This window comes from Equus caballus, chromosome 8 (genome assembly GCF_041296265.1).
Source record: "Equus caballus isolate H_3958 breed thoroughbred chromosome 8, TB-T2T, whole genome shotgun sequence".
NCBI lineage: Eukaryota > Metazoa > Chordata > Mammalia > Perissodactyla > Equidae > Equus > Equus caballus.
Window position 1 is genome coordinate 15,225,961 of NC_091691.1, and position 142,033 is coordinate 15,367,993.

The 142,033-nt window shown below is 46.1% G+C and overlaps 4 protein-coding genes and 2 long non-coding RNA genes across 36 annotated transcripts in view; 3 read left to right on the top strand and 3 right to left on the bottom strand.

Annotated features, from left to right (window-relative positions):
- Positions 1–1,368: 1,368 nt before the first annotated feature.
- LOC138915199 (uncharacterized) lies at positions 1,369–8,600 on the bottom strand. 2 transcript variants are annotated; one of them, XR_011420790.1, is made up of 3 exons: positions 6,300–8,600; positions 4,799–5,180; positions 1,369–3,751 (listed from the first exon to the last, which is right to left on the bottom strand). It is a non-coding gene; the product is annotated as an uncharacterized lncRNA (long non-coding RNA). The 2 variants fall into 2 exon arrangements; XR_011420791.1 differs by having other exon boundaries at positions 4,799–5,195; positions 6,300–7,598.
- Positions 8,601–21,050: 12,450 nt separating this feature from the next.
- LOC102149206 (neuroblastoma breakpoint family member 6) lies at positions 21,051–48,816 on the top strand. The gene is made up of 17 exons (XM_070220068.1): positions 21,051–21,211; positions 21,313–21,522; positions 23,531–23,633; positions 27,150–27,364; positions 31,909–31,960; positions 32,758–32,981; positions 33,797–33,848; positions 34,665–34,834; positions 35,776–35,854; positions 36,450–36,664; positions 37,744–37,792; positions 38,418–38,632; positions 39,716–39,767; positions 40,543–40,718; positions 42,641–42,877; positions 44,416–44,630; positions 47,629–48,816. Exons 2-16 carry the CDS (start codon positions 21,345–21,347, stop codon positions 44,619–44,621), a joined length of 2,223 nt encoding a protein of 740 aa, XP_070076169.1. The 5' UTR covers positions 21,051–21,211; positions 21,313–21,344; the 3' UTR covers positions 44,622–44,630; positions 47,629–48,816.
- Positions 48,817–56,054: 7,238 nt separating this feature from the next.
- LOC100063097 (mitotic-spindle organizing protein 2B) lies at positions 56,055–63,872 on the bottom strand. 26 transcript variants are annotated; one of them, XR_011441323.1, is made up of 8 exons: positions 63,276–63,473; positions 62,932–63,080; positions 62,430–62,500; positions 62,064–62,172; positions 59,308–59,398; positions 58,610–58,722; positions 56,650–58,236; positions 56,055–56,404 (listed from the first exon to the last, which is right to left on the bottom strand). XR_011441323.1 is itself a non-coding variant. In XM_070275376.1 (8 exons), the coding sequence occupies exons 3-8, from the start codon at positions 63,026–63,028 to the stop codon at positions 58,179–58,181; spliced, it is 540 nt and encodes a 179-aa protein (XP_070131477.1). In that variant the 5' UTR covers positions 63,555–63,666; positions 63,750–63,846; the 3' UTR covers positions 56,055–58,178. The 26 variants fall into 26 exon arrangements, 19 of the variants coding, with proteins under 19 accessions (XP_070131477.1, XP_070131470.1, XP_070131468.1 ...); XR_011441326.1 differs by adding an exon at positions 59,791–59,870 and having other exon boundaries at positions 56,055–58,236; positions 58,615–58,722; XR_011441325.1 differs by adding an exon at positions 59,791–59,870 and having other exon boundaries at positions 56,055–58,236; positions 58,615–58,722; positions 62,430–62,579; positions 63,276–63,465.
- Positions 63,873–66,258: 2,386 nt separating this feature from the next.
- Positions 66,259–89,020, top strand: LOC111774626 (cationic amino acid transporter 4-like). The gene is made up of 5 exons (XM_023647004.2): positions 66,259–66,489; positions 85,990–87,011; positions 87,480–88,072; positions 88,327–88,435; positions 88,537–89,020. Exons 2-5 carry the CDS (start codon positions 86,030–86,032, stop codon positions 88,638–88,640), a joined length of 1,788 nt encoding a protein of 595 aa, XP_023502772.2. The 5' UTR covers positions 66,259–66,489; positions 85,990–86,029; the 3' UTR covers positions 88,641–89,020.
- Positions 89,021–98,806: 9,786 nt separating this feature from the next.
- The window catches only part of LOC111774628 (uncharacterized), a 58,414-nt gene continuing 15,187 nt past the window's right edge, over positions 98,807–142,033 (bottom strand). Inside the window, exons 2-5 of one of the 2 annotated variants that reach the window (XR_011441331.1) lie at positions 117,262–117,342; positions 113,137–113,501; positions 111,609–113,046; positions 98,807–104,849 (exon numbers count right to left, since the gene is read on the bottom strand). This is a non-coding gene — a long non-coding RNA (uncharacterized lncRNA). Of the gene's footprint in view, positions 104,850–111,608; positions 113,047–113,136; positions 117,343–142,033 lie in introns of both variants that reach the window. The other variant, XR_011441330.1, reaches the window with a different exon arrangement.
- Positions 100,448–114,055, top strand: LOC111774627 (cationic amino acid transporter 4-like). Of its 4 annotated transcripts, XM_070275359.1 has the most exons (5): positions 100,448–100,747; positions 111,260–112,281; positions 112,747–113,339; positions 113,601–113,709; positions 113,811–114,055. In XM_070275359.1, the coding sequence occupies exons 2-5, from the start codon at positions 111,300–111,302 to the stop codon at positions 113,912–113,914; spliced, it is 1,788 nt and encodes a 595-aa protein (XP_070131460.1). In that variant the 5' UTR covers positions 100,448–100,747; positions 111,260–111,299; the 3' UTR covers positions 113,915–114,055. The 4 variants fall into 4 exon arrangements, with proteins under 4 accessions (XP_070131460.1, XP_070131458.1, XP_070131459.1 ...); XM_070275357.1 differs by having other exon boundaries at positions 112,747–113,709; XM_070275358.1 differs by having other exon boundaries at positions 113,601–114,015.

Consider the following 142,033-nt stretch of genomic DNA (forward strand, 5'->3'; position numbering starts at 1 on the left):
CAAATTCTGGTCTCTCATCCTCCAGCCTCCTTTCTTTCCACAGGAACAGCCTCTCATTCCTCCTCCAATGCCCTCGTTCTGGAGATCCTTTCTTTTTCCACTGGATATCCCCAAGCCTGGGCCCAAATCCTTCACCCACAACAGGACTGTAGCCTCCCAACTCTCTGCCCCACCCCCACCCCGGGCCTTCATTTGCCAAACCCTGGTCTTGTGAGAGGGTCTGGAGAGTCCAAAGTATAAAAAGCTCCCAAGAGAAAAGCATGTGTAGGCCAGGTCTCCTCATGGAGCCATGGGGTCCCCCTGCTGAATAGGTTCTAGCCCTCCCAGGTCATTCTAGTTGGATACGTGGAGATGTCAAACTTGAATGGAGCGGGGAGGATGAACATAGAAAACACACTGATTAGTACTCGAACATGTAGGCTTGCATCTATATATCCAGTAATCACATGGATTCAGTTTGTTCTATTCTGTTCCTATGAATTTTACAATCTGCAGCTTTGCGTTATAATTTGTTTTTTAACCTCAGAAAGTCTTGGACAGGCGAAATACAGGACCCTAGAATTCCACTCCTTGTTGTGTGATCCACTGAGTTCAGGACACCTGCACAATAAGAACCATAGCCTCATTGTGTGAAAGAGCCGCAAACTGGAAACAACCCAAATGTCCATCGTCAATAGAATGGAGAACTAAATCGGGGTATAGTTCGTTAGCCATGGCAACGGAGGAATCACTGATGACTCCTGAATCCATAATTTTTAGTGAAAAAAGCCAGACAGAAGAGAATATATACCGTATGATTACAGGTTAAACCCAGACCTGTGCGGAGTGCATGATAAATGAAACTATGAAGTAAACGAGGAATGGAACACCATGAACATAAGACTGCGGTTACTGCTAAGGGCAGGGAATAAAATGTCTTTAGGAAGGGGCACGTGTGAAGCTTCTGGAAGTCTCATAAATTGTAGGTATTGATCTAGGTGGGCGTTATTTTAATTTACAGCCATTCATTAAGGTGTACGTTTATGTTTTCTGCAGCCTTCTGCATATTGCATGATCCAGTTGAAGAAAATATATCATTCTGTCAATGCAGATCATACCAGGAAGCACAAACTGTGCTAAGTGAGCAGTTGGGGTATCTCCATCTGCACAGCACTAGGAGGTGTGGGACACTATTCCATCCACGTGACCCACAGGGGAAGCCCAGGAGGTGGGCCCTGGTCCCAACCAGACAAGTGGTGGCACCAGGACTGGAGGAGGCCCTGTGTGACAAGCATGGTGCTGGCAACCATAGCTCTGACCTAGTGTCCCTGGACCAACAGCGGGTATCTCTGAGGAGCTTGGAATCCAGTGCATTCTAGAGCCATGGACTGAGATGCCAAGCTTTATTGGGGGGTAGGGGGTGGGGGGACTCAGAATTGTCCTAATTCTTGGGACCTTCTAAGAAGGAAGTGTGTTTGATAACCATGGCAGAGAAGAGGATTCCCAGTTACCCCAGGCATTTTGTGGGTTCCTAGGCAAGAGCTCCTCAAGGGCTGGGTGGCCAGAGCATTCCAAGGATGTCAGAGGCCTGTAGACAGGAAATGCCCAAAGGCAGAGGTGAGGGGACAGTGGCCTCCAACAGAGGTCAACAACCTGGAGAGAAGCCAGAGAAGCAGCAGAACCCACAGAAGGTGGCCTGAGGTTCCCAGCATCAGCTTTCTCATGTGTCCCCAAAAGCTCACACCCAATGTAAACACGTGGCAAAACACACACACACTCACTCACAGAGCAACGACAAAACAAAAACCATTAGCCAGCAGCAACGGGAGCCAAGCAACAGACAGTAAAGACCCTGGACCTGGCCAGTGTTGTTCCTCCCCTGAGTCTGTGGCAGGCCTCATGAAGGGAGCAGGAGAGAACTCAGTGCCCACAGCACTAGATCAGCAGAAGAGCTAGAGTGGCCAATTTGGAAGGAAAGAAAGATTAGGAGAACAGCTCGGGATTAAGACAGCTCTCAGGAAATCCCAAACAGGACACAGCCCATGCACCAGGACTCGGGGTCACATATGACACAGTCAGACCCTCAAAGTTGGAAAAATGATGGGGATGACAAACGTTGAAGTACGATTCAGCAACCTTACCCTGAGGAAGCACCTCCATTTTGGGGCTATCTGTGGCACAGCGCATGAAACATCGTTCCCTGCCGCCCTGGCATAGCCTTATAGCCTTACACAGTCCACTCCCAGTCTCTAGGACCCCCTCCCCCAGTCCCTGGGGTCCTCTGCAAAGAAGTTGCTCTCAAATTCAGGCAACCATCCTGGACTCCATCCCTGTGGCTCAGGAAGTCATAGGGTCTGTGACCAACGGGAGTCTGAACAGCAGCCCCTGGACCTGTCTCATCTGCATAAGACCCGCCCCCTGGCCTGGTGTCATTCACTGCTACTTCCTTCTGACCCACGCACCGCCTCCTGCCCGCACTTTTCCCCTCCCACTCCACCCTCCCGGCCAATGGCAGGACAGGAAACTGAGCAGGAAGTGACGTCATCACCCTCCCGGTTTAGGCCGCGGGGTGCTAGGCCTCATGCCTGGGGATGGCGCTTCATCCGGAGACCACTTTAGAACAAGAGCGCTTGAGGACTAAAACTACCATGGAAGGAATAAGAGCAACAGCAAAAGATTTTCAGGCTCAGGCCAAGGATGTGATTTAGAAATGGGAGCAAGATTTTGAGGGAATAAAAGGAGAAGAAAGATGAACTCAGAAGGTGTGTCTGGTAAGGACAGATATGAGGAACAGGATTTCCAGGGAAGAAACGAGCAGTCATGACGCTCTCACACTCACCAGGGGAGAGGAGTTGGGAACAGTGTCCCGCAGTTTCCTAGGAAAAGGAAGGGGGAGGGGCCCTGCCCCTTTGCGGGAGGAGACCCCACAGAGCCGGCCAAGTGCTCCATGCCTTTGATGGAGGCCGCCGGTCACCAAAACCGCCTAGAACAGCCCTTGCCACGCGATCCAGCGACATGCACTGCAAAACGTCGTACATCTAAGGTGGGTGGGAGAATGACGTCTTTACTTGACTAATTTCTTCAAGAAATATAGCTTTTCCGTCTGAATGTGGGCATATGACAGTCCTGTCACTTTGTCACCAACAGAAATTTCTGATTCTTAGGATATCACACGATGGTAGTGTAGATATCTCCACACAATTCTTGGACCCCAGGTCTTCTGGCGCTGGCGCGGTTAGACAAGGGAGAAGAGCCCAGGCTGCGGCAGCCTGGGGCTAGAGAGACCTGGCAGAGAGGACCAGCGCCCGCCTTTCGTTGGGTAATAGGTGGGCTGGTTCATCTGTCAGATGAAGGGAGGGTGGTCAGGCCCCGCGAGGGACACCGGGTTTTCACTGATCCCAGGTCCTTTTAAGCTATAGTTGTCCTGCACGTTCTCTCTTAACTAGATTCTCTCTTCACCTTGTCCTCAATCTCTCGACTTTAAATCAGACGTGGAAAAATCCTGCCTAAATTCCTAAGGTTCACGTTGGTTACTAAAAGGATTAGGTGGAAAGAATCTGTTTTTTCTTTAAGGGTGAAAACAAGTTGTGGAGTTTCAGAGCCTAGATATCTCACAGAGAACATAAGCTTCCTTCCTGAGGCTGGGTGTTTACAGCTGCTCCTCCTGGAAAGCTGGTGTCAATTCCCTTAAGCCAAATCGCCAGGAACACACTTCTTCGTCAGCAAGTTCGGTCTTTTATTCCTTGCAGCCAGAAAGAACACACCCCACGATCTAAGAAAGAGGGCGTTAGAAGGAACGTATTAGAGGCTTGGGCTTTGGCTGGGTGATGTGGGGAAGGATGGAAGGAGGCAGGGTGTGTTCCATACTGAATACTGTTGTCAGCAGGGGCAATTCAATGACTGGACTAACGAAGTAACAGCCATTTCCTTAGAAAAAGAGGAGGATGTTTGGGATTTTGTAGGTTGCATAGTGACCTTGTCTTTGCCTGTGCCTGGACAAAATTATGAGGTAGCCTTGTTTTGTCTCATTTTATGCAAGTCTGAGAGTAATCTTGTCTGAGGTTGATATTCTGGATGTGAGATGGTTTATTTCCAGCATGAGAACAAAACGGTCAGGCTGTGAGTGTCAGATCAGTTCAGGGCATCAGAGGCTGGTATTTTTCTTTCTCTCTGGAAATCCCTCAAATAAAGAACCAGGAAAGAGAGCACCCTGGTCTCACAAGCTTTAGGTGCAAACCTGACTGGGTAACCGTGTGATGTTGGCTAAGTTTCTTGAATTTTCTGTGGCTCAATTTCTCACTTAAAAATGGGTGAAATGGGAGTTCTTCCCCGCTGCGTTGTCCTAGGTTTAAATGAGATGTGCAGGGAAAGCATTGAGCCCAGTGCCTGGCACAGAGTAAATACTCAGTCCATCTTAGCTCTTCCCAGTCCATCCCCATCTGCATTGTTATTAGCTGCCTTGTTTTTTCAAACAGCTTCAGACCCTTTCAGGGTATGGATGGACCACTATAAATAAGTGTTCTCCAATTGATGGCCATGGACTTCGTTCCAGTGTTTTACAAACAATGCTGCATGGGACATCTGTATATCTATATCTATGTCTGTGTCTATAGCTATCATTGCTTGTGTAAGTATTACTCTAGCATCTGTCTCTGTAAAGGGAAGTGCTGGGTTTAGAAATATATTGGTACATGTATAGTTTTGCTAAATCCTGCCCTACTGCCTTGCAAAGAAGCTTTACCACTTCATATTCCCAATCATTTAAGAGAATATTCCTTTCTCCACCCTCTTGCCAACACTCGGTAGCATCTGTACCTACCGTCTATTTTTGTCAACGATTAAATCCTTCTTGAGAGAGTTCCTCCAATGAGTTTATGCTCATTCGTCTGACTTCACTGACATCCTGGCAAAGCTGAAATCCATATGACTTTTCTCTGTTCTCTTCTACGTTATGACTGCTCTGTTCTCTCAGATAATGTGGGCCAAGAGACGTGCAAACATATCCCTCCTCCTGGGTGGATGCTATTGCCTGTTGGGTTTGCACACTGTCCTGGATTTTGAGGGTGAGGGCCTGGTTCATAGATGAGGTTTGAGGTTGCGTTCCCCTGAGTTCCACTGAGAGAGTCCAGGCTGCAGGGCATTGGGAACTCGCTAACCCTAAGGAGTGAGGTGTCCATGACTGGAATCGAGCAGAAGAAAACCTGGAAAATAGAGACCTGTAAGTTGAAATTTTCGTTAGAAATGGAGTTCCAAAAATAGAACTGTTCTTTATTTCTAGTCCGAATAGGAGGAGAGATTGCATTCAATGTAAACAATGTGTTTGGGGAACTTAATAGAGTGTCTGTTCTATTGCTCTCCTTGAATTGGTTCGCCTGTGCCGGGAACTGGTACTTGCTATAAAACCTTGTCTGGTGAGTTCAGAAGAACAAGGAGCTAAAACATGATCTGACTTAGAAAATAGAGGTAGATGATGGATTCGTAGAGAATGTTATGGGGAGTTAAGTATCGTGGCCTCTTCACTCTTTTAGAGATTTGGTTGGTCCCATTAAAGAGACATTCCTCCAGCGCCTGAAATGCCCTTCATAGTGTCCTTCCTGATACAAGGGTTTGGGAACAGTCATAGGAAGGGGAACACAAGATTTACACGGCACAAGGTTTTTACTGTGGTTCTTTGGTCTTTTTTAGTTTATGGGCATTACCATACGTGTTTTGAAAATTGAAAAATCAACAGAATAGAGACAAGCATCTGAATTAGTTTTCTATTGCTGCCTGTTAACAGATTACAAAGACAGTGGTATAAAACAACACACATTTGTCATCTCACAGTTCTGTAGATCAGAAGTCTGGAAGGACAGGACTGGATCCTCTGCCCACAGAATCGATCGGTGTGTCCTCTCCCTCTGAATAGGTCTGATATTGACCCTGTCGGGGTTCTGACTGTCTCCCATGAGGGCCTGCCCTTGCGATCTCATGCTCCTCTGGGATCCTCTTTATTGACCTGATTTCTCTCCGTCGTGATCTCTTTCCGCTCCCGTAGGCGGCTTAGGAGAAAGCCTAGAACTGTGGAGCCCCAGAACTGACCTCCGCCCTCTCTTTCTCCAAGAGGAGAAGAAAATCACAGAGGTCTTCAGACAGAAATGACCCAGATGAGGGTTGAGATCCCCAGTGATTACAGCAGAGAAAACCTAAAGGACAGTGGAGGCACTCTAGAAGCCCCGACTGCGGAAGCAGGGTCCTCTTTGTGGCCCACGTCAGGTGAGAACCCTTCCTGGAAAGGGGGACACTTCCCACACAAAGGACACCTTGGACAAGGGACTTACCGTGCTCCAGCTGAGTCATTCTTGCTGCCCCTAGAGCTTTTGGAGGTTTCCATCCTAGATTGTTTGTTTAATGGTGGGGCTCTTTCCTTGCATGAGATTGTCCTTGGAATTTTTTTGTGAAATGCAGTTTTTTGGGCCTTAACCACAGACGTTTTCAACAAGCGCCACACTGTCTCCGATGTGGATGTCTTTAGCTATGAAGCTGGTGGCCACGGATTGGAGCCCTGTCTACTGCATGATATCTCATTTAATCATCCACCACCACTCTGGTGGTCAATGCTGCCTTCTCTCTTTCACATTCTACATTCTCCTCCATTATACATGAGGTAAATACACTCAAAGAGGGTAATGCAATCCTCCACACAAACATTCTGGGTCCGTGGTGGAGCTGGTCTTTGACCCTCTGACTGCCTTTCCCAAGGCCGTGCTTCTATTGCTTCAACACAGACCTGGGATAGGGTTTGCCTGCAGATGTGGCTGGGACCAGAAGACATCAGCGAAAGTTAGTTATTCCTGGGAACTCTTGTTTATCCACTTGGCAAGTATTTCCTGAGAGGTTTATCTGGCGGGCTCTTGTGGAGGCCCCGGGGAGATGGGGTGGACAAGGCAGAGAGCACGCCTGCTCTCAGGAAGATGATCTTCTGACACAGGAGCTAGACGTTTCACAGATGCTCCCATAAATACATTTTCTTTTTAAAGATTGGTGCCTGAGCTAACAACTGTTGCCAATCTTTTTTTTCCTCCTTGCTTTTTCTCCCCAAATCTTCCCAGTACATAGTTGCATATTTTAGTCGTGGGTCCTTCTAGTTGTGGCATGCGGGACACTGCCTCAGCATGGCCTGATGAGCGGTGCCATGTCCACACTCAGGTTCCGAACCAGTGAAACCCTGGGCCACCAAAGCAAAGCCGGCAAACTTAACCGCTCGACCACAGGGCTGGCCCCCCTAAGTACAATTCAATGGTCGCTGTGATAAATTGTACTTAATACTGGTGTGTGCTGGTCTCATTGTGCCAACTCGGCTTGAAAACTGACTGAGTATACATGAGAAGACTATAGAACTGTGATAAAAGAATTGTCCCCGACAAGGTCCTTCAGATATTTTTGTTCTAACGGTGGAAATACTGATGTTTGATCCAGTGTCCCTTCAGATTCAGATGTGGGTTCCTGGAGGGTGTGGTAGGTGCTTTTGCACATGGAATCTTGTGGCCGATGCTTGTGTGGTGCCTCTGCCGCCGTCAAGTGGTGAAGGATCCTGGGAAAATCTGCTGTTCTCTCTGGGCCTCAGTTTGCTCATCAGTAAGATAAGGTTGTTATTCAAATTCTCAAAATCCTTTCCTGCTCGGTTTTCTCTAAGTGCATGGAGGAATGAGTTGCGTGTTAAATGTGCCCTGGGAACTGCAGCCAAGAGCCGACCTTGGTCCCTTCTCTGTTTGTCTCCTGTAGGAGCCTGAGCTGAGCTCGCGGGCTGAAAACACAGAACTGAGAGAGCAGATGGAAGAAAGAAAATCAGCAGGTTTGGAGGCTGAGAACAACCCAAAGAATGGTCAGGTACTGGTGGAGCAGGTGGTTGCCAAAGGAGGTGAGAATCAGGCCAAGTTGAGTTCAGAAAAGTCAAGGGAAACTGAGGAATGCGTACAGCATCACCCAGCTCCGCGTGAGCAGGCCTGGGCTGAACAGCGAGGACTGGGAGAGCAACTTACTCCACGGTGAACCTGTGCACCTGCCAAGGAGATCCAAGGATGGATCGGGGTTGGTTTCTCCTTCTGGGAAGCACCAATTCCAAGAAGAGGAGGAAGCGACCATGAGGCTCTGCCCTAGACCCCGCAGCCTCCACCTTGGGGCTGCCCTCACACTGGATGCCCTCGCAGTAAGTGTGGGCTTAGAGGGGTAAATGATGTTTGAGGAAAGGCTGGAGATGTCCGTTCTTACGTTAAACAGCTGTGCCCTAAAGCCAGGAGGGCCATGGCTAGGGAACCCTTGCATCTGAATCGGTGATCCTAATAATGTTCTTCTGTATCTATGTTGAGAAAGGCTTCACACACACTATGTCTTAAGTATTTGTTGAGAGCTTAATTTCCCCTATGCAGTGTTAAGAACTTGGAGTTCAGAAAAGAGTGAGATTTCCCTGAGGAAATCAGAGCAGTGAGAGGAAGAATGCAAGCAGACAGTTTCAATACCCTGTGGTAGCTCTCGTAAACTTGGGTGTCGTGGCAGCCCAGAGGATGGGAGGGGAGGCCGAGGACATCTCTTCCTAATGACAGGGTGAACCATCGAGTGGAAGCCCTGAGGACAGTCCCGTCATCAGCAGAGCTGACCCCAGGTGAGTGTCATAGGGCCTAGAGAGTGTAGGGCAGGCTCCTCTCTAAGGCTGGGCATCTGCTACATCCTGAGAGAGAGCAGAGCATTCCTGACAGGACATTTGGGACAAGAATGTAGCGAGATGATGATTTGCAACCACTTTGATTCGATCAGTGAACGAATGTCACGAGAGCCTCGTCAGGGCTTGACTTGGTGCTGGGAGCCATGAATACAGAGATGAAGAAAATATTCCAGCTTCACAGAGCTCTCAGTCTAGGAACCAGGAAGTCATGAAAAACGTAGTGGTAGTGGGTCATTGCAGGAAGTGGCCAGTGCTGCCTTGGGATGACCTCGCTGGTTGTCCTTCTCCCCTTTCTGTTTCTTCCAGCAGATAGATGACCTTTCCTGGCCCAGTGACCTAGGACCTCAGCCAGATTTCAGCCTCTCGGGATACAAGCAATTAGGCTCCATGTTGGCTCCAAGCAGTCAACACTACCAATGTCACCAGAGAAAACTGCTGATCTCAGTGGTTACTGTCTATGTCCTGGCCAGCTGGAGAAATAAAGAGGCAAGTCTAACTAGGCTTTTTCTTTAATTTTAATTTTCTTCTTTTATGTTTAATGAGGTAACATTGATTTATAACATTCTACAGATTTCAAATACACTTCATTATTATTCGACTTCTGTTTCCATGACATTATTCACCACGAAAAGTCTAGAGAATGTCCTCCAGAGAGTGTCCTGGTGACCAACCGTCATAGTTGAGTGTCCCAAATATTGGCATGGGCCTCCTTCCTGTGTTTCATTTCACAGATCTTGTTTACATAGTAGCCGTATCAAGAGAAAAAACAGAGAGATGGACTCAAAATGACTGAACAATGTGTGATTCGGCAATGAATCTCAAAAACTTTCAAGATCCCACTCAGAAAGTGATGTTTTCGGGAATACAATCCATGCTTGGGGTGTAGTGTCATGTAGCGAGAGAAAATCAATTGCATTTAGCAGCATTTAGCGACTTGTAAAAACAACACCTTCCCCAAATGACCCAAATGATGACTGTATAGACCAAATAACGAAGAGAGCCACTGATTTCCACTGATCTTACAGAAGCAGGAGGTCCTTCATGCGCTCAAACAAGCTGGGAAAACGGCTGGGTCTCTAGGGCCACGAAACAAAACAAATCCCACTGTGGGTGCCGTAAGAAGAGGCAAAACAGATTTTATGGCAGTGGCCGCAAGATGGCAGAGAAAATGGCTTGAGGCTTTTGGAGTCGCAAATGAGTTGGCTCAGAAGAACATGACCTCTTAGAAAAACATGTTTGGCAAAACTTTGGACCCCGTGGACACTAAACGTTTAGCCCGTGATCTGCGGTCATTCTGTATAGAATTCGTTCTGTATTCTCTTGGACCAACAGTCACTTTTATAAAGGAGGTCAGGAAGCTGCACATCAGCACGCACACCTGAAATGGAAATGGTGTATTTTTTCCAAAAAGCCAGAATAATAGAGAAGTTGTTTCTCATTTCCAAATTGGAGTTTTTGACCTAACTGAAGAATTGACTGCCATAGATATTAACTACTCATGATGCTCACAAATATGCTGACTTAAAGAGAGTATGATAACTTTGATAAATAGCAATGGAAAACAACTGCTTTTACTGTTAGCACACTGTCCTGCAGGGATGTCAGTGGAAGTAGTGAGCGACATTACAACACCTGAACGCCCAACAGGAAACAGGTCAAAGAAGGAGGAGACAGTCAGCCAAATGTATGGAATTATGTGTAATGTACACAACTGTGAGTTGGTTGGTAACAAACCAATGGGAGAAGTCTATGTTTATATTGACTCTTGGGTCCTGTCAAATGGGCAGAGCATTGGGAAACAAAACATTGGACTGTACAAAGAAAGTCAGTTTGGACACTGCCTTTAGAAAACGATTAAACAGATATAAAGAAAACACATCTAAAGGTGTTTGTGAGCCATGTTTTAGCCCAGCAAGAATAAGCTTTAGGAGAGATCCATAATGACAAATAGATGCTTTGGTCTTTCAGAGACAAGTCGTCTGACCCACTGGGAATGAGACCTTGTGAGTCATCCGGGTGAGCAGGCTTTACATGACTGGCTGGAAAGCTCAGTGACTGAAGAGAGAACTGAAATATGCTGCACACACCGGTCATGGCCTAATTTGAACGGAAGGTCTTTCACCGTCTTTTGGGGGGAACGAGGCTGGCGCAAAGGGACTACAGATTCTGTTGCAGCCACAGGGCTCCGATCCTTACAGACTGATGGGAGTGGACGCCTACTTCAGAGATGGTACAGGAGGCAGTGTCTAAGCAGGAACTTATGGTATTTGAGGGCTCTATCTTTGCATACCGTTGGAAAGATTCTGGCAGGACAGAATGCTGGAATAGATTATGGCAGACTAAATGAAATAACACGGGCGCAGACTGCCCCCTAAATCTCGGAACTGGCGTCGCAGCTGGATACAAGGACAAACTGGCAGCCTCACCAACCGAATGGTCACTTCTAAGGAAGTCTTGCTGATGAACACACAAAACCTTTCACATTCGTTAGTCCACAACAGCCCTCCTGCAAACACCTCCCGGCCGCAGGACTCAACATGGGTGTTGATTATCTTCTTTGGCCTGATGGTAAAACCTCAATTGATCTGAAGAATTCTTCTGACCTGGCAAATACACAAGTCCCCAAAACTGTGGTCTCTGCCCGATCTGGCTTGATTCTGAAGCATTTGTTTCTAGCAGGATACAAGGTCAATATACAAAAATCCATTTTATGTCTATGTAATTCCAGTGCACAACTGAAATGTAAAAAATAATAGCGTCAAACAAATGAAAGTACAGGACGTTGGTGAAAGAAATTGATGACGACCTAAAACATGAAGACCAATTCCCTGTTCAAGGGTCAGAAGACTCATTATTTTTGAGATGTCAGTTTTCCCCAATTGGGTCTATAGATCCAACCCAAGCCAACTCAAATCTCAGTCAGCATGTTAGGGAGACAGGAATGATGTGATTCTAAATGAATATAAAATGACAAAGATCTAGCGTAGTCAAAACATTTATAAAATAAAAAACAATGTTGGAGGGCCAGCTCTACCTCATTTCAAGAACTATTATAGAGTTATTTTGTTCAAAGCAGTACGGAATTGGTGTAATGATAAGTCAACAGATCGATGGAACAGAACACAGAGTCAAAAAGTAAACTGATACCTATAATGAGACTGATTTTTTACATTTTTATTTCTTTATTTATTTATTTCTTGAGTAAGAGTAGCCCTGAGCTAACATCCGCCACTAACCTTCCTCATTTTGCTGAGAAAGATTGTCCCTGAGCTAAAATCTGTGTCCTTCCTCTGCTTTATATGTGGGATGCCTGCCACAGCGTGGCTTGAGGAGCAGCGAGGAGACCGCCGCCCAGGATCCGAACCAGTGAATCCCATGCCACCTTTGGAGCACACGAACTTAGCTGCTACACCACTGGGCCAGCCCCAGGAGACTGATCTTTGGCAAATGCAAAAAGATACCGCAGTGGGGAAAGATAGTCTTTTCAACAAATGATAAAGAATGATCTTTTTCAAGCTTTTCCAACTAGTGGTTGTTTATATCTACATGAAAAATACTTAAATAAATAAATAGAATCCATGTCTCCCAGGATATCCAAAAATTAACTCAAAATAGATAATAGATCTAAATGTAAACGTTAAAAATGTAAAACTTCAGAAGAAAACAAAGAGGAAAATTTTTGTGACTTTAGGTTAGACAAATGTTTCTTAGATTGATACAAAAAACATAATCAATAAAAGAAAACATTGAGAAATTGAATGTCACAAAAATGGAAAACATTTGCTTTTCAAAAAACACTGGTAAGTGAATGAAAAGTCAAGCCACTGTGAGTTGAAAATATTTGTAACTCACTTATGTGAGAAAGGACTTATACCCAGACTATACAGGAACTCTTAAAACCAAATCATAAAAAGGCAAATCAATTTTAAATTGGGTGGAAGATTTGTATAGTAATTCTGGGAATAGGCAATGTAAGCTATCCATCTTTCATCTACGTTTGTGAAATTGCTTTGATAATTCAAGATGATTTGCGTTTCCATATAAATTTCAGAATCAGCTTGTCAGTGTGCCAACAGACCTGCCGGAATTTGGAATGGGACTGTAATAGATCTGTGGATCCCTTTGGGGAGAATTGACGTCTAAAGCATCTTGAGTTTTCCAATCCACAACAAGTTTCTCTCTCCATTAATTGAGTTCTTTAATTTCTCGAAGTATTGTTCTGTAGTTTTCACTGGACCTTTCTTACACATATTTTGTCTGGTAAGATAATGCAATGAGAGAATTGGTCAAAAGACTTGAGGAAATACTTCTCAACAGAAGATATGTTAATGGCCAAAAAGCAAATGAAAAGTTGCTCAACTCTGTCACCCAGGAAATAAATTCATCCTGCAATGGTTCCCATTCCCCATCCATCAGCATGACTAAAATTAAAGAGACTGGAAATACCACATGTGGTGAGGGTGCAAAGCAACTAGAAATCTCTTGCACTTGTGGGAATGAAAAATGGCACCACCACTTGGAACAGCTGCACCACAGGTAAACACACACCAGTCACGGAAAAGCCGCTCCACTCCTAGGTGTTTACGCAATATGTTCACACAACAATCCGCACACGAATATCCACAATAGCTTTATTCATAATGGCCAAAACCTGGGAACTGCACAGATGTCCATTAACAGACGAATGTATAAATAGACACGATACAGCCGTACAAAGGAATACCCCTTAGCAATAAAAAGGCATGAAGTGTTCATGTGTGGAGTAACGTGGATGGATTTTAAAATCATTATGCTGCATGAAGAAATGCAGACATGAAAGAGTACATGTATGGTTCCATTATATAAAGTCGTTAAAAATGCAAACCCATCTGTAATGACCGTGTTGCCTGGGTCTCGGGTTGAGGGAGTGATGGACTGCAAAGGGGAGCAAGGAAGGTCACGAGCTAATGGAAATGCCCTGTGTCATGACGGTGGCAGTAGTTTCATGAGTGTGTAGTCCGTCAGATGCATTTAATTGTATCCTTTAAAGTGGTGCAGCCTATTGTACCTAAATTATACCTCAGCAGCGTTCATATCATAATCGGTTGTATTTCTCCATTCTAGCCATGAGTTACTGAGAAAATGAAATTCAGTAAAACAGTATAAAGATTACCATCCACAATCATTAAACGCCTTAGAACACGTATAATAAAGACCCCTGAAAACTATTACTGAGAGAAATTAAAGAAGATCTAAGTAAATCGACCCAAATCTATGAAATTCATAGACTGGAAGCTTCAATATTGTTAGAATGACAGACCAACATTGTCCCAATTAATATTGCAGCAGGCATTTTTTGGGTAGATTTTCAAGCTAATTCTAAACTGTATATGGAAGTGAAAGTACCTAGAATAGCCAAGACAACCTTGAAGGAGAATTAAGTTGGAGGACACACTCTACTACATTTCAAAATTCACTTTAAAGCTATAATAATTACAACATTGTAATATTGGTGCAAGTAAACACAACACAAGCAAATCAATGTGAAAGAGTCAAGAGTAAAATATTTACCCACGTACACACACAATTATTTGATTTTTTTTTAATAAAGTCACCAATACGTTTCACTGGGGAAATCAAAGACTTTTCCATAAAAAGCGTTAGAAAAAATGAATATTTATTTAAAAATAAGTTAATATGAAAAACCACGTCCCACCGTACATTGAAGTTAATTGGAGATGTGAAAGTTAAACCTATAAAGCCTTTGGAAAAAAAATGCGAATATTTTCATGAACCATGAAGAGGCAAAAGTTTCTTAGGCACAATACCCAGGAACTCGCTATAGATGAAAAATGGATCCAAGTGGATTTCATAAAGTATCGATTCTTTAGCTTATCAGACATGACTATTTAAAAAGTGTAAAAGCAATTCATAGACTAGGAATAATTACTTGCAATACTTATATCTGATGAGGAACAGTAAATCCTATAAAGTCAGAAGGAAAATTACAAACAACCTCATTTATTAATGAGCAGATTAGAAAAGCCACTTGGCATAATAAGAGAGTCACTTGGCCAGTAAGCTTTGGAAAACCAAGATGGCAAACCACTACACAGCCTGCAGGATGGCTAAAGTTGAAAAGACTGAGAATACTAAGTGTTGGAGACTACACCAGAGAGACTGGAAGTGTCCTGTATCTGGGGGGAAATGTGAAAGGATACAACTCCTTTGCGAGAGTCTGTGTCAGTTTCGACCCTTTCCCCAGGTAATTCTGTTCCTAGGTGTATGTACCCAGGAGGCTGGGTATCTCCACAAGTGAATGTCCCCCAGCAAAACTCATATATGAATATTCACAGTTGCTTCATGCATAATAACCAAAAATGAATCTGTCCATCATCGGAAAAATGGGTAATGAAATAGTGCTATAACCATAAAAGAGAATATTTCTTGCCAAGTAAAAAACCAAATTATTGCCATGGTAGCCTGTCAAGATTGAACCTCCAAACCAGATATTGAGGGAAAGAACACAGAACGAAAGAGAGATACCGCATCATTGCATTTATAGGAAGGGCAAAAATAAGCAAAATTAATCTATGGTGAGAGAACGCAGAATAGTTTCTCTGTGGGGGATGGGTCTTGACTTTCAGGGAGTGCGACAGAAGACTTGGGGGTGATGGAAAATGTTCTGTTTCTTGGTCTGGGTGGTGATTACACAAGGCCTGTGCATGCTAAATTCATGGAGCTGTACTCTTAAGTTTTGTGCATTTTCTTCTAGGTAAATTATACCTCAATAAAAAAAAGTTAGCAATAAAAAAGAGAGATGATCACAGAGTAAAAAGAGTGACAAATGACAGAAAATGGATAATAAATGTTGGACGTAAAAATAATAAGAAACCCTTGAGAAGGAACCCAAAGCAATGGAACAGAACAAACACTGAAAAGTATAGTTTAACCAAAAAAGATAATGAAATTTAAAAGTTCTAATAATATTAAAGTGACGCGCTGCTACCTTGGGAAAATCACCCTAGAACCACAAACGCTGAGATTATTCCAGCAAAAGTACTGCCACTCAGTTTGACATCATGGTACGAGGCTGACTTCGAAGGCCAAACAGAAATGGTTTCTAGTGCTCAATCCTCTGCTCACTCGATGTGTGATCTTGGGAAACTGTGTAGTCTTTCTGCGTTTTCTCAGGATAAAACCTGACTAATGGCATAGCTAGAAGGACCTGCAACTAGAACATACAGCTATGTTATACAACTGTGTACTGGGGGGCTTCGGGGAGAGGAAGAATAAAAAACCTGACTAACAGGCTAGTTCATAGGATTAAACATGAACACCCGAACAATAATAGGCCCTAAGAACATACGTGACTTTGAGTCCTCCTTTACTCACCGTAAATCTGTAGCCAGAAAACTATGGGCAGAGAGCACATTAGTTGTTCTTATAAAAACACACTTCCATCATTTCTGGAAAGAAGCCGTGGATGCAGTAAAAAGAATTGGAGAGGAACAAGAGCCTTTTGAACAGCCATCCCCAAACCCTGAAGCGGGGCTCGTTTCCATCAGAGACCAGAGAGGAAAGTCTTGCCTAAGCCCAGCCCCTGCAGTCTTCCCCGTCTGGAGGGGACTGAGGGCGTCCACTCTAGCTCCAGAACAATCAGGGCTCCCAAGGGTTTCTCAGAAAAACAATCAGTTGCTCCACTCTAAAGATATTGAACAATTTTTGAAACCAGGAGAGGTCAAGGAGAAGCTGAAGCACAAAACCAGAACTCTCTCCTGAATCAATGCCAGGATGCCAATAAATACCATTTCCCAGATCTCTGTCCTTTTTTTTCTTTTTTGAGGAAGATTAGCCCTGAGCTAACTGCTGCCTATCCTCCTCTTTTTCCTGAAGAACACTGGCCCTGAGCTGACATCCATGCTCATCTTCCTCTACTTTATACGTGGCACGCCTACCACAGCATGGCTTTTGCCAAGGAGTGCCATGTCTGCACCCAGGATCCGAAGTGGCGAACCCCGGGCCACCGAGAAGCAGAACATGCGAACTTAACCGCTACACCACCGGGCCGGCCCCCCAGATCTCTGTTCTAGTACGTGGATGCTCCATCGGAGTGGTGGGCAGGCCTGTGAATATCAATCAAGAAGGATATAAATATATATCAATTTATAGGAATCAAAATTCAAAAATGTCCCCCTATACTAACCCAGGAAAGTTCTAATTCAAAGCAGTGTGTTGAAAAAAACAGAGGTTTCGATCTTTGTGACCTTTGATTAGGTAATGATTGCTGAGATCTGACAGCTAAAGCAAAAACAATCAATGAAATAAGTAGATCGACTGGACTTCACCAAAATTAAAATTTTCTGTGCTTCAAAGGATGCCAACAAGAAAGTGAAGACAACCCACAGGATCAGCGAAGACAGCTGCAAAACATGGATCCGGTAAGTGTGTAGTACCCAGAATATTTAATGGACTCTTGCAATGCAACAGTAAAAAGACAAATAATCTATGAATGGAAAAAGCATTTGAATAGGCAGTTCTCCATATAAAATGCACAAATGGTCAATAAGAACATGAAAGGACGCTCAACGTCGTTAGTCATTAAGAAAATGCAAATCAAACCCACAATGAGATACCACTTCACAACCGCTACTATGATGTATTAAAAGACAGGAATAGCAAGTGTTGAGGAGGATGTGGAGAAACTGGAATCCTCGTGCATTGCTCGTGGGAACGTAAAAGGGCACAATTGCTTTGGCAAACAGTTTGTCACTTCCTCAAGGTTAAATATAGAGCTGATGTAGACATAGCAATTCCACTCCTAGGTATACATCCAAGAGAACTGAACACATGTGGTCACAAACAAACTTGCACATGAACATTCATAGCAGCATTATGCATAGCAGCCCAAAGTAGAAACAACCCAAATAGCCATCAACTGATGAATGAACAATATGTAGCATAGCCATAAATGAAATTGTATTAAGGCATGAAAATAGTAAAAGTACTGATACATGCCAAACCATGGGTCAACCTTGAGAACAGTATGCTAAGAAGCCAGACACAAAAGACATGTTGAATAGTTCGTTTTACAAGAAATGTCCACATTCGGCAAGTCCATAGGGAGAGCAGGTAGAGAAGTGGTTGCCAAGGGCTGAGAGAATGGGAGAATAGGCAGTAACTGCCAATAGGTATGGCGTTTCATTCTGGAGGTAATGAAAACATTCAGAAATTAGGTAGTGGTGAGAGTTTCACCACCTTCCAAATAGACTGAAAGTCACTGCTTTGTACACAAAATGCTGAATTTTACTGTTTATGAATTATGCCCTGATGATGATAATAAGGCAGCAATGTGACTTTGCACAGTCCCATGCCCTGTATTTTCGTGAAACAATGTGTCTCAAATGAATAACCAGTGGCCAGAATATGATGCTGTTAGCCTTTTGTGAACAATATATTGGATGAAAAAATTAAACTCAGGAAAATTTTGGTAGCAATGAAGTATAGGCGAAGAAAGTACCTCCTAGGGAAGACATGGCACGAGAATGAACTGGAAAATGTGGGAAGAAGATTTGTGGGGGGGGAGTGGGGGACTACCTGACCCCTGGCTTCAGCCCTTACAGCCAGGCGACCTTGGGCCAGTTACACACCCTCTCTGTGCCTTGGTTTCTTCATCCGCAAACCAGGGAAATGTAATGCTTTCCTCACAAGTCGATGGTGAAGGTTAGAGTTAATAATGTATCTGAAATAATCAGCCCCAAACTGTGAGGAAGGTCGATGACAGCAGTGGGCCCTCAACCTGTTTCGCATCTGAGCGACTTCGGCAAATCCATTCCATGCCCCACCTCCGCCCATTGAATCAGAATCGCTACGAGTGAGGACTGTGAACTTGATTGGTACCAACCCTCCCAGATGACTCTTCTAATGATTCCCCCCCCCCGGGGCGGGAAACACTGAGCTCTGTAACTTTTACCCAAAAGACAAAAGTAGGACAGGGCAGAGCCACAAGGACATTTCCAATCTGTTCTCTCAAGCAGAGGAGGAACTGTTGGAGGACCCTAGAATGGAAAGGGACCTGGCGTGGCTGACCCCGTTTTCACCTCATCCAGTTTATGGCACAGACACAAGCCCTTGGGGACATACGCCTGAGGTACCTGACGGTCCACCTTGAAATACTGAAAGCCCTCATTTCAAATCCCGGCTTGCTTTGAACGGAAGTTAAATTTACCCTCTTTTGCTCACGGAAGGGACCAGTCTTCCACACGCCTTTTACCTTACCAAATTTAATCATATCGGGATTGATGCACATTTCAACAGAGAAGTTTCAATGAGAAAGCCTTATAAATATTCTAGCCACTCAACAAGAAACCAGAACATTAGCAAGTTCAGGACAGTTCAGCCCAATAGATCACAGGCACTGAGACATGACTCCTGACCTGAGTTACAGGGAGGTCATCTTGCCTGTCGTTTGACATCATGCCGACTAATGAGGTGGGAAAGCAGCTACCCATTCTCAGATCTGGGTCGCTCTCGCCTCCAGACTGTGCCTGACGTCCTGACACCATAAGCATTTCAGGGAGACTCTGGAAGAGCCCAGCCGGCACTTCTGCTATTGGACGTGCATGCAGCTGGGTTAGTAGGACAAGGGAGCGCTCTAGAAGCGAAGCCAGGTCACAGAGAGAGACAAAGAGCACAGTAAACGGGACAAATGCAGGATAAAGACAAATAGGTTTCTCCTACTGTTCCAGAACGCAAAGCAATCACTCACTTGCTCTTATAAAGAAGAAGAGTTTGTCGTATTTTTTTCTATTTTTAATTTGGCCAAGTAAATTACTGAACGTCCCCTTCTTCAAGTTTTTTACTTTTTGCTTATGGACAGTAATATTACCTGAAACGATTATGATGAAAATAAGATGCCGTTCTATGTAGACAGCGCTTCTTAGCAAAATGCCTGGCACAATAATACTCAATGAACTATTACTGTTATTATGATTACTATAATTAGCACTGCAAAACGCTCCTCCCCGTGACTTCAAGTATGTCATGTAACTTTTGCGAGCCTTCCGTTTCGTCAGTTTTAAAGTGAAGGAATTTGACAATGTTTTCTTTTTCCTACCGAATGTCAGGTCCCACAAACACCAGAAAGTAGATTTCCTTAAAGCCTTTGGTGGCTCTCACGCCGATATCATTCCACAGCATAGGTGGAGGACGGCGTGGGACGGGGAGCAGATGAGCTTCCAAAAGTGGCTGATCTACACCTCCATCCTGCACGGTGATGGGAACGCTGGGCCACACGTGCTCACACCAGTTGCAGCCTTAACTCAGGCAAGTCCAGCAGCTAACCTGAAGAGGCCGATGCCACAGCGGGTCGGCCAAGTCTCAGGCTCACAAGACCCAGTTGGCATCGGAGGCTGAGAAGGTCAGGAGAGGGTTCAGGGCATCGTTTTTCAGGGCATGAGGACAAGTCAAAGAGATCTATCGAGCAACGTTCCATGAAAACTGCCCTGGATCCCTGTCTGTTCAATATGTAGGGGAACTGAGGGAACGTAAAAAGTAGCGTCACGTTTAGAAATCTTTCCAAAAGAATGAGCACGACATGTATTCCGGGAAGTATACCTGAACTATTTTACTCATTCTGACAACTCAGAAGGAGCTCTTGTGGTACTAGAATGAGATCCACGAGTGAGAAATATGACATATGTTGTTTAGTGACGTTAAAAGCATCCTCATCAAACATGTGAACAACATTTTGATGAACAACATGCAAAAAGCAACCGAGAAATAGAGGAGGACTGCGGGAGGCAGGCGTGTTCAACTTGACTTAACTTGCTGCCCCAGTGATGGAGAAGAAGCCAACGTGACACAAGGATACAGTAAACAGAATATTTAGAGTTTCAGGACAGAAGACATGTTTTTAAATGAGTTGTTCATTCCTTTATAGGATACTCTGCTGTTGTCCTACACTTTTTAATGGATATAGAAAAAACGGTAGAAGAACATCATCATGAGAGTCTAAAAATTTAACATCTTTCACTTGTGGAAAAACCTTAAGCTCTGTTTCAATTTAAGGAGAAGGTTGGGTGACTTCATGACAGCCCTTAAGAAAATAAAACTTGTTGGGAAACTATTTCTGCCTTGATGCTTTTGTAAACATACAAGAACGAACACTGAGAAACTGTTAGGCTTGGATATGTCTTGGAAAGAAATAGGTTGGTACTATCAGCACAAGGGTAGACACCTCTTGAGAGTGGCTGCTTAGGGTGGCCCCATCGCTGGTGACTTTCAGAAGAGACCAGGGGGCCTTGTGTATCCTCGCGGCCTAGGCAACTGGAAGGCAGGGGCTCCTAAGATTCCATGACACCCCCCCACCTTCCAGTTCTGTTATTGCAACTCCAGACCTTTACCTGGTGCGCTGGCTCCTCCTTCCGTCACTCGTGTTGGAGTGTGAGCTAGAGGCAGTGCCTTTGGCTCTGAGCTCTGGCGTCTTGAACCTTGTTTTGGGGGTTACAGACTCTCAAGTGCTGTGGGGTGTTGATCACGTTGTTGCCGACAGTAAGTTAAGAATTCCTGACTCCTCACCCCTCAGTCCTCATTGAACCTATTTGCTTTCACTTGTTTTTAACCCATTCTGTGTTTGGTTCTCTTCTCCCCAGTCCCTGCCCTACCTCTTCTGCCCCACGTCACCATGGCAGTTACTCTTGGCCCTGTGTCTGATCCGGGGGCCGAAATGACCCTCCTGGAAATCAACCAGGAGCTTCAGTCCCAGCTGGAACAAAGCAAACAGGACTTTCGAGACCTCAAACAGAAGTTCCTTGTCTCTGAGTCCACTGCCTACATCCTGGCCAACCAGCTGCAGAAATACAGTAAGTCCTACAGGGTCATGGTCAGCAGAGGGATGAGTGACCACCGTGTCCCCCTAAGAAACTAAAAACTCTCCAGACCTTTTCTTCTGTTCCCTGAGGCAACACAAACTTCATTGTGACCACAGTCCAGGGAAGGTGCAAGTGGGTATTTTACCCTCAGTTTGCTGAGCATGGACAAACCGAGGCCCAAAAAGTTGAGGGACTTTTCCAGATTGGCAGTGAGGTGTAGGGTGGGATTAGGTAAAATCCCAGTGACTGATTCCTGGTGCAGTCACAGCACTGCGTGTTTCCCTCTGGAGCAGGCTAACCTGTTTCTCCCAGCATCCTCCGTGTACGGAATCAGATCCTGCATCACTCTTGGCCTAAGTGTCCGGGACTAATGAGCTCCATCAGTTCAGGCTTCTCTGAGGTCCCACTGGCAAAGCTCTGTGCTCCTTACACTGGGGAGATGGGGTGATGGTACACACCGGGGGAAGCAGGTGATGTTCCCTGCTTTACAGGAGCCTGAAGATGAGTGTGCTCCTCGCTGACACTGTGGTATCCATGAGTGACGCCATCCAGACAGAGACGACCCTGCTGAGCGGGAAGCCATGCTTCCTGAGCACAGGCTTTTCTTTCTGAGGCCAAGGAAGCCACTTTGCCTCTTGGGGTGAGGTAGAGGGTGTCTCTGGGGAAATGAGACAATCCGTACCCCCTCTTCTGTGTCTCTCTGAGCTGGTGAACCTTTGGTGATGCAGGACTGCCAGCAGGTCCGGGTGACCTTGAGGGTCTGGGCTGTGAGACATGGCCCAAGTGAGAATGACGCTAAGTGGGGGTGGCCACCAGCCCCAGTAAAAACTCAAACCAGTGTCTGGGGCAGGCCCTTCCCTCCCACAGTCAGCCTCGCAATTGGAAGCTCAATCACTTGTTCTGTAAGAGGGGGCTGTGGTGACGAAAGGGATCGTGAGAACAGGGCCTCCTGCAAAACAAAGTGATTAGAAGGGATCTTGACGACCCTGAGTCTGGATGGGTGTTATTTTCCAATAAACCATCGTGGGAGTGGTTAACTTAAAATGACTGATGCAGAGAAAAGTAAACATTGAAACCTGCTATTTAAGAAAGTGAAGAGATGAGGTTTTGAGAAAGGACTAAGTTTTCCTTACAGCTTTTTTTTATAGGCATAACATAACTGTAGGAAACAAATTTTGAAGATGATGAAGAAGAAAGATGTCACCCAAGATCTTGTGGCGAGGTAACACAGTGCATTGGTGAAGACTGAGCTACTCTTCCTGGGCTCAGATCCAAGCTGTGGCTTTTTCTGAGCCTCATGGTTTCCTCCTCCGTTAGTATGGCGCTGTCATAGTGCCTACTTCTTTGAGCGGTTGCAATGAATCACATGAGTTATTTCTGTAAAGTTACCAGAACAGTTCTTGACACACCGGAAACACTATTTATTAGTTCTTTCTTGTACTACTTGGAATTGAAAACAACTTCTTCAACAGCCTGTGCCTATTTCCTTCAGGGACTGATGGTTATGCCTTGTATTTTTCAGAATTGCATTCATATACATTTATATTTCATCGTGAAGGTACTTGTCCTTGAAATTCTGAGCTCAGAGGACCCAACAATCAGTAGGCCCAGGGGCCTTCCCGAGCACACAGGGATCACTACTTCATGCCGCTGCTTAGTGTTTTACTCAAGAGGCTGCAAGTCTTGGTAAAGTGGCCCAGGACTCGGGGTCAGTCTCAGGGCATGTGAATTCTGAGCTTGAAAAATCTCAGCTAATCTTGTCTGGTCACTTTCTCTGCCTTGGAGCTTCTCTTTGCTCAGCTCTCAAATGAGGAGTGACCAAATGCCGTGTATTTGGGAGGCTGAGAAATAGAAGGTGGAAATCTCAGTGGAGAGCCTGGTGCTGGGGTTCTATCTGCCTCTGAGAGAAGAAGATGGAGCCTGCCTCCTCCCTTGCAGGCAGTGACCACAGCAGCATGGCCAGCTTTCCACTGAGGCCTGCCTCTCTGTCTTTACTCAGAGTCTGGAGCGTGCAAAGACATCATTGAATCGGTGCTGAGGGAGAAGCTGCAGTTCCAGGAGGAGAAGCCCACAGAGAAGTCAACGTTAGCGGAGAAGCTCAAGTAAGCGGGGCTCTGTGCTGGACGTGTGGTGGGAAGTTGTAGGCATCTCTGAAGGGGGCAAGGAGCAACTCTGGACCAGGAGAATGGCCCAAATTTTCATGGCAGCCACATGCATCCGAATTTGCATAACACCATTAGAGAACAATAATTGGTAAACTATGGACTCCAATTACTCAAAGGTTCCCTGAGTCTTTTTTTAAAATAAAACTTATTGAGGTGAAATTCACAGAACCTAAAGTTGACTAAATTCGAGTGAACCATTCAGTGGCATTTAGGACATTCAGGATGTGGTGCAATCACTACCGCATTTACCTTTAATCACAATCACCTCCTGACTGACTACAGTTTGTCAGACTTTCTCTGAAAAAAAGCTGTCTTTCTAAAGGTTTTGAGAAACCTCCAGACTGTTTTCCACAGTGGCTGCACCAATTTATATTCCCAACAACAGTCTAGGAGGGTTTCTTTTTCTCCACCTCTATACGGAATCTAGAAAACAAACCAAACCAAACAAACAGACTCATAGACACAGGAAATAAACTGGTGATTACCAGAGGAAGGAGGGGTTGGGGGTGGGTGAAATGGGTGAAGGGGATTAAGAGGTACAACCTTCCAGTTACAAAATAAGTAAGTCATGGGGTTGGAATGTAGAGCACAGGGACGGTAGTCCACAATATTGGAACAACTTTGCATGGTGACAGTCTTACATCTATTTCGTTTACCCGTTCTCAAGAGTTATATTTACATCGTCCACCAAAACCTCATGAGACATTAAAAAAAATCAGCTGTTATTCTAAGTTATTACTCTTGTTGACAAATTTTGTAACAGAGAACATGAGCTCATTTGACGAGTAAACCCAGGCTGTATGTCTGCATTGTATCCACTGCTGATAACTCTGAGAACATGTCTATTTTAAATCAAACCAGCACGCTTAAACAGGCTTTGATTTCCCAAAGTTCATTTTAGATCCTGTTAAATAGCTTTGTCTTTCAGAAGGTTCTGTATATTAATTAAAGACTGTGTTCTGTTCTAAGAGATTTTGAATCCTCTCTTTGAAGGGTGACCCCTCAGGTGGACTCGTCTGAATCAGAGGTTCCCCAGAGTGGCCATTATAATTCCAAATTATCTCAAAAGTTTGCCTATTTTCAGCTGTTTAGTTTCAGATCAGGCATTTTGGGGGAGTTGAAGTGGCAAATCTCAGTGAGAGAAGAGAAAGAAGCAGCAGGCTTGGCTTCTGCCCTGGCATGTTTAATTATTTAATGATTTTTCTCTTAAAGAGGCAGTAAAATATTTCTTATTTTCTTTAGAAGCATCAAAAGATTAAAATAGGCTTCCTGTTGTAGCTGGCTTGTTCCGATTGCATGTATCGGTTTGAGTAAACTGAAACTGCCTCATTTTGGCCATTGTAAAGTGAAATCTCCTCTACATGTTCGATTCGCAGAGCCTGAAGGGTGGGTTTATGAGCTCTTGCAATATCAGGCAAGGGACACGTTCTCCAGCGACACATAATGTTTATTCCCACTACAGAATCTATAATGCAATGCAGCAAAACAGATGTAATTGTTTTACAGAAGGTCTATTTACATACACCAACTTTGACAAACCTTTATCTTAATTTTTTCAACTCTTGTACCCCTAATTATAACTTATATTAGAATTTCACTCACAAGTTTTGGTATTACAGTGTTATGTAGGGAATGCATTCTCAGCTAGGCATAATATTTATTCCCAAAAAAGCATCCAAGCAAAGTTGACATAATCTCCTCATGAAATATTAGGGTAAACACTTTAATCTTTATACTTGTACCAACCTGAGCAGCCTAATTGTTGCCCCAAACAAGTGTTGATAGGTTTCTCGCTGTGATTTCTGCCTACTGACTTTTAAAATTTTTTTCAAACTGGAAGAAATAGAACAAGTTTGTCTCATATTCTTGAATGTTGGGGGCCAACATGGGGTCCCCTTAGCCCATCCAACCTTAGGCAGTGTTTTAGTCAAAGCTTCATTTTGACAGTATTTGTGTCTGTTCTATTCACCCTGCTCTTTCTTTTTAATGACTAAAGATTGCCATCCTGTTGGAGTGAGTGAGTTCTGTCACTCTTCCCTTCTTCACTTCTCTTTGTTAACTTGATGTTTCCATTTGCATCTGTGAGACCACAAGAAGAAGCTGAGACCCCAAATTTGATGACGTTTTTGAGATTAGTCGTTGTATTTTCCTTTTAATTTGGTCTTCTCATAGGTACCAGTAAAACAGCTCTTTATGAAGAGAGCTCTCTAAAAGTTTTCTAACTTAAGGATCCATTGTTTGGCCATCTTATCTCCAGAGTTTCAAGAGTATTGTGGTCAAACAGTGTCACAAAAGAAAATCATCCCTTTCAGACATTGGCTTCTAACTATAATTAGACCATCTACTCAGAATTAACCCCAATGGGCTCTGCTTGGTGACAGACAGCATGTTTCCCATTCCGATACACAGCGACAGAGAGACAGACACTCAGATCCAGACACAGAAATACCAGACACCAGTGAACCAATTCCCAGATGGAGGGTAGAAAGTCCTACAACTGTTCCCACTCCAAATGCGTGCCCAGACGGCCCCTCCGTGAATGGAAAGGACCAAAGTTGGCCCTTCCGTGAATGGAGGGGACCCCAAAAGAGGGGAAGGAAGTTCATGGGCATCTCTGAGGCAACTTAGTCTATTTCAGAGTCCATCGACTTCCCAGAAGGAAGAAGCAGCAAACAAACCAATCTAGAATCTGTTTCCTCGCCATAAGAAAATGGGCCTAGGGTCAGTGGCTCCGAGGCAGATGGAAAGTACTGAGGGCAGTCCCTAGGGCAAATGACCTAGGTGGCTGCAGGACTGCTTCCCAGGAAATCCCAGTTGGCCTGGGGCCATGGACCCATGGGCAAGAGCCTTCTGGTGGGCTCATAAGATTTTACCACCTACAAACATCGGTTCTTTACCCGCCACACAAGAGGGGCCCAATAAAAACTGGAACACCAGGCTTAAGGCAAGGAGAGCGTTGTTATTTCGGGTGACATGAGCCAGGAGAGGAGAGGGAGCCCTCACATTTGTCTCATTTCATCTCATCTCACCGAAAGAGGGGACGTGAGTGTTTTTAAAGGATTGTGAGGATTGTGGCTGCTTGTAGATGGTGGGGGGACTCAGTGGCCTTGCTGGTCGGAACTTTCCCACCAGCCTGCATTCGGCCTTGGGACACTGTTTGCAGCGGGGAGGAGGAGATGATAGGGAACCCAGGTGGTTTGTCTCCATGGTGGATAGAGTATTCTGGAGCCAGGGAGTAAGCGGGGAAAGAGTGCTTTGGTTTTAGCCCCACATACGCTGGGTTTAATGGAGGGGAACTGATAGCAGGCTGGCAGCAGCAGGTCACCATACATGTGCCAGAATTCTGCTACAATAGCTCCTTGGGGATTTTCTCACAGAAATCTCCATGAAAAATCTTATGATCTATGGTTCGACTCTTTGCATGTTTAAATGGTCTCTTCTGTGCCACCTTAGGAAATATGATGTCCTAATCCAAGATCAGGCTCAAGAGCTGGCCCAGTTACAGCAAACGATAGAGAAAGGCAGAGAAGTCTCTGTGCTCCTCAAGCAGCACCTCAGGAACCTTCTCACCCACGATGACCCTACCAACTTCCAGGGTCAGGGCTTTCAAGAACGACTGGCTGAGGGCCGCAGGCTGGTGAAGCGCCTTGCCCAAAAGCTCAGCCCAGGTAAGGCGGTCATAGGCCCTGACTGCACTGAGCTGCTCCAAGAGATTCCACTCACGAGGATTTTTTTTTTTTAACCAGTTGTTCTGGTTTCCATGTCCCATTTGGGGCCATCACAGGAGCAGCACTGGCAGGGTGGGAACAGAGAGGAGAAATGCACTGGGTACAGGCCACAGTGGTCCAACTAGAGGTTTCTTTCCTGATGGATGGTGAATCACATTAATTGATTTTTGAGTGTTGAACCCCCTTTTCATAGCTGGAATCAATCTCACTTGGTTGTGGTGTATAATTCTTTGTATACTTTCTTGGATTCAATCTGTCAAATCTTGTTGATGATTTTTGCACCTATGTTCGTGAGACTTATTGGCCTGGAGTGTTCCTTTTCGTAACATCTTTGTCTGGTTTTTGTATTAGGAGAATGCTGACTTCATAGAATGTGTTAGGATGTATTCCCTGTTTCTATATTCTGGAAGAGATGGTAGACAACTGGCCTAATTTCTTCCTTAAATATTTGATAGAATTCACCAGTGAATTTATCTGGGCCTGGTGCTTTCTGTTTGGGAAGATTCTTTTGTTGTTTCAATTTCTGTAGTAGATATAAGCCTATTCAGATGATCTGTTTCTCCTTGTGGGAATTTTGGTAGATTGTATGTTTCAAGTAAAGTATGAATTTGAAACTTCAGGGCACAGATTGGTTCCTAACATTCCTTGATTATCCATTTGATGTCCATGGGATCAGTAGTGCCAGTCCCTCTTTCATTTCTCATGTAAGTAATCTGTATCTTCTGTCTTTTTTCTCATTCCTTCTCAGCATAGTGCCTGCCCTAGAGAATGTTCCATGTGAGCTTGAGAAGAATCTGTGTTCTCCCCTCGTTTGATGAAGAATTGTAGAAGTGTCGATTCTATCAAGTTGATTGATGGTGCTGTTTATTTCAACTCTATCCTTCCTGATTTTCTGCCTGCTGCATCTCTCTGTTTCTGACAGAGGGGTGTTGAAATCTCCAACTGTAATACCGGATTCATCTACTTCTCCTTGCAGCTCTCACTTTTTGCCTCAGTTATTTTCGTGCTCTTCTCCTAGGTGCAGCTTAAAAACTGTTATGTCTTTGGAGAATGGACCCCGTTTTGTTACATGACACCCCTCTTTATCCCTGATCATTTTCATTGGTCTGAAGTCTGCTTTGTCTGAAATTGTTTGAGCTACTGCAGCTTTGTTTTGATCAGTGATAGCGTGGTATATCTTTCTCCATCCTGTTTCTCTTATTCTATCTGTGCCTTTTTATTTAAAGTGGATATCTTATACACATCATCTAATTAAGTCTTATTTTTTCATCCGCTCTGACAGTCTATCTTTTAATTGGTGCATTTAGACCACTGACTTGGAAGGTTTTTGTTGATATACTTGGATTAACGTCTACCATATTAGTTACTGTTTTATATTCATTGTTCTCTTCCTGGTTTCTTTTTTTTGTCTTCCACTCTTTTTCCATCTTCTCTGGTTGTGAAAAAGAATTTTACGTTATTCCGTTTTTTCCTCTTCCCTTGGCGTGTCAACTGTACTCTTATGTTTTCTTTCTTCTTTTTCAGTGGTTGCCCTGGAGTTTGCAATGTACATTTAAAAATCATCCAAGTGCTCTTTCAAAGAACAGTGTACTGTTTCATGGCTAACACAAGTGCCTAATAACACAGTATTCCCAATTCATTCCACCCATCCGTTAGAGCATTACTGTCATTCATTTAACTTATCCATAAGCTGCTTATCCAAATCCATTATTGCTACTTTTGTTTTGAACAGTTATCAGTTAGATCAATCAAGAAAAAGACAAATAAATTATTGTATTTGAATTCATTGCTTCAAAATGCTCTTCCTTTCTTTGTGTAGATCCCGGTTTCTGACTTATATCATTTTCCTTTGTTCTGAGGAAGTTCTTTGAACATTTCTTGCAAGGCAGGCCTACTGGTGACAAATTCCTTCAATTCTTCTTTGTCTAGGAATGTTATCTTTTTCTCTTGCTGATGAAGGATTATTTACTGGATACTGAATTCGAGGTGGGTGGGGTGTCTTCCTTATACTCCCTTCTCTTCTTGCTTGCATGGTTTCAGAGAAGTCTGATATACCTCTTATCCTTACTCTTCTCTGGGTAAGGTATTTTTCCCTCTGGCTTCATTTAGACTTTTCTTTTGTCGTTGATTTTCTGCATTTTGAATATGATATTCTTTCCTAGGTGTATACATTTTGGTATTTCCCTGGTTGCTATTCTCTGAGCTTCCTGGATCTGTGGTTCAATGTCTATAATTAATTTTAGGGGATGCTGGCCCCACGGCCAAGTTGTTAAGTTCACACGCTCCACTCGGCAGTGCAGGGTTTCACTGATTCAGATCCTGGATGTGTACGTGGCACTTCTCATTAAACCATGAGGCAGCATCCCATATGCCACAACTAAAAGAACCCAGAGTAGAATGTACAACTATGTACTGGGGGGATTTGGGGAGACAAGGCAGAAGAAAAAAAGAAGATTGGGAACAGTTGTTAGCTCAGGTGCCAATATTAAAAAAAAAAAAAAATCCTTTGGGTGGCAAAAACTGAAAAAATTTTTAGGAAATTCTCAGTCATTATTGCTTCAAATGCTTCTTCCGTGCTCCTTCTGATAGTCACGTTACACATATTTACACCTCTTGTGATTGTCCCACAGTTCTTGGATCATCTCTTCCTTTTCATTCTTTTTCCTCTTTGCATTTCAGTTTTAGAAATTTCTCTCGATATTTCTCCAAGCTCACAGGTTCTTTGCTCAGCCGTGTCCAGTGTATTGTTGAACCTCTAAGGCACTCTCCATTTCTGTCCCAGTGTTTTTCATTTCTACCATCTCCTTTGGATTCTTTCTTAGAGTTCCCATCTTTCTACTTACCTTCCCCTTATGTTCCTGCATGCTGTCCACCTTTCCCTTTGGAGCCGTTAGCATGTTAATCACTGTCGTTTTAAATTCCTGCTCTAGTAATTCCACCATGTCTGCCATATGGGAGCCTGGTTCTAATGCTTAGTTTCTTTCTTCAAACTGTGTTTTTTTTTTTGTCTCATAGTATGTCTTTTAATGTTTTGTTAAAAGCCAAACATGATATACTGGGTAAAGGATTTGAGGTAAGTAGGCCTTAGTGTGAAGTTTTGTCTTTATCTGGCTAGGGGTTAGGCTGGGTTTCCTGTTTATTGGAGCTGTAGATGTCAGAGGCTTAAGTCCCCTCTGGAATACTTTGTTTTGTGTTCTCAGCTCTCTTGAGTGTCCCTGGTGATTTCTGCTTAAATGAGGCCTGAGAACGTGCGGTTCTTTCAGTTGTATCCTTTCCGTTATATTCCCCTGTTATCATCTAGGATCCCTATGGATGTGCTGGTAAGTTGTGTGTGTGTGTATGTGTGTGTGTGTGTCTGTGTGTGGAAACATTCTGTAGTCCTATGATCAGGGCTCAGTCTTTGAGTCAGCCTGTGTCACTGAGCTGTGGCCTTCACAAGAGCTTCTCAGGGTTCACCTTCCTGCTCCCCTCGATGGAAAAGGAAGGCTAGAGGGGCTGGAGTTGGGCATTTCCTTTCCCCAAGGTCAGTTGGGTTGTGGTAAAATCCCAGTTGGTTAGGCTCTGGTCAAATAGTTTCTTTGAGAGCAGGCTTTGTCAAGAAAAACAAAATGCTCTGGATCTATCTAATAATAGCTACTTTCATCTCACTCTGCCAGAGGTGTAAGGAGATTTTTCTCTAGTCTTCACTGTGAGAAACTGATAGGGCTCCTGGACAGAAAACTCTCCAGAACTCTTGGGTTTCTCCCACGACTGGGCCACCTGATGCTTTTAACTCAAACTTCTCCACACTGAGTCTCCAGCAATTAGTCAATTACATGCTAAGTTTTCCTCCTCTGGTCCTGGCTCCTGCCTAGGTTTCTGCTTCAATAGGTTGTAATTCTCTTTGTTTGCCTAGCCTGTTTGTATGTCCAGTTTGGGGGGCAGTGGTTTGCTCTCTGACCTTCATTCTCTGACGGATCAAAGAAGAGTGGTTGATTTTCAGTTTGTTCAGCTCCTTTCTTGTTGTGAGGACAGGAGTGATGACTTCCAAGATCCTTACTTGTGGGACCAGAAACTGGAAGTCTCTTTAGACGTCTTGAGGGGAGACTGAGAGCTTGTTTATGGTCTCCTTAGAGAAAGTTCCCACTGTGCCTGAGAGCCAGCTTTACGTCAAGACAAATGATACAGTTGTAGAAGTCCAGAGGGAATCTGGACAAGTACATGGTGATCTTGGGAACAAAAGACATGTCTAACATTTTTTCCAGTTTCACGTAGAGCATGCCATCAGGGAAACTGTGTCTGATAGATCATAAAAACAACAAAGGGCATTCATTTAATACAAAGAAGAGACCTTTCAGTACGATTCTCTCAGTGTATCCTGAAATTGGAGTTGGGTATTTATGTCTTCATGACCAGACAGGCCATTGTGTTTGCAATGGGTGGCATGGAACTCCTTAGTGCCTGCTGGACATTTCTGAATTTGGAATTTCTGAATTTTTCTGCAGAAAATCATGCAGAGGAGGAGAACAAAGAAGAAAAAGCATCAATGGACCCCAGGTAACAAGGAATGATCAGGGCCTGGAAGAGGATGGGTGAAATAAGAGGATGGTTCCCAAATAAAGACCGAGAGGCCAACACTAGCCACAGATTTCTAAGGCAAAAGTGACAGAAACTGCTGGTTGAATTATTCCATTCACTTAAGCGATCAGGAAATAGCCTTCTACAAAGGTTGTCATTTGCTTTTGTGATACTTGTTATACTTTCGTAAGGGAAATTAACCCGTCTCGGGGAATTTGCTGTAGTCACAGAATCCATCTGTTCTCTCCTCTGTGGCTAAACCTAAGATGAGATGGATATCTGCTTTCTGCATGGTGGACTTTAGCTTGTTGGCATGCATTTCATAGCAAGAAATGTAATTAGACCAAAACAATCATGTCCTGTCACAATATTGATAGAAAGAAGTCTAGAAGGCACAAGGTCTCTGGGCATGTACAATGTGTCAGGAACGTGCATTCCTTGGGTGGCAGTATGTAAAATTCAACACCATTTCTGCACGCGGTTGAGCCACTGTTCTGGTTCTCTGTGTCTGCTGAGTGCCATTGCTGTACCATCCAGGTAGAGTTGATTCTCCTTCCTCATTGAGTGCTATCTGGCCAGTTCACTGAGCGCCCACTCCCCTCTTTCCTGCCCTCAGGGGCAGCCAGACCATGCCCTCATCATAGGAGGATTGTTTTCTTTCTCTTTGAGGGGACTGTCCCTCACTTTCTGTGACCACTCTCTCTACCACCAATCAGGACCACCTGGGACTCTGGCATCCGATCCTTCTGGGTTTCATCATGTCCTTTTTCCCCTAGGCTGAGCACAGAGCTACAGGAAAAAGAGAGTGTGAATGAAGCCCTGAAGGGGTCAGTGGATGAAGGCCCTGTGACTTCATCCAGTCACCAGTACCCGACTGGTTCCCACGAGCCTACCAGCAACCATGTTTTCTTGTCTGAGGAGCACGAAGACTTCTCTGCTCTGGTTGCAGCTACTGAGTACTCCCATCAACAGGAGAAGAAAGCTCCAACAGGTCTCCCAGGTAGTGTCCATATTCATGTTCCCCACGTCCCTGTCCGGGTCAAGATATGCCATCTCTTCAGTCTGGCCCTGGAGATGTAACTTGGTTTGAATCAGAATCTAGGACTCAGTTTTAAGCACACACATCATGTGGGTCAGGTAGTTCAACACTCTTCCGAGTCCCAGGCCAAATCTCTGTCATCCCCGTTGCCATGCCTGCTCCACTGCAAACAGCAGTCTCTGTCTCCTCTAAGTTGGTTTACCCTCAGTAGGGAGCCATCTAAGCGTCAAAAGATAAACACCTCTTGAATGTGTCTGGAAGTTTACCACCCAGGGCGTGGTGTGAACCCTGGCACCCTCCACCACTTTGAACAGCAAGAATCCTGTTCTCCAGGTGGCACCATAGATTCTTTCCTCTTTAGGAGTGATTAAATTCCATCCATCAGTCTAGTCTCGGGGTATAACTTCCTCCAAACCAACAGCAGCCAGCATATCTGATGGAACAAGAGCTGAATCTTGCCACAGCCTTTCCAGAAAGCTACTAGATGAGCTCCTCATGACCTCGGGAAGAATATGTTGAACTCTTTGCCCAGGTTCAGGGAAGAGAACTTTGTTGTATTGATCTGCCAATTCAGAGACAGTCTGCCCTATGACTCAGGAAAGGAAGCCTCGTCCCTTTTCAGAAGACACAACCCGAGGCCTCCTGGAATATTCTGAGACTATCCTGTTCTCACGCTGAGAAGACTTATGTCCCTGGGTTGAAACAGGCCCCTGGGTTGGTAATGTGTCAAGAAGCAACTTTTTATGATGACTGGCCCTGTCCAAATTTATTTGCAGAAACTCAAAAAGATCAGAAGGATGAGGACAGAGATGAGCCAACAGCCCCCAGGTAACTGATAATCCTGGTTGTGAAAGCAATGGTGACATCTGAAGATCTCAAATCCAGGGAGAATTAGAAAGTACCAGTAGACCTGTTTCATCCCATCACCCTACCACGAATCACCCCTCTTAAGAATGCTGTCTGTTTTCTTGGGACTTGTCCTGTTAGTTTCCACTTGGTATTAATTTCTCAAGTTTAGGAACCTAGAATCAGCTTGACACAAGGCAAACTAACCAATCTTAGAGATTTCCTGCACTCAGGGAGACCACGCGTCCTCTCTTGTTTGGGGAAAACTAAGATAAGTTGCATAACTTCTGTCTGCACATTTGGCCTGTTTAACGGTGAGGATTTCATAGCACGACATACAGCTCGACAAAAATGTGTCTATGGTATTACAGTATTGAGAGAAACAGGCCTAGAAGGCACAAGATGTCTGGGAGCCCACAAGGCCCCAGGAGCCTTTACTCACTGGGCCTCTGTAAGAAAAGTGGAACAGAAGTTATGCTTTGGAGTTGCAGGAACTCCTGTGGTTCTCGTTGTGTGCTCTGTGTCATGACTGTGCCATAGAGGAGAGCTGAGTCTCCTTCCTCATTAACTTGTTATCTGGACGGGGCAGTGAGCACCTGCTGCCCTCCCTCCCCCCACCACGGCAGCCTCACTTAGTTGCAGTCAGAGAAGGACTGTTATCTTCTTCCTGTTTCAAGGGATGCCCTCTTTACCTTCTGTGACCTCTCCCTTAGTCTTCCAATCAGAACCAGTGGGGAAGTTGCGGTGTCCAGTCTTTCCTCGTTTAATATTCTGTTATCTTTGTGCCTCTGGGCTCAGCTGGGAGCTGCAGGAGGAGGAGGAAATGGATGATGCGTGTCAGGATTCTTTGGATGAAAAGTATTTGGCTCTTTCCAGTCACCATGACTTGTCTGACTCCTGCCACCCTCCCGACAGTCCCGCCATCCCATCTGATGAGCATGAAATCTGCTCTCGTCTGGATGGAGCCCGTGAGTACTCTATTGGAAAGAGGACAAGCTCCGAATGGTCTCCCAGGTAGCCTCCATGTTCTTTGTGCTCACACCTCTGTCCGGGTACACAAATGTCTCTTTGATGGCAGGCCTTGGAGACCCATCTTGGTTTCAATCAGAATCTAGGACTCAGTTTTAAGCACACACATCAGGTGGGTCAGGTAGTTCAACACTCTTCCGAGTCCCAGGCCAAATCTCTGTCACCCTGGGACCCAATGCCAAGCACAGGCTGGTGAACACCAGGTGAACCAGAGTGGGAAGATTGAAGAAACCATAACACGCTTCCAGCCACCACTGATGCTCCTGCTCAACACGAGTCTCCATGAGCTCTTTCTAGAAAGATGGGCCCTCTGATCTCTCCTGTAATTTTCTTCCTAATTGAGTTCCTGAACTGAGCATTAATGACTGTCCAAGTAGGGTGGTAGTCTTGCCTATCTCTTTGGAGATGTTGTTACCATGGTTCCTCAGCTCTGGACTCTCGTCTCTCTCACCTCTGAGATATCTTGTCTTTGCTAAACAGTCTGCTGAGGAACGAGACAAAGATACCTCTGTCTTTCCATGTCTGGAGTTTTCGCTGAAATCAAGGCATGGGCCCTGGTGGCCCCACCTCTATGAATCACCCAGGATTCTGGCCTCTGGAAAGCGCCAAATACGCTTTCCTCCGTGGGGTGTATGGATTCCATCCATCAGTCTCGTCTTGGTGTACAATCCCACCCATCTCACCAAACACCAGGGTGTCTGCTGGGGCCAAGCTGACTCTTTCAGCAACAGCTCTTGAAGGCTGCTGACATGTTCCCTGTGATCTTTGGTGAAAATAGACGTATTTAACTGTTTGCTCGACTCAGGGCAGAGGACATGGGGGTGATGATCTACCAGGGCCGGGTCGATGTCTGACTAGACGTTTCTGAATTTGTCTGCAGAAAGTCATGAAGACGAGGAGTATGTGGAAGAGAGAGAACCACTGTCCAAAATGAACGACCAGGGGAGGGTAAAGGACAGGTAAAGTATGGAAAGGGTCCTAGAAAGATCAAGGAGCACAAAGGTGACCACATCTGTGATGCGATGGTCACCCAAACCTGCAGATTGCAGTCCTGTCATTCCCTCAACCAACAACGACATAGCCCTCTGAATGGGGCTGTGCAGTCTCCTTCTGGTACTTGTAGAGTTAGTCTGAACCAAGGTGAACCAACTACTCTCATGGATTTCCTGTACTCCCGGACATCACGTGTCCTCTCATGGATGGTGGGTTAAAGGCAGGGTGAGATTCACATCCGCTTTCTGCAGAGTTCATCTTAGGTCGTTGGCAGGTATTTCACAGCAGGGAAGGTAACTAGACCCCCGAAAGTGGTATTATGTTAGACACTGAGAGAAGGTGGCCTCGAAGGTACAAGAACGCTGGAGTCTGCAATGCCTCAGGAGCTGGTATTGCCTGGCCGCTGACGGAGCTTTCAAAACTATTTAGGCATTTGCCAAACATGTCTGAAAATTCTGTTTTGAAGGCAAATGGGGGATGTTCTCATAGAAACCTCTGCGGAGGTCCTAAGAACCTTTGACTCAATTCCAATTATACATTTTCACTTCTAACCCACCATAGGGAGTTTGATTTTCTAATTCGAGTTCAGGCACGAGAGCTGACCCAGTTATGCCTAAAGACACGGGAAGGAAGAGAGCTATCGGTCCTCCTTAATCAGAACCTCAAGGAGCTACTGGGCCGCAGTGACCTTAACAACCTCCGGGGGCAGGCCTTCCAAGAGCAATTGGCTGAGGGATGCAGGCTGTCCCAGGCCCTTGGCAGCAAGCTCGGCCCAGGTAAGGCGGCCACAGGCCCTGATTGCACTGAGCCCTCCAAGGTCCCCGGCTCACAAGAGCCTCCACTTCTCCCCTCATAATGTTTTTGCCATCTGTCCTGGTTTCCACATCACACTTGGGGTCATGACAGGACCAGGAGCAGCTGGGTGGGAGGACAGAGAGGAGAAATGTACAAGGTGGAGGTGATAGTGTTCCGAGTGCCTGCTTCCTCCCTCATTTGCCATGGCCCTTGGGACAGGGGGCAGCCTCCACCCAGTGTTAGAGCACAGAAAGGCAGACATGATAGGAGGCAGCTAGTTCGGCTGAAAAGGGCCCTGAGCTAAGCGTGGACGTTCCCAGGCTCCAGCCTGAGTTCTGTCTTTTCTAACAGTGGGTGTGGGACAGATGTATCCTTCCTGGATCTCAGTTTCTTAATCTCTAACGTGATTAACACATGTGTTGCATGGTAGCTGTAGCATTCCAATAGGGAAGGCCTATGAGCGTACTTTCACAATGCTAGGGTCACTCACTGGGGTTGATTTCAGTACTGGGTATGGTAGAATCTGGTAGCGGGATGTGGGTTTACACTAGAATACTTAGCACTTAACGAGGAGAGAATTTTCCTGGTGAACGGTAGAAGCAGACGTGGAAGTCCCCACGAAGGACCAAGTCATGTGAGACTCGTGGGACAGAATTGTTTTTCATCTCCTGAGAGAAAGGAGGAGGTTCTCTGTGAAAGGCATGATGAGATGCAGAGTCACTGAGCTTGGAAACCAGCCTTGTGGCAGGAGGGAGGAGAGAGTGGGAGGAGCCCCTAGGAAAGCTGGAGAAGCATCTCTTGATCTGGGTAACCAAATCAATTTTTAACTCCTTGCCCAGTTCCACCAGAGCATGCCATCTGGGACCCATCAGATCAGGGCCACTTTGCCTGATCCATCAGAATACCACGGCAGCCCATTTCTTTACAGACACAACACGACACCTTTCTGAACTCATGTAGAGGTAATTCGTGTCTCCAGGCAGAGAGAGGCACCTGCATTTGTAACGGGTGAAGTGCAACTAGCTCATGTCTAAATGGACTTTTCTCAATTTCTTTGCAGAAAACCACGAAGAGGAGGCTGAAGAACAACTGGGATCACTGACCCCCAGGTAACAGTGAAGGATCAGAGGAGGGTAATGTACAAGTCAAATGCAGAGAAGGTTCTGGAAAGAACAGACGCAGAGGTCAAAAGTAGCTTCTTTCCTGAAGCAAGGAGGCACAAAACTGGCTGATTGTGCTGGTCTCCTCCACTCCCCCCATCTTGATCGTCCGTGTTCTTTGCAGCATGTGGAGTCTGTCTCACTCCCAGTGAGGTAACCAGGCCTAGAGACGTCCTGCCCCTTCAGAGATGCCTTCTTCTCCTCCGGAGGGTCAAAACCCAGAGTCAGGTCCATACCTGCTCTCTGCATGTGGCCCTGAGCGTGTTGGCAGGTATTTCATGACAAGGAAAGTAGCCAGACTAAATAAACATTCCTATTTTGCCTCAACCTTTAGAGAAGGAGGCCTAAAGTTCCAAGATCTCTTCCAGTCTCCAGTGTCTCAGGAGCATGTTTTCACTGGGTCACTGTGTGTAACATGCAAAAGGAAAGAAGAAAAAATGCAGTCCACCAAAAATGAGCAGATTTCTACTTGGAAGGCCTTTTGGGGATATTCTCACCGAAATCTCTCTCAAACTCCTTATCATCTCTCATGACCCAATTTCCACTCTGAGGATTTCTCTTCCCTCCCGCCTAGGAAATACCATTTCCTCATTCATGATCATGCACGAAAGCTGACCCAGATACGCCAGACGTCACGGGAAGGAAGAGAGCTCTCTGTCCTCCTCCATCAGGACCTCAGGGACCTCCTCACCCACAGTGACATTGGCAGAGACTGGGGACAGGGCTTCCAAGAACAACTGGCTGAGGGATCCAGGCTGGCAGAGCACCTTGTCCGCAAGCTTAGCCCAGGTAAGGCGGCCAGAAGCCCTGATTGCGCTGAGCCCCTCCAAGGTCCCTGGCTGACAAGAGCCTCGGAATCTCCCCTCATAACACTTTCACCAGCTGTCCTGGTGTCCACATCGCACTTGGAGCCATGACAGGACCACGACTGGCTGGGTGGGAGCAGAGGGGAGAAATGCACAGGGGGACGTCATAGTGCTCCAAGAGCCTGCTTCCTCCCTGAGGGACCGTGCCCTTTGGGGCAGGAGGCAGCCTCCACCTGGTGTCACAGCACACAAAGGAGGACGTGACAGGAGGCAGCTTGTTAGAGTGAAAAGAATCCTGGACTGAGCTAGAGCTCCTCGGGCTCTTGCCTGAGCTCTGGCTTTTATAGCTACAGGCGAGTATTTGATTTCTCCTTCCTGGATTTCTGTCTCCTCATCTGTAAAATGGGTCAAAAGATGTGTCGCCTGGTAGCTGTAACTACTAAAGAAGGGAATGCTCATGAATGTGCTTCAGAAAGGGATCATACTCCTAACTGTTTGGGGTTTATTTAGTTATAATCTGAAAATCTTGGGGCAGATACGTTGATTTGTAACAGAACAATTTCCACAAGAAAATTTTTCCCTCTTATGATGTAAAAGCCAACTTGGAGGTCCCCGTGAAGTCCCGGGATGTATGGAGGGGTGAGTCATGGGGTTTTCTATCCTCCTTTTAGAGAAAGGAGTAGGGTCTATGTGGGGGTTCTGAGTGGACATAGAGTCACTGAGACTGGGAGCCAGCTTTGTGGAAGGAGGAGGAGAGAACTAGAGAATTCCAGAGGGAAACTGGACAACTACCCAATGACCTGGAGACAAAAGATATTTGATCTTTACCCAGTTAAACTCAGAGCACGCCATGATGGGGAGCCAGCAGATCAAGGACATTTTGCCTGATGCGTCAGGACACCATCCCAGGCCATTCCTTCAAAGTCACACATGGGGCTGTCAGTGCAATTCTCTCAGTGTGTCCTGCCCTCATACACAGGTCATTGCTGTCCATGCCCAGGCAGGCCTTTGTGTCTGTAACGGGTGAAGGGGCACTATTTCATCTCTGTCTGGATTTTGCTTGCAGAAAACCTGGAAGACGATGACGAGGAGGAACAAGAAGAATCTCTGAGCCCCAGGTAACAATGAATGAGGAGGGCTAATAAGCAAGGGTACAATGTGGGGAGAGCACCTGAAAGAAAGACCCTGAGGGCCAAATAGCCCCAGGGTTCACAGGCAAGGGGGAACCAGCTCTGCCCCTGCTGCTGATTCCGCTCACTCCAGCAACGATGGCAAAGCCCTTTGAACGAGGTTGTCTCTTGTCTTTGTGGTACTCGTGGCCTCGGTCTGACAAGGGGAACTAAGAAGTCTCAGGGATTTCCTGCCCTGAAAGAAATCACTTGTTCTCTCTTGGAAGGCTAAAACAAGGAGGAGATGCATGTCTGCTTTCCCAACTGTTGGCCTTAGGTCCTTCATAGATATAGCATAGCCAGAAAGGATCTAGACAAAATTAAAAAAAAGAAAAAAAAACATAACAGGTCACAGTATTGACAGAAAATGGCCTAGAAGGCACAAGATCTCTGGGAGTCCACGATGCCTCCGAAGCCTGCATTCGCTGGGCTGCCATACGTAGATTCAACACAATGTATTCACAAACTGGAAGCCATTGTGTTGGGTCTCCGAGTGTGATGCGTCTGCCTTACAGGGAGAGCGCAGCCCCGTCACCACCTCACTGTCGGTCCAGTGCACTGAGCACATTCTGCTCACTCTCATTCTCTCTCTCCCTCTCTCCTGTTCCAGGACAGCCAGGCTTTGCCCCAGTCCCTTGGACCCTACCCTTCAATCAGAACCAGCTGGGACACTGTGGTGTCTAATCCTTCTTGATCTCTTTTTTTCTCTTCCCTCTCTCACCAGTCTGGAGAGGGAGCTGCTGGAGAAGGAGATTGTGAATGGAATCCTTCCAGATCCATCAGGTGAACAGAATTCGACTCCTTCCAGTCCTCGTGATATGTCTGCCTCCGGGGAACCCCTCAGAAGCACTGCCTTTCCGTGTGATGAGCCTCAAGTCAGCTTGACTCTGGAGGCAGCCAGTGAGTACTCCCATTAGAAAGCAGATAAATCCAAGTGGTCTCCCAGTTAGCCTCCATATTTTTTAAGCTCACCACAGCTGGCCAGGTAGAGAGATACTTTCTGCAGGCTCTTGGACCGAGTTTTAAGTACAGATTTCAGGAGGGCTTGGGAGCTGTGCTGTCAGCCTAGTCCCTAGCTATGTCCCTCTCAGCCTGTCCCTCAGTGGCATCTACAAGCCATTTTTCCCCAGGTGGGAGAGAGAAGGGATCATGACCACCTCACAGCCAGCACTACAGCAGGGGCACAGTAGGTATTTGTCAGACCTCTTTCTTTAAGATGACACATCTCATCTCCTGCAGTGTTTCTGCTAATTGCATTTCCTGAGCAGTGTCTCCCACTCCTCTCTGGCTATCCACACGTGGCACAGTTTTACTCAATTATTCTGGAGGCCTGTTCTCATGATTTGGGGTTTAAAGCTGATGCTCTACTTCCTCTGGGGTGACTACCTCCCTCTGAAGATTTAAAAACGAGATCCTAGACGCCGAATCCTGCCTGTGCCCCTTGGTTTCAATGAAGCCGGAGCTCTGGCTCTGGTTTCCCCTCCTCCATAAATGGCCATGAGTTTCATCCTTTGTGTAGGCTCAGTGACTTCTTCCATGTGTGGGTTAGAGCTTCAAGCATGAGTCACGTCTTAGTGTTGTAATCTCATGGAAATGTCAACAACCAGTGTGCCTGATAGGACCCTCGTCTAACTTATGAGCAAAGAAGAACATGAGGCCACAGGACAGAAGGACTACAAAGGCAGGGGGAGGAGTCTGCATGTGTAGAGTTGGACCATGGTGAGAACAGGACTTCTGGGTGATTGGATTATTGAGACGTTTGATCATGTGGAGATGACAGGATCAGAGAAGCAGAAGGAGATTCATGGATCCAGGTGTCAATGATGAGAGTCTCATAGAGTGTGTTGTCAGGAATCTACATGGTAACACCATCCCAAATGAGATTTTTACGAAACATTTAAAGCAAACATTGGTGGCAACGAGGATGTGCAGAGGGGAGGAGAAAGGGGAACCCACAGTGGTGTGGAGAAGGCCCTGGGGGTTATGACCCGCCTCAGCCTGACCTGGACTGGTCTGAGGCTATTTCAGGTCTTTGGTTAGCCCTCTTTCTGAGAATAGATTTTCATTTCACAGAAGAAATTGAAACATGTTGGATTAGGGACTAAAGCCCAGACCCCCCGGAAGAGTGTGTAACATAAGGACTGTGCACCATATTACGTCCCTGAAGAAGCACACCAAGCCTGATGCTGTAGCACCTCTGGTCCCTAGGTTTCTTATAAGGGTCTCAGACCTCTACCTCATTACTTACAGCCGCTACTACCTGCCCCCCCCCTTGCCCACCAAGTGGCAGAAGAATATATATATGTGTGGGTGGGTGGAGGGCAGCCAAAACTTACAGAAAAGGAAGGTCAAAAGGCTCCAGAACTTTGCAAAGATTCCAAACTTGGTCTACAGTTTGCCAACTCCCTTCTTACTGGAAACAGAAGCCTTGGGACCATACTTCTTCCCTTCCTCTGATATTCTTCTGGGCAGACACCAGCAACTCTTTCTCCCCCATGTCCTGAGTCCTCTTTAGAACCTTCTCTGTAGGCTCCTGGACTAAGGTTACTAGTAACAGAGTAATAGGCATGACCTCATCTGCCCATGCAAAGCCCTCTGGACTCCAGTGGGTGATTGTCCACTTCAGGGCCACTGCAGCCTGGGCACCTGCCATCTCGGCCTCCCCAGGCACACACGTCATGGCGACATCTCCTTCATATACATGAAGTCTGAGTTTGTTTCCTGAGACCACTGACAAGCAGGGACTTCTGAAATGGGTGATCTGGGAGAGCTTAGCAACGGGAAACTCGGATTGGTCCTACTGAAACCACTTCTTGTTTCAGCTCCTTCCTGGGAGGCTTGTCAGCAAGGGCCTTTGAGTGGAAACTTGAGTTTCCAAAGGACAGAGATGCAAACTTCACAAGCACAGCTGGAGCCAAGCAGCTGGGGGAGCAATTATCTGGGGCTGCAGCTGGACCAGTTCCATTGCGGGGATGGCAAAGCCACGCTTGGTCTTTCTTTCACCACCTGGAGCTTTGCAGCCAACAGTGTTTCTGGAAACCGAGGTTCACTCTTCCAAGGTAAGGAAGAAAAGAAGAATAGGGAGCTCTAGTCCATGTGTTGGGCGTCACAGGGTTGTGGGAGGAGGCGGCAATGGGGCCTCTCCCATGCTCACTTCGGGTCAGGTTGAAACCCATGAGGCTCTGAGAGAGCGAGGTGGTGAGAGCCTGGGCTTTAGGATCAGCTCTGCCCCAGGTCCCGGGTTTGCATCTTACTGGCTGTTTCCCTTGGCCAGGTTGTTTAATCTCTTAGGTATTTACATCTCAATTCCCTCATCTGAATCCCCTGAGAATTAGGTCTGCATTCCATACTCTTACTCATACTGCATTAATACTCTTGGGAGTATTAAGGACATCATTTCCACAGTGTCTGATTCAATAAAAATTGCTTGCTAACAACTATGAGTATGTCAAATCCACCCCCGTATCTTTCTGGTGCTTTAACACCTACAAATGTTTCCGCGTGCCTTCTTCCGTCTGATGCAGAGCAGTCTTGAGGGTCTCCACTCTCTCTGGACCCCATCTTCCCTTCTCTGTGATAAGGAAACCGCAGAAATTTATTTATTGGAGATCAGGAGGCTGAGAGGTGCAACATCACGGCGCTGGCACCTTCGAGGTTTGGGGAGAGCCCCCTTCCTGGTTCACAGAGACTGTCTTCTCGCACCATCCTCACGTGCTGGAAGGGATAAGGGAGCTTTGTGGGGTCTCCTTTATGAGGGCACTAATCCCATTCCTGAGGGCCCTGCTGCCCAAAGGCCCCACCTCCAAACACCGTCACACTGGGGATCCGGTTTCCACAGAGGAATTTGGGGGAACGTAAGCGATCCTTCTCTGGAGATTCCGTCAATGCTCTTTGTGTTATCCTCACCGTCCTCCTCCTGGTGTTCCACGGGTCATCTGTTTCTCGCCACGGGGTTTCTCCTTCTTCTTGCACTTCTAAATTTTTTCCAATTTCAACTGACCAGAATAGTGATTAGAATGTCATATTCAATGCCTCCAAATCCCTATTTATTCATCTGCTCCATCAGAGAAAAGAACACATATGCATAGATGTATTTATATATTATGTCATACATTCTGTGTATTTTGTGTGTACCTTGTATAGGGTACATATATGACATATATATATGCAAGTTTTGATAACTCCCCTGCTTTCACCCTCCCCCAGTTTTTTTCTCTCCTGTTTTCCCATGCACTCTGGTTCTGCGTGATCTCCACAATCTCCTTCCTGCCAGTAGGACAACCTCTGTCCATGTGATTTCCTTCCCTTTGTCTTCTCTACTGAGACACTGTCTTTATCAATTCTGTTTTTCTTGATATCTTTTGGCAAATGGGAGTGTGTTTGCCTCCTGACCATCTCATCACCACTGAGCACTGTAAGAAAGATCGACAAAAAAGAAAATCTCACTGTCTGCATTGGCTTCACCTCACCCCCACGGACTTTCAGATGGCCGTTGTTGTTCGAGCCACTTTCCTTATTCGATGTCGCTCTCGGGTGGGGAGTAAGTCACTGTGGGTCGTGAATAACTGTATCCTGTTGGCTGTGGTTTTCTTTTCAGAGCTGGGTTTGGACGCATCCCTCAGGATGAAGACCCCTCCCACGCTGAAGGGTGATGCTCTTGAGTGTTCGGATGCCAGCAAGCAGGGGTGTCAAGTCATTGGCCACATTGATGCCTCAATTGTCATCCAACAGAGGATTCTCAAAAGAAAACTGCGGCTCAGCAAGTGGAGACTAGCATGCAGATTCCCTGGCCTTCAAGCTTAGGGTCCAGAGGTGAGCCCATCTGGGGCTCTCAGATGCACTTATTCCTCAGTGCTGTCTGTCTAAGCTTATAGCTCAGTCTCCTGCTCTTTTTTCTCTCCCTTGTTTGTTCTGTTCAACATCTGGTGCTACCTCTGTCTGGTCTCACCTCTGTCCTCCGTGGGGGCTGCCACTGTGCCAGGCCCTTCCATCTCCGTCTCCTGTGTGCACTCTGACCTCTGCTGTGTTTCCACTGCCGCTGTCCTGATATTCCCTCTCACCTTTCTTCTTAGTCAAGGGGAAGCCCAGCCCCATGGTCCTCCTCATCACAAAGCATCTTTGAGCCACTGAACACCTTGCGCTTTGTCTGAAATCACACACTTTCTTGGCTTCTTTGCCTTCCCTTCCCTGCTTCCCCAACTCCACTGCCTCTTGCTTCTGGGAGCATTGTCCAAATGGATCACTTGCACATGGATATTCCTCCTGTATGTGTTAGGGAACCCGACCTAGGACAACCCTTAACCCTGGACTTCTCCATGTGAATAGGAAGTGTTGGAACTGAGGAGAAAGAGCCCCGGTTATAAAAACTAAATGAGTGGCTGGGTCATGACCATGTGGTTGAGTTCACGCGCTCTGCTTCAGCAGCCCAGGGTTTTCCCGGTTCAAATCCTGGGCACAGACATAGCACTGCTCATCAGGCCATGCTGAGGCAGCGTTCCACAGCGCAGAACTAGAAGGACCCACAACTGGAACATACAACCATGTCCTGTGGGGCTTTAAGGAGGAGAAGAAGAAAACAAAAAAGATTAGCCACAGATATTAGCTCAGGGCAAATCTTTAAAAAGAAAAAACCTCACTGAGAGCCTGGGTGGGAGTGCTGGACTGGCCTGGTGTCGGGTTTCTCCTCGGCCCCAGGTGTGCAGGCCTTGGCTGGTCTGCATGGGGCTTCCAGGGACCGAGTGTCCCCACCTCAGGGCCTCCTCGGAGCTGGCAGTAGTACTGCCATGTAATAAGCAACTGGGGACTTTTATTTAGATGAATGCCTTGACCTCACAACTCAAGATTCTCATTTAAATGGTCTGGGGTGGGGTTTGGGCTTCAGTATTTTTAGAAAGCTCTCAAGTGGTTTTTATGCAGCTAGAGATAAGAAGAACCCTTTGTCTCCTATGACCTCAGGTTTAGCATAGAAATGTGCCAAACATGTCAGTGCTTCATTGAAATGTCTGAGTATCCATCAGTCCTTGATGGAATTGTATTCCTCTCTCAACTGTACTATCTGTATAACATGCCAGAAAATCAAGAAGAAAAAGAGGTAGATGAATGGATTAGACTTAGAAGAACTCTACTTGGAAAAGACTTTCTCCAACTTTTTAGAATACAAGATAAAATGAGAAATAAACATTACATAGAAACCCAGTTTACAGATAACAATACCTCCCTATTACAAATAACAGAATTTAGTACTTTCTTTAAATTTTTTCTCTTCTTTCTTTTCTTTTTTTTTTTTTGGTTAGGAAGATTGGCCCTGAGCTAACATCTGTTGCCGATCTTCCTCTTTTTCCTTGAAGAAGATTGTAGCTGAGCTAACATCTGTGCCAATCTTCCTCTATTTTGTATGTGGGAGTCTGCCACAGAATGGCTTGATGAGTGGGGTGTCTGTCCATGCCTGGGATCTGAACCCGGGAACCCCGGGCCACCCAAGCAGAGGGTGCAAACTTAACCACTATGTCACCACGCCAGTCCCTTCTTTCATATTTATCATGTAAAATGTGAAGTTCACAGTCCATCAAATTGAAATCAAGTCCAATGGGTTTGGCGCTACAGTTGGAAAATGTTACTATTGATCAATTTTGGTCATTAAGTAAAATCCTCAAAGAGAACCATTATATTCATTCCCCTAAAGAAAATATAATAGTAAATAAATTGGACGTTAGGAAAAAGAGTTAGGTTTATGCTTCTTTATGCCATTCTTTACACCGGCGTAAATCCTAAAAAGGAATCTTTCCCGAGGGAGTGCTTTGGGGGAATCAAAGGGCGGGTGGAAGAGAACTTAGTCAAACCAGTTGCCTTCTGCATCCCCTTCAGAGACTTTCTGGTCTAGACGTTGAGAATATTCTTAGCAATGCCCTAAGGTGTATCCTGGTGTGGAATCAACAGGAGGACTGAAGGAAAATGAGTGCGTCCATGGTTATATTCCTTGCTGTTTTTTTGCTAATTCCATTGTGCGTTTCCCCTTGTGGGTTCCTTCCTCAGTCCCTCGGGAGAATATTTCTCTGTAAAGCCTTACTCTCGTCCAGCCAAGGTGACCCAGCAGTATCTACTTCCTGTCGACACCTCCGGACTGGAGCCTTTCCTCTCACCTTCCCCGAAATGGACACAAAGGGAGAGGCCTGAGTTCTGGCCCCAGGGTTGTCAGTAACAGCTCAGGCGGCTTTAGTTAGGCCTGAGCCCCCTGGCATCCCCACTCCTCATCTGCAGAAGGTGGAAGTGGATTTGGATATATTCTGAGGTCCCTGTAGGCTGTTCCATGCCGGACCTCTTCCCATCGCCTGCCCTTCTTCCTCAGAGTGCTGGGACAGAGAGAGAAAGAGGGCATGCCTCTCTGCCAAGGGTCCCCTCCTTCCCACAGCAGTCTGCTTCTGAATGTGTGATGGATGCTGAGCACATCCCTCCCTGGGAGGTGTGAGACAACCATCCCTCTGCTCCAGACGAAGGGGATTCAGGAGTGAAGTGGCTGCTGAGGACAGGGTGGTGGGGATCTGGCTAGGGCTCTGCAGCAGCTCTGAGCTCGGACGTCACCAGCTCCTGGTGGGCGAGGACAGGGCTCCCTGGATGCTGCACCGCAGACTGGATGGAAGTTTAGGGAGGTTCTTCTTCTAACTTTGGATCTCCCTTTCCCCTTCAGCTCCTCCTCCCAGTAGGAGCTCAGCTTGCTCCTGGCCTCTGTCACCATGTAGCCAGCCCTCCAGGCTCAGCTCGCAGCAGGACCTGACAAAGACTCACACTGGCTTGTTTTTCCTCTCTCTCTCAGATACCAAGGACTTCCGAAACCAAGAAAAGAAGAAACCCCATTATGCAAAGTCGCTTTTCCACTTGATGCAACACATCTAAAACAGCCAATCCAGCTCCAGCCCAAACAGAACACCAGAGGGATCCTTTGCTGAGAATCCACATCACAAGCACAAACCACTCTCCAGGATGCTTACTGCAAAAGCCTGCTTCGATGGGAGCAATCCCAGCCCCTCAGCCTCCAGTTGTGGGACATCGCGAAGGAGCCCAATGCCTAGATGCACACATGCTTCTGAGAGACCTTAAACCTCGCTCCTCTCCATTCCCATCCGCTACGTAACCAGAATCAGGAGCAAGCGGGCAAAGACAACGTGTCGATCCGGACGCTCTTTGCCACCAGCAGGGCTGTGCTAGGAGCAGACAGCAGTAACCGCGCAGTGTTCTTGTTGAGAATGTGCAGGCTGAATTTCATCATGAGGTCGTTATCAGACAGCTGCAGAACGTAGACCATTGAACAAGACAACTGACCTTTCTTCCAACAGTCAGTGCCACCACAAAGACGACGACCACAAAGAGGAGAAGAGATATTTTCGCTTCCAAAGGACTGAAAGGATTATGTTATTGTGTTTTTTTAGTCCTTTGGGACCAAAAATATCTCCTCACCTTTTTGTGGTTGTCTGTGGTGGTGGTGACGTGGCCTTGTTTGCAGGGGACAGGTCAGTCGTCTGGCTCAGTGGTCTGCATTCTGAAGTTGTCTGACCGTTTCCTCCTGATGAAATTCAGACTCACCCTTCTGCCAAGAACACTATACAGTTAGTTTCTGCTGTGAGCGTCCTAGCGCAGCCCCCTGGAGACCAAGGATGTCCAGTTTATCCACCACCGTTACTGTGTGACTAGCATTGGTCACTTTGTTCTGGAGGGCCCACGAGATCGGTTCATTGTAAAGAGGCCTTTTTTTTCTTTCTATCATTAGCAATTTGGTGAGTGGTACTTTGAGAGTGTATGAATATCCTCTTCTCTAAAAATCTTTCTCTAAAATTTTTACCATCATTAATGAGCCCTGCTGTGTGTCACTTATCGTATTCCTGTTTGTACACTGGACATTTGCTAATTTCGTCATTCCTCTATACTTGTAGCTGCTGGCACAGTGCTGTGGAAAAGAACCTTCCCTCCCCCTTTCATACCATTAAAGTTTCTGTTGTGACTGTCACTGTGGACTCGTGAATTTTTTACATGCATTAGCATAATCCATTATACTCAAGATTGATTTTGTTGGATATGGATTTAAGTCAATAGAAATCTTCTTGTTCCTCCTGTTCATACTTATGTGCTAAAGCTTCCCTTATGAATCACATTTCCTCCGTCATCTCTTATTGGGTAGAGTTGGTCCCTCAAAGACTTCCCGTGATGGAATCAGGACTCCCCCGGGGTTGCATGTTTAACTCTCTTATTATGCTGCCTGATGCATGGACAGCTTGGCGGAATGTAAAGGACTTGCCCACAATGACTCTTATTCAGTTTTTAAAAACATTGTCTTGCTCTGTGTGTTCTGTTGAGATGGAGAATGTAAATCCATTTTCTCCCAGTTGTGTGTGCACTGGCTTTGAGGGGTGGGGAACTTTGGGAATGTCTGGAACTTGAGAGGAATTTGTTTTTCTTTTTTTCAAGTCTTTTGGTTCTAAGAGGATAGAACTTGGAATTGACCATTCCAGTCTATTTCTCCCAGGAATCTATAATTTTCTCTCTGATCCTGTCTCAATATCTTTTCTTCGCTTTTGTTCTGCTTGATACTTTCTTTATTCAATGTCTCTTATAATTTTGAACAAATATGTTGCCCTTATGAACCTTGCCATTTAACCTTTTTTCAGAGTTTTCTTTTTCTTCATTTTTTTCCTTGGTTCTGCCAATTCTAACTTCTCATTTCCTGTTTCGTACCCAGTTCTCTTTTGAGTATTTCTTATGTGAAGTTTTGTTTCTTCGTATCCACAAATGCTTTGTCAGGAACATTGAATTCAGTTCAGGATGTCATTTTACAGTGATCCTATGTTTGCTCATTGCTTTTGAGGGGAATTGTTTCATGAGCTGAACTCTCTGACTCTCTAGTTCTGCTTTTTCTTCTGTCATCTTAGAACACCTGTCTGCTACATGATTTTCCCGTTAACATGCTTAGGTTTACTGAACGAGAAACAAACATTCTCTCTAGGAACGGATGAGTGATTGGTTTGGCTTAGTCCATTTCTTAGGTCTGGATCTCTCTCTCTTTGGTGCAATTCGTCTAAGAGACGTGAGGTTTGGGGATAGGCGGGCTGTGTCTTCTGGATTTGGGGAATCTATTTTCTTCCAGTAGGACCTTTCATTTCTACCACTTGCTTCATTCTTTCCTTCCCCACAAGCCTCCAAAGACACTACGCCCTCTTCCAGGTCTCTCCCTGGCCCCAGCAATGTGCCTCCCCAAGATTGTCACCTCTGGTCCTCTGCACTGTGGAAGCCCTTCCTTTCAATTCCCCAGCAGCCAGAGCTGTGGTGGCCCTGGTCTCAGGCCTGCTCTGAGTTTATGACAGTCCCTTTCTGTGGAGGATGTCCCTGTGTTCCCTCCTGAGCAGGCCCTCCCTGCTGTCCTCTCCTCTATGTGCATGGTCTTTGCTGATCCTTCCCCTGCTGTGTGGCCCCCAGACCTGGCTCAGTGGAAGCCAATTGAGTCCACAGTGTTCTCTGGCCCCTGGTGGTTTGGGTAGAAGGTTATGAGTGGTGTTTTGGACTCTTGTGAGATAATGGAAACTATTTTCTTTGCTCCTGATTCCTGGCACACAACTCCTAAAACCTTGGTAGTTTCATAAGTGATAAGAAAGGAGCAAATCTTTTGCTAATATGTGGTCTTTGACCCCATCCCTGACACAGGGCTCTGAAAACCCTTGTAAATCTCTAAATGACAGGAGCACCAGGAGCGGCTTTTGTTCTATTGAGGTGACTCTGGGTGGTCTCCTGGATGGCTCCTGGCTAGGGGTGGCCACCAGAAAGACCCAGCCATGATTAGAAGCTTGGAATTTTTAGCCCACGCCCCACCCTCCAGAGAGGGGACAGGGACTGAAAGTGGAGTTAATAATTGACCTTTCCTATGGGAAGAAGCCTCTAAATCATCCCAGTAGTCAGGGGTTCGGAGGTCTTCCAGGGTGGTGTACATATTCGCACCAGGAGGGTGAGGCGACCCAGCTCCACGAGGACAGAAGCTCCTATACTCGCGACCCTTCCGGACCTCACCCTATGTGTGTCTTCATCTGGCTTTGCATTGGTTAACCAAACCTGAGGAAGGGGTTGTGGGAACTTCTGCTTTGTAGCCAAGTGGGACAGAAGTTGTGGGTAGCCTGAGGACCTACTACATGCAATTGGCATGTGAAGTGGGGTGGGAACATTCTTGTGGGACTGAGCCCTTTATCTGTGGGATTTGACACTATCTCCAGGGAGACAGTGTCCGAATTCAGTGAAATTGTGGGACACCTAGTTGGTGTCCTGGAGAATTGCTTGGTGTGGGAAAAAACCCACACATTTGGTGACCGGAAGTGTCAGAGGTGAAGTGTTTTGTGTGATGAATAAAGGAGACACACGGGAAAGAAAAACACAGGAGGAATGAACTGGGTTTTTCTTTTACAACTCTCCATGTCAACTCCTAGTCCTTTGAAATAATGCTGAGAAATGCAGCTGCCGTCATCCTAGGTGGACCTGTACTCGCTACCATTCTTTCCAAATGCAGACTTTCTATAGTGCACAGAAATGGAATTCTATAAGGGAACATCCCCATCTTCATCGACCAGCTTCAAGAATTATCACCTGAAGGCTCAACTTGTTTAATACAATCCCGCTGACGTCCCTTTTCCTATATTATTTAAAGCAAACCCCACACATCATGTTCATCTGTAATTATAGCAGAATGTTTCCCTAAATGATGACTCTTTTTGAAAGTATTATCATAGTACTATTACAATTATTCAGTAAATAATTTAAAATCTTTAATATCATGAAATAGACAGTGTTCAATTATCCCATTGTTGTTTTTAGGTTGGTTTCTTTGAGTCAATATGCAAAAAAAATCCACAAACTATGATCAGTGGATATGTCTTTAAGCCTCTTGCATACACAGGTTCTCTCTCTCTCTCTCTCTCTCTCACTCTCTCTCTTTTCTCACTCTTGTTCTCTCCTCTTTTGTCAATTATTTGTGATGAAACTGAAGTGTTTGTTCTGTAGCATTCCCGCAGTCGGAATTTGGCTGATTTTGTCCCCGGATATACTTTAACACGTTCCTCTGTCCTCCACACTTCCTCTCAGTGGGTGGTAGAATCTGGAGCAGTGCTGTCTGATAGAAAGACAATGCAGGGCCAAATGCCAAACGTAATAAATGAATGTAGGGCCGGCCATCTGGCTCAGTGCTTAAGTTCCCATGCTCCCCCTTGGTGGCCCAGGGTTTTGCTGGTTTAGAGCCTGGGCACGGACATGGCACTGCTCATCAGGGCATGCTGAGGTGGTGTCCCACATCACATGACCAGAAGGACCTACAACCAGAACACACAACTTGGTACTGGGGGGCTGGGGGGAGAAGAAGAAGAAGAAAGAAAAAGAAGATTGGCGACAGATGTTAGCTCAGGTGCCAATCTCTAAAAAAGGAAAAAAACTTAGTAGCCACCTTGGAAACTAACATGTACGAGCAGTCAACAAAACAAAAGGCTCATCTTGTACACTGCTACTGTTGAGGGAAATGAAATTTACACAGTTGGGTCTAATAAAATAGCATTCTACCTGTCTTCAGTTTGTAAGTTTACATTTAAATGTTATAAATTCAATAAAATTAAAATTCAGCTCCTCTGCACCCCTAGCGACATTGCAAATGTTCAATAGCCACACGTTTCTCGTGGCCACTGTGTTGGATCCGCAGATGCAGACACTGATCGGATTCAGGTTTGATAGGGTGACAAGACTTCCTCAAAAGCGGTGTGTGCTCTTCCATCAGGGGACACGTCCCGTCCTGTGTGCCTCTTCTGATGGTGTTAGCAGCCCTTCATGTGCAAGGCCCAGGTCCATTCAGCGATGACGCGGAGCAAACTGGTGATACTCCATCGTCAGGTCTTATTACCTGGGACACTTGCAGAAAGAGAAACATCCCCTAAATAACTAGTCAGTCAGTTAACGGCACAGTCTGTAAAGAGAACTGCAGCTAAATGAGCTGGTCCCCCAGCACCCTCTGTGGTCACCAGTTAGCTTCCTTTCTTTTTCTTTTTCTTTTTCTGGGTTGCCATGAACTCTAGGATTCAGACACATGGAAGCAGTTCAATCCATTGCAATATGGTCCTTACTGATGCTCCAATTATCCTCCCTTTCAGCAAAGAATGTGAGCTCAAGATGGCCCCTTAATCCTTTTGATAACATGCTAATACTCTCTGAGACCTCTCCTGATATCAGGATGACAAGGTGTTTCTATCTCATCTTGAATATTTACTGCTCCTTCCTTGACTCAGCCATTTCTTTAACAAACTCTGGTTTCTTTTTGTGCAAAATGGTCTTGCCAGATCCAACTGTGTATCCTAGAGGTACTCATTGCCATTCATTAGTTTCCAGTGGACAGAACTAGGAAATGCACATTTATGTTCATACGTATTCATGTACTCCCGTATATTCACCAACACTGCCAATTCTAATTTGGAACTACAGGGGTTTTTTCTTTTTTTGCTGAGGAAGATTCACCCTGAGCGAACATCTCTCGCCAATCTTCCTCTTTTGTATATGAACCACTGCCACAGCATGGCCACTGGCAGGTAAGTGGTGTAGGTCCGTACCCGGGAACTGGACGCAGGCTGCTGAAGCCGAACATGCCAAACTGAACCACTAGGCAACGGGGCTGCCACTGTCAGGATTTTATCGGCTGTCTATCTTTCACCTGAATCTCCTTTCTCTAACACTGAGCAGTTTTTGTTTTAAAGGACACTGGGAGTAATAGAATTAGAATATCCCAAAATGTCTCATTTACTTTTTCCCCTCATTTATATAAACAAAACAATACAGACAATAGCAACACCACCATTAATAACACGCTTGAGGAAAGTGGCTTCTGGTTTTGTCACTCTCTTGGAGTACAGATAAATTATTGTGTTTGAGAGTCTCTTGGAAGAGTTCTAATCCACATGGTTGTTCTACAACAGGGATACACAGTTGGGTTCATTTGTTGCCTTGTGTTTTCAATGTCAAGAGGTGAAATTTCTGAAAATTTCATTTAGTTTTATAGTTATGTCACAATGAATGCAGAGGGGCTGCCCCGTGGCTGAGTGGTTGGGTTCGTGTGCTCTGCTTTGGCGGCCCGGGGTTTCGCTGGTTTGGATCCTGGGTGTGGACATGGCACCGCTCATCAAGCCATGCTGAAGCGGCATCCCCCATGCCACAACTAGAAGGACCCACAACTAAAATACACAACTATGCACTGGGGGCTTTGGGAGAAAAAGGAAAAATAAAATCTTAAAAAAAAAATGAATGTAGATCGCAACTGAAATCTAACCAAACAAGTTACATGCGAAGTAGTCTAGCCTTGACTGTAAGATCTGCAAGTGTCTCAAGGGTCAGACAAAAGAGCTTCCTTTTATGGGGGCAGTAAGCAAGGGGCGAAGAGCCACGTGTGGACAAGTAAGATGAAAGGGGCTTGATTAGACAGCAGATCAGGGAATGTGCCATCCTGACACCAGCCTACACTCAGTTCAGGCTGCAGACGGGTCAAAATTCCGGGGCTTGGAGGAAGGAGAGAGACTTAACCAGAGTTGGATTAACAATCATTTTGTTCTAATCGGTTAGTGTCTCCAGCAGTTCAGCTGATCATGTGTGAAGCAAAGAGTGGAAATGGGAGGGTCTGTGTCTGGCCTTGTCATAAGTAGACAAGGAAGGTGTCCATGTGTGTCATCTGAGTCATGTGGAAAGGGCAGTTCTTTGCAGTCAGCCATACTGACGGGGACGCAAATGGTCCCAGGATTTCTTAACCTGCCCTATTCCCCAGGATCACAAGGCTCTGGTAAAATTTGACCTTATCAGAGCCCAGTGTCTGGCACATAGTAAATACTCACTATACAGGAGTTCTTGTCAGCCCATCACTCAGCATTTTCATTATCTCCTGTGTTCTCTTAAATGACTGCGTAGCCTTTCATGGTGTGGACTGGTCATTATGCATTGAAACATTTCCCAGTTGATGGACGTGAAATTGGTTTCAACGTTTACGGTTACAAACAGTGCTGGAGGGGAGCCCCTTACACATATATCCCTCCTCGCTAGCACTCTTCTCTAGGAGAGGTTCCTTGTAATGGAATTGCCTGATCAAAGTACTCGTGCATTTCTCCCTTTTGCTAACTCCCTCCTCAGTGCCCTGCAAAGAAGTGGGACCAAGTCACAGTCTCACCGTTTATGAGAATATTCTTTTCTCCAACCTCTTGCCAACATGCATAGTACCAGGACCTGCAATTTTTTTTTTGCCAACAATCAACCCCTGTTGGGAGATTTGCCCACAGGAGTTACCACAGAATTGGACTCTGGGCAAGTAGCCCAACTAACTGGCACCCTGGAAAAGCTGAAACCAGGATACCCTTTTTTTTCTCTGTTATCTGCTATCTCTGTCATCTCTGTTCTGTTAGATAAGCTGGCAGCAGATAGCACTGCAAACTCATTGCTTGCTGGGGATGACAGTGTTTGTTGGCTTCACATGTCATTCTGGATTTTGTGGATGAGGGACTGATTCACAGGAGAGACTTGTCGTTTGGTTAACCTGACTTCCTCCCAGAGAGAGCCCAGTGAACTGGGGACCATCCATCCCATGGAGTGAGGCCCACATGACTGGGCACGAGAAAAATAAAAATCAGAAAACAAGGCCTTCAAGTTTAAAGGTTTGTTAAGGTGGGTCTTTCAACAATGGATCTTTTCCCTTTTTCCCTATTTTTCATGACAATGGGTGGAGAGGTTGCATTGGTGGCACTTTCATTTATTTGGGGAAATTTAATAAGACTGGAGGTTTTTGTGGTTATGGAAGAATTTTGTCTGTGCCAGTAAGTGGTCCTTGCTTTAAAATCTTGGCAGGTGAGCTCCAGTGTACAAGGAGATTGAATAAGTTTGACATAGGAAGTAGAAATAGATGATGACTTCTCAGATAATGTCAATTTAGAATTAAGCACTGCATCTTTTTAATTTTTTCAGAGGTTTGTGTGAAGAGCCATTCCTTGAGAGTTTGAAATGACTTTCATGGTGTTCCTCAAGAGGCACTGGGTCAGGACAAGTCACACAAATGTGCATGCACGACTTACCCTGTGGTTGCAGACACTCTTGCTCCTGCCGGCATCAGATTATGTGTATCTGATGACAGAAACTCAGCAGAATAGAGACAGCATCTGTGTTAGTTTTCTATTGCTGTGTAACAAATGACCACCAACGCAGCCATTTAAAACAATGCCCATTTATTATCGTGGACTCTGTAGGTCAGGATCTGGGATGGTGTGCCTGGCTTCTCTGCTGAGGGTTTCAGGGCTGAAATCAAGGTTATGGCTGCCTACATTCTCACCCAGACTCAGCGTCCCTTTCCAGGGTCACTCCTGCATTGGCATAATTCAGTGCCTTGCAGTTGAAGGACTGAGGTCCCTGTTTCCTTGCTGATTGTCATTCAGGAGCCATTCTCTGCTTCTACAGACTGCATTCTTTCTCAGGTGGCTTTCTCCTTCCTCAGATCCTCTATGCTGTAATGTGGCATCGAGTCCTTCTCATGCTGCGAATGTCTCTGGCTTTGTCTTCTCCTACCACCCAGAGAAAACTCTCTGCATTTAAGAACTCATGTGATTAGGCCTGGCCCACCCAGATAATCGCCCCATCCCAAAGAGAACTGTGCCATATAACATCATAATCACAGGACTGATATCTCATCTCCTTCACAGGTTCTGGGATTAGGGTGAGACATATTTGGGAGGCCAGTCTAGAAATTCTGCCTACCACAATGTGCCCTTTGGCCCCCAGAGATCCCAAATACAAAATACATTCACACCTTCTTAAGGTTCCTAAAGCCTCATCCCACGACAGCATCAGTTCAATGTCCACATCAGGTGCTGCTGAGGCTCCTGAATAGAATCTATCAGGTACAGCTCCTGGGCACAATTCCTCTCCGTCTTGAGATCTGTTCTCAATAGACAATTGGTGGGACAGGCATTGGATAAAAATTAGAGACATTCCAGTTCAAAAAAGGAGAAAAAAGAAGGTAAAAATGAGTCATTGACCCCAAAGAGTTTGAAAATCAAGGTGGACAAACACTTGCAGGAGTTCCTCACTTAGGTTTCAAAGCCTCAGAATAATCCTCTTGGTTTGAGGGCTGTGATATCCTGTCTTTATTTCCTGAGACTGTTAATTCCTCTCTCTTTCCCTCCCTCTCTTTCTTGTCTTTAATGAGTGTTGCTAGAGGTAGGTCAAGTTTATCAATCTTTTTGCAGAACTGCCTTCTGCTTCTGTTGATTCTCTTGATTGATTCTGTGTTTTCCACTTTCTGTGTTCCAGTGTTTTGCTTTACTGTGTACTTCCTCCTGCCTACTTTGGCATACGTCACTTTACTTTCCCATCCTCTCAAAGTGGGAGCTCCAAATATTGATCTAATTCCTCTCTTCTTTTCTAATATAGGCATTTAGAGACAGAACCGTTCCTCTAAGATCTTCCTCAGCCTCATCCTATCAGTTTTGATATGTGGCTTTAAAATCATCTCTCAGTTCAAAAGAGTTTCTCATTTCCAACGTCACTTCTTCTTTGACCTACAGGTTTTTTATAAGCATGTTGCTTGACTTCAAAATATTTGGCAATTTTTCAGATACCTATTATTAATTTCTAATTTAATTCTCTTATGGTCAAAATAACACAGTCAGAGTCCTCTTCTTTAATAGTTTTGAGGCGCATTTTATTGTCGAGCCTGTAGTCTGTCTTAGGGAATGTTCCATGTGAACTTGAAAAGAATGTGTACCCTCAGTTGTTGGGTGCAGCCTTCCATGAATCTCAATGTCGTTCCAATCTTTTAGAGCATCACAGATGTTTATTTTTGGTCTTTCTCTATTGGCATGGGAAAGTCTGTTCTATGCCTGTCCCATCATTGTATCTTGGAAGCACAATACTTGTCTAGTTTCACAGGTTCTCAGCTGGAGAGGAATTTTGCCTCAGGATGAATCGTAGCTCTAGTCTCATCCATACATGATTTAAATGATACTTAGATGAGATTTTGGACTTTAGACCTTAGAGATGCTGGAATGAGTTAAGGCCTTTGGGGCTATTTGGATGGAATGAATGTATTTTTGATAGCAGAGAGACATGAATTTTGGGGGGTCAGGGGCAGAATGCAATGGACTGAAATTTTGTGCCTACCTTCAAAATTCCTATGTTGAACACTTAACTCTAAATGTGACGGTATTTGGAGATGGGGTTTTCGGGAGGTAATTGGGGCTAGATGACGTCATGAGGATGGGGCTCTCATGATGGGATCAGTGCTCTTCAAAGAAGAGACACCAGAAAGCTCTATGTCTCTGTCTTCCTCTGCCTCCCCTACCACCCCTCACCCACAAAGAGGAGGTCATGTGAACACACAGCGAGAAGGTTCCATCTGCAAGACAGAAAAAGAGCTCTCCTTAGAACCTAACCATGCTGACACCCTAATATCTGACTTCCAGCCTCAAGAACTGCAAGAAAAGAAATATCTGTTAAGTCAACCAGTCTGTGGTATGAGCAGACTAAGACAACTGTGTCCAGAGTATACAAAGAACTCTCCAGACTAAACAATAAACAACCCACTCCCTCCCCAAAACAGGCAAAAGACATGAATAGACATTTCAGCAAAGAGGATATGATGTTGGCAAATAACTCAACAAATAATGTTCGATTTGCATTAGGCAGTAGGGTAATGCAAATTAGAGCCACCTTGAGGTACCACCACACATCTATTAGAATGACTCACATGGGAAAAAAAAAATACTGACAATACCGAGCATCCCACGAAGGGGAGACACCTCCTGGGCCTGGACAGCTCTGCTCTCTCACCACCTCAGCACCCTCCATCCACTGGGGACCTGCCAGGCTGACGAGGACTGTTCTGAAGGGGAGACGGGAATGCACAGCCACATAGCTGAGGGCTCTGTCTTCCGGCACCTCCACTGGGATGGGGGTTCAGAGGGGCATGCTGGGACCCCGGGTGGCTCCAGCGTGCAGGCCTAGTGGTGCCTCTGCATCTCTTCTTTCTGCCGACAGCCCCCTGCCACTCCCTTCCCAGACCCTGTGGAGACTGAAGGGCCCAGAGTTTGCCTTGTGTTTTCAAGGCATAAACACGGGTCAGTGTGTGGTGTTCAATGGGACCCGCAGGACCTGCGAGATCCGGGGCTGGTGCCGTGTGGAGTGAAACTGTGCCAGTGTAAGTGTCCCTGACACCCAGGGCAGGGTCCCAGGACCAGCAGAGCCTTCCCCTTACCTACCCCCACCTGCGGGGAGCTGGACACTGTCACCAAGGTGGCCCTGGCACCCACTCATTCGCCCTTTCCTGAGGCCTGTAGCCTTTCTCTGCTGGTTGGGGGTTGAGAGTTGGGGGGAGAGATAGGGGCTGGCAAGGGTGGGGGCCCTGCCTAGCGGACTCATGGATGAAGCCCTAGCAGGCCCAGGGCAGGGGGTGGGGGAAAAATCCTACCCTTCAGCTCCCACACAGACTGTCACTCCCCCAGCTCCAGCCTCGGCGGGGTGCTCCCTGGGGATCACAGAAGCCAGTTTTGTATGGAGGCCTGCAGGGGAACAGTGGGGCTCCTGCTGGGGCTGGAGAACGCTCTCCCGGGCTCTGTCTCCAGTGTTCCCCACAGCTCCCTGCTCTCCAGCTGTCCACCACCCTGGCTGTGGTTAACTCTGGCCCTGCCTGGCTCCCAGCCCTCCCCACCCCCCCCAGCACTGCCACCACAGGTAGAACCCCTGCCCTCTCAGCTACCCTGCACGGGGGTCTGTGCAGCCAGAGTCCAAGGTGGGGGAGAAAGAAGCCTGACAAGAGTTGTCACAGCTGTTCTGATCCTGGGGTCCTAGGGCAGGGTCCCTCCCAGCTCTGGGCCTCATCCATGGAATGACGAGTGCAGGGAGCAGGTGATCTAACCCCCCCTAGGATACCAGGCACTTCTTGGGCCCTTACCTGCTCAGCTTATGAGCACCAGCCCCTTCCTGGTGGCAGCCCTTGGGCCTTCCTGGTGGCAGCCCTTGGGCTGTGGGGGGCTGAATGGGGAGGAGGGTAGAGGGGCTGAGTTGGTGGGCATGGGGTCCTTTGGGACCTTCTATCTGTCTCCTTGGTGATTCCCAACCCAATGCCCAGGAAGCTGCTCACCAAGCTATTGGGAGCCAAGGGGTGGGGAGGCTGTATATCTGCACACGTCACTGCTGGCCAAGGTCACACACGACAGCGTGTCTGGGCAGTTGGCCACCTCAGCCTGAGGCAACTGCACAGGGACCATGCTCTGACCAAGACTCCAGGTGTAGCCCAGGGGCCAGAGACAATGCCTGTAACAGAGCCCAGGGAAGCCCCCAGCAGGGTGGCCTGGTTCTGGCTCTGGCATCCTCCCGGGGGCCTGAGTCAGGCATGCTGGAGAATTTCCCCATGTCCCCGGGCCCACGGTCAGGAGGGGAGGGACGGGGGCTGCAGCAGTCCAGCCCTCTCTTGGTCCCAGGGAGGGGCAGGGATTTGGGGGGTACCCACTCCAGGGAGGTAAGGGGCTGCCTTCTCATGGGTCCTTGGTGACCAGGTCATGCTGGCAGCTTGCTGGTGGGGTGACATGGGCCAGGTTGGGGAGGCCCAAGGCTGCAGCCCAGGCTGGGAAGCACCTGGAATCACCTGGAACCTGGAGCCTAGCAAAACCTTGGGGTCCCTGCTGCCTCTCAATCCCCAGAGAAGTGTCCATGGGAGGTGGGGTCAGAAGGGGTGGGGTGAGAGTTCATGGCTCTGAGGCCTGATTATTGGAGCGAGATCACGTGTGCCTCATTGTCCTCGGGGCCCAGAGAAAGCTGATGTCAAGGCTGCAGAGAGTCGAGGAGTAAAGCTGCCAGAGCCAGCAGCTTCCTGTGTGGTCCTCACAGGCAGGAACAGGGAGTCGGAGGCGTCTACGGTAGACGTGGCATGGCCTTGGAGAGACCAGTGAGGGTGCAGGGTGGGCCTGGGGACCCCCCCAGGATCAGGCTCCACAGCCACTAGGTGGGGCCCAGGCGCTCGTGCACCCACCTGCACGTGTGTGTCCCACCCCGAGCTGTTATCACAAAGCTCTGACGGGGTGGCAGGGAGAGAGGCAGCTGGAGCTGCAGGCCCTGAGCTTGAAAATAGCTGTTGCCTTAGTCTGCATGGGGGTTTTCCCCCCCAGGGGAGTCGTGTGGGCCATGTGGGCCTGTGCCAGAGTATGCATGTACCTGGGCAGGTGGGACTCTACATCCCGGGGCCTGAGGCACACGCCCTACAGTCTAGAAGCCCTGGGAAACTCATGGAACCCCAGAACTCCCCTGCCCTTTCTAGGCAGCCTTCTTGGGCTCTAGGCTCTGCTCTCTGGATCCACTCCCAAGGGGACATGTGGGGAGCCTGCCCCTTCCCTGTCATGGACCCATCTGTGTCTGGTGTGTGTTAGGTCCCCTCTGAGCTTGGCCAGTGGCACTGCCTTGAGGGCAGGACCCTGGGTCCCAGGCCTGGCCATGTCCCTGACTCTGAGCTCTCCCTGTACTGGTGCTTCCCCCTTATAGAACCTCGGTACATTTGCAGTGGATTGGGAACAATCACCTGGTTCCCGGAGTCAGGTGAGGACTCAGTGCCACAAAAGATGCCACAGTGGACACAGCAGTAGGCCATGTGGGTGGCTGAGCAGTTATTACTTTGGGTGCCTAGGGCTGCAGGCCTCTTCCCTGCCCACCCTACTCCACCTGCTCAGGTAGCTGGAGTTGGTCATAAACTGGAAGGTGCTGGGCAGAGTCCACCACCAGAAGTGGCTGTGGCCCACTCCCAAAGACTCGAAATTCAGCATCTGGGCTAAGGTCTGAGGTCCTGAGGACCCTTTGGCATGGACAGGCCTGCAAACCCGAGCTGCCCCAGATAGAAGGGGCTGCCACCCACCCCCAGCCTCCTGAGGAGGTAGGGGAGGGCAGGCAGGCCCCCAGCGGTCCTCATAGACTGACAGGCTGCTCCATGTGGCCAGGCTCATGGGCAGGGGCCTAGCTGAGGGGCTGCAGGGCCTGCACCGTCTCCTCTAGGCTGCCACGTGTGGCAGTCAACCCCGGCAGCTCCTGCTGGTTCTCCTTGCTGTGCCAGATGCCATAGCCAAAATACACCACAAGTCCTGTAAGGATGGCACAAGCCTGAGGGGCAGGTCCCAGCCCAGCTTCCGTGCTTGCTTCCTCCTGCAGCCAACCCAGGGTCCCAGCCTGGTCCCTACTCACCAATCAGCAGCCAGACGGAGGAGCGCAGCCAGTTCAGATAGCTCAGATGCAGCATGAGGAAGACGTTGAGGAGGATGCTCAGGGCTGGAGTCAGGGGCACCATGGGAACCTGAGGGGCAAGGGCAGGGCTGCTGGGCTGCAGGGAGGGGCTGCTGGCCTGGGGCCTGATTTCTCGGGAGTCCACGGAGCCTTTCTCTGCCTCTGCGGATTCTGGAATCAAGGGCCCACTTGCCATGCAGAAAGAGGGGGATGGGGTACCGGCCTTCCCCACCCCGTGAGCCCTGGTGCATCCTGCCACAGCAGAGGAGGAAGGGGCGAAGGGAGCTGGCTGGGCTGAGAGTGAGGGGTGCTGGCTGGAGGAAGTACCTGAAATGTCCTGCCGGCGCTGTTGCTGGTGGGCCCACAGGACGAGGAGACTGAGCAGAAACACGATGGAGCTGAGCAGGAGCAGCAGGGTGTAACCCCAGGGCGGGAGGTGCAGGGCCGAGCCCCCAAAGACCAAAGAGGTCTCGTTCCCTTGTTTGTGGGATGAAGGCAGGAGCCCAGAGGTGAGAAGAGGCTGGGGCAGCAAAAGCCCCAGATGAAGCCTAGCCCACTGGGCCTCCCTGGGGCACCCGCTCTGCGGCCACCCAATCTGCACGTGCTCTCTCAAGGGCGGCAGCAAAGCCGAAGCTGGAGACCGGAGCCCCAGGGGCGAGCCCTTGGCTGACCCAGCGGGTCCTGGGAGAAGACCAGCAGAAAGGCCTGGCCACTGAAGGCCAAGCCGGCGCAGGGCTGGGCGCTGCCGCCCCCTCCATCCCCACCCCCAAACCCCCGCCACCTCGCCGCCGGGGCCACAGGGGCAGGGAGCACCGGTCCCAACTCTGACCTCTCGTCTCAGGCGCGCTCAATGTGGGCAGTGACACGGCCGCGGGGGCCTGGCACTCGCTCGGCAGCCTCTGCCCGGCACACATGGAATTGAGCATCTGGAAGACGGCGAGGGGCGCCACGTTCAGCTTCAGCAGGCCCAGCAGGATCCTGGAGAGACAGACGCGCTGCGCAAGGAGCCTCCTCGCCCGGGCCAGGCTGCTCGGCCAGAGCAGGCAGGCGTGGCCGCCTCCCTCAAGACCCCGCCTCTACCCTGGGCCTCAAGGGGGTCCGACAAGGGCAGTGCGGGGGAGAGCTAGAGGGTCGGGGGTCGCCGAGCGCGCAGCCCCGCCCGCGCCCGCTCACTTGAACACATCGGGGTCCATGGCGCCGCCCGCCGCCTGCGCCAGCTCGTACAGCTCCATCTCCTCGGCGCTCAGCACCTTCTTCCGCCGCAGCGCGAGCTTCTGCAGGGCCGCCTCCAGCCCCGGTGACGCCCCCGGCCCCTGCCCTGCGCCCGGAGCCGCCATCTGCGCCGCCGCTGGAAAGCGCGCTCCCCGCCAGGCCCCTGTCCCCGCCCCCTGTCCCCTGCCCAAGTCCCGTTCCCCAGCCCCGCCCCACGGGCGCGCCCACAGTGACCTCTACCTGCCCCTCTGACAGTTCCTTTCCTGGCAGTCCGACCCCGGAGGGCAGGGCCGGCTCCGTCTCCCCTCGGTCCCTCGGTCCGCAGACGTGTACCCGCTGGACTGTCTGTTAGCTGTAGGGGAAAACGTGGCCGACCGCTGAGACCCGCTCCTTTTCGATCACGGCTTCCCTGCTGGGCTGCCTCGGTCGTTGTACCTTAGGTAGCAGCACCCAGCGCAGTGCCTGGCATCCTGTAGGCACTCAATAAATGGCTATAGGAGGAAGGGCAATCAACATTCTGCACAACTGTTTCTCGCCAGTTCCCCACTATGGGGCGCTTTTTGCCTTTTTTTTTTTTTTTTTTTTTTTTTGATGAGGAAGATTGACCCTAAGCTGACACTGTGATGGAGAAACCAAAGATTCTCCTCACCACGGACCCAAAAGGACCACGGGGACACTACCAGAACTGGAAATTTGGACTCTTACCAGAAGCAAGGGGTCCCTCGTTTAGGAAGATCCAGTGTTAAAATTCCTTCCCCACCTCATCATAAATATTTAGAGCCCTATCATAAAAATTTAGAACCTCATCATAAATGTTTAAAGCCTTACCATAAATGTTTGAAGCCCAGCAATCAAAACTTGTCCCACTAGCATTTCCTCGAGCCACCCTGTTCTCCCTAACCTCTTAAATTTTGCCCCTAATCCTGATTCAGGGAGACAGATCTGAGGGCGCACACCTCCTGACTTCCTGCAGGTGAGTCTCAGAATAAAGCTTATTTCTCCCCCAAAGGCTGATTCTATAATTAGTTCACCGTTTCTGCACATCAGGCAAGAAAACTCCAATTTTGTGCAGTAACAATTGGTGACCATGAAGGGACAAGGTCCTGTTACTGCCTGCCCAAGTCTCTGGAACCCCCAGCAGGGTATGGGGTCTTTTCATACGCCCTAGGTGGCTGCCTAGACAATTTTGTCTGGAGGCTCAACTGATTGGATTCCCATTTCTTACTGCAGTGCTCCAGACCCCAAGGGTGTTTTTTTTCCTTTTGGGAGAAGAAATAGCTTCTGGATTAAGACATCTCTGGTTGTAAACTGCCCCTGACCATCTGGTTTTGAGTAGCTCCTGGCACTGATTCTGAGTCACTTCTGAAAAACTAGCTAGTGTTCTGGTCTGTGTTATATGTAGAATCGTATTGTGTGTTAATGTTTGTCTGTATTGCATAGGCTGTTTGGGGACTGAGTTTCTTGGTGATCATATCAAACCTTCTTTAGAAATTACCTTGTTTGTTGTGGCCACTTTGGAGAAGGCACCCTAAAATAGGGATAACCATAAACAGCTGGCAAGATGACCCCGGATGATTTAAAATTACAGTGGCCACTTTGGGGCTCCTTTTTAAGAGCCAGGCAATAGAGAAAGTTCTTTAAAGAGTTGAGCTCACCACCTTCAGTACCTAAAGATTCCAGAAGCTGTAAATGTTTACAAGGATCTGCAGAATCTTACCAAGCTTGTTTAGCATCCTGAGGGCTTGACTTAATAATCAGGTAGGAGGTCCTAATATACAATTGGGCAAAAATGCAGTTGCACTCCAATTTCTGGCTAAGGGTCCTACCAAACTGCCATCAGCCTCAGGGGAATTCTACTTTGGGGCTATCATGAGTAATACTGCTATGAAAATTCACATACAAGTTTTTGCATGGACACGTTTTCATGTCTTGAATTATACACAGGGGCAGAATGGCTGGATCATACACTAACCTTGAGTTTGGCATTTTAAGGAACTGCCCAGTGGTTTTCCAAAACAGCTGCGCTATCTTACATTCCCACCAGCAGTGTATGAGGGTTCCAATCATTCCACATCATCTTCAACACTTGTTCTCTGACTTTTGACTGTAGACATCCTGGGGGGTGCATCGCACTGTGGTTTTGATTTGCATTTCCCTAATGACTGATGATGTCAAGAATCTTTTCATGTGCTGGTTGGGCATTTCTATATCTTCTTTGGAGAAATGCGTATTCAGATTCTTTGCCAATTTTTAAATTGGGCTACTTATCTTTTTTATTGTTGAGTTGTAAGAGTTCTTTCTGTATTCTGGATACAATCCCCTTATCAGATATATGATTTGCGAATATTTTTCCCAGTCTGTGGATTGTTCTCTTTTCACTTTCTTGATGGTATCCTTTGAAGCACACAAGTTTTTAATTTTGATGAAATCCAATTTATCTATAGAGCCAATTTTATAAGTCCAATTTTCTTAGGTTGCTTGAATTTTGATGTCATATTTAAAGAAACCATTCAGGGGAGGGAAGAATCGGTAAAAAGTGTCAATTATATGGTGGTGGATGGTAACTATATTTTGGTGGTGAGAAGGCTGCAGTGTATATAGTTGTTGAATTACAGTGTTGTACATCTGAAAGCTATGTGATGTTGTAAACCAATGTTACCTCAATAAAGATAAAAAGAGAAAAAAGAAACCATTGCCTAATCTGTGGTCATGAAAATTTACTCCTATATTTTCTTCTAAGAGTTTGTTGGAAGTTTAGCTAAACTACTCCATACCATTGCTGCCTCAGCATCCATAATGTGTAGCCTAGTGGCCTGCAGGGACCTTGAAGTGACACTGGCCTCTCCCGAGTGCGCGCCCTAGATAACCACCAGCAGAGTCAGAGTTCCTGTCAGTTCCTGATATGACTCCTACAACTGCCCTTGTGAGAAGCACTCTCCCCGCCTCCCAGGGCCTTCTCCCTGTGTGCCCCTTAGATAAGACCCCTGGGAACATTACCAGAACCTCTTTTTCATTTATATTGACCAATCCTGACTTAGCCCAGGAACCCCAAGGACTCTGCCTGTGGTCCCCAATAAAGGCTCATGCCGCAGGTCCTCCCCTGCTCTGCCTGCACTCTGCCTTAACCTCCCCATGTGGCTCCTCTGAGGTGTGCTGTGGACTTTCTCCAGGACCCGTGAGTAACAAACTTCTCTATTTCAATTCCTTTGCAGTCTTCTGTTGAACAGAGACTCAGCATGCAACACCCCCAGGGCTCTACCTAACAAATGTTAATGTGACAAAGTCACAGCACATATTACAGGCATACCTCCTTTTATTGTGCTTTGAAGATATTTTGTTTTTTACCAATTGAAGGTGTAAGGGAAGAGACCGAATCTCCCCCCTTTTCCCTTCTGGTTCTTATGGCTGGTCAAAGAATTACAAATGACATAAGGCAGATTAGCAGGAGAAAATCAGACAGACGTTAATACACGTACATGGGGAATTCACATAAGCATGAAAAATTCCAAAGACAGTCAGGCAAAATGAGGTATATACGTCCTTTTGGACTAAGGAGAGGGAGATAGAGGTCTGAGACTTCAAAGAGGGACAAGGCGATTTATAGGAAGATGAAGAGAGTTCATATTTGGTAAACAAAGGATTGCATTGTCCCATCTATACACAATGGGACCCAAAAGAGATCTTTTGATATATTGCCCTTGCTAGGGGCCTACCTGCCTACCACATCTAGAATTATCCATGGTAAGAGCTCCTTCCTGGTGTTGACATGAATAATCTATAGTCGATCTATAAATCAAAATTGGAGTGAATTTATTATGTGCCAGAGCTGAGGACTAGCCCAGGACCTTCCTTCCTTAAAGAAGGAAGGGCATCAAAGACGTTGGTGTACGAAGTGGTTATATACCGTCTTGGAACATGCTTCATATATGACAGGAATGTCCCTTTTACAATAGTCATGAGATTGGATTCCTGGCACAACAGATCAGTGAACACAGAAGGTCAGTGATCTTAAGGTGAGCACAGCAGGTCAGTAAGTAATCCTTAGTTTAGGAAGAGATGCTTGTCCTTAAAGAAATGCCCATATGGGGGAAGTTACATCCCTAACTTTAAAGGCATCATTCTTGTCTCTGGGACATAGTAAATATTTAAACCAGATGTACAATGCATGCTCAACAGGCCATGTCAGGCCCTTTTTGGGAAACAAGGTCAGACCAAATCAGTTTTAAGCCAAATGGCTTCCTCATATACTCCAATATATCCTATTGCTTTTCAGGTATTTATCAGTGAGACAGACCCTTCTGTCCTAAATCCTTTTACTCACTTTGGGGGAAAGTCAAATGTTCTTCCAGAATCTTCTGAGCCTTGACTGTTTTCAGTTCAAAATAGCCCGCATACCCGGGGGGCACATCTTGGGGTGGCCTGCCCTGAGCCCCATCAGTTCCCTCCACTGAAATGTCCCTGGAAGTTTCCCATGTTAAAAGCTGAGCTGGTGACTGTGGAGAGAGAAAATGAGTTAGTAGCCGAGTGGTCAGGAATCTGCAAAGGGAGAAAAGGTCATAGATTAGAATCAGGATGAACAAACAGGAAGGAAGACATCGGTGCCCATCTCCTCAGACACCATTAAACCAGTTCCTGATCCTGAGAATAAGTCAGTCCAATAAAATGGGTTAGCTTCATTCATCTGACGGAAAATGTGAATCTTCTCTTTTAATAGATGTAAGTTACATGCTACTTGCCCTGTTGGGTTCACATTAAAGCAACATTTTTCTCTGATGAATGCACAAGCTCCTCCTTGCTGGGCAGTCAGTGTGTCCACAGCAGGTCGATTTTGGAGGACCGCAGTGGCTTGGCTGTTAATCTCTGACTGGAGTATTTTCAAAGTTTCCATGGTGGTGTTAAACTCGTGATCCATTATCATAGAGAGACTTAAGATTGCCTTTTCAAACTCGTAAATTTCCAAAGCTGGGGAATAAGACTCTTGATGCTGAAAAGAACTTGGAGTTGTGATATGCAAGTGGATTCTCTATGATTTCTCAACTGGCACATTTATGTGGTGCAATCTTATGAACAAAGGAACTCAAGTTTGTGGTTTGGCTGGCATTTACGGTGGAGTGTCTGGTGACAGAAGGGGGCCAGGTGTCCAAGTCCACATCATCCTGACCAGTTAGGTGGGAATCCTTTATGTACTTTCGTGACACATAAAATAAAAAGACCTAGTGTGGTTTACAGACAAAGTGAGAACTGAACATGTAGTTCTAAGGGTCTGGAGTATTCCATGACTTTTGTCACTGGTAGTATTAGTGCCTAAACATCTCCGTTTTCCATGTGTTCCCGTCAATGTGGAAGAGCAGAACAGATGTGGAATAGCTGGTACAGGAGGCCTGCAGTCTGATTTTGGCAGTTATAAAGGCTGGTCCTGTCACCTGACCACGTGAGTCCAGTGTTTGGATCCACCCACGTATAGCTTGTGGTATTGAGCAGCTTAACGACGAGGGCAACTGCAATATCCTAAGTTGGGCAAGGGTGGCTTACAAGCCATCCAGAACATTTGGTCATTCGGAAAATGTTTGTGCCAAAGGGAGTAGTGTTAGAGTCACTTACAATTTCCTTGAGAGCTTTGAAGATGCCACCTGTGGAATCAAACCACAGAGTTTGATTGCAATATTCTCATGGTACGCCATCCAGGAAAGGTTCAGTGTCATGTTTACTTTCATGCAAAGGGAACAATTTTCACCTGTTGTCTTTATCTGGGCAAGGGACAGTCCTGGAGCTTCTCTAGAGGTTTTCTGGGGCCCAGGTGACTCACCAGGAGAAGAGGCAGAGTGATGTTGTCCTTGTCGTGGACACCATACCCTGTCATTCATCCGTCTTCCGTACTTAGTCCAACAAGTTTTTACAGCAGCAGGAACAGAGACTAGTTCAGCTTCTTTTGTGCTCTCCAGCTGTTGACATACCTAACAGTCAGATTGATTAGTTAGCATGGCCAGGGGCTGGTAAACCGGCATAAGGGGGTGTTTGGTCTGTGCTGGGCCTGTTGAGAAAGAGAGGGTTAGTAAAAGCAAGACACATACTGGAAAAGAGCTCATAGTGGAAACTTAGAGAAGGGAAGTAGGACAGATAGAGATCAGCACTCTCCAGCCAGTTTTCTAATAAATGATTAAAAGGAATATCCAGGGGCCGGCCCTGAGGCTGAGTGGTTAAGTTCACACACTCCACTTCAGCAGCCCAGGGTTTCGACGGTTCAGATCCTGGGCGTGGACATGGCACCACTCATCATGCCATGCTGAGGCGGCGTCCCACATAGCACAACTAGAGGCACTCACATCTAGACTCACAACTAGGATGTACAACTATTTACTGAGGGGCTTTGGGGAGAAGAAGAAAGAAAACAAAATTGGCAACAGGTGTTAGCTCAGGTCCAATCTTTGGGAAAAAAAAAAAAGGAGCATATATATTCATTAACAGGAAAAGTGTGTGTGTGAGTGTATAGGGAGTTTTAAAAGCAAGGGGGGAAAATAGGTGAAAGCGAGGCTTCCTGATCCGACATCTTGGGAAGATCTGTCTATTCTGTGAGGCCAGCTGCTTCTGGGGACTGGGAATCAGCCCAGGAAGTCCTTAGCTTAAGGTCACCTGTGGGGACTCTCTTCCCATTGTCTTGAGAGTCATCTTCTGGGTCTATTTTGGCACGGCTTGCATGGGTCTATGAAGATTTTCCCTTTATTTTGATGGGAGAGTAGAGGGTCAGTAGAATTCATAAGGTCCTTTCTGGCAAGGTGACAGCGTACTTTTTCTTCTAAAGACCATGATGTACACCCAACCTCCTGGTCCAAAGGGACAGGAGGGCTTGTCAGAAGGTGGGGACCACGCCTCTTTTACCTGTTGACCATTTGCTTCAAGTAGACTAGTTAATTTTTGTCTAGAGTCAGTCATAGCAGCAAATTGTTCACTTAAGTTCCCATAATATTCTCTTAATCCAGGAATGGAAGGTTTAGAGATGCCAGTAGGCATCAGGTATCAAAAAACTATTTCAAAAGGAGTCAATCCACGTGTCCTAATTGGAGAATTCCGGATGTAATAAGGGCCAAGGGGAGAGCTTCTGCCCGTTCAAGTATAGTTTCTTGACAGACGTATCCTGAAGTCCTTTTGATGTCTGGATTTTTATGTTCCACTTGCCCTGATGATTGAGGACGATATGGGGTATGAAATTACAATGAGCATGCCAACGTTTCTGCAAGAAACTGGTTTCTCTCTGCTGTAAAATGAGTTCCTTGGTCCGATTCACTCTATACAGGAATGCCAAAACAAGGACTAACTTCAGTTATTCATTTCTTTACCACAGTTGTGACATGTGCTCATCCAGTTGGACAGCATTCAGTACATCCACTAACCACACAGATGATAACCAAACAATGAGGATAGCCTAAAGCTTGGGGCAAGTCTGTAAAGTCCACCTGCAGTGCCACAAAGGGTAGTGTGGGCCTGGGAGGACTTCTTGGGGTACACTGATTTCTCCCAGAAACTTGGTGAGATTGGCAAGTAGTGCACTGGGAAATAATTGGGTCACAAATTTTGTGGATGCCAGGGAAAAACCAATCATCTTTTAGTTCCTTAACTATCCCCCATCTGCACATACGTCCAATTGTTGAGAGATAAGAGCAATCCAAAAAGTCAAAGAAAGGAGCTACAGGAAGACCCTTGGCCCAGTGTTTAATCCATCTGATCATTGTTTGATGGCATTTTGTATCCCATTGTCTTCTTCAGATTGTGGGTTATTGGTCTGATAGTTAATAATGTCAGTCAGGGATAAAGGCAGGTTTAAAAACTGGGAATCATTGGCAATTATCTATGTAAGAGCTCTTCCTGTGACAGGCGCTTTTATCTTAAGGTCTTTTACACAATTTGGGGGAAGGTCAAATGTTCTTCCAGAGTCTTCTGAGCCTTGATTGTCTTCAGCTCAAAAGAATCTGCATATCAGAGTGGCACACCTTGGAGCAGCCTGCCCTAAACCCCATCAAAGGTTTGGACCAACCCCCCATCAAGCAAGTCTATCTGTGCCATTTTTCCAACAGCATTTGCTCACTTTGTGTCACATTTCACCACTTCTCACAATGTTTCCAAACGTTTCATTATTATTATTATTTTGTGGTGGTGATGTGCGATCAGTGATCTTTGATGTTAGCATTGCAGGTGGTTTGCGTTGCCATGAACTTCACCCTGGAAGACAGCAAACCTAATCGATAAATGTGTGTGTTCCGACTGCTCCACCGACCAGCTGTTCCCCTGCCTCTCTCCCTCTCCTCAGGCCTCCCCAGTCCCTGAGACACAACAACATTGGAATTAGGCTGATTAATGACCCTATCATCACCTCTAAGTGTTCAAGTGAAACGAAGACTCACACATCTCTCACTTGAACTCAAAAGCTGGAAATGGTTAGGCTTACTGAGGAAGGCATGTCGAAAGCCTAGATAGGCCAGAAGCCAGGCCTCTTCTTCCAAGCAGTTAGCCAACTGTGAATGCAAAGGAGCAGTTCTGAAGGAAATTAAAAGTGCTGCTCCAGTGAGCACGTGAATGTTAAGAAAGCAAAACAGCCTTATTGCTGATAGGGAGAAAGTTTTAGTGGCTTGGATAGAAGATGAAACCAGCCACAACATTCCATTAAGCCCAAATCTAATCCAGAGCAAGGCCCTAACTGTCTTCAATTCTATGAAGACTGAGGGAGGTGAGGGGGCTGCAGAAGAAAAGGTGAAGGCAGCAGAGGTGGGTTCATGAGGTGTAAGCTTAGAAGCCATCTCCATGACATAAAAGCACAAGGTGAAGCAGCAAGTGCTGATGTAGAAGCTGCAGCAAGTTCTCCAGAAGATCTAGCTGAGATCACTAGTGAAGAAGGGCATACTAAACAGCAGATTTTCAATGCAGATGGAACAGCCTTATATCAGAAGACGATGCTGTCTAGGACTTTCGTAGCTAGAAAGAAGTCAATGCCTGGCTTCGAAGCTTCAAAGGACAGGCGGCTAATGCAGCTGGTGACTTGAAGCAGAAGCCAGTGCTCATTGACCATTCTGAAAATCCTAGGGCCCTTAAGAATAGTGCTAAATCGACTCAGCCTGTGCTCGGTAAATGGAACAACAAAGCCTGGGTGACAGCACATCTGTGTACAACATAGTTTAGTCTATATTTTATGCCCCCTGTTAAGACCTACTTCTCAGAAAAAAAGATTCCTTTCAAAATATGACTGCTCATTGACGATGCACCTGGTCAGCGAAGCACTCTGATGGAATGTGTAACAAGATTGATGTTGTTTTCATGCCTGCTAACACGACATCCATTCTGCAGGATATGGGCAGTCATTTTGATCATGGATGAAGGACTAATTTTTTTTTTAATTAAGGTTATAAAAGTTAACGTCCTTGTGAAATTACAGTTGTACATCATTATTAGTCATGTTGTAGGTACACCACTTCACCCCTAGTGCCCTCCCTCCACCCCCCTTTCCCCTGGCAACCACCGATCAGTTCTCTTTGTCCATATGTTAACTACCACCTATGAGTGGAGTCATACAGAGTTCGTCTTTCTCTGTCTGGCTTATTTCACTCAACATAATACCCTCAAGGTCTATCCATGTTGTTGTGAATGGGACGACTTTGTCCTTTTTTATGGCTGAGTAGTATTCCATTGTATATATATACACCACATCTTCTTTATCCAATCATCAGTTGCTGGGCACTTAGGTTGGTTCCATGACTTGGCTATTGTGAATAATGCTGCGATGAACATAGGGGTGCATGGAACTTTTGGAATTGCTGATTTCAGGTTCTTAGGATAGGTACCCAGTAGTGGGATGGCTGGGTCATAAGGTATTTCTATTCTTAACTTTTTGAGGAATCTCCATACTATTTTCCATAGTGGCTGCACCAGTTTGCATTCCCACCAACAGTGTATGAGGGTTCCCTTTTCTCCACAGCCTCTCCAACATTTGTCACTCTTGGTTTTGGATATTTTTGCCATTCTAACAGGTGTAAGGTGATATCTTAGTGTAGTTTTGATTTGCATTTCCCTGATGATTAGTGATGATGGGCATCTTTTCATGTGTCTATTGGCCATCCGTATATCTCCTTTGGAGAAGTGTCTGTTCGTGTCCCCTGCCCATTTTGTAATTGGGTTGTTTGATTTTTTTATTGTTGAGTTGTGTGAGTTCTTTGTATATTACGGAGATTAACCCTTTGTCGGATAAATAACTTGTGAATATTTTTTCCCAATTAGTGGGCTGTTTTTTTGTTTCAATCCTGTTTTCCCTTGCCTTGAAGAAGCTCTTTAGTCTGATGAAGTCCCATTTGTTTATTCTTTCTATTGTTTCCCTCATGTGAGGGGTTATGGTGTCTGAAAAGATTCTTTTGAAGCTGATGTCAAAGAGTGTACTGCCGATATTCTCTTCTAGAAGACTTATTGTTTCAGGCCTAATCTTTAGGTCTTTGATCCATTTTGAGTTTATTTTAGTAAATGGTGAAAAAGAATGGTTGATTTTCATTCTTTTACATGTGGCTGTCCAGTTATCCCAGCACCATTTGTTGAAGAGACTTTCTTCCCTCCATGTAGGCCCTCAGCTCCTTTGTCAAAGATTAGCTGTCCATAGATGTTTGATAACATTTTACCTGCAGTAGAACTACTTTCAAAATTGGAGTCAGTCCTCTCAAACCCTGCCATTGCTTTATCAACCAAGTTTGTGTAACATTCTAAATCCTTTGCTGTCATTTCCACAATCTTAGTATCTCCACCAAGAGTAGGTTCCATCTCAAGAAACCACTGTTTTGCTCACCCAAGGAAGCAACTCCTCATCCATTAAAGTTTTATCATGACATTGCAGTAATTCAGTCACATCTTTAGGCTCCACTTCTAATTCTAGTTCTCTTGCTATTCCCCGACATCTGCAATTACTTCTTCCAATGAAATCTTGAACCCCTCACTGTCATCCATGAGGGTGGGAATCAACTTCTTCCAAACTCCTGTTAAGGTTGATATTTTGATTTCTTCCCATGAACCAAGACTGTTCTTAAGGGCATCTAGAAAGGTTAATTCTTTCAATTTACTTTGCCCAGATCTATCAGTGGAATCTCTATCTATGGCAGCGATAGCCTTACAAAGTGTATTTCTTAAATGAGAAGACCTGAAAGTCAAAATGACTCCTTGTGAGTCCAGATCCAGAGAGGAAGTTCTCGTCAAGATGGCGCTGTGAGCAGACGTTGAACTCGCCTCCTCCCACAAACACAACCAGGTTACAACAATTTTAGGAGGAATCACCCTGGATTGAAAACTGAAAACTGGATAAAAAGAACCCCCACAACAAGGGACAGTCCTGACGAAAGCAGAAGAGGCAGTAACTCCAGCCAGAGAGGAAAAAAGCCACCTTTGGGAGCAGCGGAGCTTCTCAGCTGGCCAGGCAGGAGCCACCCTAAGGTACGCAGCCCTCCCTGGAGGAGTGAGGTCCGTAGCGGGGCAATACTGCTACAACCATCCTTCGGACTCAGCCCAACTGAGAGGGGGGTCTTACTGTCTGGCTTTGCTGGCTATTAACTGCAGCAAGGACACCCCAGAAGAGCTATCGGCCGAAAGCCAAAAAGATCCGGGTCTTAAAGGGCCCACGCACAAACTCACTCATTGCAGCAACTTAAAATCACCAGAGAGAAGGCTGACTGCCCTTTGGTGAAATGAGACTCACCTGGTGGGCTCTGGGGGCATCTTGGTGAGAGGAGCGTCGTCTCCGGAGACTGAGACATTGGTGGGGGCCGTTGTTCTGAGCTGGTCCAGGCCTGCTGATATGGACACAGGTGGGGGCCATTGAGGTGCATCCCTTGGGCTGTTAGCCCAGGGGTCTGCCACACCCACTAGAGCACAGATTTAATCCAGTTCAGCCAGGGCAGGCAACCCGCCCTAGGGACTGGCCCCACCTAACAGCAAGCCCTCAGGCTACTTTTCCCCCTGCATTGACTGGGTGCCTTGATCCTCTACAGGCAGGCAAGGGTGTCTGCCTCTGTGGGGCAGGGCTTGTGTGAGGACCAGGTGAACTGTGGGGGGCATTGGGGCAGAGGTGGGGGCCTCTGCAGTGTGGCATTGGGGTACGCTCCAGGGGGTTGAGAAATGTGCACGGACCAGGACTGTGCTGACAGTGTATGTGGTCCAGAGGGGGGTGAGGCTTAACAGGGGCAGAAGACTTGTGTTTCACAAATAGCCATAAAAAGGATCAGCCCCACCTTCCAAAGCCTGAAACAACTGAGTGCCTCCATGCCAAGGGCTAGCCCCACTCAGCTGCACTCCTAAGAGAACTGACATCAGCCTTGTTGGCCTCAGGCCTATCACAACAGTACGCCCCTGAGCCTAGCAACCAGCTACACTAGGTACCAACCCAATTAAGAGGACACTTGCAATAAGAGTGTGCTAATAGGTGGGACCAAGATGGCGGAGTGAGTGGTCTTCTTTGTCTCTCCCCCGTCGAATCTACAACTAATTGGACATTCACTGATTAACAAAGGATATCCAGATAGCATCTCAAGATGCCTAAGTGTCTCGTACTACTATACATCGGAAGGCGGACGGACTTCCCCCTGGGAGGAGGTGGAAACAGGTGAAAACTCTCCGACCCCCGACCCCCAGACAGCCTAGTTCCTGCAGGAGGCTCTCTTCCAGCGGACTCCCTCATAGCATTGCCACACACCAAGAGTGGGAGTGTGCACTCACCAGCGGAGCGATGGTGAAAACAGGTGACAACAGCCCTACTCAAGCCCCCCACGATTACACCTAAGCCCAGGGGGAATCCCCAGGGTCCCGCACCCTCCAGCAGGGAAGGCCTCTGCTCACCATTAGCAGGGAGGCCCTGCCCAGAATCCAGAACAAAGGGAAGCTCCCGGTGGGCAGACTCCCTGGCACTGCACCAGACCGCAAGCTGCTGCTGGGCCCACGGTCTCCAGCGCACGGGTCAGTGCAGGGGGTGCCCGGACTTCCTGTGGACGTGCTTGGGGACTGGGTGGAGCTCCAAAACCTGGCTCTGTGGCCCAGGGGGATGTTCCAGGGTCCCGCACCCCCCCAGCAGGGAGAGCCTCTGCTCTCCATTGGCAGGGAGGCCCCGCCCAGCATTCAGAACACCAGGAAGCTCCCTAGAGCAGAATTCCCCACAAGGCAGCAGCTTACAAGCCACTGCCAGGCCCACGGACTCTGGCCATGTCCCAGACGAGGCAAGGGGCTCCCAGAGATCCCGTGAGAGTGGAGTGGGGCAGAGTGGAGCTCCGGTGAAACGGCTACATAGCCCAGGGGGGAACTCCAGGTTCCTACAGCAGCCTCAGCGAAAGCCTCTGCACGGCACTAGTGGAGAGGTCCCGACTGGCAATCACAAGGCGGGAAGGCCCTGGGGCAAAACTAGCACAGCTAGGTGAGCTAATGACAGACTGCAGAAGATACCCATAGCTCTGCTGGGACCTATAGTGGACAAGTGTGATCCTGTGGGCTCTGTTAGGGACAAAGCGGCGATTATAGGTGATCCTGCTCCTGGCTGCTGGGAAAGCCCACAACACCGCTGCAGACCACAAGGAGGGAGCACGTCTAAGTGGGCTGCAACAGTAGGCACCAGCAGCCTGAGGCCCCCTTGTGATTGCCCCGACAACTGATGAGGGACCCCACAGGACCACTGTGACTATGAGGAGGGGTCCAGGTCCAGTCAGTAACAGCTGACAGGGTTCCTGGTTGGTACACTCTAAACAGCTGCCCCCCCCACACACACACCAGTCACAACAAGTGGAAGCAGCGACTAAACTCTATCTCTATGCGGAGGCACAAATCCACGCCATCAAGGAGTATGAAAAAAATATATTAAATTTCCAGAACAGAAGGAAAATGATAAGCACCCAGAAAACAATCCCAAAGACAATGAAATCTATAACCTAAATGGCGATGATTTCAAAACTGCCATTATTTAAAAACTCAACGAGTTGAAAGAGAATTCAGATAGACAACTCAATGAGTTCAGGAGCTATGTCACAAAAGAGCTTGACGCTATAAAGAAGAACCAATTAGAAATACTGGAGATGAAGAACACAATGGAGGAGATTAAGAAAAATCTGGACTCTCTGAACAGTAGGGTCAATAATGTGGAGGACAGAATTAGCAATTTGGAGGATAGGAATATAGAAATGCTACAGACAGAGGAGGAGAGAGAACTAAGACTAAAAAGAAATGAAGAAACTCTCCGAGAATTATCCGACTCAATTAGGAGATGCAACATAAGGATTATAGGTATACCAGAGGGAGAAGAGAAGGAGAAGGAGGCAGAAGGCCTGTTCAAAGAAATAATAGCTGAGAACTTTCCAAACTTGGGAAGAGAGATGAAAATTCATGAGACAGTAGCCAATAGATCTCCAAACTTTATTAACGCAAGAAGACCAACCCCAAGGCATATAGTAGTGAAACTAGCAAAAGTCAATGACAAAGAGAAAATACTAAGGGCAGCCAGGCAGAAGAAAATAACTTACAAAGGAAACCCCATAAGGCTATCAACAGATTTCTCAGGAGAGACCTTACAGGCTAGAAGAGATTGGAATGAAACATTCAAAACTCTGAAGGACAAAAACCTGCAGCCAAGAATACTCTACCCAGCGAAAATATCCTTCAAATACGATGGAGAAATAAAAACTTTCCCAGATAAACAAAAGTTAAGGGAGTTCATCGCCACAAAACCTCCTCTTCAAGAAATGCTCAGGAAGAACCTCATTCCTGAAAAATCAAAAAAAGGAAAGGGGTTACAAAATCCAGAACAAAGGAGATAAGCAGAAGGACAATAACACAAAGTAACAGCTCTCCATCAGGACAAAATGCAAAAGAACCAGAAAACAAGTGATAAAATGGCAACAGTAGGCCCCCACGTTTCAATAGTCACTCTAAATGTGAATGGATTGAACTCTCCAATCAAAAGGCACAGAGTGGCAGGATGGATCAAAGAACAAGATCCAACAATATGCTGCCTCCAGGAAACACACCTCAGCCCCAAAGACAAACACAGACTCAAAGTGAAGGGATGGAAGACAATACTCCAAGCTAATAATGAACAAAAGAAAGCAGGTGTTGCCATACTTATATCAGATAAAGTAGACTTCAAAGAAAAACAGATAAAGAAAGACAAAGAGGGGCAGTATATAATGATAAAAGGGACGCTCCACCAAGATGACATAACACTTATAAATATATACGCACCTAACACAGGAGCACCAAAATTCATAAAGAAACTATTAACAAAAGTAAAAGGAGACATCAACAGCAATACGATAACAGTAGGGGACCTCAACACCCCATTAACACCAATGGACAGATCATCCAGAAAGAAAATCAACAAGGAAATTATAGAAGTAAATGAAAAATTAGATCAGATGGACCTAATAGATACATATAGGACACTTCATCCAAAAACAGCAGGTTACACATTCTTCTCAAGCGTGCATGGAACATTCTCAAGGATAGACCATGTCTTTGGAAACAAAGCAAGCATCAATAAGTTCAAGAGGGTTGAAATAATATCAAGCATCTTTTCTGATTACAATGCTATGAAACTAGAAATCAACTACAAGAATAAAGCTGGGAAAGGGCCAAAAGTGTGGAGACTAAACAACATGCTACTGAAAAAACAATGGATTATTGAAGAAATTAAAGAAGAAATCAAACATTATCTGGAGACAAATGAAAATGAAAACTCACCATACCAAATGATTTGGGACGCAGCAAAGGCAGTCCTAAGAGGGAAATTCATTGCAATACAGGCTCACCTCAATAAGCAAGAAAAATCTTACAAAAACAACCTCAAACGACACCTAACGGAATTAGAAAAAGAAGAACAAACAAAGCCCAAAATCAGTAGAAGGAGGGAAATAATAAAAATTAGAGCAGAAATAAATGATATTGAAGCAAAAAAGACAGTAGAAAGGATCAATGAAACAAAGAGTTGGTTCTTCGAAAAAATTAACAAAATTGACAAACCCTTAGCCACACTCACTAAAAAAAAAGAGAGAAGTCTCAAATAAATAAAATTAGAAACGAGAGAGGAGAAATCACAACAGATACCAAAGAAATACAAAGGCTCATAAGAGAATACTATGAAAAACTATATGCCGACAAATTGAACAACCTAGAAGAAATGGATAAATTCCTAGACTCATACAACCTACCCAAACTGAAACAGGAAGAAATAGAGAATCTGAATAGACCAATCACAAGTAAAGAAACAGAAATAGTAATCAAAAACCTCCCCAAAAATAAGAGTCCAGGACCAGACGGCTTCTCTGGAGAATTCTACCAAACATTCAAAGAAGATTTAATACCTATCCTTCTCAAACTATTCCAGAAAATAGAGGAAGATGGAGCACTCCCTAATACATTCTATGAAGCCAACATCACCCTGATCCCCAAACCTGACAAGGACAACACAAAGAAGGAAAACTACAGGCCAATATCACTGATGAACATAGATGCAAAAATCCTCAAAAAAATTTTGGCAAACCGAATACAGCAATACATCAAAAAGATTATACACCACAATCAAGTGGGATTTACACCAGGGACACAGGGATGGTTCAACATCCGCAAGTGAATCAACGTGATTGACTACATTAACAAAATGAGAAACAAAAACCACATGATCATCTCAACAGATGCAGAGAAAGCATTCGACAAGATCCAACATCCATTTATGATAAAAAACCCTCAATAAAATAGGTATGGAAGGAAAGTACCTCAACATAATAAAGGCCATATATGACAAACCCACAGCCAACATCATACTCAATGGACAAAAACTGAAACCCATCTCTCTCAGAACAGGAACAAGACAAGGGTGCCCACTTTCACCACTCTTATTCAACATAGTACTGGAGGTTTTGGCCAGAGAAATTTGGCAGGAAAAAGAAATAAAAGGAATCCAAATAGGCAATGAAGAAGTAAAACTCTCACTGTTTGCAAATGACATGATCTTATATATAGAAAACCCCAAAGAATCCATAGAAAAACTATTAGAAATAATCAACAACTACAGCAAAGTTGCAGTGTATAAAATCAACATACATAAATCAGTAGCATTTCTATATGCTAACAATGAACTAACAGAAAAAGATCTCAAGAACTCAATCCCATTCACAATCACAACAAAAAGAATAAAATACCTTGGGATAAATTTAACCAAGTAAGTGAAAGATCTACGCAATGAAAACTACAAGACCTTAGTTAAAGAAATTGACGACGACATAAAGAGATGGAAAGACATTCCATGCACATGGATTGGAAGAATAAACATAGTTAAAATGTCCATACTACCTAGAGCAATGTACAGATTCAACGCTATCCCAATCAGAATTCCAATGTCATTTTTACAGAAATTGAACAAAGAATCCTAAAATTCATATGGGGCAACAAAACACCCCGAATTGCTAAAGCAATCCTGAGAAAGAAGAATAAAGCTGGAGGCATCACAATCCCTGACTTCAAAACATACTACAAAGCTACAGTGATCAAAACAGCATGGTACTGGTACAAAAACAGGTCCACAGATCATTGGAACAGAATTGAAAGCCCAGAAATAACACCACACATCTATGGACAGCTAATCTTTGACAAAGGAGCTGAGGGCCTACATGGAGGGAAGAAAGTCTCTTCAACAAATGGTGCTGGGATAACTGGACAGCCACATGTAAAAGAATGAAAATCAACCATTCTTTTTCACCATTTACTAAAATAAACTCAAAATGGATCAAAGACCTAAAGATTAGGCCTGAAACAATAAGTCTTCTAGAAGAGAATATCGGCAGTACACTCTTTGACATCAGCTTCAAAAGAATCTTTTCAGACACCATAACCCCTCACATGAGGGAAACAATAGAAAGAATAAACAAATGGGACTTCATCAGACTAAAGAGCTTCTTCAAGGCAAGGGAAAACAGGATTGAAACAAAAAAACAGCCCACTAATTGGGAAAAAATATTCACAAGTTATTTATCCGACAAAGGGTTAATCTCCGTAATATACAAAGAACTCACACAACTCAACAATAAAAAAATCAAACAACCCAATTACAAAATGGGCAGGGGACACGAACAGACACTTCTCCAAAGGAGATATACGGATGGCCAATAGACACATGAAAAGATGCCCATCATCACTAATCATCAGGGAAATGCAAATCAAAACTACACTAAGATATCACCTTACACCTGTTAGAATGGCAAAAATATCCAAAACCAAGAGTGACAAATGTTGGAGAGGCTGTGGAGAAAAGGGAACCCTCATACACTGTTGGTGGGAATGCAAACTGGTGCAGCCACTATGGAAAATAGTATGGAGATTCCTCAAAAAGTTAAGAATAGAAATACCTTATGACCCAGCCATCCCACTACTGGGTACCTATCCTAAGAACCTGAAATCAGCAATTCCAAAAGTTCCATGCACCCCTATGTTCATCGCAGCATTATTCACAATAGCCAAGTCATGGAACCAACCTAAGTGCCCAGCAACTGATGATTGGATAAAGAAGATGTGGTGTATATATATACAATGGAATACTACTCAGCCATAAAAAAGGACAAAGTCGTCCCATTCACAACAACATGGATAGACCTTGAGGGTATTATGTTGAGTGAAATAAGCCAGACAGAGAAAGACGAACTCTGTATGACTCCACTCATAGGTGGTAGTTAACATATGGACAAAGAGAACTGATCGGTGGTTGCCAGGGGAAAGGGGGGTGGAGGGAGGGCACTAGGGGTGAAGTGGTGTACCTACAAAATGACTAATAATGATGTACAACTGTAATTTCACAAGGACGTTAACTTTCATAACCTTAATAAAAAAAAATTTTTTTTAAAGTTATCAAACAGCATTGCATGCTACAGAGAACCTGTTTTGAAAAGAAGAGTCAATCAATGAGTCAAACGTCACTGTTGGCGTATTTTAAGAAATTGCCTCAGCCACCCCAACGTTCAGCAACCACCACCCTGATCAGTCAGCAGCCATCAACACTAAGTCAAGACCCTCCCCCAGCAAAAAGATTACGACTCACTGAAGGCTCAGATTATGGTTAGCATTTTTTATACCAATAAAGTATTTTTTAATTAATGTACATACCATACATTCCTCTCTCTCTCTCTCTTTTTTGTTATTGTGAGGAAGATTGGCCCTGAGCTGACATCTGCTGCCAATCCTCCCCTTTTTTGCTTGAGGAAGATCGTCCCTGAGCTAATGGTGGTGCCAATCTTCCTCTATTTTGTATGTGATATGTCTCCACGGCATGGTTTGATGAGCAGTGTGTAGGTCCATGCCCAGGATCTGAACCCAGGCTGCCAAAGCAGAGCATGTGAACATAACCACTATGCCACTGGGCCATCCCCTGTACATTCTTTTTTCAGACATAATGCTATTGAACAGTTAAGAGATTACAATATAGTGTAAAAATATCTTTTATATGCACTGGGAAACCAAAAAATTCGTGTGACTCACTTTTTTGTGATATTCATTTTCTTCTGGTGGTCTGGAGCGAACCCCAATAACCCCAAGGTATCCCTGTGTAGCTTCAGCACTTAGATTTAGGTCTTTGATCCATTTTGAGTTAATTTGTGTGTGTGGTGTGAGGTAGGAGTCTGACTTCATTCATTTGCATGTGGATATCCAGTTGTTGCAGCACAGTGTGTTGAAAAGACTATTGTTGCCCCATTGAATTGTTTTGGCACTCTTGTCAAAAATAAATTGACCATAAAGAGAAGGAGAAGACAAGGCATAGACTAGGAGAAAGTATTTGTAAAAGTATATCTAATAAAGGATTGTTATCCAAAATATATAAAGAACCCTTAAAAATCAACAATAAGAAAACAACCCAATTAAAAATGGGCAAAAGATCTGAACAGACACCTCACCAAAGAAGATATACAGCTGGCAATAAGCCTATGAAAAGATGCTCCACATCATATGTCATTAGGGAATCGCAAATTGAAACAACGAGTTACCACTACACACCTGTTAGAAGGGAGAAAATCCACTTCACGGACAGCACCACATGCTGCTGAGGATGCAGAGAAGCAGGAACGCTCCTTCATTGCTGGTGGGAACGCAACATGGCATGGCCATTTGGGAGACAGTTTGGCAGTTTCTTACAAAACTAAACATACTTTTACCACATGATTCAGGAACCACACTCTTTGATATTTACCCAAATGAGTTGAAAACTTATGTCCACACAAAAACCTGCACATGGATGTTTACAGCAGCTTCATCATTGCCAAAACGTGAAGGCAACCAAGATGTCCTTCAAGGTGAATGGATAAATGAACTGTAGTGCGTGCAGACAAGAAACATTACTCTGCTCTAAAAAGAAAGGAGCCATCAAGCCATGAGAAGACATAAGACAACCTAAATGCATATGACTAAGTGAAACAGGCCAATCTCAAAGGCTAAAGACTGTGTGATTCTATTACCAATATATGTCATTCTGGAAAGGCAGAACTGTGCAGACAGTGAGAAGATCAGTGGTTGCCAGGGGTTAGTGGGGAGGGAGGGATGAATAGGTCAAGCGCAAAGGATTTTTAGGGCATACACTAATAGCGTGCACATGTCACTATACATTTGTCAAAACCCATGGAATGTACAACACCAAGAGTGAGCCCTAATGGAAACTATGGGCTATCGGTGATAACGATGTGTCAATGTAGGTTCATCAATTACAACAAATGTACCAATCTGCTGGGGTGTGTTGAGAGTGCGGGAGGCTGTGCACGTGTATATGGGAACTCCACCTTCTGTTCAATTTTGTTGTGAACCTAAAACTGCTCTAGAAAATACAGTCAATTTTTTCAAAAGCAATTGCCCATACATTTTTAAAAATTAATTGCCCTATTTTTGGACTCTCAATTCTATTCCATTGATCCATATGTCTACCCTTAGGTCAGTAACACACTGTCTTAGTTACTTTAGCTTTGCAGTCAGTTTAAAAATCACAAAGTCTAAGTCCTGGGGCCAGCCCAGTGGCATAGTGGTTGTTTGCATGCTCACCTTCAGTGGCTGGGGAATCACCAGTTCGGATCCCCAGCACAGACCTACACACCATTCATCAAGCCATGCTGTGGCAGGCATCCCACACATAAAGTAGAGGAAGATGGGCACGGATGTTAGCTCAGGGCCAGTCATGCTCAGCAAAAAGTTCCCTAGTGGGGAGCTGCCATTAGGGTCCCCCACGGTCCTCCAGGCTTGACAGGTGCTTCTGGGCTAGGAGGGGCTGCCATTGGTGTCTGAGGGGCCCTAAGGGTGCCCCAAGCTGAAGGACTGGAGGTTGTCCCCAGGAGTCTTCTTGCCTCCTTTGAGGACATTGGCTGTAGCTAGAAGCTCAGAACAGCCAGCATGAGTTCACAGAACTCATGTTCATGTTCTGTTCATGTTCAAGTTCACGTTCTGCCGATTCACAGAACACTCCCCAAAGCCAAGCACTCCCTCATCAATGAATAAGGGTGGCTTACTTCCATCCCTTTGTGCCGAGAGGTCAGGGACTGCCCGGGCCTCTCAGCTACATTCATACCTTCATTGTACCAGAGTCTTTCCTGATACCCACAGCCCCCATACCTCCCAGTGTTGAGGGGGCCTGGATGTTGCTCCAGCTGGTGGAGTCCATGTGTTGAGATGAGGAATCAAGGAGGGTGTCTGCAGCAATAGAAAGCAGGTGGGCTCCAGGCGCCACCCCAGATCTGGACCTTGACCTCGACCAGCCTCTCGAGGCCACCCAGGTGGGCTGGGATAGTCAGTTTCCTGGGGGCCTGGGCTTCCTCATCTGTGAACCAGGCACAGTAATAGGGCTTCCCTAGAACCTGGGAGTCTGGTCTGGACTGTCTGAGGTGTGGGTAGGTGGGCTGAATGCATGTGTGACTGCGAGGCAGGGCCCAGTGCTGGATCTGGTGCCCAAGGGTGAGGGCAGGTCCTCTGCACAGAGCACAGAGCAGGGGAGGCAGTGACAGCAAGTGAGTTGCATCAAGTTCTGAGGGAAGGGACTTAGGCTGGAGAGGAGGTGAAGTCTTGGATACCTGGAGACAAGGGCATTGCTGTAGTGGCTCCCAGAGTAGTGCACTGGTCATGTGTCAGGGTGCGAGGGCAGGGCCTGAGGCCTTGGCTTTGGGTGCAGAGCTCAAGGTGGTCCCACTCCTGGTAGTGGTACACCAGCTTAGCAGGGTGAGGGATGGGGGGATGAACACAGCTGTCTGAGCCCAGATGGCCACCTCAGCATAGCCCAGGGCCGCAGAATCGCTCCTGTTCGGGGCACTACAGGCCTGGCTCTGCTCCTGGGAAGCCTTGTGTTTCCACCCTGCTCTCAATCCCACACCACTGGAGCGGTTCCTAGCCAGGCTCCCTGGGACTGCCCCACCCCCACCCTCAATGCCCCTCCCAGGCACACCCAGGTCCCCCTCCGCCAGGCTCCCTCGCTTGCCAGGAGGCAGCCCAAAGGGATCCCCCTGCTTCCTTGTGACCTCCTGTCCACCCTGCTGGCAGGCCCTGACCCAGCCTCATCCCGCCCTCCAGCCAGCCAGTGGTTCCGGGCTGGGGTCCCCAGGGTAGAGTCAGAGCAAGGACTGAAGACTGCTCCGGACCCAACTGGGTAGCCTGTCACTCTCTCTGGCCCTCATAGGTGCTGGTAGCTGGTTTGGTGCTCCTCTTAGCTGCCCACCATGGCCCTGGGACCGCCCAGCACTGCCAGCTTGGCACGCTTCTGCCACAAGCTGAACCGGCTGAAGACACTGGAGGAGTCCACCACGGAGACATCACTGCGGCACCACCTGACCATGCTGGACCTGATCCTGCTGGGCATGGGTACCACAGGGAGCATGGGCCTCTATGTGCTTATGGGAACTGTGGCCAAGGAGATGGCCGGCCCTGCGGTGCTCGTGTCTTTTGGAGTGGCTGCTGTAGCCTCCCTGCTGGGAGTCCTATCCTATGCAGACTTCGGGGTACGTGTGCCCGGCAGGGGCTCTGCCTACCTGTTCACCTACGTGTCTGTGGGTGAGCTGTGGGCCTTCTTTGTTGGCTGGAACACGATCCTGGGGTACCTCATTGGTGGTGCTGCTGTGGCCCGGGTCTGGAGCAGCTACCTGGACGCCATTTTCAACCACCGCATCCGAAGCTTCACCATGGCCCATGTGGGCACCTGGCAGGCGCCCTTCCTGGCCCAGTACCCAGACTTCTTAGCTGCTGGCATCGTGCTTTTAATCTCTGCTTTCATCTCCTGTGGAGGCCGCATCTCTTCCTGGCTCAACCGCTTGTTCTCTGCCATCAACCTGGTCGTCATCCTCTTCATCATCATCCTGGGGTTTGTCCTGGCCCGCCCGCACAACTGGAGTGCTGAAGAGGGCGGCTTTGCACCCTTTGGCTTCTCAGGCATCATGGACGGCGCCGCTATCTGCTTCATTGCCTTTCAGGGCTTTGGCGCCATTGCTGCCTCCAGCGCAGAGGCCCAGAATGCAAAGCGAGCCGTGCCTATGGCCATCGCCATCTCGCTTGGCCTGGCGGCTGGTATCAACATCCTCGCCTCTGCTGCGCTCACACTCATGGTGCCCTGGCGCAGCCTGGACCCTGACTTGGCGCTCACTGATGCCTTCAACCAGCGGGGCTACAGTTGGGCGGGCTTCATCGTGGCAGCTGGTGCTATCTGCGGTAAGAGGCCCTTCTGGGCAAGGAGGGAGGCAACAGGGTGGTGGGGCCCTGCCCTAAGCCTCCCTGGGAACACAGCTCCATCTGGGCCTGTGTTCCCAGTTGCATCCTGGGTCCAGGAAGGTGCTAATGATTAGACTTTCCACCCAGGCTTGTTGGGAGGGACCCACTTACTGCCCTGCCAATTGTACACAGAATGTCAGTTCTGGGCATGAGCTGCCTGGTCCTTTCCTGGTGGAGGGACTCAGCCCTCATTAGATTCTCCAGTGGGTCTGTCACCTAAACTGGGCTGTCCCATTCCTAGGTGGTGAGAGGGAACAGTTGAGCACCCTACATACACTCAGGCTCACTCTGAGAGCCCAGACAAACTCATGCCCCTGTTCCCAAGGGACCACCCATGCCCTGGTCCCCAGCAGCGACCCTTGGTGGGCCTGTCCACCATGCTGACCAGTCTCCCACCCTCTGCAACAGCCACAATCACTTTCCTGCTCAGAACCGTGATTTTCCTGCCACACATGGTCCATGCCATGGCCGCCGATGGGCTCTTCTTCCAGGTGTTTACATACATGCACCCCCGAACACAGGTGCCCATGGTGGGCATCCTGGTGTTTGGAGTCATCGTGGCTTTCCTGGCGCTGCTGCTGGACTTCAAGGCACTGTTACTGTTCATGTCCATCAGTGCACTGCTGAACCGCACCATAGTGGCCACCGGCATTATTGTGCTACGCTTCCAAAAGTTCCCTCCAGCCAGTTCCCAGGGCCCAGCCAGCCCTGTGGGCAGTGAGCAGGCCTCAGCCCCTGAGCCCGGTAAGCTGCGACCAGCCCTGAGGCCCTATCTAGGCTTCCTGGGTGGATGCAGACCTGGAGCTGCCGTGGCTTGGGCTCTCCGAGTCCTGGTGGCCTCAGCCATCACTCTGGACTGCGTGCTGGTCTTTGGGGACTCGGCCCTGCACCTCCCGCCCTGGGGCTACACCCTGCTGCTCCTGCTCAGCTCCGTCGTGTTTCTGCTCAGTCTCCTCGTCCTGTGGGCCCACCAGCAACAGCGCTGGGAGGACACCTTTCAGGTACTTCCTCCAGCCAGCACCCCTCACTCTCAGCCCAGCCAGCTCCCTTCACCCCTTCCTTCTCTGCCGCGGCAGGATGCTCCAGGGTTGGGGCGGGGGAAGCCAGTACCCCATCCCCCTCTTTCTGCATGGCTAGTGGGCCCTTGTCTCTGGAACCTCCAGAGGCAAAGAAAGCCTCTGTGGAGTCCCAAGAAATCAGGCCCTGGGCCAGCAGTCCATCCCTGCAGCCCAGCAGCCCTGCCCTTGCCCCTCAGGTTCCCATGGTGCCCCTGACTCCAGCCCTGAGCATCCTCCTCAACGTCTTCCTCATGCTGCAGCTGAGCTATCTGAACTGGCTGAGCTTCTCCATCTGGCTGCTGATTGGTGAGTAGGGACCAGGCTAGGACCCCAGGTGGGCTGCAGGAGGAGGGCAAGCAGGGAAGCTGGGTTGGGACCTGCCCCTCAGGCTTGCGTCACCCTTGCAGGACTCATGGTGTATTTTGGCTATGGCATCTGGCACAGCAAGGAGAACCAGTGGGAGCTGCCAGGGCTGCCTGCTGCACATGGCAGCCTGGAGGAGACGGTGTAGGCCCTGCAGCCCCTCAGCCAGGCCCTGGCCCAGGAGCCCGGCCACATGGAGCAGCCTGCCAGTCTATGAGGACCGCTGAGGGCCTATCTGCCCTCTCCTACCTGCTCAGCAGACCGAAGGGGCTGGCAGCCTCTTCTATTTGGGGCAGCTCAAGTTAAAGGCCTGCTCAGGCTGGGGGATCCTCAGGACCTCATGATCTTAGCCTAGGTGCCAAGTGGGCCATGGTCAGCACTGGTGTGGTGGACTCTGGCCAGTGCCCTCCAGTTTATGACCAACTCCAGCTACCTGGGCAGGTGGAACAGGGCAGACAGGGAAGAGGGTTGCAGCCCCAGGGATCCACAATAATACCTGCTCGGCCAGCTGTGTGGCCTGCTACCGTGTCCACTGTGGTATTCTTTGGGGCACTGAGACCTCACCTGCCCCCGGGAACCAGATTGTCCCCAATCCACAGCTGAGGTGCCGAGATCTGTAAGGGGGAGGCACCAGCCCTGGGACAGCCCTGAGTCAGGGACATGGCCAGGCCAGGGTCCTGGGTTCCTGCCCTCAGGCCAGCACCCTCTGGCTAGCTCAGAGGGGAGCTACACACACCAGGCACAGAGGGGTCTCTGATAGGGTGGGCCCAGGCTTCCTCCTAGTTTCTCCACATGTTGCCTTGGGTTCAGATCCAGAGAGCAGAGCCTGGACCCCAAGGAGGGCACCTAGAAAGGTCAGTGGAGTCTCGGGGCTCCCTCTCTCCCCCAGGGCTCCCAGAGTAGGGCATGTGCCTGAGGCCTGTCCCGGGATGTGGAAGCCCACCTGCCCGGGTACACACATGTGTCAGGCACAGGCCCACACGGCCCCCTCAGGGCGCACACCCACGTGCAGACTGAGGCAACAGCTGTTTCCAAGCTCAGGGCCCACAGCTCCAGCTGCCTCTCTCCTTGCTGCCCCCTCAGGGCTTTGGGATGAAGGCTCGGGATGGGACACACACGTGCAGGTGGGTGCACGAGTGCCTGGGCCCCATCTGGTGGCTATAGGGCCCCATCCTTGGGGGTTCCCAAGCCCACCCTGTACCCACTGGTCTCTCCGAAGCCATGCTACATCTACCATAGAAGCCTCCACCTCTCCGTTCCCGCCTGTGAGGACCACACAGGAAGATGCTGGCTCTGGCAGCTTTACTCCTCGACTCTCTGCTGCCTTGACATCAGCTTTCTCTGGGCCCCAAAGACAACCTGGCACACATGATCTTGGTCCAGTAACCAGGCCTCAAGGCTGTGAACTCTCACCCCAGCCCTTCTAACCCTGCCTCCCATGGACACTGCTCTGGGGATTGAGAGGCAGCAGGGACCCCAAGGCTTGGCTGGGGTTCCAGGTTCCAGATGATTCCAGATGCTGCCCAGCCTGAGCCCCAGCTTTGGCCCTCCCCAACCTGGCCTATATTGCTCTACCAGCAAGCTACCAGCATGCCCCTGGTCACCAGGGACCCATGAGAAGGCAGCCCCTCCTCTCCCTGGGGTGGGTACCCCAAATCCATGAACCTGCCCTGAGACTAAGAGATTGCTTGGCTTCTGCAGCCTCCATCTCCCCCCGACTGTGGGCCTGGGAGCACAGGGAAATTCTCCAGCAGGCAGGACTCAGGCCCCATAGGGCTTGGGCAGGCTCTGGGCCTCCACGCCTGAGGATTCCCCCACAGTGAGTGGCTGACCTGGGGGCAGGAGAGTCTAGTGGTCTGCTCTGCCCACTCCTGAGCTGACCCTGCCCTCACAGGCCTCATCTTACTCATCCATTGACTCCATCCACCCCCAGCCTGAGTCCTGGGTCTCAGCCCTGTGTCACTGCTGAGGACACAGGGGACAAGCAAGCTGGGACCTGCCTCTCAGAAGCGCCCTGCCTGCTGAGGGGACGGGGACAGAAGGGTCCCTAAACAGACACCGGCAGTGGGGGTGGAGAGAGGTGGGGGCAGGCCTGGGCTGTGGGGTCCAGAGAGGGGACTCACTCCCCTGGAAACCAGGGGCTTCCTGCCGGGAGACTGTCAGGCTGGTTTTCCAGGCATCAGGAAGGAGGCAGAGACGTAGGGCGGGGAAAGCACAGATGGGAGGGGGCAGGGCGTGGGCAGGTCCAGCCCCACATGGTTGTGAAGGGCTGGGGAGGCCAGTGAAGCCAGGCCAGGCTGGGCCCAGCGAGGTGTCAGGGGTGTCACCTCCAGGTCTGGTGGCCATGTGCACATCTGCTTAGGAGACTCAAAGATACGACAATACCTGCAACACAAGATCCTTGAGTGCATCCTGGATTAGAAAATAAAAATAGGACTATTACTGGCACGTTTTGGGAAGTTTAAATATTAGATTTATCTGCCCATGTTAAATTTCCTGAGTGTGACAAGAGGGCAGCAATCATCTGGGGAAGGTCCTCATTCCCAGGACATCATCAAGAGGGCTGAGTGTCCAGATATCTGCCACTTACTTTCCAACTGTTTCCTGTGAAATCTAAATACACCCGGCTCCCTCTAAGAAGGAGAGAGAAAGCAGATGGGGCAAAATGGTAAAACAAAAACAAAAACAAAAAAACCCCTGGTGATTCCAGATGAAGGCCAAATGGGTTTTCTTGATACCAATCTTTGAAGCTTTCTGGAGATTTTTGTAATCTTTTGGATAAAACCTTAAGAGAAAAGTGAAAAAGAAAGCCCCTGTGGGGTGGAGGGAGATGCTGGAGGAGAGTGGAGTGGAGGAAGGGCTGAGGTGAGGGGTCCAGCTGCAGGAGGGGTGTGAGGACAGGTGGGGTGGAGGCCAAAGGGCTCAGCAGGGAGGCTGGACAGAGCCTGCGCTGGGGGACCTGGAGCTGAGAGCACCCCTCCTGCCCTGGGGCCCCCCTCACACACACAGCAGACCGTCCAGAGGGACGGGCCAGGGTGTGGTCTGTCCCGGACGCCACGGGAGGACAGGTGGGGGAGGACTTGGCTGAGGAGCAGCAGGTGGGCAGTGGGGCTGCACCTGAAGTTGTAGCTCCTCTCCTGCAGCTGGAAGGAGTCATGGGGCTGGCAGTCAGAGCCCCTGGTGTCCAGGTCACAAACCCAGTGGCGGTGGATGCCCATAGCACCGCCGTGCACACAGTGCCTGACGGTTCCACCAGCACACAGGCCTGGGACCCTCTCTCTCCCCAAGTCCTCCCAAATCCCTTCCCCCAGAGACCCAGCAGCAATGCCAGGTCCTCAAACACCCCTCCAGCTGTAGCCACAGGTCCCTGATGTGGATCACAGGGCAGTAGGGGCTAAAGTGTGGGTCACAGTGGCAGCACTTGAAACAGGTGGTGTCCAAGTCTCCAAGGCATTGGACCTGAGAGGGGGTGGGGCCAGTTGTCAGGGAAGGAAGGGAACAAGGAGGGTCTGGGGTCAGCCAGGACCCACCATGCTTACCTAGAGAAGTGGAACTTGCTGTGGGTGGTAGAGTTTTTGATGAACAGCCTGAAGTTCTCATCCTGGACCAGCAGGGGCTTCTTGCAGGTGAGGGGAGGTAAGGGGCAGGCTCTGCTGGTCCTGGGACCCTGCTTGGTGTCAGGGACGCTTACAAGGGCACAGTGTCATTCTCCACAGGGAGCCAGCCCCAGATCTCACAGGTCCTGTGGGTCTCATTGAACATCAGACACTGGCCTGTGTTTATGCCTTGAAAACACAAGACAAACTCCAGGCCCTCCAATCTCCACAGCGCCTTGGAAGGGAGTGGCAGGGGGCTGTTGGCAGAAGGAAGAGAGACAGAGGCACCACCAGGCCTGCACACTGGAGCCACCCGGGGTCCCAGTACGGCCCCCTGAAACCCCATCCAACTGGAGGCACTGGAAGACAGGGCCCTCAGTTACTGTGGCTGTGGGTCCCCCTCTCCCCTTCAGGACAGTCTTCGTCAGCCCAGCAGGTCCCCAGTAAGATGGAGGGTGCTGAGGTGGTGAGAGAGCAGAGCTGTCCAGGCCCAGGAGGTGTCTCCCCTTTGTCACCCAGCCCTGCAGGCTACAGGGCTTAGCCCCCAGGGTCCCCTGAGTTTGGGGCACTTGGGAAAGCTGGAGGGTGCAAATAAAAGGAGGTGGTCAGAGTGGGGAGGGTGAGAAACCCCCTGGCCAGATAGGAGTGCAGTGTTGTACCCCAAGGCAGAGTGAGACTCCTCTCCTCCTGATAGCTCTGTCCCTGGTTGGGGCAGAAGTGACTCCTCGAGGTGAGCACCTCTTGTCCAACTCTGACGACAGAATAGGGAAGGTGGAGGGACTCTGGGAGGGTGAGTGCACGCCAGGGTGGAGGTGCTGGGTGTGGCAGACAAGGGGTGGGACCCTCATCAGAGGAGCTATAGTGAAGTGAGACCCCACACACTGGCCAGGGACCAAAGGGTAGTCCCTTCCCATCTTGTTCGGTTGTAAAACGGGGACATTAATGCCTACACATGGTCACAGAGTTCTGGGGATCAGCCGGTGCGGGGGTGAGTTGGTGGGGGCAGGGGATAGTGGCAAGCTGAGGGGTCAGTAATCAACGGAGAGTAGGTGGGGTGTAAAAACGCATCTCCAAGTCTGACCTAGACCTATGACACTGTGGGTAGGTTTCTTTAACAAGAACTTGAAATGGAATACTATGCTATCCTAAAAGGCATTGTCCCGCCATATGCTAGCTGTCTAGACATTCATAAGCCTATGCTTCCCCACAGTAACCACACACAAAGGTAACCCAAAAGGGGCACATAGAATGCAATGACTTCTAGTTCTGTAGCAGTGTCAGTGGTCAGGAGCACTTGGTAAGGTCCTTTCCGATGGGGCTGAAGGGCTCTAACTGTTATTTCTTATTTGACAGTGCTTCCTGTGTAATTTAACATATCAGATAAGACTAATTAGTTTAACCTCTCTCTTTTTATAAGGAGAGAAAAGCAATCTTTTGAGATGTTTCAAGGATCCTCTGGAAAATACCAATGTTAGCTAAAGGCTAAAAAAGACTTCATTCAGAGTGTGATTTGGGGAAGTTTGTTAAAAATAAGATGATCTTAAAATACTTGCCTAAATAGGATCACAGATCACTATGAAATTTAGTATTTAATTATCCTTTAACCAAGGAGACAAAAATGCTTCAAAGACAAATACAGAAGGTTACATAGCTGCAAAACTTGAGCTGTTTGTAACAGGAAAGACTCCACATTTAAAATAAAGTGCAGGAAATTATTTTGATAAAACATCCTGACTTTTAGGCAGGTTACTCAAAAGTACAGAAAAGCTTTTCATAATCTCTTTATCAAGATTAGATTAAAAGCCCAAGAAACCTTATCCTTATTACAAAAACAGAGAAAACCAAATTCTCACTTTCTATCAGTTTATTTTTTATATTAAAGCTCATGTACTGTATTAAATTCATTCCAATCTCAGCCAGTTTGACCTCGCGTGACTCTTTTCTCAGGGTTCCTCTTCCACAAACTTTCTTTTTTACGTTCAAAATTTGTCTTTTCTTCTTTCCCATAACCAGTTTTACTTTAGGACAAATTTTATTTTAACAAAAATATCTCCATTCCCATATCTTCTTTTACTGAAAACATACATTTTCTCATAACATAAATTTTTTAACGTGACACAAGATGTGTTTACTAATAGATGCAAACATCTTCTAGTTTTTCTGTAATAAGAAGCCAAAAGTAGATAAACCCCTGTTCAGTAATTCATATTTCCTTGTTTTATCTTATCTAGATATTCAATGGATTTTCCATCAACTTTTCACTTCGCAAAACTCTAAGGTGTCAAGTTACCAAAAGATTTGTAGAAGTTATTTTAAAGTACACATGCCATAAAACATAATTATTGCCCTTAAAATTCCATTTTTTGCTAACAACTATGTACTTCATTTCTTCTTAACAATCATACTTAGATTATTCATGAAAATTTCATGAGACATTAAAGCAGTTAACTCTCAGTTTAAGTTAACGTTTTCTTGCTGACAAATTTTATAACAGTGATGACATGAGCTTATTTGATTAATAACCCAGGTAGAATTTAAGTTGTATGTTTCCGTTATATCCAGTGCTGATAACTCTGAAGACATGCCTATTTTAATTAAACTAACAAATGTAAGTGAGCTTTTATTGACCAAACATTGTTTTCTATCATGTTAACTTGAAATACATATGGGTTAGTTTTTACTATATTTAGAAATAATTTATGTTCATTAAGTAGAATCTTTGTAGAAATCAACTTTGTTAATACTATCTGGAGGTAGAACAATATCACACATATATAATGTACATATGTATACATATACCAGCATAGAGATCTGACAGCTTTTATTTTCAAAATTTCAGCCATGAATCAGGTAGAACACAAAACTCACTAGCTGACAAATAATTGTGTCTCTAGCAGACGGAACAAGTTAAGGTTGCCTGCTTAAAAGTTTTTGTTGTTGTTAGTATTTGTGCAGAAGACTTTGAAGATTTATCTTTGCTGGAGATAAGGAGGCTCTGAACTAGATTTAGGGGAGAAAGCCTCTCTAGCAGCCTGAATTTAAGAGGAAATGTTCTTCCCTCTTTCTTTAGCCTCAGGCTTTACTGATTGAGGAGCCAGGTTTAGTCTCAGGTGACTGTGGGCGGTTATCTCCTGGGGTGCTTACATTCTACAGATATGGGAAAATGCACAACTTCAAAAGAGAGAGAGAAAAAATGCGAATTTTTTCCCTGGAGTTTCAGGGCGATTGTGACTTAAAATTTTCCTTCAGTCTTAGGAATTGAGGATGGTCTAAATAGGAGTTTCTGGAGAGGTTCCCAGGCTTTGAGTCTGATCTGGGAGCTTTTCGGATTGGTGAAAGGGACTGGGTGAAATGTGAACTGCCTTTAGAGCTGCATTTTCACTTTTGCAAAGATTTGTGAGATAAGGACAGTTGCTCTCAATGCCTCAGGAATAGGGTTGTAACTTAAAGCACAACATAGGTTGATTTACCTGTCCAATTGTCCCTAATTTGCTTCTTTCTCTCTGGGTACATACTTTTATTTTAACTTAGACAAGAAAGCCTATTTTAAAAAACCCTATGGTTCTCTGAATATCAGCTTTTAGTTACCCACTTTTTGACCAGAGAGCTACTAAAAAAAAAATCCTTTTAAATATCTTGTTAGTGTTTAGCCAGGACAAAAAGCAAATATTTCTGGCAGTATTAAACAACCCCCTAATTCTAATTTTAGTTTCCCCTAGGCTATTTAAGGGAATAGGGTATCCGTTTACCAGGAAAACCTCAGAGTCTCATCAGCTCTGGAGGGGCCCATCTGGGGGCCCTCCTATGAGAGTGGACATGAGGATGTCAGTTGGGCCACTAACATGGTGGACGTCTGTTTACGGTTATGTAGTCTTTTCTTTTAGGTTCCTCTTATAGCTTTAATTTTTCAATAAAACTTTCACTGAAGTTATTTTAGAATTTGGAACCCTTTGCTTTTAAGTGCACCTTTGAAATGATCTTATCTCATTAGACTACTCCCTTCCTGGCCATCATAATTCTAAATTATCCTTAGTAATTTTGGTCGATTGAGATAGAAATTTACAAGATAAGGGAACTTAGTTGTTAAACATAAAACCAGCTGGAGTTACCGAGGGAGAAATTGCTCAGGAAACTTTGGAAAATGAAAGTCCCATGTGAAAGAAAAGGGCACAGACAGGAATGACAATAAAGAACTCCCTCAATCCAGTGAGAGTGCTCACCAACCAAAGAAAAAGCCCTGCTGAGGGAATCGCCTCCTGCGGCAATGGCAGCCACAGCAGACTGAGACAGTCACCTCCTGGGTGGTCACCCCCAAACCCAAAAAGAGGCACTGAACTTGAACAAATGGAGGGAGGTCAAAAAGCAAAGGACTCACAATTGGATGAGTCAGCAATCTATGGAAATGGAGAGTCCAAAGATGCCCCTGTATGTGACGCTTTTTACCTGAGAGTTATTTTAAATATTCAATAAGAACATGATTACACTTTCAACTCATTCCCGACATATGAAATGAAAGGAAAATAAGTTAATCTTGTTAAGTTGCTATTTTCTTGTTTAATCTGAGGGGTGATTCACGGCTCACAAGGATTTATGAGCTTGATTTGCAGAAGAAAAAGAATGCCTTCCAGGAAGTTATAATTGTCAGATAACTAGCCCCCAGAGCCATTGACACCCAGAAGTCTGATTGCCCAAGGACATACTTGGACTGAAAGAAACACAGATTTCCCCTTTGTTTCTCTGAAACTCCTCTTCCCAAGCCCCTTAGCTCTATAAAAACCCCTGCTTTCTTCTTTTGTTAAAGTAGATTTGAGAGAAACTATCCTCCTACCTTCTCGTTTTGACCAATTCAAAAAAACCTTTCTCCATCTCCAAGCACCAATGGCTCAGTGATTGGCTTATTGTGCATCCAGAATACAAACTTGAGATTAAGAGGTTCATTATCATAGGTACCATAACCAGTTCTAGGAGAGGCCAGTCCATGAAAGTAAGACCACTTCAGCTCCTGCTTTCTGACACCATGTATGTTAACCTAAAAATAAAGAACCAAAATGAGAGGCAGAAAGACATTTATTTGGGGATCACGGAATTGCAATTCAGGAAGCACAGATCCAGGTAGAAACCCAAATAGTGTCCCACTTGGGAGTAAAAGTCAGGGACATTTAAAGGCACAGAAGAGGGGTTGCATTGAGAACAATGTTAATTGGGGTTCACAGCAGAAAGCTAATCTTGACTAAAAATAACCGATTGCTCAGGTTAGACAGAGGGAGGCAAAAGTCCATCACTGTGAGGAGCTGCAGGAGTCTTGCAGCATCACCCAGTTCAAAGGTTCAGGTTCTGTTCCATGAGGACGTGCCTAAGGCCCATTTCCTTCATGGCTTCCCAGCTCCATTTTAAAGCCCTTGGACATAAGTGACTGTATGTTTCACATTTCACATCCTCAATCAGGTAAAGCACAAGGAGCCAGCCTGGGGGAAACACTGGTCCCCTGACTTCTTCCTCTGTTGACCAGGCTTCATCTCTCTCTGGTGCTCAGCCCTCCCTGCCCCTGGAGTTCTTTCTTGGAAATAGTGTGGTCCTTTATTTTTTATTTTTTTTCAATTTTTATTTTTTGAGGAAGATTAGCCCTGAGCCAACTGCTGCCAATCCTCCTCTTTTTGCTGAGGAAGACTGGCCCTGAGCTAACATCTGTGCCCATCTTCCTCTACTTTATATGTGGAACGCCTACCACAGCATGGCTTGTCAAGCAATGCCATGTCCACACGTGGGATCCAAACCAGTGAACCCCAGGATGCCAAAGCAGAACATGCGAACTTAACTGCCGGGCCACTGGGTTGGCCCCCATCTTTTATTCTGATAAATTTATTCACATACCATAATGTTGTCCAACTGAGAATGTACACGTCGGTGGGTTGTAGTATGTGGGACTGGTCTTGGCCACGCCAAGATATGTCTCTTTGGCATGAGGATTATTTGAGGCTGGTTTCTTTGCAGACAGGAAAGTAACTGAAAAGTAGAACTTGCTTACTCTTCTGTTAAGAGACATTTACATTGTAAAGGAAATCTCCATCTGTAAAGATATCTCTCTCTCTGTACCAGGAAGAAGAAAGGGGATGATCTTCTCTCTAGAAACTCTTAATCAATGCCAAAGGCAAGGACTTAAATCTGCATAACAATCTTATTCCTGTTTCTGGTAACCTCCTGTAACTGACTCCCCCCACCCCCAACATCCTCCCTTGTCCTTAGCTGGATATGATTTAAGGTGAGGGCTTCAGCCATTTTGGTGAGTTGCTCAGCTTGCCTGATCTCTCCATGTATACATGTTATAAAGCTTTGTTTCATTTTCTCCTGCTATTCTGTCTCATGTGAATTTAATTCGTTCTCCAGCCAGACGAACCCAGAGATGGTAGAGGAAATGTCTTCCTCCCCTAAAGTACATCCACAGAATTGTGCAACCATCACCACTATCTAATTTCAGAACATTGTCATCACCCCAAAGGGAAACTCTGTACCCATTAGCAGTCACTTCCCATTCCCCTCTCCCCATGCCCTGGCCACCACTAATCTACTCTCGTCTCTATGGATTTGCCTGTTGTGGACATTTCATATAAAGGAAATCATACAATATGTTGTCTGACTTCTTTCACTTAGCATAATGTTCTCATGATTCACCCATGTTGTCTCAACATTTTATTCATTCTTATGGACAAATAATATTCCATTGTATGGATAGTTCACATTTTATTTATCCATCATGAGTTGATGGACATCTGAATGGCTTCTATTTTAGGACTATTATGAATAATGCTGGTATGAAAATTCACGTACAAGTTCTTGTGTGGACAACTGTTTTCATGTCTTGGGTACATACTTAGGGGCAAAATGGCTGGATCATACAGTAACTTCATGTTTAGCATTTTAAGGAACTGCCCAGTGGTTTTCCAAAACAACTTCCCACCAGCAGCATATGAGGGTTCCAATCACTCCACATCATCTTCAACACTTGTTCTCTGACTTTTGACTGTAGACATCCTGGGGGGGTGCATCGCATTGTGGTTTTGATTTGCATTTCCGTGATGACTGATGATGTCAAGAATCTTTTCATGTGCCGCGTGGGCATTTGTATACCTTCTGTGGAGAAATGCTTATTCAGATTCTTTGCCAATTTTTAAATTGGGCTGTTTATCTTTTTATTGTTGAGTTGAAAGAGTTCTTTCTGTATTCTGAATACAATCCTCTTATCAGATATATGATTTGCGAATATTTTTCCCATTCTGTGGATTGTTCTCTTTTCACTTTCTTGATGATATCCTTTGAAGCACACAAGTTTTTAATTTTGATGAAATCCATTTTATCTATAGATCCAATTTTATAAGTCCAATTTTCTTAGGTTGCTTGAATTTTGGTGTCATATTTAAAGAAACCATTGTCGACAAAAATAATCCATAACCAATCTATAAATGAAAATTTGGGAGAGTTTATTCTGAGCTGAAATCTGAGGCCATGGCCCGGGGCCTTTCTTCTCAAAGAAAGAAAGAGCACCAAAGGAGTGGGGTGCACAGAGTGGTTATATACCCCCAGAGAGGATGTTTCACAAAGGATTGAAATGTCCCTTTTACAATAGTCGCGAGACTGCTCTGTCGGCACAGTGATTGATGGAAACAGCAGGTAGGTCTTCTGTCTCAGTGAACACAGCAGGGTGGCAGTCTGTTGTCTCCAGCTGAGTGGTCACAGGTGTGTGCCGCAATCAGTTCCTAGCCTAAGGAAAGATGCTTAATCTTTAAGGAAATGCCAACATTGGGAGAGGGAGGGAAGTGGCACCTTTATCTCAAGGGCCTTTTTTCTTCCCATAGGAAATGTATATACAATGCACGCTCGACGGCCACAGTCAGGCACTTTTGGAAAAAAAAAGTCAGGCTGAATTAGGTTTATACCAAATGGCTTCCTCATATACTCCAATATATCCTATTGCTTGCCATTTTTATTTGTCACCATTCAGGGGAGGGAAGAATGGGTAAAAAGTGTCAATTATATGGTGGTGGATGGTAACTATATTATGGTGGTGAGAACGCTGCAGTGTATGTGGTTGTTGAATTACAATGTTGTACATCTGAAACCTATGTGATGTTGTAAACCAATAGTTACCTCAATAAAGATAAAAAGAGAAAGAAAGAAACCATTGCCTAATCTGTGGTCATGAAAACTTACTCCTATATTTTCTTCTAAGAGTTCGTTGGGAGTTTAGCTAAACTACTCCATACCATTGCTGCCTCAGCATCCATAATGTGTGGCCTAGTGGCCTGCAGGGACCTTGAAGTGACACTGGCCTCTCCCGAGTGCGCACCCTAGATAACCACCAGCAGAGTCAGAGTACCTGTCAGTTCCTGATATGACTCCTACAACTGCCCTTGTGAGAAGCACTCTCCCCGCCTCCCAGGGCCTTCTCCCTGTGTGCCCCTTAGATAAGACCCCTGGGAACATTACCAAAACCTCTTTTTCATTTATATTGGCCAATCCTGACTTAGCCCAGGAACCCCAAGGACTCTGCCTGTGGTCCCCAATAAAGGCTTATGCTGCAGGTCCTCCCCTGCTCTGCCTGCACTCTGCCTTAACCTCCCCATGTGGCTCCTCTGAGGTGTGCTGTGGACTTTCTCCAGGACCCGTGAGTAACAAACTTCTCTATTTCAATTCCTTTGCAGTCTTCTGTTGAACAGAAGCTCAGCATGCAACACCCCCAGGGCTCTACCTAACAAATGTTAATTTGACAAAGTCACAGCACATATTACAGGCATACCTCCTTTTATTGTGCTTTGAAGATATTTTGTTTTTTACCAATTGAAGGTGTAAGGGAAGAGACCGAATCTCCCCCCTTTTCCCTTCTGGTTCTTATGGCTGGTCAAAGAATTACAAATGACATAAGGCAGATTAGCAGGAGAAAATCAGACAAACGTTAATACACGTACATGGGGAATTCACATAAGCATGAAAAATTCCAAAGACAGTCAGGCAAAATGAGGTATATACGTCCTTTTGGACTAAGGAGAGGGAGATAGAGGTCTGAGACTTCAAAGAGGGACACGGCGATTTAAAGGAAGATGAAAAGAGTTCATATTTGGTAAACAAAGGATTGCATTGTCCCATCTATACACAATGGGACCCAAAAGAGATCTTTTGATATATTGCCCTTGCTAGGGGCCTACCTGCCTACCACATCTAGAATTATCCATGGTAAGAGCTCCTTCCTGGTGTTGACACGAATAATCTATAGTCGATCTATAAATCAAAATTGGAGTGAATTTATTATGTGCCAGAGCTGAGGACTAGCCCAGGACCTTCCTTCCTTAAAGAAGGAAGGGCATCAAAGACGTTGGTGTACGAAGTGGTTATATACCGTCTTGGAACATGCTTCATATATGACAGGAATGTCCCTTTTACAATAGTCATGAGATTGCATTCCTGGCACAGCAGATCAGTGAACACAGGTCAGTGGTCATAAGGTGAGCACAGCAGGTCAGTAAGTAATCCTTAGTTTAGGAAGAGATGCTTGTCCTTAAAGAAATGCCCATATGGGGGAAGTTACATCCCTAACTTTAAAGGCATCATTCTTGTCTCTGGGACATAGTAAATATTTAAACCAGATGTACAATGCATGCTCAACAGGCCATGTCAGGCCCTTTTTGGGAAACAAGGTCAGACCAAATTAGTTTTAAGCCAAATGGCTTCCTCATATACTCCAATATATCCTATTGCTTTTCAGGTATTTATCAGTGAGACAGATTCTGCTATCTTAAATTCTTTTATTCAATTTGGGGGAAAGTCAAATGTTATTCCAGAGTCTTCTGAGCCTTGGTTGTTTTCAGCTTAAAATAGCCCGCATACCAGGGGGGCACATCTTGGGGTGGCCTGCCCTGAGCCCCATCAGTTACCTCCCCTGAAACGTCCCTGGAAGTTTCACATGTTAAAAGCTGAGCTGCTGACTGTGGAGAGAGAAAATGAATTAGTAGCCGAGTGGTCAGGAATCTGCAAAGGGAGAAAAGATCGTAGATTAGAATGAGGATGAATAAACAGGAAAGAAGACATCAGAGCCCATCTCCTCACACACCGTTAAACCAGTTCCCAAATCCTGAGAATATGTCAGTCCAATAAAATGGGTGAGCTTCATTCATCTGATGGAAAATGTGAATCTTCTCTTTTAATAGATGTGAGTTACATGCTACTTGCCCTGTTGGGTTCACATTAAAGCAGCATTTTCCTCTGATGAATGCACAAGCTCCTCCTTGCTGGGCAGTCAGTGTGTCCACAGCAGGTGGATTTTGGAGGACCACAGTGGCTGGGCTGTTAATCTCTGGCTGGAGTATTTTCAAAGTTTCCACGGTGGTGTTGAACTCTTGTTCCATTATCATAGAGAGATTTAAGATTGCCTTTTCGAACTCATAAATTTCCAAAGCTGGGGAATAAGACTCTTGATGCTGAAAGGAACTTGGAGGTGTGATATGCAAGTGGATTCTTTATGATTTCTCAACTGGCACATTTATGTGGTGCAATCTTATGAACAAAGGAACTCAAGTTTGTGGTTTGGCTGGCATTTACGGTGGAGTGTCTGGTGACAGAAGGGGGCCAGGTGTCCAAGTCCACATCATCCTGACCAGTTAGGTGGGAACCCTTTATATACTTTGTTTACACATAAAATAAAAAGACCTAGTGTGGTTTGCAGACAAAGTGAGAACTGAACATGTAGTTCTAAGGGTCTGGAGTATTCCATGACCTTTGTCACTGGTAGTATTAGTGCCTAAACATCTCCGTTTTCCATGTGTTCTGGTCAATCTGGGAGAGCAGAACAGATGTGGGATAGCTGGTATAGGATGCCTGCAGTCTGATTTTGGCAGCTGTAAAGCCTGGTCCTGTCACCTGAGCACATTAATCCAGTGTTTGGATCCACCCACGTATAGTTTGTGATCTTGAGCAGCTTAATCATGAGGCTGACTGCAATACCCTAAGTTGGGCAAGGGTGGCTTATAAGCCATCCAGAACATTTGGTCATTTGGAAAATGCTTGTGCCAAAGGGAGTAGTGTTAGAGTCACTTACAATTTCCTTGAGAGCTTTGAAGATGCCACCTGTGGAATCAAACCACAGAGTTTGATTGCAATATTCTCCCGGTATACCACCCAGGAAAGGTCCAGTGTCATATCTACATGTTCACCACTGGAACAATTTTCACCTGTTGTCTTTATCTGGGCAAGGGACAGTCCTTGAGCTTCTCTAGAGGTTTTCTGGGGCCCAGGTGACTCACCAGGAGAAGAGGCAGAGTGATGTTGTCCTTGTCGTGGACACCATACCCTGTGGTTCATCCGTCTTCCGTACTTAGTCCAACAAGTTTTTACAGCAGCAGGAACAGAGACTAGTTCAGCTTCTTTTGTGCTCTCTAGCTGTTGACATATCTAACAGTCAGATTGATTAGTTAGCATGGCCAGGGTCTGGGAAACTGGCAAAAGGGGGTGTTTGGTCTGTGCTGGTCCTGTTCAGAAAGAGAGGGTTAGCAAGAGCCAGACATATACTGGAACAGAGCTCATAGTGGAAACTTAGAGAAGGGAAGTAGGACAGATAGAGACCAGGACTCTCCAGCCAGTTTTCTAATAAATGATTAAAAGGAATATCCAGGGGCCGGCCCTGAGGCTGAGTGGTTAAGTTCACACGCTTCACTTGAGCAGCCCAGGGTTTCGCCGGTTCAGATCCTGGGTGTGGACACGGCACCACTTATCAGGACATGCTGAGGTGGCGTCCCACATAGCACAACTAGAGACACTCACATCTAGACTCACAACTAGGAAGTACAACTATTTACTGAGGGGCTTTGGGGAGAAGAAGAAAGAAAACAAAATTGGCAACAGATGTTAGCTCAGGTACCAATTGTCGAAAAAAAAAAGGAACATATATATTCATTAACAGGAAAAGTGTGTGTGTTAGTGTATACGGAGTTTTAAAAGCAAGGGGGGAAAATAGGTGAAAGCGTGGTTTCCTGATCCAAAATCTTGGGAAGATCTGTCTATTCTGTGAGGCCAGCTGTTCTGGGGACTGGGAATCAGCCCAGGAAGTCCTTAGCTTAAGGTCACCTGTGGGGACTCTCTTCCCATTGTCTTGAGAGTGATCTTCTGGGTCTATTTTGGCACAGCTTGCATGGGTCTATGAAGATTTTCCCTTTATTTTGATGGCAGAGTAGAGGGTCAGTAGGATTCATAAGGTCCTTTCTGGCAAGGTGACAGTGTACTTTTTCTTCTAAAGACCATGATGTACACCCAACCTCCTGGTCCAAAGGGACAGCAAGCCTTGTCAGAAGGTGGGGACCACGCCTCTTTTACCTGTTGACCATTTGCTTCAAGTAGACTAGTTAATTTTTGACTAGAGTCAGTCATAGCATCAAATTGTTCACTTACGTTCCCATAATATTCTCTTAATCCAGGAATGGAAAGTTTAGAGATGCCAGTAGGCATCAGGTATCAAAAAACTATTTCAAAAGGAGTCAATCCACGTGTCCTAATTGGAGAATTATGGATGTAATAAGGGCCAAGGGGAGAGCTTCTGCCCGTTTAACTCCAGTTTCTTGACAGACCTTTCCTGAAGTCCTTTTGATGTCTGGATTTTTATGTTCCACTTGCCCTGATGATTGAGGACGATATGGGGTATGAAATTACAATGAGCATGCCAACGTTTCTGCAAGAAACTGGTTTCTCTCTGCTGTAAAATGAGTTCCTTGGTCCGATTCACTCTATACAGGAATGCCAAAACAAGGACTAACTTCAGTTATTCATTTCTTTACCACAGTGTGACATGTGCTCACCCAGTTGGACAGCATTCAGTCCATCGACTAACCACACAGATGATAACCAAACAATGAGGATAGCCTAAAGCTTGGGGCAAGTCTGTAAAGTCCACCTGCAGAGCCGCAAAGGGTAGTGTGGGCCTGGGAGGACTTCTTGGGGTACACTGATTTCTCCCAGAAACTTGGTGAGATTGGCAAGTAGTGCACTGGGAAATAATTGGGTCACAAATTTTATGGATTCCAGGGAAAAACCAATCATCTTTTAGTTCCTTAACTATCCCCCATCTGCACATACGTCCAATTGTTGAGAGATAAGCGCAACCCAAAAAGTCAAAGAAAGGAGCTACAGGAAGTCCCTTGGCCCAGTGTTTAATCCATCTGATCATTGTTTGATGGCATTTTGTATCCCATTGTCTTTTTCAGATTGTGGCTTATTGGTCTGATAGTTAATAATGTCAGTCAGGGATAAGGGCAGGATTAAAAACTGAGAATCATGGCAATTATCTATGATAAGAGCTCTTCCTGAGACAGGCGCTTTTATCATAAATTCTTTTACACAATTTGGGGGAAGGTCAAATGTTCTTCCAGAGTCTTCTGAGCCTTGATTGTCTTCAGCTCAAAAGAATCTGCATATCAGAGTGGCACACCTTGGAGCAGCCTGCCCTAAACCCCATCAAAGGTTTGGACCAACCCCCCATCAAGCAAGTCTATCTGTGCCATTTTTCCAACAGCATTTGCTCACTTTGTGTCACATTTCACCACTTCTCACAATGTCTCCAAACGTTTCGTTATTATTATTATTTTGTGGTGGTGATGTGCGATCAGTGATCTTTGATGTTAGCATTGCAGGTGGTTTGCGTTGCCATGAACTTCACCCTGGAAGACAGCAAACCTAATCGATAAATGTGTGTGTTCCGACTGCTCCACCGACCAGCCGTTCCCCTGCCTCTCTCCCTCTCCTCAGGCCTCCCCATTCCCTGAGACACAACAACATTGGAATTAGGCTGATTAATGACCCTATCATCACCTCTAAGTGTTCAAGTGAAAGGAAGACTCACACATCTCTCACTTGAACTCAAAAGCTGGACTGAGGAAGGCATGTCGAAAGGCTAGATAGGCCAGAAGCCAGGCCTCTTCTTCCAAGCAGTTAGCCAACTGTGAATGCAAAGGAACAGTTCTGAAGGAAATTAAAAGTGCTGCTCCAGTGAGCACGTGAATGTTAAGAAAGCAAAACAGCCTTATTGCTGATAGGGAGAAAGTTTTAGTGGCTTGGATAGAAGATGAAACCAGCCACAACATTCCATTAAGCCCAAATCTAATCCAGAGCAAGGCCCTAACTGTCTTCAATTCTATGAAGACTGAGGGAGGTGAGGGGGCTGCAGAAGAAAAGGCGAAGGCAGCAGAGGTGGGTTCATGAGGTGTAAGCTTAGAAGCCATCTCCATGACATAAAAGCACAAGGTGAAGCAGCAAGTGCTGATGTAGAAGCTGCAGCAAGTTCTCCAGAAGATCTAGCTGAGATCACTAGTGAAGAAGGGCATACTAAACAGCAGATTTTCAATGCAGATGGAACAGCCTTATATCAGAAGACGATGCTGTCTAGGACTTTCGTAGCTAGAAAGAAGTCAATGCCTGGCTTCGAAGCTTCAAAGGACAGGCGGCTAATGCAGCTGGTGACTTGAAGCAGAAGCCAGTGCTCATTGACCATTCTGAAAATCCTAGGGCCCTTAAGAATAGTGCTAAGTCAACTCTGCCTGTGCTCGGTAAATGGAACAACAAAGCCTGGATCACAGCGCATCTGTGTACAACATAGTTTACTCTATATTTTATGCCCCCTGTTAAGACCTACTTCTCAGAAAAAAAGATTTCTTTCAAAATATGACTGTTCATTGACGATGCACCTGGTCAGCGAAGTACTCTGATGGAATGTGTAACAAGATTGATGTTGTTTTCACGCCTGCTAACACAACATCCATTCTGCAGGATATGGGCAGTCATTGTGATCTGGGATCAAGGAGTAATTTTGCCTTTCAACTCTTCTCATTTAAGAAATACAGTTCGTAAGGCTATCACTGCCATAGATAGTGATTCCGGTGATAGATCTGGGCAGAGTAAATTGAAAGAATTCACCCTTCTAGATGCCCTTAAGAACACTCTTGGTTCATGGGAAGAAATCAAAATATCAACCTTAACAGGAGTTTGGAAGAAGTTGATTCCCACCCTCGTGGATGACAGTGAGGGGTTCAAGACTTCAGTGGAGGAAGTAATTGCAGAAGTGGTGGGAACAGCAAGAGAACTAGAATTAGGAGTGGAGCCTAAAGATGTGACTGAATGGCTGCAGTCACAATAAAACTTTAATGGATGAGGAGTTGCTTCCTTGGGTGAGCAAAACAGTGGTTTCTTGAGATGGAACCTACCCTTGGTGGAGATGCAGTGAAGATTGTGGAAATGACAACAAAGGGTTTAGAATATTACATAAACTTGGTTGATAAAGCAGTGGCAGGGTTTGAGAGGACTAACTCCAATTCTGAAAGAAGTTCTACTGCAGGTAAAATGTTATCAAACAGCATCGCATGCTACAGAGAAACTGCTTTGAAAAGAAGAGTCAATCAATGTGTCAAACTTCACTGTTGGCTTATTTTAAGAAATTGCCACAGCCACCCCAACGTTCAGCAACCACCACACTGATCTGTCAGCAGCCATCAACATTGAGGCAAGACCCTCCACCGCAAAAAGATTATGACTCGCTGAAAGCTCCGATGATGGTTAGCATTTTTTATAGCAATAAAGTATTTTTTAATTAATGTACATACCATACATTCCTCTCTTTTTTTGTGTGTGAGGAAGATTGTCCCTGAGCTAATGTTGGTGCCAATCTTCCTCTATTTTGTATGTGATATGTCTCCACGGCATGGTTTGATGAGCAGTGTGTAGGTCCATGCCCAGGATCTGAACCCATCAACCCCAGGCTGCCAAAGCAGAGCATGTGAACATAACCACTATGCCACTGGGCCATCCCCTGTACGTTCTTTTTTCACACATAATGCTATTGAACAGTTAAGAGATTACAATATAGTGTAAAAATATCTTTTATATGCACTGGGAAACCAAAAAGTTCGTGTGACTCACATTTTTGTGATATTCATTTTCTTGCGGTGGCCTGGAGCGAACCCCTAATAACCCCAAGATATGCCTGTATAGTTTCAGCACTTAGATTTAGGTCTTTGATCCATTTTGAGTTAATTTGTGTGTGTGGTGTGAGGTAGGAGTCTGACTTCATTCATTTGCATGTGGATATCCAGTTGTTGCAGCACAGTGTGTTGAAAAGACTATTGTTGCCCCATTGAATTGTTTTGGCACTCTTGTCAAAAATAAACTGACCATCAAGAGAAAGAGAAGACAATGCATAGACTAGGAGAAAGTATTTGTAAAAGTATATCTAATAAAGGATTGTTATCCAAATATATATAAAGAACCCTTAAAAATCAACAATAAGAAAACAACCCAATTAAAAATGGGCAAAAGATCTGAACAGACACCTCACCAAAGAAGATATACAGCTGGCAATAAGCCTATGAAAAGATGCTCCACATCATATGTCATTAGGGAATCGCAAATTGAAACAACGAGTTACCACTACACACCTGTTAGAAGGGAGAAAATCCACTTCACGGACAACACCACATGCTGCTGAGGATGCAGAGCAGCAGGAACGCTCCTTCATTGCTGGTGGGAACGTAACATGGCACAGCCATTTGGGAGACAGTTTGGCAGTTTCTTACAAAACTAAACGTACTTTTACCACAGGATTCAGGAACCACACTCTTTGATATTTACCCAAATGAGTTGAAAACTTATGTCCACACAAAAACCTGCACATGGATGTTTACAGCAGCTTCATTCATCATTGCCAAAACATGGAAGCAACCAAGATGTCCTTCAGTAGGTGAATGGGTAAGTGAACTGTAGTGCGTGCAGACAAGAAACATTACTCTGCTCTAAAAACAAAGGAGCCATCAAGCCATGAGAAGACATAAGACAACCTAAATGCATAAGACTAAGTGAAACAGGCCAATCTCAAAGGCTAAAGACTGTGTGATTCGATTACCAATATATGCCATTCTGGAAAGGCAGAACTGTGCAGACAGTGAAAAGATCACTGGTTGCCAGGGGTTAGTGGGGAGGGAGGGACGAATAGGTCAAGCACAAAGGACTTTTAGGGCACACCCTAATAGTGTACACATGTCTATACATTTGTCAAAATCCATGGAATGTAAAACACCAAGAGTGAGCTCTAATTTACACTATGGACTTAAGGTGACAATGAGGGGTCAGTGTAGGTTCATCAATTACAACAAATGTACCAGTCTGCTGGGGTGTGTTGAGAGTGGGAGAGGTTGTACATGTGTATATGGGAAATCCACCTTCTGATCAATTTTGTTGTGAACCTAAAACTGCTCTAAAAAATTATAGTCAATTTTTTCAAAAGCAATTGGCCATAAATTTTTAAAAATTAATTGCCCTATTTTTGGACTCTCAATTCTATTCCATTGATCCATATGTCTACCCTTAGGTCAGTAATACACTGTCTTAGTTACTTTAGCTTTGTACCCAGTTTAAAAATCACAAAGTCTAAGTCCTGGGGCCAGCCCAGTGGCATAGTGGTTAAGTTCGCACGCTCACCTTCAGTGGCCAGGGGTTTGCCAGTTCGGATCCCCAGCACAGACCTACACACCATTCATCAAGCCATGCTGTGGCAGGCATCCCACATATAAAGCAGAGGAAGATGGGCACGGATGTTAGATCAGGGCCAGTCTTCCTCAGCAAAAAGTTCCCTAGTAGGGAGCTGTCATTAGGGTCACCCAGGGTTCTCCAGGCTTGACAGGTGCTTCTGGGCTAGGAGGGGCTGCCATTGGTGTCTGAGGGGCCCTAGGGATGCCCCAAGCTGGAGGACTGGAGGTTGTCCTCAGGAGTCTTCTTGCCTCCTTTGAGGACATTGGCTGTAGCTAGAAGCTCAGAACAGCCAGCGTGAGTTCACAGAACTCATGTTCATGTTCTGTTCATGTTCAAGTTCACGTTCTGCCGATTCACAGAACACTCCCCAAAGCCAAGCACTCCCTCATCAATGAATAAGGGTGGCTTACTTCCATCCCTTTGTGCCGAGAGGTCAGCACTGCCCAGGGCCTCTCAGTCACATTCATACCCTCATCGTACCAGAGTCTTGCCTGATACCCACCGCCCCCACAGCTGCCAGTGTTGAGGGGGCCTGGATGTTGACCAGCTCAGCCCCCACACCTCCCAGTGTTGAGGGGGCCTGGATGTTGCTCCAGCTGGTGGAGTCCATGTGTTGAGATGAGAGATCAAGGAGGGTGTCTGCAGCAATAGAAAGCAGGTGGGCTCCAGGCCCCACCCAAGACCTGGACCTTGACCTCCACCAGCCTCTCAACGCCACCCAGGTGGGCTGGGATAGTCAGTTTCCTGGGGGCCTGGGCTTCCTCATCTGTGAACCAGGCACAGTAACAGGGCTTCCCTAGAACCTGGGAGTCTGGTCTGGACTGTCTGAGGTGTGGGTAGGAGGGCTGAATGCGTGTGTGACTGCGAGGCAGGGCCCAGTGCTGGATCTGGTGCCCAGGGGTGAGGGCAGGTCCTCTGCACAGAGCACAGAGTAGGGGAGGCAGTGACAGCAAGTGAGTTGCATCAAGTTCTGAGGGAAGGGACTTAGGCTGGAGAGGAGGTGAAGGCTTGGGTACCTGGGGACAAGGGCATTGCTGTAGTGGCCCCCAGAGTAGTGCACTGGTCGTGTGTCAGGGTGTGAGGGCAGGGCATGAGGCCTTGGCTTTGGGTGCAGGGCCCAAGATGGCCCCACTCCTGGTAGGGTGCGTTGATACACCACCTCAGCAAGGCTTAGGATGAGGGGATGAACACAGCTCTCTGAGGCCAGGTGGCCGCCTCAGCATAGCCCAGGGCCACAGAATCGCTCCTGTTCTGGGTATTAGAGGCCTGGCTCAGCTCATGGGAAGCCTTGTGTTTCCATCCTGCTCTCAATCCCAGACCACTGGAGTGGTTCCTAGCCGGGTTCCCTGGGACTGCCCCCTCCCCACCTTCAAGGCCCCTCCCAGGCACACCCAGGGTCCCCCTCCACCGGGCTCCCTCCCTTCCCAGGAAAGCAGGCCAAAGGGATCCCCATGCTTCCCTGTGAGCTCCTGCCCACCCTGCTGGCAGGCCCTGACTCTGCCTCATCCAGTCCTCCAGCTAGGCAGTGGTTCCAGGCTGGGGTCCCTAAGGCAGGGTCAGAGCAAGGACTGAAGGCTGGTCAGCACTCAGCTGGGCAGCCTGTCACTCCCTCTGGCCCTCGTAGGTGCCAGCAGCTGGCTTGGTGCTCCTCTCAGCTGCCCACCATGGCCCACGAACTGTCCAGCACCACCAGCCTGTCACACTTCTGCCAGAAGCTGAACCGGCTGAAGACACTGGAGGAGTCCACCACGGAGAGATCGCTGCGGCACCACCTGACCATGCTGGACCTGATCCTGCTGGGCATGGGTACCACGGGGAGTGTGGGCCTCTATGTGCTTGTGGGCACTGTGGCCAAGGAGATGGCCGGCCCTGCGGTACTTGTGTCTTTCGGCGTGGCTGCTGTGGCCTCCCTGCTGGGAGCCCTGTGCTATGCAGAGTTTGGGGTACGTGTGCCCGGTAGGGGTTCTGCCTACCTGTTCACCTACGTGTCCATGGGTGAGCTGTGGGCCTTCCTCGTTGGCTGGAACACGATCCTGGGGTACCTCATTGGTGTTGCCGCTGTAGCCCGAGTCTGGAGCAGCTATGTGGATGCCATCTTCAGCCACCGCATCCGCAGCTTCACCATGGCCCATGTGGGCAGCTGGCAGGTGCTGTTCCTGGCCCAGTACCCGGACTTCTTGGCTGCTGGAGTCATACTTTTGGCCTCCGCATTAGTCTCTTATGGAGTTGGGGTCTCCTCCTGGCTCAACCGCACGTTCTCTGCCATCAACCTGGTCGTCATCCTCTTCATCATCATCCTGGGGTTTATGCTGGCCCGCCCACACAACTGGAGCGCTGAGGAGGGTGGCTTTGCACCCTTCGGCTTCTCCGGCATCATAGACGGCGCCGCTACTTGCTTCATTGCCTTCCAGGGCTTTGGCGCCATTGCTGCCTCCAGCATGGAGGCCCAGAATCCAAAGCGAGCCGTACCTATAGCCATCGCCATCTCGCTTGGCCTGGCGGCTGGTACTAACATCCTCGTCTCCGCTGCACTCACCTTCATGGTGCCCTGGCGCAGCCTGGACCCTGACTTGGCACTCACTGATGCCTTCAACCAGCGGGGCTACAGTTGGGCGGGCTTCATCGTGGCAGCTGGTGCTATCTGCGGTAAGAGGCCCTTCTGGGCAAGGAGGGAGGGGACAGGGTGGTGGGGCCCTGCCCTAAGCCTCCCTGGGAACACAGCTCCATCTGGGCCCGTGTTCCCAGTTGCATCCTGGGCCCAGAAAGGTGCTAATGATTAGACTCTCCACCCAGGCTTGTTGGGAGGGACCTACTCACCGCCCCTCCCAATTGTACACAGAATGTCAGTTCTGGGCATGAGCTGCCTGGTCCTTTCCTGGTGGAGGGACTCAGCCCTCATCAAATTCTCCAGGGAGTCTGTCACTTAAACTGGGCTGTCCCATTCCTGGGTGGTGAGGGGCAACAATCCAGTACCTTACATACACTCAGGCTCACTCTGAGAGCCCAAATTCATGCTCCTGTTCCCTAGGGGCCGCCCATGCTCTGGTCCCCAGCAGCAACCCTTGGTGGGCCTGTCCACCATGCTGACCAGTCTCCCACCCTCTGCCACAGCCATGAACACTTTCCTGCTCAGAACAGTCATTTTCCTGCCACGTATGGTCCATGCCATGGCCGCCGATGGGCTCTTCTTCCAGGTGTTTACCTACATGCACCCTCAAACACTGGTACCCATTGTGGGCATCATGGTGTTTGGGGTCCTCGTGGCTTTCCTGGCGCTGCTGCTGGACTTCAAGGCATTGGTCCAGTTCATGTCCATCAGTGCACTGCTGAATAGCACCATAGTGGCCACCAGCATTGTCATGCTACGCATCCACAAGTCCCCTCCATCCAGTTTCCTGGGCTCAGCCAGTCCTGTGGGTACAGAGCAGGCCTCAGCCCCTGAGCCTGGTAAGCTGCGACCAGCCCTGAGGCCCTACCCCTCCTTCCCGGGTGGGTACAGACCTGGAGCTGCCGTGGCTTGGGCACTTGGTGTCCTGGTGGCCTCAGCCATCACTCTGGACTGCATGCTGGTCTTTGGGGGCTCGGCCCTGCACCTCCCGCCCTGGGGCCACACCCTGCTGCTCCTGCTCAGCTCGGTCGTGTTTCTGCTCAGTCTCCGCTTCCTGGGGGCCCACCAGCAACAGCGCCGGGAGAATGCCTTTCAGGTACTTCCTCCAGCCAGCACCCCTCATCACTCTCAGCCCAGCCAGCTCCCTTCGCCCCTTCCTCCTATGCCATGGCAGGATGCACCAGGGCTCACAGGGTGGGGAAGGCCAGTACCCCATCCCCCTCTTCCTGCATGGCAAGTGGGCACTTGTCTCTGGAACCTGCAGAGGCACAGAAAGGCTCCGTGGACTCCCGAGAAATCAGGCCCCAGCCCAGCAGCCTTTCCCTGCAGCCCAGCAGCCCTGCCCTTGTCCCCTCAGGTTCCCATGGTGCCCCTGACTCCAGCCCTGAGCATCCTCCTCAACGTCTTCCTCATGCTGCATCTGAGCTATCTGAACTGGCTGAGCTCGTCCATATGGCTGCTGATTGGTGAGTGGGGGCCAGGCCGGGACCCCAGGTGGGCTGCAGGAGGAGGGCAAGCAGGGAAGCTGGGCTGGGACCTGCCCTTCAGGCTTGTGCCATCCTTACAGGACTCGTGGTGTATTTTGGCTATGGCATCTGGCACAGCAAGGAGAACCAGCGGGAGCTGCCAGGGTTGACTGCCACATGTGGTGGCCTGGAGGAGATGGTGTAGGCCCTGCAGCCCCTCAGCCAGGCCCTGGCCCAGGAGCCCAGCCACATGGAGCAGCCTGCCAGGCTATGAGGACTGCTGGGGGCCTGCCTGCCCTCCCCCACCTCCTCAGCAGGCCAGAGGGGCTGGCAACCCTTCTATTCTGGGGAGCACAGGTTATAGGCCTGCTCAGGCCAGGTGGTCCTCAGGACCTGAGGACCTTAGCACAGATGCCAAGTGGGCCATGATCAGCGTTGGTGTGGTGGACTCTGGCTAGCGCCCTCCAGTTTATGACCAACTCCAGCTACCTGGGCAGGTGGAGTAGGGCGGACAGGGAAGAGGGTCGCAGCCCCAGGGATCCACAATAACCGCTCGGCCAGCCGTGTGGCCTGCTGCCGTGTCCATTGTGGTGTTCTTTGTGGCACTGAGTCCTTACCTGCCCCCAGGAACCAGATTGTCCCCAATCCACAGCTGAGGTGCCAAGATCTGTAAGGGGAAGGCATCAGCCCTGGGACAGCCCTGAGTCAGGGACATGGCCAAGCCTGGTTCCTGAGGCCTTACCCTCGGGCCAGTGCCCTCTGGCCAGCTCAGAGGGGAGCTACACACATCAGGCACAGAGGGGTCCCTGACAGTGTGGGCCCAGGCTCCCTCCGACAGGTTTCCCACATGTCGCCTTGGGAGCGGATCCAGAGAGAACCTGTACCCCAAAGAGGGTACCTAGAAAGGTCAGTGGAGTCCTGGGGTTCCCTCAGTTTCCCAGGGCTCCCAGAGTAGGGCATGTGCCTGAGGCCTGTCCCGGGATGTGGAGGCCCACCTGCCTGGGTACACGCATCTCTCAGGCACAGGCCCAAACACAGCTCCCCTGGGGGCGCACACCCATGTGCAGACTGAGGCAACAGCTGTTTCCAAGCTCAGGGCCCCCAGCTCCAGCTGCGTCTCTCCCTGCCACTCCCTCAAGCTTTGGGATGAAGGCTCGGGATGGGACATGCATACAGGTGGGTGCATGAGCTCCTGGGCCCCACCTGGTGGCTGTAGGGCCCCATCTTTAGGGGTCCCCAGGCCAACCCTGCACCCCGACTGGTCTCTCCAAGGCCATGCTATGTCTACCATAGACGCCTCCACCTCGCCGTTCCCGCCTGTGAGGACCACACAGAAGCCACTGGCTGTGGCAGCTTTACTCCTCGACTCTCTCTTCACATCAGCTTCCTCTGGGCCCCAAGGACAACCAGGCACACGTGACCCCACTCCAATAACGAGGCCTCAGCGCCGTGATCTCTCACCCCGGCCCGTCTGTACTCGCCTCCCATGGACACTGCTTTGGGGATTGAGAGGCAGCAGGGACCCCAAGGCTTGGCTGGGGCTCCAGGAGCCAGATGACTCCAGATGCTGCCCAGCCTGAGCCCCAGCCTTGGCCCTCCCCAACCTGGCCAATGATGCTCTACCAACAAGCTTCCAGCATGCCCCTGGTACCAGGGACCCATGAGAAGGCAACTGCTTGTCTCCCTAGGGTGGGTACCCCCAAATCCATGAAAGTGCCCTGGGACCAAGAGATTGCTTGGCTCCTGCAGCTCCCACCCACTCCCGCTTCACCCCCCACTCCCCCCGCCAGGGGCCTAGGGGCACAGAGAAATTCTCCAGCAGGCAGGGCTCAAGCCCCATTAGCTTAGGCAGGCTCTGGGCCTCCATGCCAGAGGCCTCCCCCCAGTGAGTGGCTGTCCTGGGGGCAGGAGAGTCTACTGGCCTGCTCTGCCCACTCCTGGAGTGGCCCGGCCCTCACAGGCCTCATCTTACTCATCCATTGACTCCATCCACCCCCAGCCTGAGTCCTGGGTCTCAGCCCTGTGTCCTTGCTGAGGACACAGGGGACAAGCAAGCTGGGACCTGCCTCTCAGAAGCTCCCTGCCTGCTGAGGGGATGGGGACAGAAGGGTCCCTAAACAGACGCTGGCAGTGGGGTTGGGGGGAGTGGGGGCAGGCTTGGACTGTGTGGTCCAGAGAAGGGCACTCACTCCCCCCAGGAACCAGGGGGCTTCCTGCCAGAAGACTGTCAGGCTGGTTTTCCAGGCGTCAGGAAAGAGTTCAAGGCAGAGATGTAGGATGGGGAGAGCACAGAAGTGATGGGGGCAGGGCTTGGGTGGGGTCCAGCCACACATGGTTTTGAAGGGGGCTGTGTGCACATCTGCTTAGGAGACTCAAAGATATGACAATACATGCAACGCAAGATCCTTGAGTGCATTCTGGGTCAGAAAATAAAAAAATTTAGGACTATTATTGGCACAGCTGGGGAAATTTAAATATTAGATTTATCTGCCCATGTTAAATTTCCTGAGTGTGACAAGAGGACAGTGGTCACCTGGGGAAGGTCCTCATTCTCAGGACATCATCAAGAGGGGTGAGTGTCTGGATATCTGCCACTTACTTTCCAACTGTTTCTTGTGACATCTAAATACACCTGGCTCCCTCTAAGAAGGAGAGAGTAAGCAAACAGGGCAAAATGGTAAAAAACAAAGACAAACAAACAAAAACCCTGGTGATCCCACATGAATGCTATATGGGTTTTCTTGATACCAATCTTTGAAGCTTTCTAGAGACTTTAGCAATTTTTTGGATAAAACCTTAAGAGAAAAGTGAAAAATAAAGCCCCTGTGGGGTGGAGGGAGATGTTGGAGGCAGGGTGGAGTGGAGGAGGGGCTGGGGGTGAGGGGTCCAGCTGCAGCAGGGGTGTGGGGACAGGTGGGGTGGAGGCCAAAGGGCTCAGGGAGGAGGCTGGATGGAGCCTGTGCTGGGGGACCTGGAGCTGAGAGCACCCATTCTGCCCTGGGGCCCCTCACACACACAGCAGACCGTCCAGAGGGACGGGCCAGGGTGTAGTCTGTCCTGGACGCCACAGGCGGACAGGTGGGGGAGGACTTGGCTGAGGAGCAGCAGGTGGGCAGTGGGGCTGCACCTGAAGTTGTAGCTCCTCTCCTGCAGCTGGAAGGAGTCATGGGGCTGGCAGTGAGAGCCCCTGGTGTCCAGGTCACAATCCCAGAGGCCGGGGATGCTCACAGCACTGCCCTGCACACAGTGCATCACTGCTCCACCAGCACGAGGGCCTGGGACCCTCTCTCTCCCCAAGCCCTCCTAAAACTCTGCCTCCCAGAGACCCACCAGCAATGCCAGGTCCTCAAAGACCCCTCCAGCTTCAGCCACAAGGTCCTCAATGTGAAACACAAGGCAGGAGGGGCTGAAGCGTGGGTCATAGTGGCAGCACTTGAAATAGGTGGCATCCAGGTCTCCAAGGCATTGGACCTGAGAGGGGGTGGGGCCAGAAGGTTGGGCCAGGTGGGGAAGGAAAAGGATCTGGGGCCAGCCAGGATCCACCATGCTTACCTGGAGAAGTCGAACTTGCTGAAGGTGACAGGGTTTTTGACGAACAGCGTGAAGTTGTCAGCCTGGACCAGCAGGGCCTTCCTGCAGGTGGGGGGAGGTAAGGGGCAGGCTCTGCTGGTCCTGGGAACCTGCCTGGTGTCAGGGACGCTTACAAGGGCACAGTCTTGCTCTCCACGGGGCACCAGCCCCAGATCTCACAGGTTCTGTGAGTCCCAGTGAACACCAGACACTGGCCCGTGTTTATGCCTTGAAAACACAGGAGAAACTCCAAGCCCTCCAATCTCCACAGGGCCTGGGAAGGGAGTGGCAGGGGGCTGTTGGCAGAAAGAGATGCAGAAGCACCACCAGGCACTGGAGCCACCCAAGGTCCCAGCACGGTCCCGTGAAACCCCATCCCACTGGAGGTGCCGGAAGACAGGGCCCACAGTTACTGTGGCTGTGCATCCCCGTCTCCCCTTGACAGTCCTCGTCAGCCCAGCAGGTCCCTAGTGGGATGGAGAGTGCTGAGGTGGTGAGAGAGCAGAGCTGTCCAGTCCCAGGAGGTGTCTCCCCTTTGTCACCCAGCCCTGCAGGCTACAGGGACATGCCCCTCCCCTGCTTAGCCCCCAGAGTTCCCTGAGTTTGAGGTTCATGGGAAAGCTGGAGGGTGCAAATAAAAGGAGGTGGTCAGAGTGGGGAGGGTGAGCAGCCCCCCAGCCAGATAGGGGTGCAGTGTTGTACCCCAAGGCAGAGTGAGACTCCTCTCCTCCTGATAGCTCTGTCCCTGGTTGGGGCAGAAGTGACTCCTCGAGGTGAGCTCCTCTTGCCCAACTCTGACGACAGAATAGGGAAGGTGGAGGGACTCTGGGAGGGTGAATTCACGCCAGGGTGGGGGTGCTGGGCATGGCAGACAAAGGGCGGGACCCTCAACAGAGGGGCTGTAGGAAAGTGGGACCCCACATACTGGCCAGGGACCAAAGGGTAGTCCCTTTCCATCTTGTTCTGCTATAAAATGGGGACATTAATGCCTACACATGGTCACAGAGTTCTGGGAACCAGCCAGGAGGGGACAGTGGCAAGCTGAGGGGTCAGTAATCAATGGAGAGTAGGTGGGGTGTAAAAACGCATCTCCAAGTCTGACCTAGACCTATGACATTGTGGGTAGGTTTCTTTAACAAGAACTTGAAATGGAATACTATGCTATCCTAAAAGGCATTGTCCCGCCATATGCTAGCTGTCTAGACATTCATAAGCCTATACTTCCCCACAGTAACCACACACAAAGGTTTACCCAAAAGGGGCACATAGAATGCAGTGTCTTCTAGTTCTGTAGCAGTGTCAGTGGTCATGAGCACTTGGTAAGGTCCTTTCCGATGGGGCTCAAGGGCTCTAACTCATCTGGAAAATGCATACAACACCAAGAACATATTGATGAGCCATATGAGGTGGCAGTTGAATGAAGTCCAGCTGCGGGTGCTCAAAGGACCCGGAGGGAGGAGTTGTGAGGCTTCTGGGGGCAGAAATAGACTTTCTCATAGTAGGTGAAGGGAGGTAAAAACCGAAAAACGGGATTTGCCAGAAGCCAGGGAGAGCCCAGTGGCTGTCTGGGGTTTTCCTAGCCCTGACCGTTGAATTTACAGCCATTGTTTACCTGCCTTCATTTCTCTGCTCCAGGAGCAGACTGTTGCCTTGTTAAAAGGACATCAGGACGGCAAAAGTCTGGCAGTGCAGGACTATTCTTTGCAGAGGCAGAATGGGCTTCATCCACGTGTGCCAATCTTTATAGATTCCGTGGTTGCTGCCTTTGCATGAAAGTCAGCTGAGGAGCTTTCCTGATGTTTAGTGTGAGCCTCAATTTTGATGACAGACAACATTTCATCCCAGGACATGTTGGACTCCCAGGAATTTCACATAATTTCTGGAACTCTTATAACATAGACTTGTAGAGACATAACATAAAGAAGGTTTAATTGCTTATTTGACAATGTTTCCCATGTCATCTAACATATCAGATAAGCCTAATTAGTTTAATATCTTTCTTTTTAAAAGGAGAGAAAACCAATCTTTTGACATGTTTCAAGGATCCTCTGAAAAATACCAATGTTATCTAGAGGTCAAAAAAAGACTTCATTTAGAATCTGGTTTGGGAAAGTTTTGTCCAAAATAAGATCTTAAAATACTTGCCTAAATAGGATCACAGATCTCTATGAAACTTAATATTTAATTACCTTTTAACCAAGGAGACAAAAATGCTTCAAAGACAAATACAGAAGTTTACATAGCTGCAAAACTTTAGCTTTTTGTAATAGGAAAGACTCAGCATTTAAAATGAAGTGCAAGAAATTATTTCAATAAAACATCTTGATTTTAGGCAGGTTACTCAAAAGTACAGAAAAACTTTTCATAATCTCTTTATCAAGAGTAGATTAAAAACCCAAGAAACCTTGCCCTTATAACAAAAACAGAGAAAACCAAATTCTAATTTTGCACCAGCTTATTTTTTATATTAAAACTCGTTTACTGTATTAAATTCGTTCCAATCTTAGCCAGCTCAATCTCACAGAACTCTTTTCTCAGGGTTCCTCTTTCAGAAACTTTCTTTTTTACATTCAGACTTTGTCTTTTCTTCTTTCCCATAACCAGTTTTACTTTAGGACAAGTTCCCTTTAATAAAAATAGCTCCATTCCTATACCTTCTTTTACTGAAAACATACATTTTCTCACTACATAAATTTTTTAATGTGGCACAAGACGTGTTTTACTAATAGATGCAAACATCTTTTAGTTTTTCTGTAATAAGAAGCCAAAAGTAGATAAACCCCTGTTCAGTAATTAACTTTTTCCTGTTTTATCTTATCTAGATATTCAATGGATTCTCCATCATTAACTTTCATTTAGCAAAACTCTGAGGTTTCAAGTTACCAAAAGATTTGTAGAAGTTATTCTAAAGTACACATGCCATAAAACATAATTGTTGCCCTTAAAATTCCATTTTTCACTAACAACTATGTACTTCATTTCTTCTTAATAATCATACTTAGATTATTCATGAAAATTTCATGAGACATTAAAGCAGTTAACTCTCAGTTTAAGTTAACTTTTTCTTGCTGATAAGTTTTATAACAGTGATGACATGAGCTTATTTGATTAATAACCCAGGTAGAATTTAAGTTGTATGTTTCCGTTATATCCAGTGCTGATAACTCTGAAGACATGCCTATTTTAATTAAACTAACAAATGTAAGTGAGCTTTTATTGACCAAACATTGTTTTCTATCATGTTAACTTGAAATAGATATGGGTTAGCTTTTACTGTATTTAGAAATAATTTATATAAGCTCTTGCTTTAAGTTCATTAAATAGAACTCTTTTTAGAAATCAATTTGTTAATACTATCTGGAGGTAGAACAATATCACACATATATAATGTGTGTATATGTATGTGTATATATGGTATGTGTATACATATACCAGCATAGAGATCTGACAGCTTTTATTTTCAAAATCTCAGCCATGAATCAGGTAGAACACAAAACTCACTAGCTGACAAATAACTGTGTCTCTAGCAGACGGAACAAGTTAAGGTTGCCTGCTTAAAAGTTTTTGTTGTTGTTAGTATTTGTGCAGAAGACTTTGAAGATTTATCTTTGCTGGAGATAAGGAGGCTCTGAACTAGATTTAGGGGAGAAAGCCTCTCTAGCAGCCTGAATTTAAGAGGAAATGTTCTTCCCTCTTTCTTTAGCCTCAGGCTTTACTGATTGAGGAGCCAGGTTTAGTCTCAGGTGACTGTGGGTGGTTATCTCCTGGGGTGCTTACATTCTACAGATATGGGAAAATGCACAACTTCAAAAGAGAGAAAAAATGGAAATTTTTTCCCTGGAGTTTCAGGGCGATTGTGACTTAAAATTTTCCTTCAGTCTTAGGAATTGAGGATGGTCTAAATAGGAGTTTCTGGAGAGGTTCCCAGGCTTTGAGTCTGATCTGGGAGCTTTTCGGATTGGTGAAAGGGACTGGGTGAAATGTGAACTGCCTTTAGAGCTGCATTTTCACTTTTGCAAAGATTTGTGAGATAAGGACAGTTGCTCTCAATGCCTCAGGAATAGGGTTGTAACTTAAAGCACAACATAGGTTGATTTACCTGTCCAATTGTCCCTAATTTGCTTCTTTCTCTCTGGGTACATACTTTTATTTTAACTTAGGCAAGAGAGCCTATTTTAAAAAACCCTATGGTTCTCTGAATATCAGCTTTTAGTTACCCACTTTTTGACCAGAGAGCTACTAAAAAAAAAGATCCTTTTAAATATCTTGTTAGTGTTCAGCCAGCACAAAAAGCAAATATTTCTGGCAGTATTAAACAACCTCCTAATTCTAATTTTAGTTTCCCCTAGGCTATTTAAGGGAATAGGGTATCCGTTTACCAGGAAAACCTCAGAGTCTCACCAACTCTGGAGGGGCCCATCTGGGAGCCCTCCTATGAGAGTGGATATGAGGGTGTCAGTAGGGCCACTAATTTGGTGGACTTCTGTCTACGGCTATGTAGTCTTTTCTTTTAGGTCTCTCTTATAGCTTTAATTTTTCATTATTTTTTCAACAAAACTTTCACTGAAGTTATTTTAGAATTTGGAACCCTTTGCTTTTAAGTGCACCTTTGAAATGATCTTATCTAATTAGACTATTCCCTTCCTGGCCATCGTAATTCTATATCATCCGTAGTAATTTTGGTCGATTGACATAGAAATTCACAAGACAAGGGAACTTAGTTGTTAAACACAAAACCAGCTGGAGTTCCTGAGGGAGAAAATGCTCAGGAAACTTTGGAAAATGAAAGTCCCATGTGAAAGAAAAGGGCACAGACAGGAATGACAATAAAGAACTCCCTCAATCCAGTGAGAGTGCTCACCAACCAAAGAAAAAGCCCTGCTGAGGGAATTGCCTCCTGCGGCAATGGCAGCTACAGCAGACTGAGACAGTCACCTCCTGGGTGGTCACCCCCAAACCCAAAAAGAGGCACTGAACTTGAACAAATGGAGGGAGGTCAAAAAGCAAAGGACTCACAATTGGATGAGTCAGCAATCTATGGAAATGGAGAGTCTATGGAGGCCCCTGTAGGTGAAGCTTTTTACCTGAGGGTTACTGTAAATATTCAATAAGAACATGATTACACTTTGAACTCATTCCCAACATATGAAATGAAAGGAAAATAAGTTAATCTTGTTAATTTGCTATTTTCTTGTTTAATCTGAGGGGTGATTTAAGAGTCACAAGGCTTTATGAGCTTGTTTTGCAGAAGAAAAAGAATGCCTTCAAAGAAGTTATCATCACCAGATAACTAGCCCCCCGGTGACACTGACACCCAGAAGTCTGATTGCCCAAGGACATACTTGGACTGAAAGAAACACAGATTTCCCCTTTGTTTCTCTGAAACTCCTCTTCCCCAGCCCCTTAGCTCTATAAAAACCCCTGCTTTCTTCTTTTGTTAAGGCAGATTTGAGAGAAACTATCTTCCTGCCTTTTTGTTTTGGTCAATTCAAATAAACCTTTCTCCATCTCCAAGCACCAATGGCTCAGTGATTGGCTTATTTTGCATCCAGGATACAAACTTGAGATTAAGAGGTTCATTATCATAGGTACCATAACCAGTTCCAGGAGAGGCCAGTCCGTGAAAGTGAGACCACTTCAGCTCGCACTTTCTGACACCATGTACGTTAACATAAAAATAAAGAACCAAAATGAGAGGCAGAAAGGCATTTATTTGGGGATCACAGAATTGCAATTCAGGTAGAAATCCAAATAGTGTCCCACTAGGGAGTAAAAGTCAGGGGCATTTAAAGGCACAGAAGGGGGGTTTCATTACAAAGAATGTTAATTGGGGTTCACAGCAGAAAGCTAATCTTGACTAAAAATAACTGACTGCTAAGGCTAGCCAGAGGGAGGCAAAAGTCCATCACTCTGAGGAGCTGCAGATGTCTTGCAGCATCACTCAGTTCAAAGGCTCATGTTCTGTTCCATGAGGACGTGCCTAAGACCCATCTCCTTTGTGGTGTAGGGGATCAAGACATTTCCTCTACCCGCTATGGGTTCTTCTGGCCAGAGAACACATTAAATTCATCTGAGACAGAATAACAGGAGAAAATTAAACAAAGCTTTATAACATGTATACATGGGAGAGGCTCAGGCAAACTGAGCAACTCGCCAAAATGGCTGAAGCCACCTCCTTAAAGATCATCCTCAGCTGAAGACAAAGGAGGATGTTGGGGGTGGGTGGAGTCAGTTACAGGAGGTTACCAGATTATGCAGATTTAAGTCCTTGCCTTCCACCTTGATTTATCAAGAGTTTCTAGAGATAAGGTCATCCCCCCTTCTTCCTGATACAGAGAGGAAGACACCTTTACAGATGGAGATTTCCTTTACAATGTAAATGTCTCTTAACAAAGGGTAAGTAAATTCCACTTTTCAGAGCCTCTTTCCTGTCTGCAGTTTTCAAAAGTAACCAGCCCAAAATAATCCTCATGCCAAAGAGACACATCTTGGGGTGGCCAATTGCCACCCCCCACAGTGGCTTCCCAGCTCCGATTTAAAGCCCTTGGATATAAGTGACTGTTTGTTTCACACTTCACATCCTCAATCAGGTAAAGCACAAGAGGCCAGCCTGGGGGAAACACTGGTCCCCCGACTTCTTATCCTGTTCCTCTGTTGACCAGGCTTCATCCCTCTCTGGCACTCAGCCCCTCCTGCCTCTGGAGTTCTTTCTTAGAAACAGTTTGGTGATTTATTGTTTATTTTGATAACAAGTTTATTCACATACTATAATACTCACCAATTGAAAATGTACTATTGAGTGGGTTTTGCCTAATCCTCGGTCATGAAAATTTACTCCTATATTTTCTTCCAAGAGTTTGTTGGGAGTTTAATGAAACTATTCCATAGCATTGCTGCCTCAGCATCCATTTCATGTGGCATTGTGGCCTGTAGGGTCCTTGAAGTGACACTAGCCCCTCTCGAGAGTCCATGCTCTAGATAACCATCAGCAGAGTCATAAGTACATGTCAGCTCCTGACATGACTCCTACAACTGCCCTTGTGAGAAGCATTCTCCCCGTCTCCCAGGGTCTTCTCCCTGTGCACCCCTTAGACAAGAATCCGGTGAAACTTACCAAAACCTCCCTTTGCTTTGAATTGAGCAATCCTGACTTAGCCCAGGAACCCCAAAGCACTCCACCTGAAGACCCCAATAAAGGCATGTGCCCCAGGTCCTGCTCTTCTCTCTTCCTGAACTCTGCCTTAGCTGCCTTGTGTGGCCACTCAGCGTGTACTGTGGGCCTTCTCCAGGACCTCTGATAACAAACCTCTATTTCAATTCCTTTGTGGCCTGTTGTTAAGCTGAGGCTGGAGGGGAGACAGATTGTGCCTTTCCTGCTACCCCTGGACCCCCATCCTATTGCTGGGTTCTCTGAAGCCTGGACCCTGACTGCTGGTCTGTGTTTCCTCAGGTCTACCCGGGCCCCACAGGCCCAGTGCTGCCCCCATGCCCCCTGGCCGTGCAGAGGAGGCTGATCATCCGGGCCTGGCTGGCTGTCTACTCAGCGCAGTGGCTGAAGATAGACTTCATGGACCGTCTCTCAGTAGGGCTCAAGGTCATCCCCCAGGTACCCATGCTCATGTGGCTGACTCATCATTAGCCATCAGAGAAATACAAATAAAAGCCACAATAAGATGTCATTTCACATCCATAGCATGGCCAGAAACAAAAAGACAGACGGTAAGTGTTGGTGAGGATGTGGAGAAACTGGAACCCTCATACACTGCTGATGGGAATGTAAAATGGTACGGTCACTTTCAAAAAAAGTCTTGCAGGTATTCAAATAGTGAAACACAGTTAGCAAATGACCCAGCAATTCCACTCCCAGGTATACACCAAAGGAAATGAAAGCCAGATGTCCACACAGAATCCTGTACAGGAATGTTCATAGCAGCAATATTCATAATAGCCAAAAAGTGGAAACCACCCAAATGTCCGTCAATTGAGGGAGGGAGAAATATACTGTGCTACAGCCACACAATGGGATATTACTCAGCAATCAAGGGCTGACACATGCCACAAAATGGATGGACGCTGAAACCATTAGGCTGAATGAAAGAAGCCGGACACAAAAGGTCACACATTGTATGGCTGCATTTATATGGAATGTTCAAAATGGGCCAATCCACAGAAGTAGAAAGTGACTTTGTGTTTGCCTAGGCCTTAGGCGTTAGGGGAAATGGGACTGTCTCCTACTGAGGAAGAGGTTCCTTTTAGAGGGATGATGGAAAGCTTCCAGAATTGACTGTGGTGGTGTTGCGCAATTCTGTGAATGTACTAAAAAACACTGAACTGCACACCTCCAAGTGTGACTTGTATTGAGCATGAACCATATCTCACTAAAGCTGTTACGATGAATGAAAGACTGCATTGTGCATCATTGACATAGAAAGTAACCCCCAGAAGGGAGCACAGAATCTTGTTCACTCACTTTAAAGGATCCGAACTAGGGCAACAAAATCCAGAGGAATTCTATTAGTTAATGTTCTAGGTACCAGGACATGCTGAAATATTCATCCGTATTTCCAAGTTTTAATCAAAAAAAAAAAAAGTCACCTAAAGTTGAAAAAACATATTTACAAGTGTTGGGAGAGAATCATCATAACCCAGCAGGATGAGAACAACAGGGAAGTCCTCAAAAGAACAGAAGTGTAAGAATATGAGTCACATGGATCTGCACCCTGAATATGAAACAGACCCACATTTATTATTGCTCCACCCTCAAAGACGACCTCAAAAGTCAAACAGCCCAATGACAATATCACCTTCAAAAGCATCAGTTTGTAAAAAGCCAAAGTATTAAGAAATAAATATTTTGCAATCATCAAGAATTGAATCTTCTGGATTCCCAGTTTTAAGACTATAAACTTCTGAAGATTCCATTTCATAGGCATTGGAGTGACTCTCCTCCTCAAGGTTGGAGTAGACTCCAGAAGTGATGGGGGTGACATCAGCATCATGGAGGAGTGAGTGATTCCCTTTGTCTCTGCCCTCTGAGTCACAACCAATCAGACACAGATTGACCAACAGAGAAAGACAAACTCTGTATGACTCGACACATACGTGGAAGATAAACAAACACATGGATAAAGAGAACAGATTAGTGGTTACCAAGAGAAATGGGGGCGGGGGGTGAGCACAAAGGGTGAAGTGGTGCACCTATAATATGACTGACAAATAATAATGTAAAACTGAAATATCACAGGGTTGTAAACTATCATAACCTCAATTTAAAAAATAGCAGTCATAAAGAAACTCAATGAGTTACATGAAAACTCAGAAAGTCAGTTCAATGAGTTCAGGAATAAAATTAATGAACAGAAAGAGTACTTCACTAAAGACATTGAAACTCAAAAAAAGAAAAAACCAAACAGAAATTCCAGAAGTGAAGAATACAATAAATGAGATCAAAAATGTAGAAAGCACTAAAAATAAAGCAGACCATATGTAGGAAAGAATTAGTGAGCTCAAAGATAGAAATCTAGAAATGATTCTGGTGCAGGAGGAGAAAGAACTAAGATTTTAAAAAAATGAACAAATTCTTCAAGAAATATCCAACTCAATTAGGAAAAGTAACATAAGGATAATAGGTATCCCAGATGGAGAAGAGAGGGAGAAAGGAGCAGAGAGTTTATTCAAAGAAACAATAGTGGAGAACTTCCAAAACCTGGGGAAGGAACCAGATATACAAGTACATGAAGCTAATAGAACTACTAATCACCTCAATGCAAAAAGACCTTCTCCAATGCACATAATATTAAAACTGTCAAAAGTCAATGACAAAGAAAAAATATTAAGGACGGCAAGAGAAAAGAAAATAACTTACAAAGGAACCTCCATCAGGCTTTCAGTGGATTTCTCAGCAGAAACCCTACAGGCTAGGAGAGAGTGGAATGATATATTCAAAATACTGAAAGACAAATACTATTAGCCAAGAATACTCTATCCAGTGAAATTACCCTTCAGTTACGATGGAGAAACAAAAGCTTTCCCAAAGAAACCAAAGCTGAGGGAGTTCATAGCCACTAGACCTGCCTTACCAAAAGTGTTGAAAGGAGCTCTCCCACCCGAAACAAAAAGGCAAAGCTTTACAAAGCTTTGAGTAAGGAAATAAACAGAATCAGAAAATTGTAGCTTGATGTAAGAATAAGGTAGTAAACACTTAATTATAACATAAAGGATAAAGGGAAGGAAAGCATCAAAAATATCTATATCCACTTCAGTTGGGTCACAAACTCACGACACAAGAAAGAATAATTTGTGACAACAAAAACATAGAAGTGGAAGAGGAAAAGCCTGGAACCTGCATAGGCTAACGGGGATAAGAGGCTATCAGAAAAGGGACCATCTCATCTATGAGATCTTTTATACAAACTTCATGCTAATGATGAAACAAAACATCAGAGCAGACTCAAAAATCATAAAGAGAAAATTGAGGGCCGGCCTGGTGGCACAGTGGTTAAGTGTGCATGTTCCACTTCAGCGGCCCGGGGTTCACCAGTTCGGATCCCGGGTATGGACATGGCACCGCTTGGCAAGCCATGCTGTGGTATGCGTCCCACATATAAAATAGAGGAAGATGGGCACAGATGTTAGCTCAGGGCCAGTCTTCCTCAGCAAAAAGAGGAGAATTGGCAGCAGATGTTAGCTCAGGGCTAATCTTCCTCAAAAAAAAAAAAAAAAAAAGAATAGCTTTGTCCACACCCCTGGCTCTTTTCCCTAATTTGACAAACATTTTCATCTACACTGCCATGAAAATAATGGAGTTGCTGCAGGCATTCTAGGACGTCTTTGCCTCTCAGATACATCCTACAGCACATTTCTCACGCCAGCTAGACCCTGTACACCAGGTATGCCCGCATGCTTACATGCTCATGTGTCATGGCTACAGCTGCCACCCTGACTGACTAAGCCAGTGCTCTAATATTAGGCTCTCCCATTCATCTCTATGTTCCCCATGCTGTGTCTGCTATTTTGGAAGTTCATAGGACACAAGACCTCTCTACATGGCCACAGACCACTCATGAGCAGGCTCTTTTAACTAACCCTTCCATCATCTTTCATCCTTGTAACACTGTGAATCCAGCTACCTTATTACCTGTCCCTGATGATGGAGAGCCCCACTCCATTCCACATGCCTCCATTGCAACTATAGAAATGGTCTCAGAGCCATGAGAAAATCTCTTGGATGTCCCTTTAGACAGTCCAGACTTACTTCTGTTTTGTGATGATTCCTATAAACGGGATTTCCAGGGAAACATAATAACTGGTTATGCCACAGTTTCCCCACATGAAACACTGGAAGTTTATTCTTTGCCCACTGTAAAATCAGCCCAAGATGCTAAACTCATAGCTCCTAATAGAGCCTGCACATGAGCAAAAGGGAAAACTGCCACTCTTTACACTGACTCCAGATATGCTTTTGGAGTCTGCCATGTCGTTGGCACAATTTGGAAATCCCATGGATTCTTAACTTCTGCAGGAACTCCTATTGCGTATGGTCACTTAATTGCTGCCCTATTACGAGCTATTAACCTCTTTTCTCAAATTGTCATTGTTCCTTGTTCAGCGTACACTCAGGAGACTGATGTCATATCTTCAGGAAATGATGGGCTGACACAGCCGATAAATATGCAGCTCACTGTGAGCCCCTTTGTCCTTTCTCCACCCAATTTTTAAACCTACCTTTATTCCTGACAGGCATTATTAATTATCAGGCAAGTGCCCCACAATATGAAAATGATAACTGGATACAAAATGGCACCAAACAGTGATCAGATGGATTAGACACTGGGCCAAAGGACTTCCTGTAGCTCCTTTTCCTTTGACTTTTTGGCTTGTACTTATCTCCCACCAAATGGGACGTATGTGCAGATGGGGGATAATTAAGGAACTGAAAGAGAACGGGTCTTGCCCTGGCATCCACAAAATTTGTGACCCAATTATTTCCCAGTGCGCTACTTGCCAATCTCACCGAGTTTCTGGGAGAAATCACTGTACCCCAGGAAGTCCTCCCAGCCCACACTGCCCTTGGCAGCACTCCAAATGGACTTTGTAGCCTTGCCCCCAGCTTTAGGCTATTCTCCTGTTTAGTTATTGTCTGCACATTTAGCAGATGGACTGAATGCTATCCAACTACATGCTGATGCCACAACATTGGAAAAGATATTAGTAACTGAAGTTATTCCTTGTTTTGGAATTCCTTTATGGATTGAATCAGATCAAAGATCTCATTTTACAGCAGAGAGAAGCCACTTGCTTGGAGAGACGCTGGGGTAGTCATTAAAACTTCATGCTCTATATCAGTATCAATCATCAGGGCAAGTGGAACATAAAAATCTAGACATCAAAAGGACTTTAGGAAAGGTCTGTCAAGAAATACGCCTTAAATGGCCATAAGCTGTGCCCTTGGCCTTTATAAAGATCCAGAATTCTCCAAATAGGAGACATGGATTGACTCCTTTTGAAATAGTTTTTGGATGCCCAATGCCTACTCATGTCTCTAAACTTTCCATTCCTGGATTAAGAGAATATTATGGGAACTTAAGTGAACAATTTGATGCTATGACTAGCTATAGACAAAAGTTAACTAGGATCCTTGAAGCATACAGTCAACAGGTAAAAGAGGCATGGTCCCCACCTTCTGATAAGCCTTGCTGTCCCATTGGACCAGAAAATCAGGACTTTAGAAGAAAAAATGTCCATCAAGGACTTTAGAAGAAAAAATATGCTGTCACCTCGCTGGGAAGGACCTTAGGAAGTCCTACTGACCAACTATACTGCCATCAAAATAAAAGGAAAATCTTCCTGGATCATCCAAGCTGCACCAAAATAGACCAAGAACACTGCTCTCAAGACAACTGGGAGACCGTCCCCACAGGTGACTTTGAACTAAGGAATTCCAGGGCCAATTCCCAGGCTCCAGCAGCAGCTGCCCTCACATAGTAGCCACCTTCTCCCAAGATCATGGATCAAGAAACCTTGCTTTCATCTATTTCCTCGCCCCGCCCCTTGCTTTTAAAACTCCCTACACACACACACCCCACCCCACCCCCACCCCCAGCAAAAACAACCCTTTTCCTATTAATGAACATACATATTCCTTTTAATCATTTATTAGAAAGCAGACTGGAGAGTCCTGGTCTCTATCTGTCCTACTTCCCTTCTCTAAGTTTCCACTATGAGCTCTGTTCCAGTATGTGTCTGGCTCTTGCTAACCCTCTCTTTCTCAACAGGACCAGCACAGACCAAACACCCCCTTATGCCAGTTTACCAAACCCTGGCCAGGCTAACTAATCAATCTGACTGTTGGTTATGTCAATAGCTAGAGTGCACAAAAGAACCTGAACTAGTCTCTGTTCCTGCTGATGTGAACACCTGGTGGACTAAGTACAGGAGATGGATGAACAACAGGGTAAGGTATCCATGACAAGGACAACATCACTCTGCCTCTTCTCCTGGTGAGCCACTTGCGCCCCAGAAAACCTCTAGAGAAGCTCCAGGACTGTCCCTTGCCCAGATAAGGATAATAGGTGAAAAGTTTTCCCTTTGCGTTGAAAGTAAACATGACATTGGACCTTTCTTTGGTGGCATACCAGGAGAATCTTGCAATCAATCTCTGTGGTTTGATTCCACAGGTGGCATCTTCAAAGCTCTCAAGGAAAATGTAAGTGACTCTAACACTACTCCCTTCGGCACATTTTCCAAATCAGCAAATGTTCTGGATAGCTTATAAGCCACCCTTGTCCAACTTGAGGTATTGCAGTTGCCCTCATGATTAAGCTGCCCAATACCACAAACTATACATGGGTGGATCCAAACACTGGACTCACGTGGTCATGTGACAGGACCACACTTTATAGCTGCCAAAATCAGACTGCAGGCCTCCTATACCAGCAATCCTGCATCTACTCTGCTCTCCCAGCTTGACAGAAGTGCATGGAAGGTGGTGGTGTTTAGGTACTAACAGTACCAGTGACAAAGTTGATGGATTATTCCAGACCCTGGAAACTACACGTTCAGTTCTAACCTTTTTAATGAACCATACTGGTCATTTTATTTTAAATGGCAACAAAGTATGGAAAGGGTTCCCACCTAATTGGTCAGGACAATGTGGACTTCGATACCTGGCTCTTTCTGTCACCAGATACTCCACCTTAAATGCCAGCGAAAGTGCAAACTTGGGTTCCTTTGTCATAAGATTGTGCCACATCAATGTGCCAGTTGAGAAATCATAGAGAATCAACTTGTATATCATAACTCCAAGTTCTTTTCAGCATCAAGAGTCTCATTCCCCAGCTTTGGAAATTATGACTTGGAAAAGGCAATCTTAAATCTCTCCAAGGTAATGTAACAAGAGTTCAACATCACTGTGTGGAATCATAATTGGCCACCCCAAAATATGTCTCCTTGGCCTGATTATTTTTAAGGAAAAAGAATCTGAAAGAAACTTTGACCTTCCCCCTAACTGCCTAAATGAATTTTAGATAGAAGGCCTGACCCCAGGACAGGCCATCACCATAAATAACTCCGGGTAAATAGACTGGGTGGAGCCTTGCCAAGCCCATTTACATCGAAGTTCTCTTTCTCTCTCTCTCTGGTGACAGTATCTATAGATGGCCCAGCAAGCATTTGTTTATCAAACATTTGCTTTTCCATTTCCATGTAAATTGCCTTCCTCCTCTTTTAAGTCTGAAACCACTACCTTGAACATCCTCCTTTGTCTTTAGCTGAAGATGGTATTTAACGTAGTGGCTTCCAACATTTTGGTGACTTACTCAGTTTTGCTGGGTTTCTCCCCTGTAGACATGTTATTTAACTTTGCTTGATTTTCCCTTGTTATTGTCTTAAGTCAATTTCATTCTTAGACCAGACAGAAGGACGTAGAGGATAAAGGAATAGTTCATCCTCCCCTACAGTTTGGTGACCACAAAGGGACAAGACTTCACTGGCTAGATGCTGCTCACTCCTGGACTCCTGCAGCTAAGAGATCCTGGGTGCCTGACAAGAGCAGGCAGGAGGTAAGAGTTCTTACCACATCTACCTCCCAGATCTCTGCCTGGAGGGTCCAGCGGAAACGAGAGTGGTTAGGTTTTTTTCCTTCTCTAAATTTATATTAGGAGCAGAAAATATTGGTGAAGCTAATTTCTTGGACTCAGTGACTGTGGGAAATTTGATTTAAGTACTCTTGGTTCATTGTTCCTTCTCCTCCCAGAGATGGTCACTATTCTTCCTTGTCTCTGTCTCTTATGACATTTGTTATAAAAGGAAAAACCACAGAGCAAGATGCAGGCATCTCTATAAGCCTGTTGTCTGGGAATACATGCATGAGGTGAAAACTGTTGCCAATGGCACCTTGGAAACCAAAGATGCAGCAAATTTGATGGGCATGGGTCAGGCAGTTAAGAGCCATTAGGATGCTCACTACCTCATGAAGACTCCCATGATAGGATAAGTTGGTCACAGAATAGCGTAGATGACAAGAGGTCGCCTGCCAACCTCAAGACAATTTCCATGCAGGTACTCTTAAAATACACACAATGCCAAACCCCACAGCACCTCCCCCTAGATATTAGGTTTGGCTCCAAGAGACCCAAGACTTAGCTAAAGCCATTAATGTGCATATAACATGAGGTTTTTCCTTTTGTCTTGTTCTGTGTCTCGAGAGCCTGGCTTTGTGAACTTTCTGGTCTCCACCATCTGGAGGATGCATGTACTGGCATACATCTTGAGGCCAATCAAATAGACAGGGGTTCTGAGACACACTCTCCTTGCCCAGCTGTGTCAGCTCGCAGAAGAGTTTGTCATAAGGAGTCCCAGTTGCTTTTATAAGGAGCCTTTGTCCTCACAACTTTCGCTGTTTGTTAGTGCTGGCACCTTACTGCCTGTGCAATGAGGGCCTTTGCTTTGTTAGACTAATTTTGGGAGAGAACTTTCAGGATCTTGCGAGCACTGGTTCTTTAGCTCTTTCTTTTGGGGATGCCTCTTGCATCCATGGTTAAGCCATAAAAAGCTTATTGATTTGAGTGACTATTAAGACCTTACTTGTCAGTAGCCAAATGATGGATCATTTAAGTTGGAAAAACTTCTTAAATGGAAAAATTTTTAGAGAGCTCTCATCATAATTGTCTTATTGGTACCTAAAAAAGACCAAATTAAAAAGGAAATACAAAGAAATAATGACTAGCCTTAAGAACTTAATCAAATTTGAGGTCTACCAAAACCCTACTGGTGGGAGCCTGACTCAAGTTACAATTAAACTGAGAAAATGTAAAATTATAAGTGTTGATGAAATTATAAAGGTTGGAATGTTTGAGCTAATTTTATATAAAGAGCTTATATCAACTCTGCCTGAGTATGTTTTGAAAACAGATGTTATATCTCGCTGGGAATGCTTCCCTTCCCCAAAATTATAAGATCGACACCCATTGATAAAGTCCAAATGGAAGCTATGATCAGAGGTAAAAGAGTGGATGGAATTCAGACAAAAGTTTTTTGGAAAAGTGATATATTTACAGGGTTTATGTGAAGTGATTACATCTCTTTTTGCCTGATTGTGTTATAGATTGTTTTGTGGAGATAGACATTGTGTCTCAATGGATAACGTTTCCCCGGCCTGATTGTAAAACAGCGTATAAATCTGTCCTTCAGACAATGTTAATTAAACATGCTAAAGGGAAGGCAATAGGGTTGCCTGAGCCCACATCCTATGAGATAAAAACTAGAGGCTAATATCAGGTGGTAATAAAAAAGATAACAAAAACTGCCCCCCCCAAGGTAAATTGGTCTAGAGTTCAATTGTGCACTTGGAAAGAGGACCTTTGTTACATGCTTTATGCAGACTTTTAAAGATGTGGTACATTGCCCTAAAGTTTTAAAACTTTTAAAACTTTGGAGTCTTTCTGTGTATGTGTCTACAAGTATGTTATATATATGTGATATTTTGCTACCTCCAGAGGGTATGGCCAAAAATCAAGAGCTCTGTTTAATTGGCTAAAAGTAAGCATTTACATAAATTAATTCTAAATGTAATAGAAACTAACCCAAATGTCTTTCCAGTTAAGGTGATATGAAATAACCTTTGGTAAATAAAAACTTATTTAAGTTTGTTGGTTTGATTGAAATAGGCATGTTATCAGAGTTATCAGCATTGGAATGATGTGGAGGTGCAGCCTGGATTTACTAGTCAAATAAACTCACGTTATCTGTGTTACAGATTGTCAGCAAAATTACACATTAGAATGATAGGTGATTTTGCCTAATGTCTCATAAAGTTTTTGTAGTGAATCTAAACATAATTATTGGAAACAAGTAAACTAAATAGACGTAGGTAAGATAAAAGTTTCTGGTGAACATTTTAGCAATAATTATGTGTTATGGTATATGTACTTAAAATAACTTCAAAAACATTTGGTGACGAAACTTTAGAGTTTTTTAAAAATTAAGCTAAATAATAAAAATTTATTGAATATCTAGATCATTTTAACATAAGATAAAATATTAGACATTAATTACTAAATATAGGTTTATTTACTTTTTGCTTATTACAGAGAAACTAAAATATGTTTGTCTTTTAGTAAATATTGCTTGTATTTTATTAAAAGATCATACTATAACACTTTCCTAGAAATTATAAAAAGTATTTATAAGTTTGCCAAGCCACAGAATACTAATGTAAAAGACAGTTCATAATTGCTTACTTCTAATTTTTAGTAAAAATTAAGGTCGTTAAGGGTTAAGAATTCTAATTAATAAATGTGACAAGTTACTAATAACATTTAAACATATATGAATTTAAGGAATGTAAGATGTATATTTTCAGTAAAGAAGGTATAAGAAATATTTTTCTTTATTAAAAAGGTTATGGAAAGTTAACAGGAGAAAAACTCTGAGCAAAGAGTTTTCTACATGGTCACATAGGCTAACATTGAAATGAATTTAATTAAGTGAATTAGCTTTAGAATCAAAAGAAAGCTGGTGCAAAATTAGAACTTGGTTTTTTCCCTGTGTTAAAAGGATAACTTTCTTGAACTTTTAGTCTACTCCTGATAGATTATGAAAAATTTTTTTGAGTACTCTACCAGAAGGTTAGGTATTTTATGCTTTATCAAAATAAATTTCCTGTATTGTTTTTATCAGGTCTTTAATCACAGGCACTAAGGTTTTTCTAACAGCTATCTGATTTTCTATATTCACCTGAAAATCTTTTATTGTCACCAGGGTTAAATGGATAACTAAGCATTTTTCATAGGGACCTATGATACTGTGTCGGTAAATGTTATAAACATAAGTGTTTTTTAAAAAATTATATAACATTCCTAAAATTCTGATCTGTTCTGGTTATCATTCATAATTCCAGTTACTATTTTAAAGTGTTGTATGTCACAAAAATAACCAAATTTCTTTGTCAATTGCCACACTTAAGTCTTCTGTCACTTACAGTTTTGTTCTACTCTGCTTTTGAAAATACGTTTCATCTTCAGAGAGATTCATGGAAAGAACTGTGACACTTACTCTAGAATACAGGTTTCTGATCAACTTTCAGATCATAAAACTGATTTGGGTAAGAAATTACAGAACTCTAACAGAGAAACTGATAACTTCATGAAACTGCTCACAAAAGATCAAGATCAAGAGTTGATTACATGGGACTGAATGAACTGATGAGGATAATTATAATTTCTATGACTTTTTGTTTGAAATACTGCTGATTTTTTTTAACATCTTATTTTTCCAGACTTAAGGAAAGCTTTTCCTCTTTTCTCTTAAGCTAAGTACAATGTATAGCAATTTGGTAAAATTATATTCTTGTAAGCAGAATTGAAACATTTATCTTTTTCTCCCTACCTGATTCCTTCAGAATTTGGAAACTCTTAGTGAGTAAATATTCTTATTTTCATGGTGATAGAGTTGTTTACGTAAGTTCAATAAGAATCTGTTCTCTTTATGAGAGGACACAATTGGAAACATTGATTATATTGCCAAAGCTTTGATTGGAATGTCACAATTGAGAGAAACATGCATAGACTTGGATATGACTGAGATTTAAGGGACAAAGATTGACTTTATGAAATAAAGCCACTTGGAAATATCAGTGTGGTACCTTGCTAAGGGTTCTCAGCAACCTACCAGGTGAGTAAATAAGGTCACCTCCTTGGAAGGTGCAAAAAACCTCAGGATATTTGGGGAACCTAAAGAAGGGGGGAATTCACCCAAGTCTATAGTTATTGCAGGCAGAGACTGGTGAAAAGTCCTTGGCTTTGCTTTCTCGTGAGAGGTTTTTAAAGTTCAATTGAGATTCCTTAAAAAATTATCCAGCAAAGCAAATTTAAAAGAGCCTATATGATCAATTGATATCCTTGCTGTACTTATGTAAATAATTGGACCAAGTTTATTGAAACTAGACTTCTTTTACAAACCAATGAGTCTTAATTTGATTATCCTTGGTAAAAATGAGGGTGATTTTAGAGAAAGATTATGTTTCAGTAGGAATTAGAATACACAGTTGTGGATATTAGACTCTAGTTCTGTTAATTGTCTTTGAGGTTTTTGTTTCCTACCTGTGAACTGAACTGGATCCTGAATTCTTCCAGTTTCTTCAAATATCTGGCTACAAATCTCCAACTAAAGTTTTAAATTTTTCCATTATTTTCATTTGGAATCATTGAGAACTGAAACCACCCTTGTTCTTAAAGCCCTGCAAACTGAAGCTGGAGATAATATAAACTTAAGAGAGGTCACCATGATAGCATGCCTGTTACTGTGTAAGCCACTTAAAAGATACCTGAACACCTGGTGACATCATCAGAGACATTTCAAACTGAAAAAGGTGCTTTGACTCTGACATCCAGAAATCTTCTTGACTGGCCATCCCCTGGGCTCAGAAACTGGTTTATAATTTGCTCCAACCATGAACCTTGTTTTTCTTTTTTTTTCCATAGAAATTCTTCTTATTAAATACCAGATTTCTGGCTTGCACAATATAGGCCTAACTTACGTTGCCCACCTGCATCACTGCCTTCCGAAATGAATTTAACTGGACTGATCTATTATCAGGACTAAAAGACAAGTTCAGTGAGGTGAAACAATTTACCAACTCTTCTTCTGGATTTTGAAACTTCTTAAAGCTTCAAAGGCAGGACTGTAGGGGATCATAACTTGCCACCCGAAAATGTGTTGCTTTGGCTTGACTATTTTTAATGACAAAAGACTCTGAAAGAAACTTTGACCTTCCCCCCAACTGCCTAAAGAAGTTAAGACCAAAGACCTGTCCCAAAGACAGGTCATCAACACAGAAACTCTGGGAATAACAGACTGGGAGGATCTTTGCTAAGCCCATTTTTATCAAAGTTCTCTCTCTCGGGTCACATATTCCATAGGTGGCCCAGAAAACATTTGTTTATCAAACATTTGCATTTCCATCTTTTCCATCTCCATGCAAACTGCCTTCCTCCCCTTTGAAGTCCCAAACCACTACCGCCAACATCCTCCCTTGTCTTCAAGATGGTATTTAAGGTAGTGGCTTCTGCCATTTTGCTGAGTTACTCAGCTTTGCTGGGTTTCTCTCATGTATACATGCTATTAAACTTCGTTTGAATGTGTTACTCTGTCTCCTGTCACTTTCATTCCGAGACCAGCAAGAAGGCCGTAGAGGGTTGAAGAACAGTGCTTCCTCCACTACACCACCATGCAAACTGAAAATACTCCAGTCAGAGACTAACAGCCTAGCCTCTGTGGTCCTCCAGAAGTGACGTGCTGTGGACACACTGACTGCCCTGTAAGGAGGAGCTTGTACAAGTATCAGTGAGAAACGCTGATTTGATGTGAACCAAATAGCCCAAGTAGTACCTAACTTACATCTATTAAAAGAGAAGATTAATAATTTCCATCAGATGAATGAAGCTCACCCATTTATTACACTGACTTATTCCCGAGATCAGGGAACTGGTTTAATGGAGTGTGAAAAGATGATGTTCTACAATCCCTTCTTTTCTGTTTATTCATCCTCATTCTAATCCATGTTCTTTTCTCCCTTTGCAGATTTCCAACAACTTGGCTACTAACTCATTTTCTCTCTCTACAGTCACCAGTTCAGCTTTTAATATGTGAAACCTCCAGTGAAGATTCAGAGGAAACTGACGGGGTTCAGAGCAGATGTGCCACTCTGATATGCAGATTATTTTGAGCTGAAGATAATCATGGCTCAGAAGACTCTGGAAGAACATTTGATCTTCCCCCAAACTGCCTAAAAGAATTTAAGATCTAAGGCCTGTCCCAAGAAGGAGCTCTCACGAAAGATAATTCTCAGTGTGATAGGCAGGAAGCCATCTAGCAAGAGCCATTTTATCAAAAGACCTCTTTCAGGTCCCATTGTCTATAGATGGGATAATGCAAACATTTGTTTACCACATGTGAACACTTTTCTTCTTCCTATAAATTGCCTTCTCCCCCTTTGAAGTCTCAGACCTCTTTCTCTCTCTCCTTAGTCCAGAAAGACATATATACCTCATTTTGCCTGACTGTCTTTGGAATTCTTCATGCTTATATGAATTCTCTGTGTACATGTATTAAACTTTGACTTTCTCCTGCTAATCTGCCTTATGTCATTTTTAATTCTTTGGCCTCTCATGAGAAAAAGAAGGGGAAAGGGGGGAGCGGATTTTCCCTCTCTCCCTACAGCTTCAATTTGTAAAAAAGGCATTATCTGCAAAGCACGATAAAATGAGGTATGCCTATAATATCTGTTTCAACTTTGTCAAATTAACATTTGTTAAGTAGAGCCCTGGGGGTATTGGATGGTGAATGTCTATTCAACAAAAGAGCACAAAGGAATTGAAATAGAGTAGTTTGCTCCTCACGGGTCCTGGAGGAGGTCCACAGCACACCTTGAGGGGCCACACTGGGAGGTAACGGCAGAGTACAGGCAGAGAGAGCAGGGGAGGACCTGGGGCATACACCTTCATTGGAGTCCACAGGTGGAATGCTGTGGGGTTCCCAGGCTAAGACTGGACTGGTCAGTTAAAACAAAGAAGAGGTTCTGGTAAGCTTCCTATGGGTCTTATCTAAGGGATGCACAAGGGAAAGGCCCTGGGAGGCGGGAAGAATGCTTCCCACAAGCGCAGTTGTGTGAGTCATAACAGAAACTTACATTTAAAATATTAGACGTTAATTACTGAATATAGGTTTATCTACATTTGGCTTATTACAGAGAAATTAAAATTTGTTTGGGTCTACTAGTAAAAATGCCTCGTATTTTATTAAAAGATTGTACTATAAAGTAACATGTTTCTAAAAACTATAAAAAGTATTTAAAAATTTGCAAAGCCAGGGAATGCTAATGTAAAAGACAGTTCATAATTGCTTACTTCTTAGTTTTCACCAAAAGTTAAGGTCTTTAAGGATTAAGAATTCTAATCAATCAATGTTATTAAAGCTATTAAAATTTAATAAGGAAAACATCTTTGTATTCAAGGAAGGTAAGATGTATGTTTTCAATAAAGAAGGTATAAGAAATAAAGATTTTTGTTTGTTAAAAAGGTTATAGAAGGTTTAAATGGGGAAAAAACTCAGAGAAAAGAGTTTTCTACATGGTCAAATTGGATAACATTGAAATGAATTTAATTAAGTGAATGAGCTTTAGTATCAAAAGAAAGCTGGAGCAAAATTAGACTTTGATATTTTCCCCTCTCTTAAAAGGATAATTTTCTTAAAAATTTACTATGCTCCTGATAAAGACATTATGAAAGGTTTTTTCTTAGATACGTCTACCAGAAGGGTATTTTATGTTTTATCGAAATAAATTTCCTGTATTGTTTTTATCAGGTCTTTAATCACAGGCACTAAGGTTTTTCTAACAGCTATTTGATTTTCTGCATTGGCCTGAAAATCTTTCATTGTCACCAGGGTTAAATGGATAACTAGGCATTGTTTCATAGGGACCTATGATACTGTGTGGGTGTTATTCATATAAGTGGTTTTTTTTTTAATTATATAACATTCCTAAAATTCTGATCTGTCCTGGTTATCAGTCATAATTCTAGTTAGTATTTTAAAGCATTGTGTGTCACAAAAATAGCCAAATTTCTTTCTCGATTGCCATTTTTAAGTCTTCTGTCATTTACAGACAGTTTTGTTTCACTCTGCTTTTGAAAATATGTTTCATCTTAAGAGAGATTCATGGAAAGGACTCTGACACTTACTCTAGAATAGAGATGTCTGACAAACTTGCAGATCATAAAACTCAGTTGGGTAAGAAATTACAGAAGTCTGGGAAGAGGGCAGAGCAAAATGGCGGGGTGAGCTGACCCGGGATTCTCTCCCCTCCAAAATACAACAAAAGATTGGAAGAACTGAATTTCAGAGAACAAAAATAATACCAGCTCGTTAGAGACCTACAATACCAAGAAGGCGGAGATCATAACCTTGCTTACACCCTCGGAGGTGCTGGAACGGTAGGAGAGAACATCGCTCCCTCCCCTAGAGTCTGCGATCACTGCGGCGTGGGTCGGGAAGGAGCGGGGGAGGGGCCGCACAACCGGGGGATCATCCAGGACTCCTACTGCTGATTCAGTGGAGACCCGCTGGTGGGGGGAAAGCTTCCGTCCACAGGGACCCCATAAATCAAGGGCCTTGGGAGAACAGAGAACAGAACTGATCTGAACCCAGACCAGGGCGAGTGAGTAACAGCCCCTCCCGCCCAGCGAAGCCAGTGGGCGCAGCCATCTTGCCCCAAGGCAGAGAGCTCATAACACGCCGCTCTCGACCCCCAATCTAGTGGCGACAGGCTGTAACTGCAACTGAATTCTACCACCATGAGAAAAAACCACTCCTCTACCATCCAGCAATTTATAAAAGCCCCAGACCAGAAGGAAAACAATAAAAACACAGAAATAAGTTCTGAGGACTTGGAATTAGGTAAACTAAGTGATAATGAATTCAGAGCAGCTATAATCAAAAAACTCAATGAGGTAGAGAGAAAGATAGAGAAACAAGCCGAGTTCTGGAGTTACTTCACAAAAGAGATTGAAATCATAAAGAAGAATCAAACAGAATTACTTGAGATGAAAAACACAATGGACCAGATAAAACAGAATACGGATTCACTGAATGCCCGTGTAGACAACATAGAGGAGCAAATCAGCATAATCGAGGACAGACAGGCTGAATGGCGCCAGACAGAGGAAGAAAGAGAACTAAGAATTTAAAAAAATGAGGAAAATCTCCGAGAGATAATGGATTCAATGAGGATTAAGAACATAAGGATCATAGAAATTCCCGACAATATGGAAAAGGAAAATGGAGCAGAAAGTGTGCTTAACGAAATTATTGAAGAGAACTTCCCAAATCTAGGGATCAACGGAGAAATGTGTGTAGAGGAGGGTTTTAGATCTCCTAGATTTGTCAATGTAAAAAGAGCTACCCCAAGCCACATAGTAGTAAAGTTGGCAAATAGGAATGATAAGGAGAGAATACTCAGGGAAGTAAGGAAAAAAAAGAGAATAACCTATAAACGAGCCCTTATCAGACTGTCAGCGGATTTCTCTACAGAAACCCTACGAGCTAGGAGAGAATGGAGTGATATATTCAAAGCTTTAAAGGATAAAAACCTTCAGCCAAGACTACTCTATCCAGCAAGAACTCCTTCAGATATGAGGGAGAAATTAAATCTTTCCCAGACAAACAAAAGTTAAGGGAATTTGTAACTAAAAGCCCTCCA

Bases quoted from the DNA above. Each gene is read 5' to 3' on its own strand.
- LOC102149206 (XM_070220068.1), top strand. From the start codon at position 21,345: ATGGCAGTTACTCTTGGCCCTGTGTCTGATCCGGGGGCCGAAATGACC. The intron at 34,835-35,775 runs GTGAGTACTCTA...ATTTGTCTGCAG, and splicing joins CTCTCGTCTGGATGGAGCCC to AAAGTCATGAAGACGAGGAG. The intron at 40,719-42,640 runs GTGAGTACTCCC...TTCTTGTTTCAG, and splicing joins CTTGACTCTGGAGGCAGCCA to CTCCTTCCTGGGAGGCTTGT.
- LOC100063097 (XM_070275360.1), bottom strand. From the start codon at position 63,439: ATGGCGGCTCCGGGCGCAGGGCAGGGGCCGGGGGCGTCACCGGGGCTG. The intron at 63,081-63,275 runs GTGAGCGGGCGC...CTGTCTCTCCAG, and splicing joins ATGGACCCCGATGTGTTCAA to GATCCTGCTGGGCCTGCTGA. The intron at 62,173-62,429 runs GTACTTCCTCCA...CTTGCCCCTCAG, and splicing joins GCGCCGGCAGGACATTTCAG to GTTCCCATGGTGCCCCTGAC.
- LOC111774626 (XM_023647004.2), top strand. From the start codon at position 86,030: ATGGCCCTGGGACCGCCCAGCACTGCCAGCTTGGCACGCTTCTGCCAC. The intron at 88,073-88,326 runs GTACTTCCTCCA...CTTGCCCCTCAG, and splicing joins GCTGGGAGGACACCTTTCAG to GTTCCCATGGTGCCCCTGAC. The intron at 88,436-88,536 runs GTGAGTAGGGAC...TCACCCTTGCAG, and splicing joins CTCCATCTGGCTGCTGATTG to GACTCATGGTGTATTTTGGC.
- LOC111774627 (XM_070275356.1), top strand. From the start codon at position 111,300: ATGGCCCACGAACTGTCCAGCACCACCAGCCTGTCACACTTCTGCCAG. The intron at 112,282-112,746 runs GTAAGAGGCCCT...CCTCTGCCACAG, and splicing joins GGCAGCTGGTGCTATCTGCG to CCATGAACACTTTCCTGCTC.